The sequence below is a fragment of the Toxorhynchites rutilus genome, chromosome 2 (assembly GCF_029784135.1).
Source record: "Toxorhynchites rutilus septentrionalis strain SRP chromosome 2, ASM2978413v1, whole genome shotgun sequence".
Lineage (NCBI taxonomy): Eukaryota > Metazoa > Arthropoda > Insecta > Diptera > Culicidae > Toxorhynchites > Toxorhynchites rutilus.
The window spans coordinates 166159079-166303257 of NC_073745.1; the positions used below are offsets into that span (position 1 = coordinate 166159079).

Genomic DNA, 144179 nt, shown 5'->3' on the forward strand with positions numbered 1-144179 from the left:
CTTGACCATTGCAGTCCATCTCCTCCGCAGCGCTATCGTAAAACAAACAGCCGAAGTGACGAAACGCGACGTGTGCGATAAGCTTGATCCAATCGAATTTTCCGTAAAAGAATTATATCTCAGGGAATCTGGAGAAATAGCCATCAGGTGTGAAAGTCAGGATTTAGCTGCGAAGCTGCGACTGCTACTAGCCAATTATCGGAAAAATACATAATTAGTATTCAGAACCACTTAAGCCGAGATTCAAAATCGTCGGTTTTCCGAAAATTATGAACGAAGAAAAAGTGCTAGCTTCTCTGAGGAAACAAAATTAAGTTACCGAATCATTAGAACTAAGAGTAATTCGCATCACATGCAACGAAAAACGAAAACTAAATCAGATGTTTGCAATAATTGAAACAATTGCGCAGGGATTCGATGTTTTGATAAAGCAACAGAAAGTCATCCTTGGATGAGAGCGGTGTAGGATAAGAGAGGCGACTGATGTTATGCGCTGCTTTAAGGTGAAGGTGGAAGCTAGCCACAAATGGCTGCCACAATGGCGGTCATTTCTTCCATCTGCCTCCCTCACCCCTTGCCCGAAAATCAAGAATTTTGCGAAACAGCGTGAAGTGAATGATCGTTTTCTCAAACTTCCCATCAAGTAATCTCAACCAAACTCTAATCGATTACTCACAAGATGTTGAATTTTCATCTACTGTCGCACTGTATAGTGAAAAACGTCGGAAAACTCGAGCTAATGCTCTGAAAGTAAAATTTTCATTTTTCAATTTTCGGCAATGGTTTTGTTTGTACTAGTGAAAGCATCGTTATTTTTTCAATACTGGTGCCAGACAACATCATCGAAACAGCTATAAAAACCACTCAATAAAATGTTATTCCTGAGTCATAGCGTTTCATGTCATGAAAATCAATAGAATAAAATTGTGTTGATATCGATACAATTATTATTTTTACGTTTAATGGGTTTATAATGTAAGTTTTAGCAACTTTAACATTGGGTAAGAAAATTGTATTTTTTTCATAAACAGTAAACGGAAAAGTATTGCATTCAATCAAAATGCCTCGACCAACGAAGAGAAGGGTTAAGGCAATCCAACGTGAATATGTGAAAACAATACGATCAACGAAGGAAAATATTAAAGAATTATCAAGCCCCAATTCGCATGTGTTATAAATTTGCTCATGTTACGCTCGTGTATAATCAGAATTTCAATAGGATATGCAAATTCAAATGCACCTTCTATATATATGCACGGATTAAATATTAAATATATATATATATATATATATATATATATATATATATATATATATATATATATATATATCTATATTTGCTATACATATTTATATTTGCAATTGTTCATCGAAACATATCGTTCATACATTTTACTTTAGTATTGAATTGTTTTTTTTCAAATGTATTCAAAGACTCTATATCACGATATTGTAGTAGAATAGGTAAACCCACGTGTAAAAATGGGGTAATAGTGTTTGTGAGAGAAGAGCAAAGCACACTTAAACAGATCAATTCACTTATCAGACTGTGTGGTGCTTCATTGATACGAGTCTTTGAATACATTTGAAAAAAAAAATAACAATTCAATACTGAAGTTAGATGTATGAACAAAATTTTCCGATGAACAATTGCATACATAAATATATATAGAAGGTGCATTTGCGTATGAAGTAAAATTCTGATTATTCGCGAGCGGAACATGAGCAAATTCATAACACATGCGAAATGGGGCTCTTTTGATATTAACTAGTTCTTCCGCATAGTAACTCGATGCTGATAATTCATTAATATTTTCCTTCGTTGGTCGTATTGTTTCCACATATTCACGTTGGAGAGCCTTAACCCTCTTCGTTGGCCGAGACATTTTGATTGAATGTAATGCTTTTCTGTTTATTGTTTTTGAAAGCATAGGCAGTCGTGGCAGTGTTCCGAGCTCTGCAATACAATTTTCTTACCCAATGTTAAAGTCGCTAAAACTTACATTATAGACCCATTAAACGTAAAAACAATGATTGTATTGATATCAACAAAATTTTATTCTATTGATTTTTATGACATGAAACGCTATGACTCACGAATAATATTTTATTGAGTGGTTTTGATAGCTGTTCCGATTATGTTGTCTGGCATCAGTGTCGAAAAAATAACGATGCTTTCACCAATACAAACAAAACCATTGCCGTAGATTGAAAAAAGAAAATTTAACTTTCAGAGCACTTGCTCGAGTTTTCCGACGTTTTTCTCTATACAGTGCGACAGCAGATGAAAATTTAATATCTTGTGAGCAAGCAAACCATTTGTCATGACAATTGTCATGCGTAAATGCGAAAACAGAATAGAAACATACGGTATGAGGCATGATGTCGACGCCAACCTCTCTCAGTTTCTATTCTGTTTTCGCATTTTCGCATGACAATTGTCATGACAAATGGTTTGCTTGCTTGTGAGTAATCGATTAGAGTTTGGTTGATATTACCTGATGGGAAGTGTGCGAAAACGATCATTTTCTTCACACTGTTTCGCAAAATTATTGATTTTTGGGCGAGGAGTGAGGGAGGGAGATGAAAGAAATGAGCGCCATTGTGGCAGCCATTTGTGGCTAGCTTCCACCTTCACCTTAACTGCTCAGAGTACGGACATAAGGCTGAACCTTGTAAAAAGTCTGCGTGCTGTCCCAAGTGCTCAGGAAATCATGAAATCGAAAAATGTGAGGCGAACTATAAAAATGCGTTAATTGCCAACTTGAGAAACAAACAACAATCGTCCAGGGATGAGCTACTCGATGTCACTCATTCATCATGGAGCACTGAATGTCCCATTTATCTAAAGCATCTAAAAAAAAAGCGAGACAACGAATTGATTTCTCAATTTAGCAATCAAATATCAATTACTTCGATGGACTTTACGCGTGTTCTTCCTCTCACTAGCCGGATGTACTGGCTCGCTCAGCATCGAACAGTTTATCATCGTTGGACGTCTCAAACCAGCTAACAAAACTGGCTGGTCCAGATAATGCTACATCAAATATATGTCCTGTCGAAGCATCTGTGGATACTGCACCTCTCCTAAGTTGTATGAAACCATTACAGATGAGGTTGGAATCCGTCTCCGATAATGGATCCTCTAAAGCAGCAGGAGCAGCATCGATTCCCGAGCAGGATACTAATCCACTCCGTGCATCACACTCCAGAACCAGAACGTGCGAGGTTTGCGTACAAAAATTGAGGATTTTTTTCTCGCAATCTGCGAATCACATTACGACATAATTGTGCTTACCCAAACTTGGCTTGACGAGAAGATATACTCTTCTCAGCTTTTCGGTAATTCCTATAATGTGTACAGGAATGATCATAACCATCTCAATAGCACGAAAATTCGCGGAGGAGGACTGCTAATTGCCGTTTCAGTCTCACGGCGGAACGCGTTCCTGTTCGAAGACCTACTCCCAAACCGCCATCGGGGAATGCCCATCTACGACACCTAAAACGTATCAGATCGAGAACTTTCGTTGGTATAGAAGACCCCGGTGTCCGTTTCGTAAGCAAGCATTCGTATGTGCCAGAAACAGCTATCGCCTTTACAATCAGTATCTGAACAAACGATATTCTCTCCGCACTCCGCGTTGGAAGACTGACACAGACAATAGCTTGCTCGGGGTTGTCAGTATCCGCTAGTACAACTGATTTTCATTTGAGTAACATTTTAACCGCCACTAAAACTCCACCTCCACGTTGAAGGTTGCTAGTGGCAGAGCTACGGTCGCATCGAAATATGGTATAGCATGAAGTGAGCTCCGAGCTGGCGATGTCGGAACGTAGCCATGTTTCCGTCAGAACAACGATGTCATAATCACAGAAAAAAAGTTTCAGGAAGTTACTTCACGAACACTGGAGCAAGAAGTTTGATCAACACCCCCCCTCCTTCACCAGATCCAGCCACAGGTCCCGAACGACTTTGAAGGCTGGAATCAAAGAGCGCGACTGGGTTGATTGGCTCGGGGGCTTCCTCAATGCGGGAGGTATTGCATTCTGGGATGATTAAACTTCTATCATGATATCCTCTTGGCGATCCGGTGACGGTATGCGAAGAGATAAGTCTACATTGGGAGTTCGAGAAGGATTGTAAAATTTTGCGACGGATGTGTTATCCTTGAACTCTCGAAATAGTATTCTTTTTGGCCACGTTGCCGTCGAAAGAGCCTTAGCTTTCGGGTCGGGGTTGATACCAAGCTTAAATTAAATGAATGAAAGACTGCTTAGATCCTTTCCGTTGGCGACGAGTATGAACACTTCAATGTCAGTTGCTCCCAATCTTTTTATCGCCAGCTCGCGCTTTTGTTCCTCTGAGACATCACAAGAAATACGCGATAGATAGAGCCAAAACTTCTGCTTGGAAGCAGTAACAGCAAAGTTGGGGACAATGAGGCTGCAGAAATTCGTTTTTCAATTCATGCATTATCTCCAATTTAATTTTTTGAACGATCTCATTATGAACGCTAATCGTATCTTGTTGCCCCGCCTCGTGAGCACCGCGAATTGAATTGCGAAAATGTATATCGGTCATTAATTTGGTACACGATACGCACATCCAGAACAATTGCGTGTTCTTTTTCGTCTCCTCGTATAACGCTGAGTTAAGGTTGGTGCATTTGGGATGAAATTCCGCCTTACAGAAGCCGTTGCATGTAATGAATTCGTCGCTAACATCAGTATCACACGCATGGCATATAGTTACCATAGCAGTCATAGCGACGGGTATATTTGATTCGATTTTTTGACGTAGGACTACGTCTTTCATTTCTATACCGGGGTGTAAAATCAAAGTTTCGAAAACGAAAGCGTTACGCCGGAGACCGAGATTTTGAGCGTTAATAGCTCCTAAACAACTGAACGAAATGGTATGATAAACACTTCATTCGAAAGATAAAATGTCTACGCGTTCTATACTTGTTACTTTTTGATCCAAAAACTTGTTTCAATAGTCTTAAAATTGCTTTCAAAACAGGCTATTGAAATCACCAATCGGTATATAAGCGAGCGCCGCTCGGAAATCCACTCAGTTCTAATTGAACAGCGATTGGAGCATGTTGTCGCTGTTGTGGTGAAGCTCTTCGTCTATCATGAAAGCGCTGATGAACGATGTCACGAAGAGCTTGTTTGTGCACCTTAGGCCAGACATGAATCCATCAGGAGGAGAGTGATGCCACAAATGGTTCCCCGGGAAGAGTTCGGAGCAGCCGCCACACACACACATACACGCGCGGAATTCTTCGTTTGGATGCCATTCAGCATCGAGAAAATTCCGGAAAGTTCTAATCATTTCTGGAAAATAAACTGCCAGTTCCTCTGGGAATTTAAAAATACATTCATGTGAAAGAGTTTATTTGAATGTTTTCTATCCATGTAACACTGTGACCAAATACATTTAGTTTTGTGATTTTTCAATCAATCGCAATTAACAGGATAGCTTCTGAAGATTATTCTTCCCCATCAGTAGGATATTTGCGTATCCAATATTGTATGCGCCCGCAATCGATTATTGCTCAGTCGCCGAAAGTTCCGAGCTCAGAGAGTTCATTCCCCTCTAGTTTGCCTTCCAAATTGCCATCGTAAACCACACCTTCTCTCGATTCAATCACCCACAAAAAGCATACTTCAGCGATATTCTGGTGGTGAGATGCATTCATTTTTCGTGAGGACATCGACAAGACAACATCGTTGCCTAACGTGCTGGAGGAGGTGGACGGCGAAGGATCGACACATACACGCGCAGAATTCTTTCCGTTTGGATGCCATTCAGCATCGAGAAAGTTCCGGAAAGATCTAATCATTGCTGGAAAATAATCTGCCAGTTCCTCTGGGAATTTAAAAATACATTCATGTGAAAGAGTTTATTCGAATGTTTTCTATCCATGTAACACTGTGACCAAATACATTTGGTTTTGTGATTTTTCAATCAATCGCAATTAACAGGATAGCTTCTGAAGATTATTCTTCCCCATCAGTAGGATATTTCCGTATCCAATATTGTATGCGCCCGCAATCGATTATTGCTCAGTCGCCGAAAGTTCCGAGCTCAGAGAGTTCATTCCCCTCTAGTTTGCCTTCCAAATTGCCATCGTAAACCACACCTTCTCTCGATTCAATCACACACAAAAAGCATACTTAAGCGATATTCTGGTGGTGAGATGCATTCATTTTTCGTGAGGACATCGACAAGACAACATCGTTGCCTAACGTGCTGGAAGAGGTGGACGGCGAAGGATCGACACATACACGCGCAGAATTCTTTCCGTTTGGATGCCATTCAGCATCGAGAAAGTTCCGGAACGATCTAATCATTGCTGGAAAATAATCTGCCAGTTCCTCTGGGAATTTGAAAATACATTCATGTGAAAGTGTTTATTTGAATGTTTTCTATCCATGTAACACTGTGACCAAATATGTTTCAAGCAAGTGCTATTAACAAATGGTTATCGAATTAGCATTAACCACTGGTGGGCTTCCAGTATCGAGGAAAATGTGGAAATATCTAATCGTTACTGAAAATGATCTGCCAGTTCCTCTGGGAATTTAAAAATACATTCATGTGAAAGAGTTTATTTGAATGTTTTCTATCCATGTAACACTGTGACCAAATATGTTTCAATCAAGTGCTATTAACAGATGGTTATCGAATTAGTATTAACCACTGGTGGGCTTCCAGTATCGAGGAAAATGTGGAAATATCTAATGATTGCTGGAAAATAATCTGCCAGTTCCCCTTGGAATTGAAAATTACATTCAAGCGAAAGAGTTTATTTTAATTTTTTCTATCCATAAAATATCCATATAATACATTTGGGTTTGTGATTTGTCAATCAAGTACAGTTAGCAGGTTAGCTTCTAAAGATTATTCTTCAGAACAAGGTTTTTCGTATCCTATATTGGATGCATAAAACCTTGTGCCTCCAACGTAACGCTCTCGTTTTCGAAGTCCCCCAAATATTCATTTATTCATTCATTCAGAATGGATTGAGATTCAACTTCAAACAAATGATCTCTAAATCAACGATAGTCCTACGTCACCCTTGTGGTTATGCCATAGATATAACCCACTTCCTGTTTTTTGTTTTTAAGAGGCTTTAAACTTTGCAGTTCATTCGTCTCTAAGGGGTATATAGTCTCACTAGTTGACGGTAAATAGCCGGTTTTAGAAGCGCCTACAGTTATACAACCGGAACATCAGTGATCCAAAGCTTAAAGGCGATAGTCTGGATTTGTGTCCAGTAGAAGTCGCTTCAGGATAATAAATCGACGTGGAACATAGAGTTTGTTGTTTTCCTCCGCAAACAAAACACGAAACTGACGAAAACTGAAAATTTATGACGACGGCACGACGAATCACTGCACAAACGTATGTACTCGACCGTTGGTAACTACTAGATACTATGGACACGGAAGCGAGATAGAAAACGGTCCGAAAACCACAAAGAAATGACGGTGAAAATCACGACCAAAACAACAATCAACAAATCAAAAGTATGGGTAAGTATCAAATGTGTCCAGCGATTATGTCCACGTCGTCAGCGAAGCAGATAAACTGACTAGAGTCTTTCTCTCCCAGGTGGCGCTTTTTCCCGAAAGAGATGTGTTTGCTTCTCTGCACGTTTTGTCGAGTCGCTCGTTGCAGCATGGCTGCGCGTGCTACATCCTTCTTGTTCAGGAGCGCTCGGCACTCGTCAAACCATTCTGCTCTGTTGTGCTGCTAATTGCTGTCTTCAAGGTGCTCCAGCATCCATCGAGGGGAGCAGCATCCAGTTCGTCTACCCCCGGCAACGCAGCTTCAAGACGCTGCGAGTATGTTGCAGCAACGTGCCGCAGCTCTGGTAGATGGTATACCCACCCTGGAACGATCGCACCATCGAACCTTTCCAGCACACCTCTTGCAGCCTTACGATTGAAATTGCAGGCTCTTAATTTCCAAAGAATTCGGGTACTTGCAAGAAAATTGCGAGACTTGTAGTTTCATGTTCCGAGTTTCCAATCTCTATTCCGTGTTCTTTGCGTGGGTCTAGTCCGATTGTCCCGATTTTCCTGTGCGTTTCATTTTTACTGATGGCTTGCAGGGCCTGCACCAACCGCCTGACTCGTCGGAGGACCAGCGTGCACAGCTCTTTTTAGAGTCCCCGCTGGCACGTAGACAGTGATCAGCAGCCCCTGACATGGGAACAAACACTGTTTTAAACAACACATCCATGGTGAAAAGACGCTCGGATAGGCCCCCTTCCCTGTCAGCATATGACCAAGATCCCACAGAGGTTGGTTACCCGATCTTCACTGTGGTTCACTAATCGTACCCCAGCCGGCACCACCGGGAGGTAGGGATAGGAGTTACTGGACAGGAAGCTAAGGACCACGAATGGGGTCTATTTTATGCTTGCAGGTACGCGAAGTACCGATAGTATGCTTAGTCTAACCATTTACTGATGCGTTACCCTATCGGATAACCCAATAATCACGGTGGTTTTGATTCAAAAACAGCAGTAAGTAATCCTGAAGTACTTCAGTGTGCTCCTGACTATTCATTCGTGTTGATTAACGGACTACCTGCATCAGGCATCTTTGAGAAAATTTCCTCCAAGTCATCGAACTTCCGTCTCCAAAGTTACGACTTGAAAAACTGCGTTACTCGCTCCGTGTGTCCTTTCAGTATGAAGTAATTCTATCCAGGTTCCATCATCATAGGAGATCACTGAAATAGTGAACCCGGTGGGATTTGCTGTTTTCCGACCGGCATCTTTGAAGATAGAATTTTGATGGTTTAGGGAGAATTATCTCAAAAAGCCTTTGTTATGACAAGACTGTCCAGAATCGAATTATCGTGCTATCAAAGTGCATAAAAATACAGTTGATAAATTGAACAAAATATTTTATCCGAAAGATCAGCGTGAGCATAAAGGATTCCGAAGAAAGCAGCGTTTACTGCTCATTTTTTGACGTAGAACTACGTCTTTCATTAAGTGTGTCAAATCGGAAAACAGGTCGATTTGACACACGATTTACATACATATCAAACGTGTGGGAAATTCCCTAAGATTTGTTTGATATGCTATACATTACAATCCGATAGTCTGTATATGGTTTAAATTGATGAAAAAAATAAGCATTCCCATTTACTCATACATTTGTTCTGTCCATTTGGGTACTTTCCCGGACAGAGCTGTCAATAACGAGCAACTTATCGACAAGCAACGAAAAGGAAATCGTAAAATGTAAAGTCTCCGTGAACAAAGGAAAGGAAGAAGAACGAAGGGGAATATTTGCCTAGAGTATAAACAGTTGATCTCACTGAGGCAAACTTTCATTCTTCGTGAGGAAATCGACTGAACAACATCGTTGTTTAGCGAGCTGGGGATCGAATACCTTTCTCAATGCAATGGGGGTGGAGGAGTAATAATTAAGTTTTCCAAGGGCCTTTTTGAAGGTTAGTGACGAATAAACTGAAGAAGATGAAGAAGTCCTTGTCTGTTGAATTAGATAGACTCTCAAATTGAACAAGCAAGGTAAGAAGGCAAACTTTCAGTCTCGTTCTGTATTCAAAGCAATGAATATCACTTGTTCTCCCTTGTTTTGCGTCATCACATGTATTCGTTTCGGATTGAGCTGTGGACGCGACCAAATTGCTCACTCGCTGATGTCTCTGGCATTGCAATCATTGCATCAAACTGACGCCATTGCATTAATGTTTTGAGCTACACAATTTTGGGGAATCATCAAGCTATCGTCAACTCACCAAGAAAATAAATGTTCTGGAATTTTGTTAGTGATTTGGTTTCGCATGATGGTAGGAAAACTCTCTCCACAAAAGATGACAGCTAAACTAATCTAGACTGGCAATATCAACAGAAAAGGCTTTTGTTGAGAAGAGCGCAAAACGGAGATAAGTGTGTGTATATTTAGTTGCTTCAAGCCATCGATATATGGATATTTGTGTACGTACGTGCGTGCTTCATAACCCGTAAGTAAAAATAGTGCATCTTCGCTACGCTGAAACCTATGGTATTAGTAATGAATCTCTGCTGAGGCAAATATTCAGCCTTTTTTCATTGTTTGTTTTCTGTCATCATAAAGGCTTCGTTGGTGCCTTTGACATTGCATCAATATATTGACCTGACGCTATGTTGAAGCAGGTGTTAAGGTTAAAAAAATAATTGGGGAATACCAAGTTATTCAATAAGTTATAATAAGTTATTAATTTATTTGGTTTCGCTTGCCAGTAGCAAGGAAGACTAAGGATGACAGCTGCGCTTATCTCGAGCATGTATTGTTCTGCGAGTACAAGAATGAGTCACCAAACAATTATCGCCAAATGATTCTCCATAAAAAAAATTCAGAGTGACCAAACTGGTAGAATATTTCAAAATTTTCGTAGCATTATAAAATAATATCCGCAGTTATAAACAAGCGACTTGAATTAAACTACAGCGTAGTTCTGCGTTAACAATACGGTCGTGTCTTAAACACAACCTCCTATAATTTTTTTTCTTATCTAAGATAACCTGTTGTACCAAAAAGACTAAGTAAAATAAATAGATGGCATCAAAAATAATGAAAATACTTGTGGAGGCGATCTGGCGTAGTGGTAACATCCACGCCTCTCACGCTGAAGGTCACGAGTTCAATTCTCACTCCCGACATTATTCCAAAAATGGAAGTAAAAGTGACGAACCAGCCAAATGAGTTGAAAATCACTATAATACTCATTCATCGTCGACAACGCCAAGTAATCGGACGTAAGTGCTCTCTATCCCGTTGCCGTAATCGAGTACCACGAATATCGAGTACCGTTAGTTTTTTTCCCCGCCCTGGGTTTTTTTCGCCGCGCATCTATCTCACCGTGGAACATCAGTGAGAGAAGAAAAGTTAGCCTCAAAGGCAGGCAAAGTGGCTGGCTTTCGATTTTCGTCGAACCAGCATCGGGCATCGATGGTCAATCGCACACTAATTGGTATTGGTGTGACCCGCCGTTCGTTAGTGTGAAGAAGCGTTCCAGACTACTCCTTGGTGGTGTGTGATACACTATCTCGTTTGTGCCGAGCACACAGAACGCGATCGGGTGATCACTGAGTACAGCAGCACCGGTGTGTGCAATTAGGTATTTTTAGAAATAAATATATTTTAGGATTTTTTTTTCCCCGAAATATATATTTTTATTAAGGCTCATATGGCGTTAGTCTCACGGGGCCGGGAGTTCAATACTTTGACAATTTTTCTTATTATCTATGTTAGTAATATGTAACCGATTACTCGCGGTTGGCTCGAGGTTAGAATTACAAGTGTTTTCGTAATTCGGATGTTGCTGTCTCCAATGCTCTGTACGTGTGCCCGACACGGGATACTTCCTATTGGGATGCAGCTGACCCTTAATCAGTAACGCCCCCCTAGTCTGTACCTCATATCTAGCGTGGTGCGTCTTTCTCGACTCGAGGAATCCAGGATAGAATGGTCACTAACCGGCGCTATCATCAGTTCATGTAGAGATGTCATGAGCGGTACAACCTTTGGCTCTTGTTTAATGATCAGTGGACTGCACAACCTTTGGCCCGTGTATCTGTAAAGAGTATGTGTATGTATTGCCGCGACTAAGTAAAAGTTTATCGATCGGATAGGAGGGATATAAAACGGGGACACATCGAAGGAAACATCATTAAACGTTGAAAAAATAAAATAGTGGTCGATGGGCAATGTTTCAATGATCCTCAGTGCGTAGTATATCGCACCCAGTTCAGCGACATACACGGAACAAGGATCTTTGAGTTTGAAAGAGGCACTGGAATTTTCATTGAAGATGCCGAAGCCAGTGGACCCGTTTATGTATGAACCGTCAGTAAAGAACATTTTATCAGATCTAACTTTCCCATATTCTGCCGAAAATATCGGCGGAATATAATCGGAGCGTAGATGATCTGGGATTCCATGGATTTTTTGTCTCAAGGACAGATCAAAAATGACAGAGGAATTGCAAAAGTATGGGAAGCAAACTTGGTTGGAGATGCCTGGTGAAGGCTGCACGTCGTGGGTAAGGTACTCATGGTATAAAGACATAAAACTTGACTGAGGAATCAGTTGGAGTAGATTTTCGAAGTTATCAATCACCAATGGATTCATGATCTTGCAACGGATGAGAAATCTGTAGGATAATTCTGTGAACCGAATAGTAAGCGGGGGTACTCCTGCCAAAACTTCGAGACTCATCGTATGTGTCGAATGCAAACACCCCATGGCTATACGCAAGCAACGATATTGTATTCTCTCCAGCTTGAGAATATGAATCCTGGCAGCTGATCGGAAGCAAAAACTGCCATATTCTAACACTGATAATATCGTTGTTTTGTATAACTGAATGAGGTCTCCTGGATGGGCACCCCACCATGTTCCGGTTATTGTTTGAAGAAAATTGATTCTTTGCTGGCATTTCTGTTTCAAATACGCAATGTGTATTCCCCAGGTACATTTAGAGTCAAAATATACTCCAAGGTATTTGAAAAACATCGAGAGCTTGATCGTTTTGCCGGATAGGTGAAGCTGGAATTGGGCGGATTCGTGCTTCCTAGAAAAAACGACCATTTCAGTTTTCTCCGTAGAGAATTCGATACCCAGCTTGAGGGCCCACGTGAACAGATTGTTCAGGGTATCTTGCAACGACTTTTGCAGAACGACGGGATTAGTACCCGTGATGGAAATAACTCCATCGTCTGCAAGTTGTCTCAGCGTGCAGTCTCTAGTTAGACAATCATCTATATCATTGACGTAAAAACTGTACAAGAGGGGGCTTAGGCAGGAGCCTTGTGGCAGGCCCATAAAACTGTATCGAGAAGATTTCAAGCTGCCATGATTGAAAAACATGTGCTTTTCTGACAGTAAATTGTACAGGAAATTATTCAGAATTGGTGAAAGTCCACGATTATGAAGTTTCTCTGAGAGAATTTCCATGGAAACTGAATCAAATGCCCCTTTGATATCGAGGAAAACGGAAGCCATTTGTTCTTTGCGAGCAAATGCGATTTGTATTTCAGAAGATAGCAGCGCCAGACAATCGTTCGTCCCTTTACCTCGGCGGAAGCCAAACTGCATATTGGACAGCAAATTGTTCGCTTCAACGGCCTATACGAGTTGTGATCGCAAGCCGGCTTGTTGGGTTTTCGTATGGCTATCACTCTCACTTGCCTCCAGTCATGTGGGACAATATTCAGCTCCAGAAACTTGTTGAACAAGTTCAGCAAACGCTGTTTCGCCAAGTCGGGAAGATTCTTCAACAAGTTGATTTAATCTTGTCCGACCCAGGAGCTGAATTGTTACATGAGAGGAGGGCAATTGAGAATTCTACCATCGAAAAATTCTCATAGTCGCATTGGAGCGGAATGTCGCGTACGACGCTTTGTGCAGGAACGGAATCGGGACAAACCTTTCTTGCAAATTTGAAAATCCAACGGTCAGAGTATTCCTCACTTTCATTTCTATGGTTCCAGCCACGCATTCTCCTAGCCGTATTCCAAAGAGTGCTCATAGCGGTCTCCCTTGACAAACCATTGACGAACTATCGCCAATATCCACGCTTTTTTGCTTTAATCAGACCTTTTAGTTTGGCTTCTAGAGCTTGGTACTTTCGAAACCATTCCACTAGTCCAGTTTTCCGGAATTTTTTGAAAGCGGATGATTTTTCAAGGTAGACCTTTGAACACTCCTTGTCCCACTAAAGTGATGGAGGACGACGTCGGAAAGTGGTAGCAGGAACACTTTTCTTTTGAGCTTGAAGTGCGCTTTCGTAAATCAAACTCGATATATAATTATACTCTTCGAGTGGAGGAATGCATTGAAACAAGTGCTTCAGATATTATTTCTGCAAATTTTCTCCAGTCAATATTTTTCGTGAGGTCATACGCAATATCGACTGACTCACGAGAACCTGATTCATTGGCGATCGATAAAATTATTGGCAGGTGGTCACTACCGTGGGGATCTTGGATTAGCTTCCACGTGCAATCCAGGGATAACGAAGAAGAGCAAAGTGATATGTCTAGCATACTTGCCCGTGCGGAGGGTTGGCTATTCTAGTTGCTTCCCCAGTATTCAAAACTGTCAATTTGAAGTTGTCGCACAGATCATAAATCAAAGTGGCACGGTTGTCATCGTAGAGTGAACCCCATGCTGTTCCATGGGAGTTGAGGTCACCTAAGATTAGCCGCGGCTCCGGCAGTGCCTCGATGATATCAAAAAACTGATGGCGGCCAACCATAGTTCTTGGAGGAATATATATCGAGGCAATGCAGAGGTCTTTGCCATTGATTTGTGTCTGGCAAGCGACAACTTCAATGCCTGTCATCGATGGGAGAGTGACTCTATAGAAGGAGTGACATTTTTTGATCCCCAATAGTACGCCACCAAAAGAGTCATTTCGATCGAGGCGAATAATGTTGAAATCGTGGAAATTCAGTTCGTCGGCTGAAGAAAGCCATGTTTCACAGAGGGAAAATACATCACAGTTAGAACTATGAATTAAAAATTTAAATTGATCTAGTTTAGGGATGATGCTTCTGCAATTCCACTGTATTACAGTGGTCAAATCCTTGACTTCTTGCACTGAATCAGGCATCGAGGGAAATGAACGCTGTTAAAAAACAACATTTTTCTTTCAAAAATGTTCTCACAATCGGGAGCAAACATAATACTATGCTTTTAAGAGGGTCATTTAATTTTAAGATTTGATAGAAATAAGATTTCAATAAAATATAATAATAATATTTCATATAATTGCCGACTATGGCAAATAGAGAGGGATCTCCAAGTATGGAGATCTCTTACAATGAAAATATTGAGATTCCCTCGGTTGCCCAGAAAGGGGCCGGAAAGTCGCTAAAACGCGTAACAGAAGATGTATCTTCTGAAGAAGATTCAAAAAACGCTAAAAAGCCCCCCTCCAAGAAATCCGCAAATCTCTCCTCTCAATCGCTTCATCCTCCTGTTTCCACTCAATCTTCGACCTCGCATTCCTCATCTGTTGTCTCCGATCCCCCTTCAACCATCCACTTCCTCTCCCCCTTCTAACGACACCGTTCCCGCGCAAACCTCGTCCTCGTCTTCCCTTTCTGTTGTGTCCTCTCCTCGGGTCAAGGTTTATCCAGAAGATGCACCTGGAACTGGTCCCTGGGTTGTTTTCTTCCGGCCCAAACCAAACGGAAAAGCGCTGAATGTTATTCAGATCACGAAAGATCTGACAAGATACTCCTCCGTGATCGAAGTTTTGAAAGTTAGACCGAACAAACTGCGTGTTATCGTGGGTGATCGGAAACATGCAAACGATATTGTGATCGACCAGAGGTTCACCCTGGAGTATCGTGCCTACGTGCCGTCCCATGACGTAGAAATCTCGGGGGTGGTAACTGAAACGGGTCTGACGTGTAAAATGATAAAAGAAGGATTTGGAAACTTTAAAAGACTCCCTTTGGTGAGTGTTAAAATCTTGGACTGCCGCCAACTAGGAAAAGTCTCCCAAGAAGGGGGAGAGACTAAATTCACGCCGTCCGACCCGTTTCGAGTAACTTTTGCTGGTTCCGCCCTCCCTGACTACTTCATGGTGGATAAATTGAGGCTGCCTTTGCGACTCTTCGTGCCAAAGCCCATGACTTGCCAAAAATGCAAGTCAGTTGGTCACACTTCAGCTTATTGTGCCAACAAGGAGCGCTGTGCCACTTGCGGAGAGCAACATGAGGGGAAATCCTGCAGTGCGACTGAGCATAAATGTCCATATTGCAGGGGATCTCCACATGAGCTCTCAGCTTGTGAAACTTACAAGAGTCGCTGGGAGAAACAGAAGTGCTCTTTATAGGAACGCTCGAAGCGCACTTTTGCGAAAATTTTAAAGGGCGCTTCTCCACTGGCCCAACAACAACAACAAACAATCTCCACACACAATGTTTTCTCTACGTTGCCAGTTGATGAAATGGAAGCGGACACAGCTAGCGGGGGCACACCGTTTATTTTCAAAGGGAATCCCCGGGGCAAAAATGTGACCACTCCCAAATTTCAAGAACAAGTTCCCCCGGTGATACCCCCTGTTAGATTGCCTAAAAAATCGAGTGCAGCGGACAAGCAAAATCAGGTTCCTCCTGGCTTCCGTGGGAATAGTTCACCCTCGAACGACCCAGCACTCGAGGGGACATCAAAAACCCCAACTGTCCCTGTTTCGCCGTCAAGCTCAACTTCCCAATCGGGATTTATAAAGTTGTCTGACCTTGTGGATCAAATCTTCAAGTGTTTTAATGTCTCCGACTCCATCAGAACCATTGTCATCTCAATGCTTCCAGTATTAAAGACAATTTTGCAACAATTGATGCAAACATGGCCCGTCCTTGCAATGATTATCTCTCTTGATGTCTAATTCAAAAAGAGAGGTCGGAGATATCACTGTTTTACGGTGGAATTGTCGTAGTCTTATCCCTAAATTGGATACATTCAAATTTTTGATTCATAAGTTCAATTGTGATGTTTTTGCTCTGTCCGAAACTTGGCTCTCTTCTCAAAATGATCTCTCTTTCCACGATTTTAATATTATACGCTTAGGCCGTGATGACAGATACGGAGGGGTGCTACTGGGGATCAATAAGTGCCACTCATTTTTTAGAATTGAACTTCCACCTATTGGAGGGATCGAAGCTGTTGCTTGTCATGCAAACATCAGAGGCAAAGACCTCTGTATTGTCAGCTTGTATTGGCCTCCGAGAGCTGCGGTTAGCCGCAAGCAACTTGTTGACATGTGCTCACTCCTTCCTGAGCCACGATTGATCTTGGGAGATTTCAACTCTCATGGAACTGCCTGGGGGGAACAGTACGACGACAATCGTTCATTGTTGATATATGACCTTTGTAACAGCTTCAATATGACCGTTTTGAATACTGGGGAAACAACACGTGTACCTAAACCTCCTGCTAACCCAAGTGCTCTTGACCTCTCGCTTTGCTCGAATTCACTATCGTTAGATTGCATGTGGAATGTAATCCAGGACCCCAACGGTAGTGATCACTTGCCAATCAAAATTTCCATCACCATTGAGTCGAATTTTTCTGAATCTATAAACATGGCATATGACCTCACAAGACACATTGACTGGAAAAAATATACGGACGCGATTGCTCTAGCCATCAATTCCAGAGATGGTTTACCTCCATTGGAGGAGTATAACTTCCTTTCTCGTTTGATCTATGACAGCGCGGTTCGCGCTCAAACGAAACCCATCCCAGGTTCCACTATTCGTCGAAGGCCTCCCAATCCATGGTGGGATAGCCAATGTTCCAAGCTTTTTGTAGAAAAATCGAATGCATTTAAAGCTTTTCGGAAACGTGGAACCCCTGAAAATTTTCAAACGTATTTCAAACAGTTCAAAAATTTGATCAAAGGGAAAAAACGTGCTTATTGGCGAAATTTCGTGGGAGGTTTGTCACGAGAAACGTCAATGAAAAAATTATGGAAAGTGGCTCGAAACATGAGAAATCGCTCTTCAACGAATGAAAGCGAAGAATATTCACATCGATGGATTTTTAATTTTGCACGGAAGGTTTGTCCTGATTCCGCTCCTGTGCAAAAAATAGTTCGAGATATACCACAAGATAGGTGCGATCTTGATTCCGAGTTTTCGATGGTAGAATTCTCTCTTGCTCTCCTTTCTTGTAACAATTATGCTCCGGGATCGGATCGAATTAAGTTCAACTTGCTGAAAAACCTCCCTGATGTGGCGAAACATTGCTTGTTGAATAATATTGTTCCAGATGATTGGAGACAAGTACGAGTTATAGCTATTCAAAAACCCGGAAAACCCGCGTCCGACTTCAATTCGTACCGCCCAATAGCAATGCTGTCTTGTATACGGAAATTGTTGGAGAAAATGATCTTGTTTCGCCTTGATCGATGGGTTGAAACGAATGGCCTACTCTCAGATACACAATATGGGTTCCGCAGGGACAAGGGGACGAATGATTGTCTTGCGTTGCTTTCTTCAGAAATTCAATTGGCTTACGCCGAAAAAAAACAAATGGCTTCAGTATTCTTGGACATAAAGGGGGCCTTTGATTCTGTTTCAATAGAGGTTTTGTCAGACAAATTACACTCTCGGGGTCTGCCGCCTCTATTGAATAATATGTTATATAACTTGCTTTGTGAGAAGCATTTGAACTTTTCTCACGGAGATTCGGCAGTAAGTCGGTTCTCTTACATGGGCCTCCCCCAGGGCTCATGTTTAAGCCCCCTTTTGTACAACTTCTATGTAAGGGACATCGACAATTGCCTTACACAAAATTGCAGCCTAAGACAACTTGCAGATGATGGAGTGGTGTCTGTCGTAGGATCAAACGAATCCGACCTGCAAGGACCCTTACAAGATACTTTGAACCATTTTTCAACCTGGGCCATTGGGCTAGGGATCGAATTCTCCACGGAGAAAACAGAGATGGTGGTTTTTTCTAGGAAGCATAAACCTGCAAAACCCAAGCTTCAACTTTTGGGTAAACCGATCACTCATGCTATGTCATTCAAGTATCTTGGGGTCTGGTTCGACTCCAAATGTACTTGGGGGGGTCCATATTAGGTATCTGAGTAAAAATTGTCAACAAAGAATAAACTTTCTCCGTACAATTACCGGCAACTGGTGGGGAGCCCATCCCGAAGATCTTATAATGTTGTATCGAACAACTATTCTCTCAGTGATGGAGTATGGCAGTTTCTGTTTTCAATCAGCTGCCAAAACACACCTCATTAAACTCGAGCGAATTCAGTATCTTTGTCTCCGTATTGCGTTGGGATGTATGCCCTCAACACATACCATGAGCCTCGAGATTTTGGCAGGCGTACTCCCACTAAAAGATCGCTTCAATTTATTATCTCTTCGGTTCCTCATCCGGTGTAAGGCTATGAACCCATTGGTGATCGGGAATTTTGAGCAGCTGATCGAGCTGAATTTTCGCTCCGGATTCATGAGTTCATATCATGAATTCATCTCCATGCAGGTTGATCCTTCTTCGTATATTCCCAACCGTGTTTGTTTTCCTGACTATACAATTCCTCTGTGCATTTTGATCTGTTCATGAAGGAGAAAATCCATGATATTCCAGATTATCTTCTATCGGGGATCGTTCCTACGATCTTCAATGCAAAGTATGGGCGTATCAATTGTGATAATATGTACTTTACTGATGGGTCCACTATAAACGAGTCCACAGGATTTGGAGTGTTCAACGAACTTTTTAGCACCTCCCACAGTCTTCAGAATCCTTGCTCAGTGTATATTGCTGAATTGGCAGCGATACACTGGGCGCTGGACAGCGTCGCCTCACGACCTGTTGAACACTATTACATTGTAACGGATAGTCTTAGCTCTGTCGAAGCTATCCGTTCAGTGAGGCCGGAAAAGCACTCGCCGTACTTCCTTGAGAGAATACGAGAAATTTTGAGTGCTTTATCCAGACGCTGTTATGTCATTACCTTTGTCTGGGTCCCTTCACATTCCTCAATCCCGGGTAACGAGAGGGCTGACTCATTAGCAAAGGTTTGTGCAATTGAAGGCGACACTTATCAGCGTCAAATCGCCTTCAATCAATTTTATTCTTTAGTCCGTAAAAATACCATCGCAAACTGGCAACGTAAGTGGAACGAAGATGAATTGGGCCGGTGGTTTCACTCGATTATTCCTAAGGTTAGCCTCAAACCATGGTTCAAAAGTCTGGACTTGAGTCGGGACTTTATTCTCACCTTCTCCCGACTCATGTCCAATCACTGCTCCTTAGACGCGTTACTCTTTCGTTTCAATCTGGCCGGTAGCAATCTCTGCATTTGTGGCCGAGGTTACCACGACATCGAACATGTTGTTTGGTCGTGTGAGGTGTATCTTGTTGCCAGATCGAATTTAGAAAACTCCCTTCGGGCTAGAGGAAGGCAGCCCAATGTTCCGGTGAGAGATGTGTTGGCTCGGTTAGACCTTGATTACATGTCCCAAATATATGTTTTCCTTAAAGCTATCGATGTTCGTGTGTGATTATCCTTATATCCTTATACCCTGCTTTTCTTCCTTTACGAGTAATTGGTCCCCTTGCTTTAATCAGGAGAACAAGTTGAAATGTAAATTCACAATAGATATACGAATAGATTTAAGAATCCTTATATCCCTTATATCCCATCCTTTTCCTGAAAAATTATGTCACCCTTCTAAACTCGAGTCCACCGCGAGTAATCGGTTTCCCACATTACTAACCATAGATTTAAGAAAATTGTTTGTATATATATATAGTTTTAAAAACATATTTAAGAATTCGGCTCCTTTAAACTTACGTAACTGAGCCTGTAAAAATAAACGAATTAAAAAAAAACTATAATACAGATAAAAAAAAATTAAAATACTAAATGTCAATCCAATGAACTTTTATTTAAGTTGCTTATAGTAATACTATGCAAAGCAAAGCGCCTCCACCTTCCTACGCACCCGTTTGCAACCATTACTTGTGAATATACCGGTCTCATCAAAAGTAACTGCGGATCTTACAACCTCGCTAGAATAAAAGAAAAACGTGATTTTGATTGTTATTTATCATTTGTTGACAGTAGTTACCTAATTTTTTCATCTGTTGCTTTGTAGCGGCAGAATTTATCGAATTCTTTCTTGATACATTTTTCAACATGGCGTAGCTCCAGGGGCAAAAAGGGTACAAAATGATCGATCACGTGTGACTCTATCATACGGCTACGATATAATCCACCGATAACATTGTATGCTCCAAGTTCTGCTATACGCTCAAAATCATGTAATGTTGTCTCGTCACGCCAGCGACCTGACTCAATGATAGTTTTCAGCTTCTTGGAAATCTCGACCCCTGAAATGAGCAAATAATAATAGCGATGTATTCGAAATATATACATATTACATATGAATATATATTTTTGGAAAGGGCTAATCAATGTTAGTTATATTTAACTGCCCCATTGAACCCATCCATTTTATGAATCTAGAAAAACACGTTGACTGCCACGTTAGTCACCGGTCCGTGTATCTAACCGTCTACTACGAAGCTTTATAGTACGCTAATATCCCGCGTATTGTAAACATTTCAGAATAAACAGCCAATTACCTGCACTGTTCGAAAGAAAAATAAATATAGCCTTTGAGAAGTCAAATCCCCTTTGCGTTGTATGATGATCCAACAGATGAACTATGGAATCAAATATTCCAGGTGGCATTTTCTCAATCTCGTCGAATATGAACAAAGAATTCGGACAATCGCCAATAGCATTTCTAATCGTACGGACAAGTTCACCCTGAAATAAACAAAGGTTTTGACAAGTTCAGAGTATTCAGTAGCATAAAATAACTGTACCTGAGTTACGGTAGCCAGCTGGCCTGCTGTAAATTTATGCACATATTTACTGTTGTATGATTTTTCATATAGAGACGCTGCCAAAAAATCCGAAACGTAGTTTTTGCCTGTTCCTATAGAAAAGAATTATGTAATTATAACAGAATGCTATGTTCTTCTATATACTGAAATTCAAATTTGCTTTCAACAAGTTTTTCAAGATTTTTCAATTTCGTGAATGTTAAGAAGGCACAGTACCTTTCTTGTGCAATTATTTCTAACATGTATTGAATGATTCTTACTCAAACAAACTCGCGCGAACAAAACGAAAAATCGTAAATCGTGTACTCACTGTGCGCGTCTTTGTAATATTGCTATTGTGTATTTTTAGGCGTTATTGGTATTTATTCAAAGAAAATGATATTATTGAATGAAAAAACCCCAGAAAATGTTTTTATATATAACTTCATTCAGTTTTAATAGTCATTTAATTCAGCCACCAAATTCAATCAAGGTTAATCAAAATACATAAATTGAATAAACAACCTTTCTAAAACTCTCTGTATGAAGTGAACTGAAACCAGTTGGTCGGCTCCGAAGGAAGCGAAGGAGTCTAAATCGCCAGAAAAGGCTTTTTGGGATGCAAAAGTGTTTTTGTTAATTGTGTTAAATTTTCGAACCGGGAAACAATAACAGGAAAATATTATGAAAACCTTTTAAGAACAACTAAATAGAGAAAATCGTGATCCTTCTCATCCATTTCAGCGATTTTGTAAAGGTAGAATTTGTCGAATTTTAGCACGAACACTGGGGAACATCTATCCCATTCATCAGATCTTACTCCCTCTGTTTTTCATCACTTTCCCACACTTGAAAACTGTATGCGTGGAAAGGCTCGGTAGACAGATAATTTGAAGGATCATCACATTAGGAATCTGTATATATAAATATGGTTTTCTGTCTGTCTGTCTATTTTGACGTAGGACTACTTCTTACATTAAGGATGCCAAATCAGAAAACAGGTCACGTATTTATGAAGTACAGTAAAGCCTGTTTTTGTGCGGTTTTCTTGGGCGATTTTTTTTGTGCGGTATATGAAAAGAAGCATATTTTACGAAGTTATCGTCCATTTAGTTTTTTTTCGATGGGTTATATGCATTTCAGTGAAAAAGACGGGTGTACCCACCCCGTCGGGGACATAACCGGAGTGACGTAGGACTATACAGCTTTTGCTAAATATATATTTTAAATATATTGTTTTATTTTCTTCTGCTACGTGAATACCTACCTATCTACCTGAAAAATGGATTAGTTTACTGTTTACTCTTCATGAACATGTTGGGGGTTCTGAAAAGAACCTTTGGTGTTGTGTTTTTGCGTTTTTTTTTTACAAACTTTCTCAATTTTTTCTCGCTGTCTTATAGTTAATTCTTGATTTTTTTCCGAAGGCTTTGTACTTATTAAATGTTCAACGCCGGTCATCTTTCGACGTATGCACATATCGTACAATCAAAATGACGGCTGTGATAGGGGATACATAGGTGGTCATCAGCTCATTCACTATCATATATTTCACTATTGAGCACATTACCGTACCTTAAACTGTTTCCGTCTTTCGGAGACGAATGAATTGTAAGATTTGTAGTTTCCGCAAACAAAGTAAATAAAAATGAAAAAGAACTGAGGTTTTGGAGACGAACTCTACGATCTGTCGAGAAATAAACGAGCTATAAGCGTTCTGAAAAACCAACAGTAAATACATGGACGAATGACCTTTAAAATAAGAACAGAGCAGCAGGAAATACATAGAGGCGAATGAACTGCAAAGTTCGCAGCCTCTTAAAAACAAAGAAAGAAGAATAAGGAAATACATAGCTCATCATGTTGCTCCTTAGTTATTTTTCTATACAATGCAGATGTAACGTCATTCATTTATCAACATCAGTTATCAACCAAAGAAAGCAGTTCTTGCTACCGAGAAAATTCGTTAATGCCATCCTGCATACAATGTGTTGTAATTTGAAGCCATTTTTAATTCGGAAACCATGCATGGGTTTGTGAAAACTGAATGATCAATTTAAAAGACCCCAACCACCAATAAGTTCAAGAACAAGATAAACAAAATAAATCTGTTTATATTATATGTCATATTATGTCTCTTTAGAATGCATTGGTATTGTGAAAAACTTTCAATAACTCTTCTTTGAAAGGTTTAATGGCCCTGAAAAGCGCCGTGTTTTACGGTGGCTGGTTTTGCCACCAAAGCAGTCTGTATAAACAAACTTTTTCCTTCTTCTACCTGCTTCCGTTTTGCGATTGCGTTTGCCACTCGCTGAAACTAGTTGTTGCCACCGAACCGAATGTGCTCTGTTCTGTTCGGTTTTGCGGGTTTTTTTTTATTGTTGTGAGCAGCTTTGCAAGCCAACTCGAGCACTCCGGCGGCCGAAATTCTATAACCGCTATTAGGTATACTGGTGCACGGGCACCAATCCGTTGATGCGATGTGATGTGAAACGATGCCACACAACCACACTGATTTACGGTTTGAAAGAGAATGATATATTTTTCAGCGGATCCGCGCCTTTTGCACTCTAGCGGTTCACACTCACAGGATAGAGACAAATCAGCAGACTAAGCCAAAGGGGCGAGTCCAACGAGACGAACGAAAGAGCGTTAAAAGGCAGCGATGGCAAAAAAATACATTCATTACGATTTGTTCGCTCGTTGCATTCACATGCAGGCTAAAAAGGGTCCTTTTCAGGATCACAAAATTATCTTTAATCTAAAGAGTTTATTGTTTTGTTATCACTCGATATCCCCATCTTGTTCGGCTAAACCTTCTTGTTTAGCGATTGCGTTTGCCACTCGCCACAGCTTTCACAGTTGGAAATTTTTTTCCCATCCAGCTTGTGACATGTTGTACAGTAAATTACATTTAATGCGACGTGCCGAAACACCACTCAGTGTCGCATTGGAGGCGATTTTAACCTGTAATTGAACATTTGCGATGACAGTGGTACAGTGTCGACTTTCGATGTGGGGTCATAATTTGGACCTCGAACTTTATGTTTAGAAAAATGTCCAACTAAATATGTCGCATTACAGGTCCGTCCAATTAGCTGAATGTCGAGCTAAATGTAAATTACTGTACTTTCAATCTAGAAGCAATTTAAAAATTAATGAATATTGAATAATCGGGAAAGTCCCCAACCATAAATAAGCTCAGAACAACTGATAAATTCACATACTCATCATATACTGGCAAACAAATTATGAAAAAATCAATTTGTGTTTTATTATTATTTTGGATATTATTTTAGAAAGCATTGAACTGTATTTCGTAAACTCTTTTTTGAAAGGTTTAATGGCCCTGATAAGCGCCGTGTTTTATGGAATTTTAGAAAACTTAGTACTCGTGGTTTTGAAAAAAAAACTATTTCGAACGCCCTCGATGCCGCCTTATTCTGGATTTGCCACCAAAGAACAAACTTTTTTCTTCTGCTACCAGCTGCCGTTTGCCACTCGCTGCAACTGCCTGTTGTTGTCTTGATGTCCACCGAACCGAATGTGTTCTGTTCTGAATGCGGGTTTTCTTATCGTCGCGAGCAGCTTTACCAGCCAACTCGATCACTTCGACGGCCGAAACTATATAAACTATATAACTGGTACTAACGCGCTCGGCCTAGCTACCCTTGCGGGGAACTCCAGATCAACACGGTTCGAGCGGGATTTTGCCTTTCCCTTCACTTTTCCTCCTTTGCCATGTCCAGACATGGCTGCTTGGGTTGGTTTGTTGAAGTGTTTTGATGCGAACCGATGTGGTGTACGGTTTGAATGAGAATGATCGTTACGGCAGCGGAGCGGGGATTTTTAAGCTGACTGGCTGGCTCGAGAATTACGCATGTGTGAGACAGCGACCAATGTTTCGTTCATTTTTTTCTTTTTCCTTTCCAATGGTGCTTCATTCTATTTCGCTGCTGCTCTGGTTGCCCGTTTTGGTCGGTACGATTTGAGGAGCACAAAATGGACCAATCAAAAATGGGCACATAGTGCATTTGGACAATGCTTGATATTTCACAATTATTCAATTATTTATCTCAAGAAAAATGAAATGTTATTCATTATGATAGATGCGTAGATATATTTCCTATCAATTGATGCCAAAACCATTGCGATCTATTGAGAAATGCTCGAGTTATAAGCGTTTCAAGTCTTGCATTTTTTCCTACTTGTTCAGTGCCTAGATTTCCATTTCACCCCCTATATCTTCCGGTTAGACGTAGTCCTACGTCAAAAGGGTCCTTTTCAGGATCACAAAATTATCTTCAATCTAAAGAGTTTATTGCTTTGTTATCACTCGATATCCCTATCTTGTTCGGCTAAACCTTCCTGTTTAACGATTGCGTTTGCCACTCGCCACAGCTTTCACAGTTGGAAAATTTCTTCCCATCCAGCTCGTGACATGTTGTAAAGTAAATTATATTTAATGCGACGTGCCGAAGCACCACTCAGTGTCGCATTGGAGGCGATTTTAACCTGTAATTGAACATTTGCGATGACAGTGGTACAGTGTCGACTTTCAATGTGGGGTCATAATTTGGACCCCGAACTCTATGTTTACAAAAATGTCCACCTAAATATGACGCATTACATGTCCGTCCAATTAGCTAAATGTCGAACTAATTGTAAATTACTGTACTTTCAATCTGGAAACAATTTAAGAATTGGTGAAAATTTCATAATCGGGAAATTCCCCAACCATCAATAAGCTCAGAACAACTGCCAAATTCTTATACTCATCATATCCTGGAATGATGAAAAAATCAATTTGTGTTTTATTATTATTTTGGATATTGTTTTAGAAAGCATTGAACTTTATTTCGTAAACTCTTTTTTGAAAGGTTTAATGGCCCTGATAAGCGCCGTGTTTTATGGAATGGTTCCAATTTAGAAAACTTAGTACTCGTGGTTTTGAAAAAAACCATTTCGAACGCCCTCGATGCCGCCTTGTTCTGGATTTGCCACCAAAGCAGTTTGTGTGAAGAACAAACTTTTTTCATCTGCTACCTGCTGCCGATTTGCGATTGCGTTTGCGTCTGCCTGTTGTTGTCTTGATAATCACCGAACCAAAGCGCAAGCAGTTTTGCCAGCCAACTCGATCACTTCGGCAGCCGAAACTCTATAACGGCGGCTAGGTGGACTGGTGCACTGGTAATAACGCGCTCGGCCTAACTACCCTTGCGGAGCAATTGGCGAATACACCTACGGGAAACTGCAGTCCAACACGGTTCGAGCGGGATTTTGCCTTTCCCTTCACTTTTCCTCCTTTGCCATGTCCAGACATGGCTGCTTGGGTTGGTTTGTTGATGTGTTGTGACGCGAACCGATGTGGTGTACGGTTTGAATGAGAATGATCGTTACGGCAGCGGAGCGGGGATTTTTAAGCTGTCTGGCTCGCTCGAGAATTACGCATGTGTGAGACTGCGACCAATGTTTCGTTCATTTTTTTCTTTTTCCTTTCCAAGCGTGCTTCATTCTATTTCGCTGCTGCCGCTGGTTGCCCGTTTTGGTCGGTACGATTTGAGGAGCACAAAATGGACCAATCAAAAATGGGCACATAGTGCATTTGGACAATGCTTGATATTTCACAATTGTTCAATTGTTTATCTCAAGAAAAATGAAATGTTATTCGTTATGATAGATGCGTAGATATATTTCCTATCAATTGATGCAAACACCTTTGCGATCTATTGAGAAATGCTCGAGTTATAAGCGTTCCAAATCTTGCATTTTTTCCTACTTGTTCAGTGCCTAGATTTTCATTTCACACCCTATATCTTCCGGTTAGACGTAGTCCTACGTCAAAACGCATATTTGCCTCTCAATTATCCACTTCTGAAATCATTCACCTCCTCCCATCAAATGCTCTAAGTTTTTTGTATGACATGACTTCTAACAGCAACACGTTTCGACATGCAGCTAAAAGCACAAAACAGCCACACTCAACCGAAAAAGCCAACCTGTCCCATCGCAAAGCAGGGAAACAAAAGGAAATTGAACGGTGAACGGCGTGAATTTGAGTTATTTTCTCGGGGGAAACTTTTTTTATGCGATCCCTATATACCGCACAAAAAAAAAGTTTTTTTTCAAAATGTGTACCGAACACGACTTTTTAAAGCTACTGGTGAAGTTTTGCACGATTTTTTTTGTGCGGTCCTTATCCCCCGCATCTGTAAAGTTAACGTTAATAACTACTTTTGCTGCGAATGGATTTTAACGATTTGCACACCGATCGAATCGGAATTTTCCTAAGATTTGTTCGATATGCTATACATTACAATCTCATTGTCTGGATATGGCTTAAATTGATGAAAATTGGAAGCATTCTCATTCACCCATACATTTGTTCTGTCCATTTGTGTTCTTTCCCGAACAGAGTTGTCAATGAGGGGCAACTTATGCCGCTAGAATAGAAATAACGAAGGGGGATAGCGAAAAAAGAATATTTGCGAAGTAAACTCCACTCCATTCTGCTCGCTTTGTATTTTATGTTTTCCCTCGAGCTGTGAACGCAAGCGAATATTTCACTTGAAGTGCATCTGGTATTCTAATTAACACAACTATCCGAGCTTGCCATGGCTTTGTGTGTGTTGTTTGTTTTCGTTGCGCGAAACTTAGAACTTGTTCATTTCCTGTACATGTATATAGCACACCTTCGATACTTTTAGTTGCCATTCATATTCGTGCGCTCTCGTGCGCATCGGCTCTGTTTTGGTGCAAAAAGGTACTAGCTTTGTTGACGGTGTTGACCAAGAGCTTGAGCTTGAGCTTGGGTAGACTGTACAATTCGTAGTTGCTGATTGACCTGCACCAACCAAATTGCACAAAGAACACACAGAATGGCGCTTGGGACTAGCAAATCATTCTCGCTGTGAAATTTTCGGTGATTCGAGCTTTAAATTGTCAATAACGACGCCGGCCACGTCCTTACAGTCACCAGGGGAAGGGAAGGAATGTTAGTATGATATTGCACATATTACAAATGCCATCAGATGTTAACACCGAGCTCTTCAATTTCCGAAAACACATCATGAAAATATTAAATCATTTTTCCTTGACGATAACAATACTCTTCCCCTATTTTGTGATGAATTCTCTGAGCACAAACTTCGCACAATACACATGCATCGGAGAGAAGAGAAGAGAACTCTCTAGTCACACATCTCTTTGGAAGAGAAAAAAATTAAAGGGGCTACAGAAACTGTGCACTAACACTATTAAATTGAATGGAAATTTCCATTTGATTCACTACATATGGTGGAAATAAACAAATTTATCCAATAATGAATTCATAATAGATATTAAAAGTTCGCGTCTGATTTTACCTTATCACAGCACTACTGTCGTTTTTAGACAAGTCTTTATGCATTTCAGCACAAAAACCCATCTCGTACGACCGTAAACCGAAACGAAACGATGGACTAACGGAAATGATCCCGTTAATTTTCTTTTGTTTTATATCACACTAGCTGACCCGGCAAACTTCGTCCCGCCAAAAAATTGTTTTTTGTTATCAATACCTACAAACATTCACAAACATTTCCTACTATGGACAAGTTCATGGGTCCAATCGCAGAACTGTTCATTGAATGTTCTTCTATTCGACCCCGTTCAATTTACCTTTTACTATAATTCCTAGTATTTCTAACAAAACTCATAATTATAAAATCAGATTATTTTCAGACACAATTCTCGTTTAAGTCTTTCAACCACTTGCAAATAACATGAGTCTCCGTTACCTGTAATAAATGTTTGATACAGAAAATATGATAGAATAAAGACAGCAATAAATCGGACAATTCCTTCCTCGAGCTCTGCTCTTATCAACACATCCGGCGATCCTTTTTTGGTATAGATAGAAGAAGATATAGGAGTGCGTTTTATCACATTAAAATCCATTTCCAGTTTCGAACAAAGATCAATTTCGCTAGCGCAAACATCAAATGGACTAACAGCACTTAACACTATGCACTTGTAGAACATATGTCAATTTAATTTTCCGAATTTTCCCTTTTTCCTTCAGAGTTTTCCGAAAATTTTCAACTGTCATGTTTGGCTGAAATATTTTTGGTTGAACTATGTGTAATATTTTTATGGGACCCCTTCTCCATTCCAGAGGAGAGAGGGGTGTCATATCATAATAGAAACATTTCTCATACTCAAAAACCCTCACATCCCAAATTGTTCTTGATTAGCTTTCGAGTTATGCAGAAGTTTGTGTTTCGTTTGTATGGCAGCCCTCTTTAGAGAGGGGGGAGGAGTGTATTCACCATAGAAACGTTTCGTGCTCCGTAAAACCTCCACAAACCAAATTTGGATCAATTTGCTTGATTAGTTTTCGAGTTATGCAGAAATTTGTGTTTCATTTATATGACAGCCCACCCTTAGAGAGCGGGAAGAGGTGAGGAACGTTCTATCAGCCTTATCTGGGAAGGGTTAACCCAGACGTCGAGTGGAAATCTCACCCACAAAAACCAAGCTACTCGTTGCCTTATTCCCCCCGAGACCACATCTAGGCGTCTACTTTAGGGGGCGGTTGCGCTCATGCACTTCTCGAGTTTTCAACGCTGACTAGCGTTGATCGTTCCCTTTTTTCTTTATATACCTCATTTACGACTTCGTTGTTCTCCACAACGCACATCCATTGCTTCCTTTTACCCGTCGAGACGTGTACCGATTAGGAATTGCCCTTCAGCTTGACGCGCAACCCGTCAGTCACCCTCGCGGGGTTTCTCACCTGTCGAGACGTGAACCGATTAGGAAGCGCCCTCCAACTTGACGCGCGCCCCGTCACAGCTACCATCGAAGGATTTCTCTTCCCAACGGAGCACCGATTAGGCAGTGCCCTCCAACATAACGCGCACTCCGTCACAGCGACTCTCGTGGGGTACTATCCGTTGCAACAACCCTCACAGTTGTTCCTTTTTTATGGTCAGGCGTTATCGCCACGCTGGTCGGTCCTCCACTTCCGCTGTAGCTCGGACATGATGTGTACGATTGCACTGTTCATAGCGTTCCAGGTGCCCTCATCACGACCCATTTCCTCCAGGATGTTCCCAGCATGAAGGACAAGGCAGCCCCTCGAGCCTTGCGGTGTACCTGGGATACACGAATACGACGTGTTCCGGTGTTTTCTCCAAATCTTCACACTCCGGACAGAGTGGCGACGTTGCGTACCCGAACCGATGCAAGTATTGCCTGAAGCAGCCATGTCCTCACAGGAACTGTGCCAGATGAAGATTCACCTCCCCGTGCTTCCTATTCAGCCAGGTCGATAGTACCGGTATGAGTATCGTACGATCCAGTTTTCTACGATTCCGGTGGGTTTCGAGAGCCGCAGACCAGGATTATGGCAAGGATACAGCAGCTAGAAGACAACTTTGGCTACTGCAAGGTCCGGCGTTATTTGACATTATTCTCGCTATCGCGCTGATGGACTTCTCTGCTTTCAGCCGGTCGTCGATCATAACTACCAAGTATTTCAACCTACGAATAGAAGTTATCACGTGTTCCCCGACTGTGATTTCCGCTCGCTGCACGGCTTTGCAGTTACTCACCAACAATACTTCCGTTTTTATTATGAGCAATCTGCAGTTTCGCTGCTTGCATCCAATTCCCTACTGAGACAATGGACTTGGTTGCAAGCATCTTCACCTCTTCGAGTGTGTCGCCTGCCACTGTGAGTGCGATATCATCCGCGAAGCCCACGATCTCCATGCCTTTGGGAAGCTTTAGATTCAGTACACCGTTATACATTACGTTCCAGAGCGTTGGGTCCAGGATAGAGCCTTGTGGTACTCCGGCCGTTATATTCAACGTTGTCTGTCCCATGCTCGTTTCGTAAACTAGGACGCGGTTTTGAAAGTATCTTCCTAAAATTCTGCACAGGTACCCAGGAACCTTCATACGGTGTAGGGACTCGGTAATGGCTTCCCAGTTTGCGCTATTGAAAGCATTCCTCACGTCGATCGTTACTATAGCACAATGTCGGTCACCCCTCCGCTTTTGTTGTGATGCCTTCTCTGCTTTTTCAACGACTGTCCGGATAGCATCAACGGTGGACCTGCCTTTCGGAATCCAAACTGCATCTTTGACAGACCATGGTCACCCTCCGTACATTCCGTCAGTTTGTTGAGTATAATGCTTTCCAAGAGTTTCCCGAGCGTATCCAGCAGGCATATAGGTCTATAGGATGTTGGTACCCCCGGGGGCTTTCTTGGTTTTGGCAACACTAACTTTTGGATCTTCTATTTTTTAGGAAAGTGATCATCATCCAGGCATTTCTGTAGCACTATCATGAAGATTTCCGGGAACGCCTGAATCGCGGTTTTCAAGGCCGCGTTGGGGATTCCGTGGGGTCCGGGCGCTTTCTTTACCTGCAGTCTCTTCGCCACTACTACCAGTTCTTCATTGGTAACTTGAGAACGTTCGGTAATTATTTCAGCGTACGGTGTCGGTGGCCATATCGTTGGATCATGCATCGGAAATAAACCCTCCACAATGACCTTCAGTTTCTCGGGACACGATTCGACGGGCGTCACAGGTCCTCTGATCTTCGCCATCACGACGCGATACGCGTCGCCCCATGGGTTGGCATCTGCATCTCTTCACAGCTCCTTGAAACAGTTCGCTTTGCTCAGTGTAATTTTCCGTTTCAAGGCGGCTCTAGCTGCTCGGTTCACCGTATTACGTTCCTCTCTATCAGTCCTTTTTCTTGCTCTCTGAACGCATCTTCTGGCTCGAAGACAGCTAGCGTGAAGGTTGCGAAGAGAATCGGTCCGCCAGTAAGCTGGACGTCTTCCATTTTTGGTACAACTTTCCTCGGCATGGTTGTGTCGCATGCTCTCACCAGTAGATCTGTCAACTTTTCTGCGTTCCAATCCGAAGCTCCGCTATCTAGACGAAGTGCTTCGACGAAAAGGTCATTGTCGAAAGCATTCGTCTCCACTTCCGCTCACTGCTTGTTGTCCTCCGTACTATCACGTGGTTTCGTTGACCGATTCTATACCGGATCGTCTGGTGGTCACTATGTGTATACGATTCGCACACTTTCCACTCCGTGATCGCCACCAACGACGGACTGTAGAAGGTGACGTCGATGATAGGTTCGCGGCCATCTTTACGGAAGGTACATAGTAGACTGTGCTCTCTTTCGTTTGTACTTATACTTCTCCACTCCACCGCCCAAGCGTTGAAGTCACCTCCAATGACGATCGATGTTCTACCGATTGGTTCCTCGGTCATTGCGTCTATCATCTGGTGGAACTGCTAGTTGTCCATCTCGGGGGTGCGTAGTAACTACATATGAAGATTCCATTAATTTTGGCGATTACGAAACCTCATGTGAACCTCCGACCACTTCCTAGATAGGATATCTGCCCATCACTTGTATTGCAGCAATCCCTAATCTATCCGTCACCCAACTGTCGTTATCACGGGGTACTCGAAACGGCTCCGCTATGATTGCAACATCGCATTTTGTCTCTGTTGTTGACTGCCACAACAGTTGCTGAGCTGTGTTGCAATGGTTCAGATTGACATGCCCTTCCACACCGCATCTCCTGCACAGGTAAGACCTGTCGGAGCTTGTGCAGTTTCTTGCCTGATGTCCAAAGCCCATGCACTGGAGGCATCTCTCCACCCGCTTTGTTACCCGAGGCACCACCTTCAGCGTGCAAACCGAACAGCCGACTTTTGTTTTGATCGTTTCTACCATCTTATTGGCTGGGACTGTTGAAAGCCGTATCGAGGCCGTCTGCGTACCACCATACGCCTTCCTCATACGGATCGTCATTGGTGTATTGTCCAGCTTACACTGTTCTATCAATTCGCGCCATCGTCTGTCGTGATTTCGTACAGATTTCTGCACTCGTCCACTGATTCCTGGGATAGAGCTCTCACCTTCACCTCCTCACCGAGCGACTTCGCAACCAGTTCCTTGAAGGCTGAACTTTTTACCGCCGGGTCCCTCTTGAGCTCGAGGAGCATCTCTCCTTTCTGGGTGCGCCTGGTTTTCAGCACATTCTCTCTCAGTTCCTGTCTGTCTGTCTGTCTATCTGTCATACGCTGCCATACAAATGAAACACAAATTCCTGCATTACTCGAGAATTAATCAAGCAAATGAAATCAAATTTGACATGTGGAGGATTTAGGGTGCAATAAATGTTTTTACAGTGGTTAGACACTCCACCCACCTCTTTAAGGGGAGCTGTCATACAAATAAAGAACAAATTTCTGCATAACACGAAAACTAATCAAGCAAATGGAGCCAAATTTGGCATGCGAAGGTTTTAGGGGACACGAAACGTTTCTATGGTGAATAGACGCTCTCCCTCTCTCTGATACTGCCATACAAATGAAGCATATATTTTTTTACATAATTAAAGAACTATTCAAGCAAACGAAACCAAATTTGGCATGTGGAGGTTTTAGGTTGCAATAAATGTTTTTACGGTGGTTAGACACTCCACCCCCTCTCTAAGGGGGAGCTGCCATACGAATTAAACACAAATTTATGTATAACTCGAAATCTAATCAAGCAAATGGAACCAAATTTGGCATGTGGAGGTTTTTGGGTACGATAAATGTTTCTATGATGTTTCCTCCCTACTGTGAAATGGAAAGAAGGTCCCGTAAAAACATATTTCCAACTAAACATGAAAATTGGAAAAATCTGTAGGTAAATGGGAAAATTCGGAGAATTCAATTCGCATATGTGTTGATAAGAGCAAAACTCGAGAAAGGAAATGTCCGATTTAGGGCTATCTTCATTCTGTCAGATTTCTTGTATCAAACATTTATTCCATGTAACGCAGAAATATGTTATTTGCAATTGGTTGGAGAATCCTGAACGAGAATTGTGTCTGAAAATAATCTGATATTATAATGATGAGTTTAGGTAGAAGTATTAGGAATGTTAAAGTAAAAGATAATTTCAAAGGGTAGATTAGAAGATTGATTGATCTTCTAATCTACCCTTTGAAATTACAGTTCTGATATTGGACCCATGAACGTGCGCTTGGTAAGAAAACGTGAATGTGATAACGATAAATAAATTTTGGGCGGGACGAAGTTTTGGGCGGGACGAAGTTTGCCAGGTCAGCTAGTGGGATACATAAATTGGAAAATATATCGAAAAACAAAGTCATTTTCAACCAAATTTGTTTTTTTACAAACTTCACAAACCTTTTAACCAGTCTTCGTATAAAACAAATATAAATTTCACATAGATTGAAATTCTATGATGCATTAATTTGCCAATAAAGGGAAAAGCTCTCGTTTCATGCGATATTTCGACTGAAGACTAATATTTATAGAAAAAAATCGTATCAAAACTTACCAGAGGTACCGTGGAAGCTGGAAAATAAACATAATATTATTATATTATTGGAAAATGGGGTTAATATTTATGATAAATATCATATACCATATATTGCGTGTGTTTTGTGTGAATCAGCAGACGATGATTGATTTAATCGTCTTGTCCTCGCGAAAACAATACACGAACTGACTATGTGTATTTTTTTGTGTAATTTCAACTTAAGTAAGTTTATTGTCTTCTAATAAGAGATGTTTTTTTAATTATAGAGGCTTTAAATTTTGTTCATTCACCTCTTACATCGAGAAAAGCTGTTGACTGTTCGCAGGCCCAGTGATTTGGGCGGTTTTATTCCTTCCCTTGCTTGTATATAGAATCTTCAAATTTTAAAATGTTAAGCATATTACAGTTTCTGTGCGAATCGTATACACATAGTGACCACCAGACGATCCAGTATAGAATCGGTCAACGAAACCACGTGATAGTACGGAGGACAACAAGCAGTGAGCGGAAGTGGAGACGAATGCTTTCGACAATGACCTTTTCGTCGAAGCACTTCGTCTAGATAGCGGAGCTTCGGATTGGAACGCAGAAAAGTTGACAGATCTACTGGTGAGAGCATGCGATATATATATATATATATATATATATATATATATATATATATATATATATATATATATATATATATATATATATATATATATATATATATGTACCTCGTAAAAAACAGGAAGTGGGTTATATCTATGGTATAACCGCAAGGGTGACGTAGGACTATCGTTGATTTAGAGATCATTTGTTAGAAGTTGAATCTGAATTCATTCTGAATGAATGAATATTTGGGGGACTTCGAAAACGAAAGCGTTACGTTGGAGGCACAAGGTTTTATGCATCCAATATTGGATACGAAAATATCCTACTGATGGGGAAGAATAATCTTCAGAAGCTATCCTGTTAATTGCGATTGATTGAAAAATCACAAAACCAAATGTATTTGGTCACAGTGTTATATGGATAGAAAACATTCAAATAAACTCTTTCACATGAATGTATTTTTAAATTCCCAGAGGAACTGGCAGATTATTTTCAGTAACGATTAGATATTTCCACATTTTCCTCGATACTGGAAGCCCACCAGTGGTTAATGCCAACTCGATAACCACCTGTTAATAGCACTTGATTGAAACATATTTGGTCACAGTGTAACATGGATAGAAAACATTCAATTAAACTCTTTCACATGAATATATTTTGAAAATTCCCAAAGGAACTGGCAGATTATTTTCCAGCAATGATTAGATCTTTCCGGAACTTTCTCGATGCTGAATGGCATCCTAACGGAAAGAGTTCTGCGCGTGTATGTGTCGATCCTTCGCCGTCCACCTCCTCCAGCACGTTAGGCAACGATGTTGTCTTGTCGATGTCCTCACGAAAAATTAATGTGTCTCACCACCAGAATATCGCTTAAGTATGCTTTTTGTGTGTGATTGAATCGAGAGAAGGTGTGGTTTACGATGGCAATTTGGAAGGCAAACTAGAGGGGAATGAACTCTCTGAGCTCGGCGACTGAGCAATAATCGATTGCGGGCGCATACAATATTGGATACGGAAATATCCTACTGATGGGGAAGAATAATCTTCTGAAGCTATCTTGTTAATTGCGATTGATTGAAAAACCACAAAACCAAATGTATTTGGTCACAATGTTACATGGAAAGAAAACATTCAAATAAACTCTTTAACATGAATATATTTTGAAAATTCCCAAAGGAACTGGCAGATTATTTTAAGTAACGATTAGATATTTCCACATTTTCCTCGATACTGGAAGCCCACCAGTGGTTAATGCCAACTCGATAACCACCTGTTAATAGCACTTGATTGAAACATATTTGGTCACAGTGTTACATGGATAGAAAACATTCAATTAAACTCTTTCACATGAATATATTTTGAAAATTCCCAGAGGAACTGGCAGATTATTTTCAGTAACGATTAGTTATTTCCACATTTTCCTCGATACTGGAAGCCCACCAGTGGTTAATACCAACTCGATAACCACCTGTTAATAGCACTTGTTGAAACATATTTGGTCACAGTGTTACATGGATAGAAAACATTCAAATAAACTCTTTCACATGAATATATTTTGAAAATTCCCAAAGGAACTGGCAAATTATTTTCCAGCAATGATTAGATCTTTCCGGAACTTTCTCGATGCTGAATGGCATCCTAACGGAAAGAGTTCTGCGCGTGTATGTGTCGATCCTTCGCCGTCCACCTCCTCCAGCACGTTACATAACGTATACATAACTCGAAAACTAATCAAGCAAAAGGAGCCAAATTTGGCATGTTAAGATTTTAGGGGGCACGAAACGTTTCTATGGTTAAAAGACACTCCTCCCCCTCTCTTAAGCGGAGAAGAGGGAGAGGTCTGTGTCTGAAAATAATCTGATATTATAATGATGAGTTTTGGTAGAAGTACTAGGAATTTTTTAGTAAAAGATAAATTCAACGGGGTCGATTAGAAGATCAATGAACAGTTCTGCGATTGGACTCATGAACTTGCGCTTAGTAAGAAAACGTGAATGTTTGAAGGTACTGATAACAAAAAACAAATTTTGGGCTGGACGAAGTTTGCCGGGTCAGCTAATCTATATACATAAAAATGGATTTCTGACCGTCTGTCTGATTCTTATGGACTAGGATACTACTGAACCGATCGACGTAAAAATGTGTATGTAGGGGTTTTTAAGGCCGGGGAAGGTTTTTACGATAGTTCGAGACCCCTCCCCCTCTCTATGGGGGTGCTGCCATACAAATGAAACACAAATTTCAGTATAACACGAGAACTAATCAAGCAAACAAACCCAAATTCAGCGTGTGTACGTTTTAGGGTGCAATAAATGTTTTAATGTTGGATAGACACTCCTCCCCTCTCTCTAAGGGGGCTGTCATAAAAATGAAACACAAATTTCTTCATAACTCGAGAATTAATCAAGCAAACGAACCCAAATTCGGCGTGTGGACGTTTTAGGGTGCAATAAATGTTTCTATGCTGAATAGACACTCCTCCCCCTCCCTCAGGAGGATGCTGCAGAACTCGAGAATCAATGAATAATAATAATATAAGGGGCAATAAATGTTTCTATAGTGGTTTGACACTCGCATAACTCGAGAATCAATCGAGCAAACGGAACCAAATTTGGAGGAACCATGTGGAGGTTTTAGAGGGCACGAAATGTTTCTATGGTGGTTACACTCCTCTCCCCTCTCTAAAAGGGAAGGGGGCTGCCATACAAATGAAACACAAACTTCTGCATAACACGAGATCTAATCAAGTAAATGGAACCAAATTTGGGATGTGAAGGATTTTGAGTACGAGAAATGTATCTATGATAGTATGACACCCCTCCCTACCCTGGAATGGAGAGGGGGTTCCATAAAAACTCTGAAGGGAGATTGGAAAATTCGGAAAATTCAATTCCCATATGTTCTATATTCACATGGTGACAAGCGTCTTTAGTCCATTTGATGTTTCCGCAAACGAATTGATTTTTGTTCGAAAGTTGAAATGGATTTCAATGTGATAAAACGCACTCCTATATCTTCTTTTATCTATATAAATAAAAATGGATAGCCGAATGTGTTGATATGAGCAAAACTCGAAGAAGGAATTATCCGATTTAGGACTATCTTCATTCTATTATATTTTCTGTATCAAACATTTATTCGATGTAACGAAGAAACATGTTATTTGCAAGTGGTCGAAAAATCTTGAACGAGAATTGTGTCTGAAAATAATCTGATATTATGATGACGAGTTTGGGTATAAGTCCTAGGAAATTCATAATAAAAGTAAATTGTGAAGGGAAGCTTAAATCAATTAGGTTATTAATAAAAATTAATTAATTAAAAATTAATTAATCTATGGTGATCGTAATCGTAAGAAAGTGTGAATATTTGGAGGTATTGATAACAAAAAATAGATTTGGGGCGGGACGAAGTTTGCCGGGTCAGCTAGTAAAATTATAATCCTGATCGGAGACATAAGCCAAACCTCCTTGGGTTCCACAACAGCCTTATCAATATGTTGTAGTCTGTTACTTGTGCGAGTTTCGCAATTGCAGAGCTAATGTGATAAAACGCACTCCTATATCTTCTTTTATCTATATAAATAAAAATGGATAGCCGAATGTGTTGATATGAGCAAAACTCGAAGAAGGAATTATCCGATTTAGGACTATCTTCATTCTATTATATTTTCTGTATCAAACATTTATTCGATGTAACGAAGAAACATGTTATTTGCAAGTGGTCGAAAAATCTTGAACGAGAATTGTGTCTGAAAATAATCTGATATTATGATGACGAGTTTGGGTATAAGTCCTAGGAAATTCATAATAAAAGTAAATTGTGAAGGGAAGCTTAAATCAATTAGGTTATTAATAAAAATTAATTAATTAAAAATTAATTAATCTATGGTGATCGTAATCGTAAGAAAGTGTGAATATTTGGAGGTATTGATAACAAAAAATAGATTTGGGGCGGGACGAAGTTTGCCGGGTCAGCTAGTAAAATTATAATCCTGATCGGAGACATAAGCCAAACCTCCTTGGGTTCCACAACAGCCTTATCAATATGTTGTAGTCTGTTACTTGTGCGAGTTTCGCAATTGCAGAGCTAATGTTACGAGGTTTCGCTTTCGGCATTACAAAAGCGACAAATATAATTTTGTGCAAAACCTACAAATAAAGGGTGTGTCACATCAAATTGCATCACGGAAAAAACGCTGTAGAAATTCGCACAGTAGACCGATCCTTTTGAAAATTTTAGACAGTAAAATAAAAACTATTAAACAACTTTTGGCATTTTCTTTTTATTCATACTTCGAGCCCAAGCCCGTATGCTCGCACCTTCCTCTTTACCCCGTCCATAAGGTTCTGTACAACGTCAGGTTGTAGTTTTTTTTGAACAGAAATCCATTTTCTCTTGAAGTCCGCCTCCGATTTGACAACTTTTGGATTCTTCCGGAGGGCCTGCTTCATAATCGTCCAATATTTCTCTATTGGGCGAAGCTCCGGCGTGTTGGACGGGTTCATTTCCTTTGGCACGAAGGAGACCCCGTTGGCTGCGTACCACTCCAACACGTCCTTTGAATAGTGGCACGAACCGAGATCCGGCCAGAAGATGGTCGGGCCCTCGTGCTGCTTCAATAGTGGTAGTAAGCGCTTCTGTAGGCACTCCTTAAGGTAAACCTGCCCGTTTACCGTGCCGGTCATCACGAAGGGGGGCGCTCCGCTTTCCGCAAGAGCAGATCGCTTGCCACACCATGTACTTTTTGGCAAACTTGGATAGTTTCTGCTTGCGAATCTCCTCCGGAACGCTGAATTTGTCCTTTGCGGAGAAGAACAACAGGCCCGGCAGCTGACGAAGGTCCGCTTTGACGTAGATTTCTTCGTCCATTACCAGGCAATGCGGCTTCGTCAGCATCTCGGTGTACAGCTTCCGGGCTCGCGTCTTCCCCACCATGTTTTACCTTTCGTCGCGGTTAGGAGCCTTCTGAACCTTGTATGTACGCAGGCCCTCCCGCTGCTTGGTCCGCTGGACGAATGAACTTGACAAATTCAGCTTATTGGCGACATCCCGGACCGAACTTCTCGGATCACGTCTAAACTGCTCAACTACGCGCTTGTGATCTTTTTCACTGACGGAGCATCCATTTTTGCCGTTCTTCACCTTCCGGTCGATGGTTAGGTTCTCGAAGTATCGTTTTAGTACTTTGCTGACCGTGGATTGGACGATTCCCAGCATCTTACCGATGTCCCGATGTGACAACTCCGGATTCTCGAAATGAGTGTACAGGATTAATTCACGACGCTCTTTTTCGTTCGACGACATTTTTCCAAATTTACGAAAAATTGACAGTGAAGCATGGCCAACGTGATCTATACACTATTATCTGATTATAAGCGAAGGCTGAAGATATAATTCCTAAAAATTAAATTTCTACAGCGTTTTCTTTCCGTGATGCAATTTGATGTGACACACCCTTTACTACCTACAACCTACAAATAACAACTTCGAGTACTTACTCGGACAGTGTCCTGTTATAAGACCAGTAGATATGCTAAGGTCTTTCTTATTAAGACTCCACAATTGTTGAGAATTTTTAAAACTCGGAATGATTTTTTTGACTAATTAAGTTCCAATTGGTCACCACTACGCCTAAATATTTCACTAAAACACTGCATTTTATTTCCTCCAAGAAGTAAATACTGCAGATGCCGTTTTTTCTTCTTGGTGAAAGGGGTAATTGTGGTTTTTGAGAGATTTATGATCATACCTTCTGTGATACATCATGATTGTGCAAGGTTTAAGACCATCTGCATCCTGCACGATATAAACTTTCCACAAATTAGACCGTTAACCGATCGAATTATGTCTAGATCGTCAACAAAGCTCACGACTTTAGATCTTTTGCCTCTAAGCTTCTCAGAACTTTCTAGCAATCACAGATATCGACGACCCACTCAGCTATGAGGTGATTTGTTTGTGTGTGAGCATGCCATGGGCCCATTCGAATATACAGTCATCGAGATGTCTTCTTCTTATAGCCTGTGTCATTGATAGATAAGAAGCACTGTCAAAAGCACCTTCGATTTCAAGAAACGCTCAAAATGAAGTTTTTTGACGGAAGAGATTTTTCAAATTTTGTCACAAGCGTGTGTAACGGTGTGTTTGTGGATTCGCCTGATTGGTAAGCAAACTAGTATCCAGATAATGGGCATTTGAACATGGATACCGACTTTTATGTATTCATGTCATACTTTCCCCAAAGTTTTCAACAGTAAACTTATTGGTCTGAATGGTTTTGGGAGATTTATCATGTTTGCCAGCTTTTGGAATGAAGAAAACTTTAACGTGTCTCCAAATGGAAGGAAAATTGCTCTGCCTTGAAAATATCGATTAGAGATGGAATTAGCTTTGATTCTCTTTTTTGAATCAGGGCTGGAAAATCCCATCTACACATGCGGATTTTTATAGTTAAAAGGATCTCACCGCGTTTTCTAATCTGGCTCTCGTGAAAACTAAGTCTAATACTTCTCTCGGTCTTTTGAAGGGAACCTAACCCGTTCGATTAGTCTTTTGCAAGAGTATTACTGAGTCTTGCTGAGTTTTTTCAATGCTTTGTCAGTTATTTCCTTAGGTTTTTTGTTTAGATCATCTTTGTTCTCTGCTATATTCGGTTAGGGGTCTCCTGTATTGAGACCAGTCCGAAGTAATTTTAGCTCCATTGAACAGTTTTCGCACTGTTTCACGAAGCCGCTCGAGCCTTTTGTTCCACCAAGGAACGTTTCTTGTCGAAGAAACTGTCTTTAGCGTACAATTTCTGTTATAAACAGAGACTATCGTATCGTTTAATTCTTTTGAAGTTAATTTCAGCTACTGACTCGACCTTATTCTCGTATTCTGTTCCCAGTTGTTTTTTTATAACGATACTAGCTGACCCGACAAACTTCGTCCCGCCCAAAATTTGTTTTTTGTTATCAATACCTTGAAACATTCACGTTTCCTTACTAAGCGCAAGTTCATGAGTCAATCGCAGAACTGTTCATTGATTGATCTTCTAATCGACCCCGTTGAATTTAATCTTTTAATAAAAAAAATCCTAGTACTTCTACCTAAACTCATCATTATAATATCAGATTATTTTCAGACACAGACCCCTCCCTCTTCTCCCCTTTAGAGAGGGGAGAGGAGTGTCTATTAACCATAGAATCGTTTCGTGCCCCCTAAAATCTTAACATGCCAAATTTGGCTCCATTTGCTTGATTAGTTTTCGAGTTACGCAGAAATTTGTTTTCCATTTGTATGACAGCCCACCCTAAGAGAGGGAGAAGTATCTAACCACCATAGAATCATTTATTGCACCCTAAAATCCTCACATGCCAAATTTAGTCTCGTTTGCTTGCTTAATTCTCGAATAATGCAGAAATTTGTGTTTCGTTTGTATGGTATGGTAAGAGAAGGGGGGGGGGGGTTGAGTGTCTAACCACCATTGAAACATTTATTGCACCCTAAAACCTCCACATGCCAAATTTCGTTCCATTTGCGTGATTAATTCCCGAGTAATGGAGAAATTTGTGTTTCATTTGTATGGCAGCCCCCTCTTAGAGAGGAGGAAGGGGTCTCAAACTATCACGAAAACCTTTCCCGGCCCCAAAAACCCCTACATACCAATTTTCATGTCGATCGGTTCAGTATTTTCCGAGTCCATAAGAATCAGACAGACAGACATAAATCCATTTTTATATATATAGATAGATTCTCTCTGTACTGTCAAGTTACCAAATTCAAATAAAAGACACCTCTTCCAAAACGTGCCAGTAGATTCTCGGAAATTGCCGTACTGCAAATTGTTAGGTAGAAGGACTTCTTGTCTGATAGCGTTTTTAAACGATGGTTCATTGCTATATTGACAATGTACTTGTTATTTGACAAGAGAAATTCTAATAGCGAATTCGTTTTTAAAACTGAGTCAGTGCCAAACTGATTCTGTAATAAAAAAAACCTTCCACGAATGCGGTGGTTTGTTGGTGTGCGTTATATAATCTAATTTGTTTATAATTGCGACAACAAATGTACAGTGTCGGCGTCTGGTGGCGATATGAGTACTTGGGAGGTAAATTATTCTCTATCAGATCAGAAGGGCCAAGTGCAGTGTAAAAATATAAAAGTTTGAATGAAAATTTTTACTTCATATAGTTTGATTAGCTAACACATGTAGTTCTGACACTCACTTAACCATTTGTCGATGCATTTCCTGTTCATTCCACAAATAATTACTATTATAATATAAAATCATCATTAGACACAGTTTTCGTTCAATATGTTTCTGCGATATCGGAAAAAAACCTCTTATTTCATCACATAAAATAAATATTCGTGCGTTAAAGTAAATTTTCATTCATAATTTTGATTTTGAAAGCAGGTTAATTCCACCGGAATATCCATAATTTTTTTCGCCTCCCAATGAAAGCACACGTAACTTAAGGTCGTCTACTCGAATATACTCTTCAAAATCATAATCCGGATTGGATTACGATTCCAATAATACAAAAGCAAAAGCAGCAGGTTTTCCATTTTCATAGTCTTTATTTTTAGATTTTCCAAAACAATACTCGTAACTTGACAGTTCAGTATAGTTGTATTGGTGAACACGAGTGCCAACCCGTGAAACATCTCAGTGCGAAACTAACAGTTTTCGGGTGAGCTTAGTGCGAAACTGAGTGAATAAAAAAAACGTTTTGACAGCAGTTAGTGCGGCACTGGGGTTGAAACTGAACAAAAACGAATTCGCTATAAGACATTCACCTTGATTGTTGATGTCAAAACTACCCCACAAAGTATCAAACTTTTGGCATCACAGCCGATTTCTTTGTTGATTTTTTCTGCAGCCATTTACGAACGCCCGTGAAAAAAACGCACAGAAAACAACTGCAACAGAAACAATAGCTCAGAAAAACTGTAAGTAGGCTAGATATATTGTTACACGGGAAAAACATCATGGGTTTAAGGCTCACAGAGAAAAGCGTAATTTATATCATAATTTTTTTTTTTCGTTTTAGTTTTTCTAAATTTATTCTGAATTCAATGTAATGGGGGCGAAATCCCCGTTTAACGAGGAGAAAAAAGCATATTATATCTATAATAAATAATTTTTTTCGTTTCAGTTTTTCGAAATTTATTCTGAGGTCAATGTGCAAAGTCCCCCTTTAACGAGGAATCAAGCTGCTAAGATGATGCGATCCGAGTCGACCGCCGGCCCGCCGTCGGGAGCGGCGGTCTCTCACTGTGACAATCACTGTCCCACTGATTGACCGGATAGTTTTTAACATAGAATACGATCCTTTGGCAAGATCCGACCGAGGTTTAGCGAGCGTCGGACGGTATATGTTTGCCTGGTTCATTACGTTTGGCCGGTCAATTTTTGCTTTGAAATATCATTCATTCATTGCATTTTAAAACTATTGCTCCGCGGTTGAAAGAAATTTTCACAATTATAGGTACCGTTCTGAATCGTATTTCGGACACTTAACCCTTTCGCTAGGAGTGTCGTCTATAGACGACATACGTGCGACGACCTGTGTGTACGAGCAACATTTAAACCGCGGAGCAATAGTTTTAAAATGCAATGAATGAATGATATTTGAAGAAAGCTCTTCAGAACTCCAACAGTTCAAAACCATTTCCAAAACAGAGCACCCTGTATCAGTTAACGCCATGGTTAGACAGCAAAGGACATATGCGAATGCGAACCAGAATTGCAGCATGTCAATACGCGACAGAAGATTCAAAGAAGCCGATAATTCTACCGCGTGAACATCCCACCACCAACCTAATAATTACGTACTATCATCGAAAGTTTCACCACCAGAATCACGAAACGGTGATCAATGAACTCCGGCAAAAGTTCAAAATTCCGCATATTCGTGCCGCTTATGAAAAGGTGAAAAGGAACTGCCAGCGATGTAAGAACGAACACGCTTATCTATGCCCACCAATCATGGCCTACCCCCCACCAGCGCGTCTTGCAGCATATTCGCCACCATTCACCCACACAGGAATCGACTTTTTCTGACCTTTTGAAGTAGCTATTGGAAGGCGAACAGAAAAGCGATGGGGAATGCTCGCAACCTGTCTAACGATTCGAGCAATCCACATCGAAATTGTTCACTCTATGAGCACGGATTCCTGCATAATGTCGATTCGAAACTTCATTGCACGCCGCCGTACGCCTAGTGTTATTTACAGCGATAGGGGAACCAACTTTATTGGGGCGTCTCGTCAAAGGCTGCAAGAGGCTGCTGCAAAGGTAAACGTGGAAGAAGTGATGAAGGAGTTCATTACTGTTGATACAACGTGGTCGTTCAACCCGCCACCCGTACCACACATGGGTGGTAGCTGGGAGCGGTTAATAGGTAGCGTAAAGCGGAATTTTCAAACGATCAATCCCCCACGAAATCCGACCGATGAAGTTTTGCGGAACATTCTGATTGAGATTGAAAACATCATTAACTCCAGACCGCTGACGCATGTTCCAATTGATGACGACTGTGCACCTGCCCTGACACCAAACCACTTCCTTCTCGGTTCTTCAAACGGAGTTAAACAATTCTCCACCCTGGACGACAGCATGGTCGCTTTCCGCCAGAATATCTTAGCCTCGCAGATGCTGGCCAACATGTTCTGGAAGCGCTGGCTGAGTGACTATCTACCAGAAATCACCAAGCGATCCAAGTGGTTCGACCAAACTGATCCTGTCAAAGTAGGTGATGTGGTAGTGATTACCGATCCCAAACTTCCTCGAAACTGCTGGCCGAAGGGAAGAGTTATCGAGATCCACCCAAGTAAAGACGGAGAGGTACGTTCCGCTTCTGTAAGGACTTCCAACGGAATCTACGTTAGAGCGGTTACTAAACTGGCGGTAATAGACGTGAGGCGCGAAGGTAGTAAACCTAGTAGCCTGAACACTGGTGTACCTGGGGGGAGTGTTGACGCACGCGCCCTCTTAGAATGTCATCAGATGCAACCACTGGTACGGAATGACAGAGCTGCCGGCTGTCACTAGTTGTAAGTAAACAAAACAAAACAAAGAAAAAAGAAGAAAAGTGATTCAAGAAAACATCATTCGATTGTGAATTCATAGAAATATTTGCTGCTCCATTAATTATATATTCTTACTTGCTACTTAATTAATAAGATTCTTAAAAAGCGAGGTAAATTTATATTTAATATATAATAACTTAAAACTAATTGAAAACTACTTCCTAGATCCTATAATTATACTCAAAGTTTAGACACCTAATTTAACCTAATTGAACTTAACCGATTTGTAATGCTAAATTGAATTGGTAAGCCAGGAAAAACAATATATTTTCTTCGAACATAGCCGATAACTGAATATCTTAGGTAGCCGTGATCCTGATCTTCTGCTTCATCTATACCTGTTCCTCAGAAACGCCGATGTCAACGTTTGATGATGTTTCCTCCGTCGTATCCCTGTATCATATCCCTCCTATCCAATCGATAAACTTTTACTTAGTCGCGGCAATACATACAGATACTCTTTACAGATACACAGGTCGAAGGTTGTGCAGGCCACTGATCATTCAACAAGAGCCAAAGGTTGTACCGCTCATGGAAACTCTACACGAGCTGAAGATTGTACCGCCCAGTGACCACTCTACCCTGGATTCCTCGAGTCAAGAGAGATGCACCACGATTGATATGAGGTACAGACAGTTGCTGGCACTAGGTAAAGAGAACCTGAGAGTGCCGGTCGGGTATCCATACTAGGATTGGGCGATCTTTAGAAAAAGATCGAACTTGACGAATCGATTTTCTAAACAGCGTAGGGATCGATTCACTGATTGAGTCGGTACCAAAGAATCGATCTTTGCTGAATCGGTCTTTGAAAAATCGAATATATTTGTACTATTTAATTGTTTATTTTTAAACGTGGAATAAACATTTCACATTTCTATTCAAACATCAAAGGCATTTTATTTTGATTCTCAGCATAAAACAAAAAAAAACTCGAAAGCCCAGAAAAATTTTGTTTTCCAGGGCATTCATCTTTTGTCCCGTTATAGAATCATTTGATCAAATAAATTAATTGAACATTATTATTAGTAATTTAACAACTGATATTTGTCCAGAACTCCTGACATTAATCACATAAAATCCAACCGTTCCATACGTCTGACATTTAGTCGAAACCTTGATAGTAGTCCTAGTTCTAGAAAAGAACGTTTGGGCTGGACCTGATGTCACCATCCAATTTCGTAACAATTTTCGCTGTCAGTCTAGTGAATGTAATGGTGTAAATATAGCTTGTGACCTATTCTGTAACGACCAAACTTACAAAACCGCTTCTTCTAAGTTTACGACCAGCAATTTGATAAATGGAAGCCTCGACTTGAAACGGATCCAATGGTTATGAAATTTGTCAGGTGATTTTTGGTGAGATTAAAATCAATGTTCACTTGAATACAAGTTTACATAAAATTTTCTACGATCAAAAAGATCGGGAAGATCGATTTTCGCGATTTTTTGGAGCACAAAGAATATATCCAAAATAATGAAATTCGGAGAGGGAAAGATCGTTTTTCTAAATATTGATCCAAGATCGCCCAATCCAAATCCATACTTCTCTATTGTCTCTTTTCTTGATCATTTTCATTCATATTCTGAAAGTAATGTACATAAACTGTGAGCGATCGATTTATTTCCATTGTTAGTAGATGATAATTTATTCCGCCAGAATGAAGATAACACCACAGGCTGTTAGTATTGTAGTATTAAAAATGGTCGACATTGTTTTCTTGAACGCGGGTTTTGATTCAGTTTCCGTCCATGATAAAAAAACACTTCGTTTCTTTCTCTTGAGAACTTTCAAGGTTTTGCAAAAATGGAAGACGAACAAAAAATTCTATTTGAGGTGCACAGGTCGTATCTCTGAAGAAGGGTTTCTAGCAGCGATGCTCTTTATTGAAATGTGGTAAATTGTGAAACACTCTTCTGAGGGTTGGCCCGAAAAGTTCGTCCCGCCATTGATGACGAACAAATCGAGGAATCTGGCACACGACAGATGAATTAACAGATTCACACAGATATCAAAACATACCGTTCCTGAGCATCTGGTGAAGCAGGCTTACACAAACTGCTAGGGCATACGGGTTCCAAATTATTTGACCGAAATAAACTCTATTAATCACATCATTATCTGCGCCTCGTTCTATAAGCGTTAAAAACGCCGTTTGATAGGCGATGAAGGCCCAATAATTAACAACAATTTATAATGAAAAAATCTTGGGATAATCGACATAAACCGATCATTGGTAGATGAACTTATTAGAGTCACAAAACTATTGCTAGGGTAATAATTTGACAAGGTTCCTTGTAGCCATCACACACTACCCAACCTTGTTTTCTGTTCTGTGAAGGCGAGGGTGTATCATTGTTGCTCGAACGATCTGTGTTTAAGTCGAGTAATTCCGAAAATATTTCGCAATATCAAAATAATTTTGATGGGATGATGAATCTACGGATCAGCGAAGTAAATGTGATCCGAAATTGACCACTGTTTAAAGACTTTGAGTTCTAGCGGCAACTCGGTCATAACTTGAACGGCATGATGAGTATATTACTATTGCAACTATATCATCGGGACTTATCAAACCAGCAATGGTGTTGGGAAATTAAGAACCTTACAGAGAATGTGCGTGATGTAGCTTGTTAGAGAGTAACAATGTAGAACGTTTCGACAACCATTTGGTCGAAACTATCAAATAGCAAACTAGCTGTAGCATCTATAGACATTCGATTATCGTGAGTTATAAGAAAATTTGATCAGGAGTTGAGTTTGTTTGCTACTTTTTTGATCTTGGGTGCTGGTAAAACGGGGGCTTTACACAAACGAGATTGGAGCAATTCACAGACCATTTCGTGGATTCATAAGGAAATGACTGAGCGATTCTGAGATGCTGAATGTATACAGTTATAGCATTAGTTTTTCACGTTTTCAGAAGCTAACTGTAGATAGCATAAATGGAACTCGCAAGAAACTGGAGAGTGATACAAATAACTTACCGGGTAATGTTGCAGAAATGAAAGAATAGAGAATTAATCGCTACTATGGCATTATTCATAAATTGCATAATGCCAAAAATATGGATTTTGGACCTCATTCCTCCCTAATGTAACGCAAGCCATATCCCTAAAACATAACAAGTAACACAATCTCGACCCGTAATTACTTCATGATAAATTTCATCCTGTTCGAAGATATTGAAAATTAACATACTACAAATATCGTAACGTAATCCTACGTCAACTGTGTGGGCATGGTTCGGATACAACCCTACAACGTTCTTGTTTTTTAGAAAAAAAAAACAAAACAAAACAAAAAATAGAAACAAACTTCGATTTTTTCTCTAAAAACAAAGTTAGGATTGTCCACGTGAACAAAGGGGGGAGGGGAATAAGTAATGTCCACGCTTTTCCACGGAGGGGGAGGGGGAGTCTGGAATCCTACTTTTTCTGTCCACGTGGTGTGTGGACAGCCCCCTTGTAGATGGATAGTTTAATGATTTCTGTATTGATAAAATATAGTGTTCATGCTGAAATATCTTTTTTTCGTGATTCGCACTCAATTTTAGTCATTTATTGCGTTATCCGCGATTTTCGTTAATCGCGATGAGCTAGCCAGACTATTCCGCGGATAACCGGGGTTCTACTGTACTTGCCGCTGCTGTGTGGCGTGTGTGATGAATCTGTCTGAATTGTATCCTCAGCGTCTCGGTCGCGCATCCCTTTGAGCTTCGCTCTTCCGCAAGCGCAACCGATGAAAAATACACAGTCTGATTCGATGTGGAAAAAAACAATTTTGTTGGATCGTTTCGAAAACTTGTCCGACCTACTTGCGAGTTGTCGAACGAATGTTATGTTCCTTGTTATTGATTGTATTTGTTTTTTATGGTTTTTATGGTCTCGGGACCAAGGGCGCTATATTTTTTTATATTTTCTCTTGAAAGCTGTGGATTTTTTACATAACATACCCAAAAATAAGAAAGGCGTTATTTTTTGTTCTTGAGTTATGATCTGTCAAAATTAACCGATTGTCCGAAAATCATTTTTCCCCTTTTATCAAAAATGATTTTTTTCAAAATTTCATAACTTTTAACGTCTGGGCCGATTCCGACGATTGATGTACCAATTTGAAGCCAATGAGCTTTTGGAAAAATACCACACTTGCGTAAAAATTGGATTCTAGTCACACAAATTCAGTCCAGTCACATATGAATATTGAATGAAAACTAAAAACCTGCTAATTTTGAAAAATCATAACTCAAAAACGAAGAACTATTGATATTCACTGATATTTAGATATGTTGTGTGAGAAAACCTCAGCTTTCAAGAAAAAAAAAATTTTAAAAAATATGGCGCCCTTGGTCCCGAAACCATGTTAACTATGAAAAACAATTACAATCAATGATTACAAAAACCAGATCTGATTTTTTCCAGGTTTAATATTTTGTTTAGAACAAGACTAACTTATTGGATTTAATTTGAAATGTCGATCATCTGAATCGATTCAGTTGTTTTACTCATGAACAAAAACTAGAGGCGAATGAACTGCAAAGTTTAAAGCCTCTTAAAAACAAAGAAACAAACAAACAAACAAAAACTAACGCCTCTTTGATTTTTTGATATGTTATCAAAAACAAACTCGATATCCAAAAGGATATCCAAAGGGACCATCGAGTAAGGGGGGTATCGAGATACAGAACAATTATATATATAAACAATTCCTGATGAAAGTTCAATAAAAATCTTCAAAATTCGCGATTTTTAACCCACTGTACTTATAAAAGCCACTTAAATTTCACTTTAATGTTGAAAGGATATTTTTTTTACTTGAAATTATTCATAGTTGAATTATTGAAAAAAAAACTTTTTTTTTAAACTGTATTATCCAATTTAAGTCAAATATGCGCCGTTTCGTTCGCAAGCTTGTTGTCATTTAGAAGACAACTTCATTATCATTATCTATCATTATCATTATATTTCTGGCCGCTTCCGGTCAATGCTTCAAACGGTCAAGCTGCTCACAGTAGGGAACCGAGTTAAGGGTCTGGCCATAGTTGAGCAGCTCATAGTGGATGATTGCCTTCCAACCTTCCTGGCCGTCAATCCGGGCTTGGCGATGGTTTGGACCGGCTCACCGCGCTTCGACCACGACTTTTTTCGCTTTAGGTTGTCGTACGTGACCCACTTTTCATCACCAGTCACCATCTTCTTCAAAAAAGGGTCGAGTTCGTTGCGTTTCAGCAGTGCATCGCAGGCGTTGATTCGGTCTAAAAGATTTTTTGCGTCAACTTGCAACTCGACATCTAGCTTTTTTTGGAATCCAATCTTCTGCAAATGGTTTCAAACGGTTTTATGGTCTATAACCAGTTCCTGGCCAATCGAGCGAGTGCTCACATGCTGGTCTACTTGGATGATTTCAACGATTTTATCGATTTCCACGACGATTGGCCTACCAGTACGGGGTGTATTTTCGACAGCCACTACACCAGAACGAAATCGATCAATTTAACGCTTTGCTGTGCGAATCGTTACAGTATCGGGTCCATAAACTACACGAATTTTTTCGGCCGCCTTCATTGCAGTTTTACCTCGCAGGTAGTAAAAACGTAAAATATGGCGAATTTCTTGCTTGGTGGACTCCATCTTTGACGCGCTATAACTTGAGACTGAAAAGGACAGTCACAACACTGTCAAAACGACACTTGTAGCACAGATTGTCGTCCTTAAATAGCCGTATAGTATGACCCGATGCGATAAGTACAACACAAGATATGTTTAAGTGTTGCCATATATTGACAATATACAACTTCTTTTTCCCCAACCCAATAGAATCGAGTCCGACCTGCATGAGGAACTAGGTTAACAAAAAAAATATTGATTAAATATGTTATTCAAACTAAATTGTAACGATCACGCAGGAACTGTTCAATCACAAAGAAATGTTCGAATAGTTTCACAGGAACATTTTCAGTTGATTTCAATATTCCGAACATATTCTTCAGGTTTGATTTAACGTTCGAGGATGTAATTTCGACGCAATCATCTGAACCTTGCTGAATATTCTCCATCTCAATAGAACTACTATATTCAGCGTTTTTCTCAGCTTTTTCAACACCTTTCAGTATCTGGCATCTGGCTGGTATCTGGCATCAGATCACAACAAATCACGTTTTGGTCCTGTTTGCACTTATCATTAAAAGAGATTGAGCAATCGAACGGTATTGTACTGTCAACATCAGCAAGCTCAAGACGCAATTATTATGCCAGCGGAATATCACCATCATCATTGAAGGAAAATTCGGCTTCCTGAAGCAATTTTAAATAGTCTCAGATTTAACCTTATTGATTTTAGAGGGTGAAAGTATTTCAATTGCATCCAATACCGGTATATTTGAAGGGTCATAGAGTGCATTAAAATACAGTAATAATGCTGAATAACATGAAGGTTGAAAAGGACAAATATCGTCCATTTCTTGCAATCTTCGTCGAAGATGGCGAAAGTACTGATTCAGGTTCTTCATTATATCGAAGTCCAGCTGCTGAGCTACGGAAGTAAACATTTGTGGAAAATTGTAAACTTTGTCGATTTGAACTTTGGTCGGAGAAATTTTGGGTGCGCTGTATAGTTATCAACGAACATGACCACCTTTGAGAAGAAATAGATATAAGTATGATACATTACCATAACACATAATTCCAGAAATAATACCTTTCTATTTCCATTGGAAAATTTTTCGTCAAATTGCATGATCGCATCCTCAAAAGCATTAAGGCCATCCAGACCTTGGTGTTGCTCTCGTATATCACTGGTAATGACATCTTCTTATTGAAACATCGTGGGTTTTTACTCTTGCTATTGATCAACAAAGGTAGTTTATCGCTCCCGTCCATGTTGGTTGTGCTTTAAAGTTGGGAATCCCAGGACAAATTCGCAAGCCATATCCCGAAGAATATATAGAATGAAGAATATATATGATAAGGCAAAAATCCGTTGAACGCTCCAGCTTTTCGATTCCGACCAACCTTATATGATTTTGGTCTAGATTCAATGTTCCATTCCGATTCCATTTTTACTTTAGTTTGAATAGTGTTGTCACCTCACTTTGTGCAATACTGAAATTATTTGCAGCTTCAGACCCCTTTCGTCGATACTTTTCGACCTGCTCGATGATGCTCAAACGTTACGGAATGATTAGCGTTTTGATTGTTCGCTTGAAAGGTTTCTCGTGGTTTTCCATACTTGAAAAGAAATTGTTTGATGACATGAACACTCCGTTTTCACTTTCAAGAGCAACTGAAATCAGAGGAGGTGAGGTGAGGTGAAAATCCATGGAAAAATGAATCAAAACACATCGTGTAAGGGAGGCATCAAGTTAGAGAGGTATCGAGTTATGGAGAGAAGAATACTTGTAAAATCGAAGGTGCCATGAAATCCATCGAGTTAAGGAAAATATCGAGATACAGAACATCGAGTTAGGGAGAGTTGACTGTATTTTTTTAAAAAAGACTTGTATGCTTTAATTTGATATGTCGAACATGTGAATCAGTCTAGTAGTTCAAAAGTTAAGATTTTTTGAAAAAAGTCATTTTTGAAAAAAAGGGGAAAAAGTTGATTTTTGGGCCACCCAAAATCGAAATGGGAACCCTACTAAAAAAATTAAAAATGCGGGTCTAATATTTTGCGACAAGAAACAAAACTACCACTTTTCACGAAAATCTGAGAACCTCTATATCGGTTCGGCATGGAATGGTTGTATACCTATACGCTCTACGAAACATGTAACGATTCATTAAGAATTTTTAAACGCATACTACTCAAAATCTTTATTGCGACATATGTTGTGTTATATACCATTAAACAGGAAATTTATCCAGCAATCGGATCAACTGCTTGAAACTCGAACGGAAAATATACTAAAAAGTTAAATAATTTAACGATTAAAATGGGTATGATTTTTCGTTTGCACTAACCACTCGCTTTCCTCCCCGACGCAACGAGTAATCTTTTTGCCTACAATTCGGCGTTAGCTCACAATGGTAGTCTATTCGTATCACGAGTTATTTTCCATTTTTCGGACAAACAGGCATTTATAAATTGGCAGAATCAATGGTGGGATAATCTTGGAAGATGATTTTACTCGATTATCCCCAAAGTTCAATCAATTCGAGCGCAATTCACATCTATGCTACTAACATTTTATGCAGTCTTCAGAAAACCAAACCCAGCGGTGCGCTTGAGTTTTATTTTCATCAGCGCCCGTTCGTGAAAAACATCTGTTCTCTCTTTGAACCAAGTGCACCAAAATCTTTGAACATGAGGGCATTGATTTTGAGCCCGGTGCGACTCGTGTGTAAATCCGGGAGCGTCAGTGTCTCTATTGTTTTGTCTTTTTCTTCGCCCCAGCTCAAGCGTTTCCCATAGACGCTTTGTTTTTTTTTCTTTTCGTCATTACGTTTGCAGTCTGAAGCTTTGCTCAGATTGACTGAAAACACAATTTGATGGGCAGACGGGACGCTAAAATTTGAAAAATGTAATGAATGAATTTGGAAAATTATGCACGCACGCAATACAATCTCGAGATTTATACCATCCTCTACGCTGAATATCAAAGTACATGTACCTAATGTATGTTCATTTTCAATTGTTTCGATGGTTTAGTACGGTTTTGACGTAGAACTACGTCTTTCATTAAGGGTGTCAAATCAGAAAACAGGTCACGTTTTTATGAAATAAAGTTAACGTTAATAACTATTTTTGCCGCGAACGGATTTTGGCGATTTACATACTAAACGAATCGGACATTCCGTAAGATTTGTTTAATATGCCATACAATAGAATCCCCTGGTTAGTAAATGGTTAAAATTCATGAGAACTTTAAGTGTTTCTATTTTCCCATACATTTGTTTTGTCCATTTGAGTGCTTTCCCGAACAGAGATATCAATAACGAGCAACTTATCGACGACCAACGGAGGGGAAATCGCAGGATTTAAAGTCTCCGTGAACAAAGGAAAAGAAGAAGAATGAAGGGGAATACTTGCCTAGAGTATAAACAGTGGATCTCGCTGTGGCAAACTTTCATTCGGCATCGGACTGTTGAGTAATCCAGTTCACTTTGCTTTCGCTGCGCTTCGATCTAAAGACGCGTCCATATTACGCCAATCGGCCTTGGCCGCCCGGTAAAGTCGACTAAATGTGGACGTACCGCCCGGGCTTGCCGACGTGCCGAAAACCGACTCGAATCAAACCGAACCCAACCCGAAACAAGTGGGTCCGGTTCGAGAAAGTCAAACCGAAACAAAACGAAGTAAGTTAGCGTTGACGACATTGTGCTTCGTGTGTTCGTGACGGCTTCGTGCATCCGATGGGACTGCGGCTTCGTGCACCCGATGGAGCGTCCACATTACATAACGAACCGAATATGCCGCCTGGAACAGGCCGATCGGCATTATTCGGCATAATGTGGACGCGCCTTAAGATTGGACCCCACCAGTGGTAATCCAACTTGGAAATCGTCGTTTGATTTTTCTGTTCGTTTTTCTCGTTATTCGTATCGTGTGTTCTTCTTTCCGCGTCATAAATTGGACGCTTCGCGTAGTGTGCGATGAGCAAGAAGAAGAGGAAGACAGGCTCGAGCCCTGCAAAAAACGAACGCATTGCCAGGAGCAATAAAATTTCGAGGTAAGCGTCATCTAATGATGCACGCGGTGTTGGTGCAGTGAAAAGCGCTCTCACTGAACCGAGCCTTCGTAAATGTGACACCGCACCGAACAACAGCGAAGTAGGCGATTTCGGCGCGTCGGTCGAAAATGTAAACGCCGTTACCCAAGCAGCAACCAAAATCAAGCTTCCCCCGCTGGTGGTGAAGGCGGTCGCTCTTGACAAACTCATCAGCGAATTCGCATCGATGGGTGTTACAGCAGAGTACAAGCTGTGTGGCATAACTCAGTCTTTTTCCAAGCACTTAACATTGTTTATTTTCCGTCTTCATAAGGGCTTCGTTGGTGCCTTTGAGAATTAAACATATACGCGATTTTAACAACCCGAAAATCTGTACCTTTCCAGATAAATCTGTACGTGTGGCAACACTGGTTGTGAGTGCTATCAAAAACCTTCGAAGCAATGCTTTGAACACTCGATTATTTGCTCAGCTATAGGGGAACGGGGGGGAATGTGGTCACTTTAAGGAACATGCCCATTTCCTGTGTCCACATACCACTAAAATTCCCCTTCTTCGAAGAATATTGTAGCTCAACTTATTGTAATTCAAGGTAGTAAACGGTTTTTATTATGATAATTGAAAATAGTTAAATTTTCTTTTTATTTGTCGAAAATATCAGGTCAAATAAACTAAATTTCTCTCGAAATTCCTTAAATTCGAAACGCACAAAACTATGGACGAATTGCTACAGAGAAAGCGTTTTTTGTTTTTATTTATATCTTGACATGCGACAGCTCCACTGTACTACAGGGTGACTCAAAAGTCATGAAATTCTTCAAACATAAATGATTATCAATACGGTGTCAATAGTCAATAGTTATACTACTAAACAAGCAGGTGACCATTTTACCCCATGTGACCACATTACCCCCACTACCCCTATGAGAAAAACAAAAACAATCTTACTCGGTTACTTTTACACGTTGGAGTTCGTTGACCACCAAGAGCCTCCTGCATAGCAATAATATCGGTCATCTGACAAAACTTTCGAAACTAAATTTAAGCAGAAGAGAATCTTCATAGTTTCCGCATTTGTCAAAATTATCACAAAAGCTTCAAGACTATGTTATATTATCATATGTCACTCACTTGGATACATTACACAAGGATTTTACTAAAATGTTGTCAGATCTTCAAGATATTTAAATTCCTCAATGGATAGTAAATCAGTAATATATCACATCCATGGAATGAGCCAATGTGATAATGCCAGAAAAGTTGATTATCATCAACACAGATGAGGCAGCAGTACAACCAAGGTTGTCATATGTTCTAGTTATAACCAAGGCGCGTAGAAGTATATCCTAAGGTGGGCCAACTTGCTAAAAACACTCTTCAGCCATCTTGGAAATCTACTGTGTTTTGTTTGTAAACAAAACACAATACGCTTGTGCCGGAGTTCGCTCGTGATCAGTCTGTCTCTTTCACGCTTCAAGGAAATAATTCCCCTTCTGCTTTCTTCCGTACTGTTTTCATATACCGCTCCCCTAACCAACTTAGTGACAAAACGGCCTCACCTAGTACCATAGACCCGTCTTGGTTATAACGAAACATTTTATCTCTATTTATTCTGTTGAATATGATAAGGAAATTATTTTTTCTGTATTATAGTGACTTTCAACACTTTTGGCAGGTTTGTCACATTACTTCCATTTTTTGGTAGAATGTCGAGAGTGTGAATTGAATTCGTGACATTTTGTGTGAAAGGTGCGCATTTTACCACAACGCCAGATCGCCCCCGTGAAAAAATAATGTCAAGTGCATTCATTTAACCAACTGCAATGTTTTCAAATTGATAATTATTCAGTGAGAAAAAAAACTAAAGCTAGGATTCTCAAAGAAATTTGGCTATGGGGGTCTAAGGTATGACTTAATTCTGGAAAAAGGGTCTTTTGCCCAAAAGAGTTTGAGAACCCCTGGTCTAAACCATGAAGGATAGGAAACGGTTTATTTTCAGGGCTTCCATTCGATGTATCAAAAGCGAATAAATTGCAGATTTTGAACAATGAAAAAACTCGATTCAAATGCAATTACTACACACAATCGCTGTTTCAATTTTCAGCGAATAAGAAGCAAACTATTTGTAACATTTATAACCCTTTTTATTAAAAAATTCTAATTTCGGACAAAGTGAATTCCAATTTCGTACATTCTGTTTTCATAACAGTTTTTTTTGTGGTTTCTTGTGTACTGCAATTTCTCATGCACAAACTCTACTTTTTTATGTTTCTTTATGTTGTAGCTTCATGGTTTAAAATATACTACTTAAGAGGGTAGTACACTATGAACACCATAAAAAGTATGTGATTTAGTATGCGATGTTTTTCAACGAGAAACTAAATTACTATGATTAATCTGATACCAAAGTTTTATTAGGTATATATTACTTGACAAACAAACAAAAATGATGTCAATTGGACTGTCTCCCGAACAGCTGCAACCGGTTTGAAACCATCAAACTTTGGACTTTTGGTTGCATACATCAATATTGCAAATCCACCGCTCTGGTTGAGATAGAAAGCTAATCAAGTTGTTCGAATCTTTGATCGACAAATACGCATAAGACCAATTCAAAAATCAATCTAGATATATCCGTCCATTATATTGTTGGTAGCCAGAAGGATGGCCATTCCCATAAGCAACTGATGTATGCGTTACGCGCATTCTTCACGCGCTCCTTACGCAAAGACTTAGGTCCACTAATTGGCTTGTAACATCGGAACGGAGCATCAGAAGCAAGAAATTTTGCTTTTTGATTGTATAAAGTTTTCATAGTGTACTACCCCCTTAAATGATCATATATTTGAATTCAAGTTATTTGTTGTTCAAAGTAATAAAATAATTCAAGGTTATTCACAGAGTTTGAATCTTGATTCACTTTCTTAATTTGCGAATTTGCAGCTTTTTGATGAAAGAGCTCGACATACCGGTATGAACCGCGATGTGTACTCTACGGATGTCAAGCTTGTGCTATTGCACATCGAAATCACAATGATAACGCAAAAGTTTGGATTTGATATTGCTTCGGAGTCTTTAATAAACACGATACTATTGAGTATATGAAACTAGTATGAAAATGTTATTGAAATAACGTTTCGAAACAAGTTTTCAGGAAAAAAAACCATATATTTTGGGACTGAATGAATGCGACTACTCCGAAAATTGTTAGCGTAAACATAAACTTTTGTATGATAATAATGCTTCAACAAAAAATAGCTATTAGTAATAAAAAACCCATAAATCAACGATTTACGTCACACATATTGTGATGTGGACTGCGAATTATATCACCCATTTCGCTGCGGTTTTTTTACAAAAGAACTCAAATATCCAATGGGTTACGCCTATCTTTAAGCTAACCACCACTTGAAATTCAGTTCAAGCGTACCATTTGTATTAAATTTTAAATATCATTACGCCTATCATACCTTATCGTTAATGGTTTCCTAGATGAATCAATGTTTTGTATGTAAGCACCTATTGCTTTGACCAATGTTTGCTGTACTATGTGTTGACCGAACAAGTTTTTTTCGAGCAGTACATTTAGTTCTGAAAAATGTAACTCTTAATTGTGCACTAATAATTGTATAAATAACTTTACCAGGAATATTGTTTTTCAGATACGGAGCGGAGCAACATTCATTCCATCGACAGTAAGTGTTTTGTTTCAAGAAATCATACTTCATCCAACCAATGGCTCCTGCCGCCAAAGTCGTTAACGAAATAGGATCCAAAAACGCATTCGTTTTACAAACAAAGTAAGCTATTGAAAACAGAATCAAAATCACTTTTCGCCGCATGTTGAACTACTGAGAACTGTTTTTTTTCTACGGCGAGAACAGTAAACAGCAATGTTTAGTGATCCCCGATAATCATTCGATTAATCGAACGAATACTGCACAAGCAATAATCAAAGCGAACGAACAATTTACGTCGATTAATCGATCCAAACTATGAGAAAAAAAACATGGCCGCTGCAGTTTTATCCTGAAAATCAATCATTATCTTTGACGCTCCCCTAAATTCGTAAACGAAACTCAATACCGTAAACGCGAATTGAGCTTCGTTTACGAGTTTATTTCAGATGGATTTCTAGCAAATGATTCCATATGGATTTCTAGCGAATAACAAGTATTAGTCCAACTAATTATTTTTCTCAATGGTACGATTAATCGATTAATTGGGGTGATTAATCGTATCGAATAACAAACTGCTGAAAAGTATTCGATTAACTTATGAACGATTAATTTCAAAAGTCAGGGATCACTAGCAATGTTTTGTTACTGCTCCTGTTTTCTTGAATGGCTCAGGCCAAGATGGTGGAGTTAACAGGTGGCTCGTAACTTACACTACACTGAGAGTAAAATTTAGTATATATCTAGAGCAACATGTCAAAAGGGCCTATCTTCTTTGATCGATTCTCTTCATCTGCATTCTCTTTCATTAATAACTCAGCGGTAAAAGCATTTCCTGATGTGTTCTACGATAAGGAGTGTGAAAGGGAACCTCGTTTATCAAACTATATGGTAAAACTAGAGCAAAATCAGTCTGAAAGGCCGTGGATATCGAAAGAGAAAGTCGATGAAGAGAAACGATCAAAGAAGATAGACCCTTTTGACATGTTGCCTTAGATATGACCAATTTTTTGGTAAATACACTGAGAGGAAAATTTAGTATATATGACGATTTTTCCGTAAATGTTACCAATTCGTTAGTCATTTTCTACCCTACTAATCATTGGTACATCTTACAAAAGGAAATTTGTAGGCATTATTTTTGTAGGATGGTGGGCATATTGGCCCACCATTGGAACAACATCAGTGAAAACGTTGTTTTTTATTTGTAAGAGATAATGATAAGGGATAATGACATTATGTTGTTGATAATTAATTCTTATTTATAAACCTGTCTTCAATCATACATTATCTTTTACACAGTAATTTCCTACATCCTACATTCTACATCTAAACATTGCTCGTGCAAATAGACAGATTTAATCGCAACCTCGACCGAATCAATCTCATATGTTTTTTCAAAACATGAGTGAGAGCATCAAGGTTTTGCTTCTTTTCCTGTTGCACATTTTCATCCTTTAGGACAGGAACAACTGATTAGTTGGCAGTTGATGGGACCAGATCGCAGTACATTTCATCCGCATTATTTGCACTCCCGTTTCCTGATGTATGATTATGGTTAGTTATAAATATGGGTTTGTGATGAAACATATGTGATTACCTGAGATTTCTTCGTGTTGCACATGCTCAGTCTAATATACATTGAATATTCCACCAGTCAACTGTGCAATTTTAATCCAAGGTTAGAAGCTGAAAATTAAAAGGGAAAGGATTGTGTTGAAGTTTATTTTTATAAGATTCCGTCTATTAAGATTTCAATACAACGAATTGAACTTTTGTTTTCCCGCAGCGAAAACAAGTTCTCGATATCTTTGTGGTCGAGAATTTGTTTTCGCCGAAGAGAAACAAAAGTTACATATATTTGAATCTAATAAAAACCAAAAAAAAAACCTTACCTCCGAATAGCTTTGTTTCCTCAAGAGGAACGACGACTGCGAAGTACACACATTACAGTTCCTAGAAATGAAAACAATCAAGGTTATACATGCTATGAAGTAAAATATACGAATCTTTAGTAGGGATGTGTATTGCATAAGACATCCGTTTTACAAAGTTTTGGTAATATGTACAAAAAATGCGTACACTTTACCAATGTTTCAACTACTAAAGATTTGGTAGCTGCATTTACTAATGTTTTCCTCCAGTGTATTACCAATTCTCTAGTCATTTTCTACCCTACTAATCATTGGTACATCCTACGCAAAAAAATTGGTAGTCACAAATGTCAAACAAAACTATGGTTTGTATGTCCAGTGTTGGCTCAATTTCGGCTTTAGTAAAATTGCTAATTTGTTGGCCCTCCATTGGTACAATATAATTTTTATCTAAAATATTTTTATTTTTATTAATATTGTTATTCTATTCTTATTTTTATAATTGCTTTTTATTGAAAAGCTTTTCCTGTATGTTTTTACCGAGCGAGTTGGATATCACAGTACTCAAAGGTGTGCCTTTTCGGACACTTGCGTAATTTTGCTGGATCGCAAATTGCATCATTTCGTTCTCATCTTCGAAGATGATTTGACGCCGGATATTGACACCACGTCGTACGTACTCGAACGGGACATCGAAACAGTAAACCTCGATAATGCATGCCGTACGCTCTTCGCTTTCTTTGATGTGGCTCACACTGGTCACGAGTGTCTCTTATTCGAATACGTTGTCAAATATGATAACCGCGTTCAACACATAGAACAGCGTTATTTCTATAAAATAGAACGAATTGCGTAACATAGTGCCAAATATTTTAAAAATAAGTCAGCATTTACCTATTTTACTGGAAATCCCAAGCCACATGTTAGCTTAGAACCGCTGCACATTGGATGTGATTATTTTTGATTTTCCAATACCAATAGAGTTCGATATCAGAAAAATACTTCTTCACGGTGGAATCTGTCATGGGCAATACCTTCGAAGAGATCGCAGTTTTCTCCAGTGGACTGATGTTTTCCGATCATATGCTGATGTTGTTATCCGAGGGAACCATACCAGTAGGGGCAGTTGACTCGGTTTGGCGCTAGGCTTTTTTTCTGCCGTGTCGACGATGGATTTGGATCTCTGCGTCGGAGTTGTTTTCCTTTGGCGGATTGCTTGATTGCCGGTTGAATGCTCCGGCCGCGCATCTAATGATTGCCTCCGTGCTGACGATACGAGCAGAATTAGGGATGTTACTGCTTGACGTGACGCTCCAAATTCGAGCGGAGGCAGCATGTACCGATCCAGCAACGAAGCGCCTTGAAGCAAATTTACCACGCAAACTGACTTTCCCCATCATCTTCAGACGCGGATTTTCTGTTGTTGAGCTCCGTGAAGTCGTTATTTGTGGAGGAAATTGTGTCACAAATGGGACACATATCGCTTTCCCTCCGATCCTTCGATGGAAGGATTAGTGGACTGCTATCGGTGGTAGTGATGATGATGGTTTTCACTGGGTGCCGTCGCCAATTACGGCTGTAGAATTAATGTTGTCGTGACGATGTGTTTGAAATTGTGATACTTTCGCCGTAGCATATCGTTCATCAGCTAGTGGAGTTTCTGCTGCAGACAGTATATGGAATCACACCGACAATCTGCGCTGTTGCTGCTGCTTCCATCCGAGTCGATGTTGTCCGAATCGGCAGCTGTTGATTGCTCAGTGCAAAATGGTTGTTGTTGGTTTCCTCACTACTGACGGTACGATTGGCCCAACTGATATGCATCGTTTCCTGGAACGAATCGATCGAGAGGCGGTCCATTGCTGCTGTTGGTTGCGATCTGTGAATAATAAAATAAAGGGAAAAATCAAACAATAATCGGATCATCAATCAATTGTGCACGGCGACATCCGCCGTTTTTGGCCTATGACGTTTAGTTTATGTAAACACTTACGGCTGCGTGAAACCGTTTCTATGGATTTCTACGATTTTAAGCTGAAAAAGGAAAATTTTTAGGTAAAATGAATTATAATAAAACCAAATGTTTACCTCCGTATCGCTTCGCTTCCATTAGAGAAATGACGGTTGCATACACACAGTTGCCAGAAATGAAAGTACTCAAGGTTACACATTCTATGAAGTAAAACGTACGAATCATTGATAGGGGTGCATATTGCATCTGACATCACTTTAACAAAGTTTATGTAATATTTACAAAAAAAGTGTACATTTTACAAATGTTTCGACTACTAAAGATTTGGTAGCTGGATGTACAAAAGTTTTTCTCCAGGGTATTTAGAAAAGACGTTTGAGGAATGGCAAGACGAAAAGTTTGGATTTGTTTATGTTATTACTTACGTTGGTATGGTTATATTTGATTTCGTCGAAGGCAAGATGGTGGAGTTAACAGGTGGCTCGTAATTTACAGTATTTAGAAAAGACGTATGAGGAATGGCAAGACGAAAAGTTTGGATTTGTTTATGTTATTACTTACGTTGGTATGGTTACATTTGATTTCGTCGAAGGTATTTGAAGCAGTATAATAAATAAACAGTTGTCGTTGAAAATAGTAACCTAGTAACCTTTATGCATATGCTTCCGCCAGCTGGCTCGGCTAATGTGATTCAGGGAGTGCTTTGATCGTGGTACCGCCACTGGCGCATAATTTGCAGCTTTGTTTTTTGTGCTGGTTCATAACGACAATCAACCGTGCCGGCGAAACTGTAGTCAATGTTTAGTGTTGTTTGGATACCATCTATGTAAATAAGTTCAAACTTACGGGATACGTCCGAACGGCAATTCTGACATTACGTTTTACCTTACACTTCACTTTCCTTGGTCGAAGGTATTTGAAGCAGTATAATAAATAAACAGTTGTCGTTGAAAATAGTAACCTAGTAACCTTTATGCATATGCTTCCGCCAGCTGGCTCGGTTAATGAGATTCAGGGAGTGCTTTGATCGTGGTAGCGCCACTGGCGCATAATTTGCAGCTTTGTTTTTTGTGCTGGTTCATAACGACAATCAACCGTGCCGGCGAAACTGTAGTCAATGTTTAGTGTTGTTTGGATACCATCTATGTAAATAAGTTCAAACTTACGGGATACGTCCGAACAGCAATTCTGACATTACGTTTTACCTTCCACTTCACTTTCCTTGGCTCAGACCAAGACGTTGTACTATAGGTGGACCGCAATGTCGAAATTGCTGTTCGGCCATTTCTCTTGAAAAAACTAATTTGTTTACAAAACAAATCGTATCTTTTGGTGACAAATGCATTCGTTGGCATTTGTAAAAAACAGGAAATGGGTTATATCTATGCTATAACCGCAAGGGTGACGTAGGACTATCGTTGATTTAGAAATCATTTGTTTGAAGTTGAATCTAAAACCATTCTGAATGAATGAATAAATGAATATTTGGGGGACTTCGAAAACGAGAGCGTTACATTGGAGGCACAAGGTTTTATACATCCAATATTGGATACAAAAAACCTTGTTCTGAAGAATAATCTTCAGAAGCTTTCCTGCTAACTGCACTTGATTGACAAATCACAAAACCAAATGTATGTGGTCGCAGTGTTATATGGATAGAAAACATTAAAATAAACTCTTTCGCTTGAATATAATTTTCAATTCCAAGGGGAACTGGCAGATTAATTTTCAGCAACGATTAGATCCTTCCGGAATTTTCTCGATGCTGAATGGCATCCAAACGAAAAGAATTCCGCGCGTGTTTGTGTGTGTGACGGCTGCTTCGATGTCTTCCCGGGGAACCGTTTTTGGATACTGACACTCTCTTGGTCACCTTCTCTTCTCCTTCTGTTCGATCGACTTTTCTGTGCTCCCTCACAGTTAAAACAAACTGATTGCGCTTCAGGTCAGGTCAGGCCAGGTAATGAATCCCTCGATCGCTCGCCGTTCAGCTCGTTCAGTAATGATGTTGTCTTGTCGATGTCCTCACGAAAAATGAATACGTTTCACCACCAGAATGTCGCTTAAGTATGCTTTTTGTTCGTGACTGAATCGAAAGAAGGTGTGGTTTACGATGGCAATTTGGAAGGCAAACTAGACGGGAATGAACTCTCTGAGTTTGAAACTTATGGCGACTGAGCAATAATCGATAGAAAATTATATAATTTACGCAATGTGAAACATTTTCCGTTGCGCGCGCATACAATATTGGATTCGAAAATATCCTACTGATGGGGAAGAATAATATCCAGAAGCTTTCCTGCTTATTACACTTGATTGAAAAATTACAAAATCAAATGTATTTGGTCGCTGTGTTATATGGTTAGAAAACATTAAAATAAACTCTTTCGCATGAATGTTTTTTCAATTCCCAGAGGAACTGGCAGATTATTTTTCAGCAACGATTAGAGTTTTCCAGATTTTCCTTGATACTCGAAGCCAACCAGTGGTTAATACTGACTCGATAACCACCTGTTAATAGCACTTGATTGAAAAATATTTGATCGCAGTGTTACATGGATAGAAAACATTAAAATAAACTCTTTCGAATGAATGTATTTTTCAATTCCGAGGGAACTGGCAGGTCATTTTTAAGCAACGATTAGATCTTTCCGGAATTTTCTCGATGCTGAATGGCATCCAAACGAAAATACTCCTTTCAGTTTGGCCTGCAAAAAACATTTCTGAACTCTAATCCATCAAATTTGGAGCCCTGAAAAGGACCGTTGATTATATGCTAAGCTAATATAGCACGCTCTCCTTGGATTAGACGGGCCAGCTGAATGACCTTGGGCATGATGTGATGCGTTTTGCGTGGATAGTACACAAATTGGTATCTTCAAATAGGCCTCCTGCAGCGTCATAACCTCGTAACTTTGGAAGCGCAAGTCGGTTTTGAAGTCCTCAGCAATTCCACGAACCAAATGCTGCAAAGGTAGCTTGCGGATCAACAATTCGGTCGACTTCTGATAGTGATGAATTTCACGCACAGTTCCCGGTCGATAGCGATGTGACTTCTTCACACTTCCTGCGGCTGGTGCGCTTATCCGAGCTGCTTTCGTGGTGCCTTACCACCGAAAGACTAACGAGCCGTCTGCTTGGTCCCAAACAAACGAGTCCTCACGGTGCGAGAGTAGAGTAAGAAATTAACGAAAGCAAAGGAAGTTTGATATTATAAACCCTAAAAGTGTAAACCCCACCCTTATTATATTCGTAGCTTACCCTGAGAGAGAAACGAATAACATCGAAGTAAGTATACAGTAAGCTTATATAATGAAGGGGGTGGGGTTTACATTCTATACTTTTATCTTTTATAATATCACGCTTCCTTTGCTTTCGTTCATTTCTTACTCTACTCTCGCACCGTAAGGACTCGTTTGTTTGGGACCAACCAGACAGCTCGTTAGTCTTTCGGTGGTAAGGCACCACGAAAGCAGCTCGGATAAGCGCACCAGCTGCAGGAAGTGTGAAGAAGCCACATCGCTATCGACCGGGAACTTTGCGTGAAATTCGTCACTATCAGAAGTCGACCGAATTGCTGATCCGCAAGCTACCTTTGCAGCATTTGGTTCGTGGAATTGTTCAGGACTTCAAAACCGACTTGCGCTTCCAAAGTTCCGCGGTTATGACGCTGCAGGAGGCCTATGTGAAGATACCAATTTGTGTACTATCCACGCAAAACGCATCACATCATGCCAAAGGGCATTCAGCTGGCCCGTCGAATCCAAGGAGAACGTGCTATATTAGCTTAGCATATAATCAACGGCCCTTTTCAGGGCTCCAAATTTGATGGATTAGAGTTCAGAAAAGTTTTTTGCAGGCCGAACTGAAAGGAGCATTTAGCGAAAATCGTGGTGTCGATGATAATTCGATACCGAGAGGTGCCATGGATATGGATTTGATAGTGAAGAATATAAAGTACATGACATGACATGACATGATGACGTTTGTCGTTTTTGCGTTCGCTAATCTTTTCTCACAACACCCATTTCTCGTTTGAGAAATTGTTGAGTAAACATCGTTTGCCAGTGCGCGTAGAGCGGGAATTCCTCAAGATTCATTGCACCTCTAATAAATTGCCGAAAGACGTGGTCTTACGTTGATCGCACTTGATTGAAAAATCCAAAACGAAATGTATTTGGTCGCAGCATTATATGAGTAGGAAGCAAATAATTGCTCGAAAATTACATGATTTTTGCGATGTGAAACATTTTCCGTTTTTCATGTTATGCATCCAATATTGGATATGAAAATTTTCTACTGATGGGGAAAATAATATTCCGAAGCTTTTCTGTTAATTGCGATTGATTGAAAAATCACAAAACCAAATGGTTGCAGTGTTGTATGGATAGAAAACATTAAAATACACTCTTTCGCGTGAATGTATTTTTCAATTCCCAGGGGAACTGGTAGATTATTTTTCAGCAACGATGATAGCAAGCAGGATTCCGCGCGTGTATGTGTGGGTGGCGGCTGCTCCAATGTTTCAAGCGAAACCGTGGCATCACTCTCCTCCTGATGGATTCCCTTCTGGCCTAAGGTTCACAAACAGGCTCTTGGTGACACCGTTCATCAGCGCTTTCATGATAAACGAAGTTAGCTTCACCACAATATGCTCCAATCGCTGTTCAATTATAACTGAGTGGGTTTACGAGCGGCGCTCGCTAATATACCGATTGGTGATTTCAATAGCCTGTTTTGAAAGCAATTTTAAGACTATTGAAACAAGTTTTTGGATAAAAAAGTAACAAGTATATGACGCGTAGACATTTTGTCTTCCGAATGAAGTGTTTATCATACCTTTTCGTTCAGTTGTTTAAGAGCTATTAACGGTCAAAATCTCGGTCTCCGGCGTAACGCTTTCATTTTCGAATCTTTGATTTTACACCCCGGTATAGAAATGAAAGACGTAGTCCTACGTCAAAAAAATAGCTGCTCGCACTTTACTGTCGAATCACAACAGTGCAAAGGATGTTTTTAGTATATCTTTTCGCTTCTAGCTGCACAATCAATGCCTTTCTTTCCAAGCTAAATGTACTTCTGATTTCGTTCAGGGAGGAGAATGCTGTGCATATACCGGGAAGGAGATTACCAGATCCAGAAGATCCGGAAAGGGCCGTTGCAAGTCATTGGCTAGAGCAAAAGGAAGTTGTGTACTATTTTTCATTTCAGTTATTTTCCTCAGCTTATTTTTCCTTCAGTTATTTTCCTCAGCGAGATGCGAGATGAAAGTTTCGTCTCGCTACTCGTCACACGTCATGTCCTGAAAGTATCAAGAACGAAGCATCTATCGTTAAGCATCTTGGCTCAGGCCAGACTGATCCATGAAGTCTGAAATTGTGAAGTAAACATGTCAAATTTAGACATTTCAATTTCGTTCACATTTGTCACTCTGATGCCCTTGTTGTAAATTTGTGATGAATTAAATGGTTCTCTAATTTTTCGTTACGGTCAAGGGATTGCTAAGATGGCCGCCTTTTAGTAGCCAGCATAGAAAATCATGAGCATAGAAATCATAACCTAAAATTAAAAATGAAGTGCTCCGCGCGATTCTTCAGCTGTGATTTTAATTGTAGATCGTCAAGAATGCTTCCGGATGAGTAACCAAACATCGCTTGCCAAAGGAAACTATCTAATGTAATCAAATATTAACATACATGACTCCAAACATTAAACAATACGTGAGCCCGCTAAGCGCGAGCCCTGTTCTATGCTGCCTACGCTCAATTTGCATTGGATGGGATAGGGTTGCCAGAGCCCCGGTTACGGTAACTAATTCAGGAAACGTACGTAAATCCCATAATTGTTTTCGAACGAGCCATTCGTCGTATTTTCAACTTACAGTCGTACTAGATCATATTATTGGTGTACTTATTTGCATAAACTATATTATCGACATCGATGACAATGTTTACATTTTTACACTTCTGTTTTGAATTGAGCTCGGTTTTTCCAACGAGCTCGGTTTGATGGAGGAGCTGACTGAGCTTGACGCCGAATGTAACCAAATCACTTATCTTCCTCCCCGGCTGGGCGATCTACGGAATTTGCGTTCGCCCATTCAGCTCATCTATCTGCTCTGAGATCTCACCGTGCTGCAGATGGTATTCCTCGACATCAGCTGCAACATGATCACTACCCTGCCGGTGGAACTTCGACACATGAGCTCGCTGGTCCATCTGGAACTGTCGAAAAACCCGCTTACCTCACCACCAGCAAGCATTAGCATCTCGTATATTGCCTAAAACTGTCTTAATTATTCTCATGTAAAATTTTTACCCCTAGCTTTACGCTCGGAAACTTGTCCACAGGTTCAAGTATCCATAAACAATGACAGCCAAAGAGAAGAAATCGAAAAGTGGTCTCGATGGGCATGCTACCCTACGGAGGTCGGCGCTCTTCCTCCGTAGTACAACGTCTGTTGGGCGGTACCCGAAACAGACGTGCTCACGTCGATTCTGGATACAGCACAAGCGATGGAGTATTTGATGATAAGCGTTTGTTCCAGGAATATCCGCACGATGGTGGTGGCACTTATTCGCCCAAATGTTCGCCCATTCAATGCGCACAGGCTTCAGTGGGAAACCCCAATCAGCTTCAGTTGTACCAACAGTAGGAACAGATACAGCTGGTCATTCTAATGTGGTTCCTTTGTTGTCATCTACAGGTACAAATGTTCTTTCAGGTCCGCATAGTGGTGGCATAATTCGTTGGCATTCGCTTGAGGAAAAGTTCAAGGAAGGGAGTTGTCGAACAAGAGTAGGAAAGATAGTGTCAAGTCCGGTGAGAAGATGCGAACGCTAGAAAATATTCGAACTTTAAATTAGGTTGATATCAATATGACCCCCCACGCTTGCCGCGTTGCATCTGAATATTCAATGTTTCTTATTCAAAAAATTACAAAGTTTTGATAAAACTCTTAAATAGAAATCTTAAAAATGAACTTTATAGTAAACAATACGTTCACGGGAGTTTCTTTATTATCCAACAAACATGTACCCATTCAGTTTTAAGAAAATCCCGTTTGATAATTCGAAGATCACTTTTGACGTAGGACTACGTCTAACCGGAAGATATAGGGGGTGAAATGAAAATCTAGGCACTGAACAAGTAGGAAAAAAGATTTGAAACGCTTATATCTCGAGCATTTCTCAATAGATCGCAAAGGTGTTTGCATCAATTGATAGGAAATATATCTACGCATCTATCATAACGAATAACATTTCATTTTTCTTGAGATAAACAATCGTACCGACCAAAACGGGCAACCAGAGCAGCAGCGAAACACAACGAAGCACGATTGGAAAGGAATAAGAAAAAATATGAACGAAACATTGATCGCAGTCTCACACATGCGTAATTCTCGAGCCAGCCATTCAGCTTAAAAATCCCCGCTCCGCTGCCGTAACGATCATTATCATCCAAACCGTACACCACATCGTTTCGCATCATATCACATCAACAAACCAACACAAGCAGCCATGTCTGGACATGGCAAAGGAGGAAAAGTGGAAGGAAAGGCAAAATCCCGCTCGAACAGTGTTGGTCTCCAGTTCCCCGTAGGTGTATCCGCCAATTGCTTCGCAAGGGTAGCTAGGCCGAGCGCGTTAGTATCGAAGTGATCGAGTTAGCTGGCAAAGCTGCTCGCGACGATAAGAAAATCCGCATACAGAACAGACCACATTCGGTTCGGTGGACATCAAGACAACAACAGGCGGTTGCAGCGAGTGGCGAGTGGCAATCGCAAAACTGCAGCAGGTAGCAGAAGCAACAAGTTTGTTCTTCATAAAAACTGCTTTGGTGGCAAATCCAGAACAAGGCGGCATCGAGGGCGTTCGAAATGGTTTATTTCAAAACCACGAGTACTAAGTTTTCTAAATTGGAACCATTCCATAAAACACGGCGCTTATCAGGGCTATTAAACCTTTCAAAAAAGAGTTTACGAAATACAGTTTAATGCATTCTAAAATATTATCCAAAATAATAATAAAACACAAATTGATTTTTTCATAATTTGTTTGCCAGGATATGATGAGTATGAGAATTTGGCAGTTGTTCTGAGCTTATTGATGGTTGGGGAATTTGCCGATTATTCAATTTTCACCAATTAAATTGCTTCCAGATTTAAAGTACAGTAATTTACTTTTAGTTCGACATTTAGCTAATTGGACGGACCTGTAATGTGACATATTTAGTTGGACATTTTTGTAAACATAGAGTTTGGGGCCAAATTATGACCCAACATGTCCCAAGCTGGATGGGAAGAAATTTTCCAACTGTGAATCCGGTGGCGAGTGGCAAACGGAATCGCTAAACAGGTTTAGCCGAACAAGATGAGGATATCGAGGGATAACAAAACAATAAACTCTTTAGATTAAAGATGATTTTGTGGTCCCTTTTTTGGGTTTGCTTCCGAATCTTTATTTGGTGCTAGTATACTTCTTCACCGCTTTGGTACCTTCGGAAACCGCATGCAAGTTCACCGGGCAGCAACAGACTGATTGCGATCTGAATTTCCCACGCCGTAATGGTTAACCGCTTATTGTAGTGGGTCAGACGCGAGGCTTCCGCTACGATACGCTCAAAGATGCATTGACGAAACTCATGACGCTCATCGTCTTCGATGAAAAACCGATGTCGGAACATAAAACAGGAAGTGGGTTATATCTATGGTATAACCGCAAGGGTGACGTAGGACTATCGTTGATTTAGAGATCATTTGTTCGAAGTTGAATCTAAATCCATCCTGAATGAATGAATAAATAAATATTTGGGTGACTTCAAAAACGAGAGTGTTACTTTGAAGACTCAAGGTTTTATGCATCCAATATTGGATACAAAAAACCTTGTTCTGAAGAATAATCTTCAGAAGCTTTCCTGTTAACTGCAATTGATTGACAAATCACAAAACCAAATGTATGTGGTCGCAGTATTATATGGATAGAAAACATTAAAATAAACTCGCTTGAATGTAATTTTCAATTCCAAGGGAACTGGCAGATTATTTTTCAGCAACGATCATTTCTTTCCAGGTTTCCTCTCGATAACCAGCAAACGAAAAGAGTTGCGCGCGTGTATGTGTGTGTGTGTGGCGGCTGCTTCTATGTCTTCCCGAGGAACCGTATTTCGATGCTGATACTCTCTTGGTCACCTTCTCTTCTCATTCTGATCGATCGGCTTTTCTGCGCTCCCTCACAGTTAAAACAAACTGATTGCATTTCAGGTCAGGTCAAGCCAGGTAATGAATACCTCGATCCCTCGCCGTTCAGCTCGTTCAGTAACGATGTTGTCTTGTCGATGTCCTCAGGCGTCGTGCACAAATTACGTAACGCAAAAATCCGGATTTTGAACCTCCCCCCCCCTTTCGTAACGCAATTTCCTATCTCTAATAAACAGAAAGTAACGCAACATCTAACCCCTCCCCCCTTATCGCGTTACGTAATTTGTGCACGACGCCTCACGAAAAATGAATGGGTTTCACCACCAGAATATCATTTCAGTATGCTTTTCGTGCGTGATTGAATCGAGAGAAGGTGTGGTTTACGATGGCAATTTGGAAGGCAAACTAGAGGAGAATGAACTCTCTGAGTATGAAAATTTCGGCGACTGAGCAATAATCGATTGAAAATATATAATTTTGGCGATACGAAACATTTTCCGTTTTTCATGTTATGCATCCATTATTGGATAGGAAAATATCCTACTGATGGGAAAGAATAATCTTCAGAAGCTTTCCAGCTAATTACACTTGATTGAAAAATTACGAAATCAAATGTATTTGGTCGCTGTGTTCGCCATATAATTAGAAAACATTAAAATAAACTCTTTCGCATGGATGTATTCTTCAATTCCCAGGGAACTGGCAGATTATTTTTCAGCAACGATTAGATCTTTCCGGAATTTTCTCGATGCTGTATGGCATCCAAACGAAAATTCTCATTTCAGTTTGGCCTGCAAAAAACATTTCTGAACTCTAATCCATCAAATTTGGAGCCCTGAAAAGGGCCGTTGATTATATGCTAAGCTAATATAGCACCATCTCCTTGGATTCGACGGGCCAGCTGAATGTCCTTGGGCATGATGTGACGCGTTTTACGTTGATAGCACACAAATTTGTATCTTCGAATAAGCCTCCTGCAGCGTCATAACCGCGGAACTTTGGAAGCGCAAGTCGGTTTTGAAGTCCTGAGCAATTCCACGAACCAAAAGCTGCAAAGGTAGCTTGCGGATCAGCAATTCGGCCGACTTCCGATAGCGATGAATTTCACGCAAAGTTCCCAGTCGATAGCGATGTGGCTTCTCCACCTATCCTGCTACTGGTACGCTTATCCGAGCTGCTTTCGTGGTGCCTTACCACCGAAGGACTAACGAGCTGTCTGCTTAGTCCCAATGAAACGAGTCCTCACGGTGCGAGAGTAGAGTAAGAAATGAACGAAAGCAAGGGAAGTGTCATTTTATAAAACATAAAAGAATCGAATGTAAACCCCACCCTCTTTATTATATAAGCTTACTGTATACTCACGAATATAATAAGGGTGGGATTTAGATTCTATACTTTTATGGTTTATAAAATGACGCTTCCTTTGCTTTCGTTCATTTCTTACTCTACTCTCGCACCGTGAGGACTCGAGCTCGTTAGTCTTTCGCAGACAGCTCGTTAGTCATTTGGTGGTAATGCACACGAAGTCAGCTCGGATAAGCGCACCAGTAGCAGGATAGGTGGAGAAGCCACATCGCTATCGACCGGGAACTTTGCGTGAAATTCATCGCTATCAGAAGTCGATCGAATTGCTGATCCGCAGCTACCTTTGCAGCATTTGGATCGTGGAATTGCTCAGGACTTCAAACCCGACTTGCGCTTCCAAAGTTCCGCGGCTATGACGCTGCAGGAGGCTTATTCGAAGATACCAATTTGTGTGCTATCCATGCAAAACGCGTCACATCATGCCCAAGGACATCCAGCTGGCCCATCGTATCCGAGGAGAGCGTGCTATATTAGCTTAGCATATAATCAACGGCCCTTTTCAGGGCTCCAAATTTGATGGATTAGAGTACAGAAAAGTTTTTTACAGGCCGAACTGAAAGGAGCATTTAGCGAAAATCGTGGTTTCGATAATAATTCGTTACCGATAGGTGCCATGGATATGGATTTCTTAATGAAGAATATGAAATACATGACATGATGTAGTGAATATATCCGAAGAAATCACTTTGGTGAAACTGCATTATAAAATTATTTGTGTACGAATGCCGCAATCGATAGTCGACTCTAATTTGCGCTGGGTAATTTCCTCGGAGGACTCGATTCCTCCTTTGAACATTAATAATCTCTTTCTGGCAAAACGATGTGGTATGAATCACATTATTTGAATGATAGAATGAAGAAGTTTTCTGCCAATTTCCTTCAACCTCCAAACGTATCTTTCTCCCGTTTGTCGTTTTCGCGTTCGCTAATCCTTTCTCACAGCACCCATTTATCGTTTGAGAAATTGTTGAGTAAACATTGTTTGCCAGTGCACGTAGAGCAGGAATTCCTAAAGATTCATTGCACCTCTAATAAATTGCCGAAAGACATGGTCTTACGTTGATCGCACTTGATTGAAAAAATCCAAAACGAAATGTATTTGGTCGCAGCATTATATGAGTAGAAAGCAAATAATCGCTCGAAAATGACTTGATTTTCGCGATGTGAAACATTTTCCGTTTTTCATGTTATGCATCCAATATTGGATACGAAAATTTCCACTGATGGGGAAAAAAATATTCAGAAGCTTTCCTGTTAATTGCGATTGATTGAAAAATAACAAAACCAAATGTATTTGGTTGCAGTGTTATATGGATAGAAAACATTAAAATAAACTCTTTCGCATGAATGTATTTTTCAATTCCAAGGGAAACTGGCAGATTATTTTTCAGTAACGATGATAGCAACGAGAATTCCGCGCGTGTATGTGTGTGTGTGTGTGTGGCGGCTGCTCCGATGTTTCAAGCGGAACCGTGGCATCACTCTCCTCCTGATGGATTCCCTTTTGGCCTTAGGTGCACAAACAGGCTCTTGGTGACACCGTTCATCAGCGTTTTCATGATAAACGAAATTAGCTTCACAACAACAGCGACAACATGCTCCAATCGCTGTTCAATCATAACTGAGTGGGTTTACGAGCGGCGCTCGCTTATATACCGATTGGTGATTTCAATAGCCTGTTTTGAAAGCAATTTTAAGACTATTGAAACAAGTTTTTGGATCAAAAAGTAACAAGTATATGACGCGTAGACATTTTATCTTTCGAATGAAGTGTTTATCATACCATTTCGTTCAGTTGTTTAAGAGCTATTAACGCTCAAAATCTCGGTCTCCAGCGTAACGCTTTCGTTCTCGAAACTTTGGTTTTACACCCCGGTATAGAAATGAAAGACGTAGTCCTACGTCAATATGACATATAATATGAAATGAATTATTTTGTTTATGCTTGTTTTTGAGCTTATTGGTGGTTAGGGTCTTTTAAATTGATCATTCAGCTTTGGTTGATAACTGATGTTGAAAATTGACTGACGTTATATCTGCATTGTATAGAAACATAACTAGGGAGCAACATAATGAGCTATGTATTTCCTGCTGCTCTGTTCTTATTTTAGAACTTTAATCCGAAGGTCATTCGTCCCTGTATTTACTGTTGGTTTTTCAGAACGCTTATAGCTCGTTTATTTCTCGACAGATCGTAGATTTCGTCTGCGAAACCTCAGTTCTTTTTCATTTTTATTTACTTTGTTTGCGGAGACTACAAATCATACAATTCATTCGTCTCCGAAACCACAGTTTAAGGTACGGTAATGTGCTCAATAGTGAAATATATGATAGTGAATGAGCTGATGACTACCTATGCATTCCCTATCACAGCCATCATTTTGATTGTACGATATGTGTATACGCCAAAAGATGCCCGGCGTTGAACATTTAATAAGGACAAAGCCTTCAGAAAAAAAAATCAAGAATCAATTATAGGACAGTGAGAAAAAAAATGAGAAAGTTTGTAAAAAAACGCAAAAACACAACACCAAAGGTTCTTTTCAGAACTCCCAACATCTTCATAAAGAGTAAACAGTAAACTAATCCATATTTCAGGTAGATAGGTATGTATTCATGTGCTCCCGTGGCCGAGTGGTTAGCGTCAAAACCTAACATGCCGGGGGTTCGGGTTCGATTCCCGTTCTGGTCGGGGGAATTTTTCGTAAAAGAACTTTCCTCCGACTTGCACTGTGGTCACGCGTATTCTAGAGCTTGCCACTCAGAATGCATTCAAGGCGTGTTAATTGGCATAGAAATCTCAACTAAGTACTAGTAAAAATGACGCAAGTAATATTACGTTGAGACGGCGAAGTTCCTCTAGGAACGTTGGTGCCATTTAAGAAGAAGAAGAAGGTAGGTATTCATGTATAAGAAGAAGGTAAAATAATATATTTAAAATATATATTTAGAAAAAGCTGTCCCCTTTGTATAGTCCTACGTCACTCCGGTTATGTCCCCGACATTACCCACCCGTCTTTTTTTCCCCATACATCCATTGGCACACTACTGGACATCCTTTTGTATCCATGTTCTTCTAGAATCTTGATTATATCATCTACAGTCGCTTCTTTCTTAGTTCTATCCACGTCAATCTGCAATCCCAATGCAACTTCGTACATTTTTTCCCGACTCTAATCCAGAGAACTTTCCACAAGGTCTGCATCAATAAATCCCTAGCAACGTTCCGTTTTAATTCCGGTGTGGAAACCACGCCAATACGAATAATCTATTTCGCCAATAGATTTTATTGTGTTAGTCAAACTGTTATAGGAAAGGAAAGTAGGAAGTTCGGAAGAAATTCATAACAATCGGGTGGTATTTGTGTGACCAAACCAATTGCACCCCTAACAACGCCAAATAGCATACAGCCCGTTGTCGGCGTCGTTTGCTTACCAGTGTTTTGCATCACGAGCGAACCGTGGCAGAATACATTTACCATGGGGTCCTGATCACGAACGTCACTTTACGGTGAAAACGAAATGAATTGTATGCAATTTGTATGCATTTTATTCCGTTTTCACAGTGAAGTGACGTTCGTAATCAGGCCCCATATCTACCCATCTTTCAGGCAAACAAATAGATAATTGCTGTTGTCCACCTAAGGCGGCTCGCACACCGGAGCAATGAGCAACTAGCAAACTGCAATACGCAATATGCACCAGGCAACATATTTTGTAGTGCTTCGTATATCAAAGCAATAAAAGCGCCTGACATTATGCAAGCAACCTGCCTAATGAACGAAATTTGTCAAATTATGGGCGATAAGTTGCTCTTCAACCGACACGTTGTGTTGCTAGCAATATGTGTTGCTCTACAAAGGTGATAGCGATATCGTATTGCGTCGGTTTGCGAGATCAACAAAAATTGAATGGAAAAACCCATTGGCGATAATATTCACCCTCATTCCGGTTCACGAACGGCGATTGGATTCCAATGCGTTCGAGTTCGAATAGTTTGCATTTTACCTTACGCAATCCTAAAGGGCGGTGAATTTCGAATTCGAACTTTCATCGCAGCAGTCAGACAACTGTGAAACCAAAACAAAAACGGAAAATGGTTTTAAAAGTTATAGTTTCTGCAGCAAATTATTTATTGTGCATTCGTCTACATTCGAATTAAAGGTAAAACCATGTAAAATTATATGGATTTCAATTTATAATTTTTCTCATTGATTTTCAGAGAGGTAAGCGGCCACAGAAGGTTACTCAGCTGGAGGTGCTGGAACCGGGTTTTACGCTTGAAGATCATTAACTGCCACATCCACCAGCAACCGACCTGGGAAGCGATGGCAACTAATAAATTCGGCTTGAAACGATGACCGAAATGTTACGCTGTTACAGTAAATCCATTGCTGTTATGGTTTTTACAATCATTTGGAATCAAGGCTACGTGCGGTTACGCTTCCTGGAAGATGGTTCACAGCGGTTCGAGGTCATCGTTATCTAACATTTGCCGTGTATATTGAGTAATTTCTAGTTTTTTTTTAATATTTCAAATATGGCTTATTTCAAGAAGAAATGTAACCTTTCAGTGTTAAGGTGAAGTTTAAGTGGCTATTACATGTACAGTGGGGTAAAAATCGTGATTTTTGAAGATTTTGCTTGAATTTTCACCAGGAATTGTTTAGATCGATATTGCAGCCAAATAATGAAAGATAGAAGTTGGACGTCAAAGAACAAATTGTAGAGTGGTTAAAGAACTTCAATTTAATTGGTAGAAACAATCTAGTTCAATTTAAAATTTTAGGATAAAATTAATAATAACACATTAAAAATTATTAACTTTAAAGTTTTTCACTTCCAAAATGTTATTAAAATCCACTATTTGAGTTGTTCCACTACTAGCAATAATCGCACCTCGGTAAAACCTCATTGGTTACGATATCGCCACTGCGCAAAGCTAGTGTTCCACTACTAATCCTGTACGAAATTTCTTTTCTCATCTTTCAAATGAATGCATCAGAATCGTCTTCCGTCTTAATGTAGAGCCAGTTTGAGGCAACAGAGTCCGAAACAAATAAAGTTCTATAACTCTGTCATTGTTGAAATTCGAAAATATGCGTAGGATCTTTTTACCAAATATGATCTATCATTCTTCGCCGATTGCCCGAAGTAACCAGACGATGGAAAGTCGCGTCCAAGTTCCGTTATCGGTTACCGCGTGATTGTTGTTTTTTTTGCCGCTGAAGAGTTCATTTCGCTATCTGGATAGTGAGTGAAGTGCCCTGCCTGCAAGTGTATAGAGGCTTTCATCCTCGGAAAGCCAAGCATTGGTTTTTGTTTTGTCGCTGCTTCGCCGACATTGGAGATTTCGCCGAGTCATCGTGCCAACAGTGACAGTGCGGGTAAGCTTTCGCCGACGACTGTGTGTAGTGGTGTCGTAGGCACATTCCCACCACAAACGAGCTTTCAGCACGCTCCCGTTCATCTGCACTGGAGTGCGTTCATAGGTGAATGACATTAAATATACTGAGAGAAAATATTTAATTTAATTTAATAATTATAAGTTTTTTTTTGTTTTTGTGAATTATTTTATTGTGAAATATTGTTTAAAAAAATACTTAGAATATAAGTGCAAATTTTAAAATGGCAGAGAGTGGGGGACCTTCGGATATGGAGGTCTCTGACTCTAGTTCCCTCCTAACGGATAAAAAAAAGTCACTCAAACGTGTTCCAAATACGGAAGATACTTCTTCTGGGGACGAGTCAGCTAACCCTACCAAGCCTCCCTCCAAAAAACTAGCAAATCTCCCATATGCCCTTAACGATCCCACTCTACCTTCAACCTCGTCTTCTCCCTCTGTTCTTCCCGCTCCTTCTCAACCTTCGCCTTCCCACTCTACTGTCCCCGATCCCTCTCAATCCCCGTCCTCGCCTTCCCTTCCTGTTATTCCCACTCCCAGTGTAAAGGTCTATCCAGAAGATACGCCCGGAACTGGTCCCTGGGTTGTTTTCTTCAGGCTTAAGCCAAATGGAAAGGCGTTGAGAATCATACAGATCGCGAAAGATCTGGCAAGGTATACCTCCGTTTCGGAAATTTCGAAGGTTAGACCAAACAAATTGCGAGTTGTCGTGACTGATCGAAAAGACGCAAACAAGATTGTTGTCGATCAGCATTTTACAATTGAGTATCGGGTTTACATTCCCTCTCACATAGTCGAAATTGAGGGTGTAAAAACCGAAACGGGCTTGACGTGCGAATACATTACGAGTGAAGGTACCGGCCGTTTTAAAAAACTGCCCTCGACGATTGTTAAGATCTTGGGTTGCCGCCAGCTCGGAACAGTCTCCCATGAAGGAGAAGAAAAGAAATTTACGCCGTCCAACTCGTTTCGAGTCACCTTCGCTGGTTCAGCTCTCCCTGACTACGTGATGGTAGATAAATTGAGGTTAGCCGTGCGACCTTTTATTCCAAAGTCAATGACTTGTCTAAAGTGCAAGTCAGTTGGTCACACGGCTGCTTATTGTGCCAATAAAGAACGATGTGCCACTTGCGGAGAACAACATGAGGGGAAATCCTGCAGTGCGACTGAGCATAAGTGTCCATATTGCGGGGGATCCCCACACGTGCTCTCAGCTTGTGAAACATACAAGACTCGCTGGGAGAAACAGAAGCGCTCTTTGAGGGAACGCTCTAAACGCACATTCGCAGAAATTTTGAAGGGCGCTTCTCCACTGGCTCAAGAACAACAACCAATCAATACACACAATGTCTTCGCTACGTTGCCAGTTGACGAAATGGAAGCGGATACAGCTAACGGGGACACGCCGTTTATTTCTCAAGTGAATCCCCGGCACAAAAATGTGACCACTCCCAAAGTTCAAGGACAAGTTCCTCCGGTGATACCCCCTGTTAGTTTGCCTAAAAAAAACGAGTGCAGCGGACAAGCTAAATCAGGTTCCTCCTGGCTTCCGTGGGAATGATTCACCTTCGAACGACCCAGCACTCGAGGGAACATCAAAAACCCCAAATGTCCCTGTTTTTCCGTCAAGTTCAACTTCCCAATCGGGATTTATAAAGTTATCTGACCTTGTGGATCAAATCTTCACGTGTTTAATGTTTCCGACTCCATCAGAACCATTGTCACCGCAATGCTTCCAGTATTAAAGACAATTTTGCAACAATTGATGAAAACATGGCCCCTCCTTGCAATGATTATCTCTCTTGATGTCTAATTTAAATAGAGAGGTCGGAGATATCACTGTTTTACAGTGGAATTGTCGTAGTCTTATGCCTAAATTGGATACATTCAAATTTCTAATTCATAAACTCAATTGTGATGTTTTTGCTCTGTCCGAAACCTGGCTCTTTTCTCAAAATGATCTCTCTTTCCACGATTTTAATATAATACGCTTGAACCGCGATGACAGACGCGGAGGGGTACTATTGGGGATCAATAAGTGTCACTCATTTTTTAGAATTGACCTTCCACCTATTGGAGGGATCGAAGCTGTTGCTTGTCATGCAAACATCAGAGGCAAAGACCTCTGTATAGTCAGCTTGTATTGGCCTCCGAGAGCTGCGGTTAGCCGCAAGCAACTTGTTGACATGTGCTCACTCCTTCCTGAGCCACAATTAATCTTGGGAGACTTCAACTCTCACGGAACTGCCTGGGGGGAACAGTACGACGACAATCGTTCATTGTTGATATATGACCTTTGTAACAACTTCAATATGACCGTTTTGAACACTGGGGAAACAACACGTGTACCTAAACCTCCTGCTAACCCAAATGCTCTTGACCTCTCGCTTTGCTCGAATTCACTATCGTTAGATTGCAAGTGGAATGTAATCCAGGATCCCAACGGTAGTGACCACTTGCCAATCAAAATTTCTATCACCAATGGGTTGAATTCTTCTGAATCAATAAACATGGCATACGACCTCACAAGACACATTGACTGGAAAAAATATGCGGACGCGATTGCTCTAGCCATCAATTCCAGAGATGGTTTGCCTCCATTGGAGGAGTATAACTTCATTTCTCGTTTGATCTATGACAGCGCGGTTCGCGCTCAAACGAAACCTATCCCAGGTTCCACTATTCGTCGAAGGCCTCCCAATCCATGGTGGGATAGCCAGTGTTCCAAGCTTTATGGAGATAAATCGAATGCATTTAAAGCTTTTCGGAAACGTGGAACCATTGAGAATTTTCAAACGTATTTGGACCTTGAAAATCAATTTAAAAAAAAGACGGGTGGGTAATGTCGGGGACATAACCGGAGTGACGTAGGACTATACAAAGGGGACAGCTTTTGTTAAATATATATTTTAAATATATTGTTTTATTTTCTTCTCCTACGTGAATACCTACCTATCTACCTGAAAAATGGATTAGTTTACTGTTTACTCTTTATGAATATGTTGATGGTTCTGAAAAGAACCTTTGGTGTTGTGTTTTTGTTATCACTCGATATTCCCATCTTGTTCGGTTAAACCTTTCTGTTTAGCTATTGCGTTTGCCACTCGCCACAGCTTTCACAGTTGGAAAATTTCTTCCCATCCAGCTTGTGACATATTTTACATTAAATTACATTCAATGGCACGTCGCATTACCACCACTCAGTATCGGATTGGAGGTAATTTTAACCTGTAATTGAACATTTGCGATGACAGCGGTACAGTGTCGACTTTCAATGTGGGGTCATAATTTGGACCCCGAACTCTATGTTTACAAAAATGTCCAACTAAATATGTCACATTACAGGTCCGTCCAATTAGCTAAATGTCGAGATAAGTGTAAATTACTGTACTTTCAATCTAGAAGCAATTTAAGAATTGATGAAAATCAATAAGCTCAGAACAACTGCCAAATTCACATACTCATCATATCCTGACAAACAAATTATGAAAAAATCAATTTGTGTTTTATTATTATTTTGGATAATGTTTTAGAAAGCATTGAACTGTATTTCCTAAACTCTTTTTTGGAAGGTTTAATGGCCCTGAAAAGCGCCTTGATTAATGGAATGGTTCCAATTTAGAAAACTTAGTACTCGTGGTTTTGAAAAAAACCATTTCGAACGCCCTCGATGCCGCCTTGTTCTGGATTTGCCACCAAAGCAGTTTGTATAAAGAACAAACTTTTTTCTTCTGCTACCTGATGCCGTTTTGCGATTGCGTTTGCCACTCGCCACTCGCTGCAACTGCCTGTTGTCTTGATGTCCACCGAACCGAATGTGTTCTGTTCCGAATGCGGGTTTTCTTATCGTCGCGAGCAGCTTTGCCAGCTAACTCGATCACTTCGGCGGCCGAAACTATATAACGCCGGCTAGGTGGACTGGTGCACTGGTACTAACGCGCTCGGCCTAGCTACCCTTGCGGGCAACTCCAGATCAACACGGTTCGAGCGGGATTTTGCCTTTCCCTTCACTTTTCCTCCTTTACCATGTCCAGACATGGCTGCTTGGGTTGGTTTGTTGATTTGTTGTGATGCGAACCGATGTGGTGTACGGTTTGAATGAGAATGATCGTTACGGCAGCGGAGCGGGGATTTTTAAGCTCACTGGCTGGCTCGAGAATTACGCATGTGTGAGACTGCGACCAATGTTTCGTTAATTTTTTTCTTTTTCCTTTCCAATCGTGCTTCATTGTATTTCGCTGCTGCTCTGATTGCCCGTTTTGGTCGGTACGATTTGAGAAGCACAAAATGGACCAATCAAAAATGGGCACATAGTGCATTTTGACAATGCTTGATATTTCAAAATTATTCAATCATTTATCTCAAGAAAAATGAAATGTTATTCGTTATGACAGATGCGTGGATATATTTTCTATCAATTGATGCAAAAACCTTTGCGATCTATTGAGAAATGCTCGAGTTATAAGCGTTCCAAATCTTGCATTTTTTCCTACTTGTTCAGTGCCTAGATTTCCATTTCACCCCCTATATCTTCCGGTTAGACGTAGTCCTACGTCAACATGATCCAAGGGAAAAAACGTGCTTATTGGCGAAATTTCGTGGGAGGTTTGTCACGAGAAACGTCAATGAAAAAATTATGGAAAGTGGCTCGAAACATGAGAAATCGCTCTTCATCCAATGAAAGCGAGGAATATTCACATCGATGGATTTTTAATTTAGCACGAAAGGTTTGTCCCGATTCCGCTCCAGTGCAAAGAATTATTCGAGATATACCACAAGATAGGTGCGATCTTGATTCCGAGTTTTCGATGGTAGAATTCTCTCTTGCTCTCCTTTCATGTAAAAATTCTGCTCCGGGATCGGATAGAATTAAGTTCAACTTGCTGAAAAATCTCCCTGATGTGGCGAAACATCGCTTGTTGAACTTATTCAATCGGTTTCTGGAGCATAATATTGTTCCAGATGATTGAAGACAAGTACGAGTTATAGCTATTCAAAAACCCGGAAAACCCGCGTCCGACTTCAATTCGTACCGCCCAATAGCAATGCTGTCTTGTATACGGAAATTGTTGGAGAAAATGATCTTGTTTCGCCTTGATCGATGGGTTGAAACGAATGGCCTACTCTCAGATACACAATATGGGTTCCGCAGGGGCAAGGGGACGAATGATTGTCTTGCGTTGCTTTCTTCAGAAATTCAAATGGCTTACGCCGAAAAAAAACAAATGGCTTCAGTATTCTTGGACATAAAGGGGGCCTTTGATTCTGTTTCAATAGAGGTTTTGTCAGACAAATTACACTCTCGGGGTCTGCCGTCTCTATTGAATAATATGTTATATAACTTGCTTTGTGAGAAACATTTGAACTTTTCTCACGGAGATTCGGCAGTAAGTCGGGTCTCTTACATGGTCCTCCCCCAGGGCTCATGTTTAAGCCCCCTTTTGTACAACTTCTATGTAAGCGACATCGACAATTGCCTTACACAAAATTGCAGCCTAAGACAACTTGCAGATGATGGAGTGGTGTCTGTCGTAGGATCAAACGAATCCGACCTGCAAGGACCCTTACAAGATACTTTGAACAATTTTTCAACCTGGGCCATTGGGCTAGGGATCGAATTCTCCACGGAGAAAACAGAGATGGTGTTTTTTTCTAGGAAGCATAAACCAGCAAAACCAAAGCTTCAACTTTTGGGTAAACCGATCACTCATGCTATTTCATTCAAGTATCTTGGGGTCTGGTTCGACTCCAAATGTACTTGGGGGGCCCAAATTAGGTATCTGAGTAAAAAAGACAGGTGGGTAATGTCGGGGACATAACCGGAGTGACGTAGGACTATACAAAGGGGACAGCTTTTGTTAAACATATATTTTAAATATATTGTTTTATTTTCTTCTCCTACGTGAATACCTACCTATCTACCTGAAAAATGGATTAGTTTACTGTTTACTCTTTATGAATATGTTGATGGTTCTGAAAAGAACCTTTGGTGTTGTGTTTTTGTTATCACTCGATATTATCATCTTGTTCGGTTAAACCTTCCTGTTTAGCTATTGCGTTTGCCACTCGCCACAGCTTTCACAGTTGGAAAATTTCTTCCCATCCAGCTTGTGACATGTTGTTCAGTAAATTACATTTAATGCGACGTGCCGGAGAAACACTTTGCCACTCACTGAAACTAAGCTGGTCTGTTCTTGATGCGGGTTTTCTGATTGTCGTGAGCAGCTTTGCAAGCCAACTCGAGCACTCCGACGGCCGAAACTCTATAATCGCTGTTAGGTATACTGGTGCTCCGGCTCCATTCCGTTCGGCCTAGTTACCCTTGCGGAGCAATCAGTGAATGCGACCAACAGGGAACTGGAGCCCTGCACGGTTCGAGTGAGACTTTGCCTTTCCCTTAACTTGTCCTCCTTTGTTACGTCCACGATGCCGATGCCGTACAACCACACGGGTTTACGGTTTGAAAGAAAATGAGATATTTTTTTGGGGTCCGCGTGTTTTATACTCAAGCGGTACACACTCACAGGATAGAGACAAATCGGCAGACTCAGCCAGAGGGGCGAGTCCAACGAGACGAACGAATGAGCGTTAAAAGGGAGCGATGGCAAAAAAATACATTCATTTTACTAACACCATTAAATTTAGCTACATTTATAAATCATCCAACATCACATCATTCCTTCCCACTCCATCCCACCCCTTTTCCTAACCTTTCCTTTCCTTATCCTCCCCACCTCCCCCTCCCCATACATTTCCTTTTGATCTAGAGCTAGGTTCTACGATGCTTTGTCGCTGCTTTGGTACTCATTAATAACAATACAATTACGTTACAGCTTATATTAAACATCTTACATGGCATAGGATTCTTTCCTACCTTCGCCCGGTTTTACATCTGAACAGACAGGTCCGCTGAATATGGTTTTTTCTTCTTTTTCCCCAGCCTCCTCAAGACTGGTGCTCAACGGCTCTTCTCAGAGCTAGAGGCGAATGAACTGAAAAGTTTAAACCCTCTTAAAGCCAAAAAGAAGAAGAAGAAAATACATTCATTATGATTTGTTCGCTCGTTGGATTCACATGCAGGCTAAAAAGTGTCCTTTTCAGGATCACAAAATTATATTCAATCTAAAGAGTTTATTGTTTTGTTATCACTCGATATCCCCATCTTGTTCGGCTAAACCTTTCTGTTTAGCGATTGCATTTGCCACTCGCCATAGCTTTCACAGTTGGAAAATTTCTTCTCATCCAGCTTGTGACATATTTTACAGTAAATTACATTCAATGGCACGTCGTATTACCACCACTCAGTGTCGGATTGGAGGTAATTTTAACCTGTAATTCAACATTTGCGATGACAGTGGTACAGTGTCGACTTTCAATGTGGGGTCATAATTTGGACCCCGAACTCTATATTTACAAAAATGTCCAACTAAATATGTCGCATTACAGGTCCGTCCAATTAGCTAAATGTCGAGATAAGTGTAAATTACTGTACTTTCAATCTAGAAACAATTTAAGAATTGGTGACAATCAATAAGCTCAGAACAACTGCCAAATTCACATACTCATCAGATCCTGGCAAACAAATTATGAAAACATCAATTTGTGTTTTATTATTATTTTAGATAATGTTTTAGAAAGCATTGAAGTACTTCCTAAACTCTTTTTTGGAAGGTTTAATGGCCCTGAAAAGCGCCTTGTTTTATGGAATGGTTCCAATTTAGAAAACTTAGTACTCGTGGTTTTGAAAAAAAAACCATTTCGAACGCCCTCGATGCCGCCTTGTTCTGGATTTGCCACCAAAGCAGTTTGTATAAAGATCAAACTTTTTTCTTCTGCTACCTGATGCCGTTTTGCGATTGCGTTTGCCACTCGCCACTCGCTGCAACTGCCTGTTGTTGTCTTGATGTCCACCGAACCGAATGTGTACTGTTCCGAATGCGGGTTTTCTTATCGTCGCGAGCAGCTTTGCCAGCTAACTCGATCACTTCGGCGACCGAAACTATATAACGCCGGCTAGGTGGACTGGTGCACTGGTACTAACGCGCTCGGCCTAGCTACCCTTGCGGGGAACTCCAGATCAACACGGTTCGAGCGGGATTTTGCCTTTCCCTTCACTTTTCCTCCTTCACCATGTCCAGACATGGCTGCTTGGGTTGGTTTGTTGATGTGTTGTAATGCGATCCGATGTAGTGTACGGTTTGGATGAGAATGATCGTTACGGCAGCGGAGCGGGGATTTTTAAGCTGACTGGCTGGCTCGAGAATTACGTATGTGTGAGACTGCGACCAATGTTGCGTTCATTTTTTTCTTTTTCCTTTCTAATCGTGCTTCATTCTATTTCGCTGCTGCTCTGGTTGCCCGTTTTGGTCGGTACGATTTGAGGAGCACAAAATGGACCAATCAAAAATGGGCACATAGTGCATTTGGACAATGCTTGATATTTCACAATTATTCAATTATTTATCTCAGGAAAAATGAAATGTTATTCGTTATGATAGATGCGTGGATATATTTTCTATCAATTGATGCAAAAACCTTTGCGATCTATTGAGAAATGCTCGAGTTATAAGCGTTCCAAATCTTGCATTTTTCCTACTTGTTCAGTGCCTAGATTTCCATTTCACCCCCTATATCTTCCGGTTAGACGTAGTCCTACGTCAAAATGTCAACAAAGAATAAACTTTCTCCGTACAATTAACGGCACCTGGTGGGGAGCCCATCCCGAAGATCTTATAATGTTTTTTTTTATCAATTCGTTTATTTTTACAGGCTCAGTTACTTAAGTTTAAAGGAGCCGAATTCTTAAATATAATTTTGAAACTATATATATATAAACAATTTTCTTACATCTATGGTTAGTAAGGTGGAAAACCGATTACTCGCGGTGTACTCGAGTTTAGGAGGGTGACATATTTTTAGGAGAAGGATGGGATATAAGGAAATTGTAACAATGTTGATGAACACTCATTTCATAAATCTATTCGTATATCTATAGTGTATTTACATTTCAACTTATTCTACTATTTATAGTAAGGGGACGAATTACCCGCAAAGGAAGGAAAGGAGGGTATAAGGATGTAGGGACAATCACACATGAAGATCTATACCTTCAAGGAAAACATATATATGGGACATGTAATCAACGTCTAACCGAGCCAACACATCTCTCACCGGCACATTGGGCTGTCTTCCTCGGGCCCGAAGGGAGTTTTCTAAATTCGATCTGGCGACCAGATACACCTCGCATGACCAAACAATGTGCTCGATGTCGTGATAACCTTGGTCACAAACGCAGAGATTGCTGCTGGCAAGATTGAAACGAAAGAGTAGTGCATCTAACGAACAGTGATTGGACATGAGTCGGGAGAAGGTGCGAATAAAATCTCGACTCAAGTCTAGACTTTTGAACCACGGTTTGAGGCTAACCTTAGGGATAATCGAGTGAAACCACCGGCCCAATTCATCTTCATTCCACTTGCGTTGCCAGTTAGCGATGGTATTTTTGCGGACTAAAGAATAAAATTCATTGAAGGCGATTTGACGCTGATAAATATCGCCTTCAATTGCACCTACCTTTGCTAATGAGTCAGCCCTCTCATTACCCGGAATGGAGCAATGTGAAGGGACCCAGACAAAAGTAATGACATAACAGCGTCTGGATAAAGCACTCAAAATTTCTCGTATTCTCTCAAGGAAGTACGGCGAGTGCTTTTCCGGCCTCACTGAACGGATAGCTTCGACAGAGCTAAGACTATCCGTTACAATGTAATAGTGTTCAACAGGTCGTGAGGCGACGCTGTCCAGCGCCCAATGAATTGCTGCCAATTCAGCAATATACACTGAGCAAGGATTCTGAAGACTGTGTGAGGTGCTAAAAAATTCGTTGAACACTCCAAATCCTGTGGACTCGTTTATAGTGGACCCATCAGTAAAGTACATATTATCACAATTGATACCCCCATACTTTTCATCGAAGATCGTTGGAGCGATCCTCGATCGTTGGTAATCTGAATATCCATGGATATCTTGCTTCATGGACAGATCAAAATGCACAGAGGAATTGATGTAGTCAGGGAAACAAACACGGTTGGGAATATACGAAGAAGGATCAACCTGCATGGAGATGAATTCATGATATGAACTCATGAATCCGGAGTGAAAATTTAGCTCGATCAGCTGCTCAAAATTTCCGATCACCAATGGGTTCATAACCTTACACCGGATGAAGAACCGAAGAGATAATAAATTGAAGCGATCTTTTAGTGGGAGTAGGCCTGCCAAAACCTCGAGACTCATGGTATGCGTTGAGGGCATACATCCCAACGCGATACGGAGACAAAGATACTGAATTCGCTCGAGTTTAATGAGGTGTGCTTTGGCAGCTGATTGAAAACAGAAACTGCCATACTCCATCACTGAGAGAATAGTTGTTCGATACAACATTATAAGATCTTCTGGATGGGCTCCCCACCAGGTGCCGGTAATTGTACGGAGAAAGTTTATTCTTTGTTGGCATTTTTTACTCAGATACCTAATATGGGCCCCCCAAGTACATTTGGAGTCGAACCATACCCCAAGATACTTGAATGACATAGCATGAGTGAGCGGTTTACCCAAAAGTTGAAGCTTTGGTTTTGCTGGTCTATGCTTCCTAGAAAAAACAACCATCTCTGTTTTCTCCGTGGAGAATTCGATCCCTAGCCCAATGGCCCAGGTTGAAAAATTGTTCAAAGTATCTTGTAAGGGTCCTTGCAGGTCGGATTCGTTTGATCCTACGACAGACACCACTCCATCATCTGCAAGTTGTCTTAGGCTGCAATTTTGTGTAAGGCAATTGTCGATGTCGCTTACATAGAAGTTGTACAAAAGAGGGCTTAAACATGAGCCTTGGGGGAGGCCCATGTAAGAGACCCGACTTACTGCCGAATCTCCGTGAGAAAAGTTCAAATGTTTCTCACAAAGCAAGTTATATAACATATTATTCAATAGAGGCGGCAGACCCCGAAAGTGTAATTTGTCCGACAAAACCTCTATTGAAACAGAATCGAAGGCCCCCTTTATGTCCAAGAATACTGAAGCCATTTGTTTTTTTTCGGCGTAAGCCATTTGAATTTCTGAAGAAAGCAACGCAAGACAATCATTCGTCCCCTTGCCCCTGCGGAACCCATATTGTGTATCTGAGAGTAGGCCATTCGTTTCAACCCATCGATCAAGGCGAAACAAGATCATTTTCTCCAACAATTTCCGTATACAAGACAGCATTGCTATTGGGCGGTACGAATTGAAGTCGGACGCGGGTTTTCCGGGTTTTTGAATAGCTATAACTCGTACTTGTCTCCAATCATCTGGAACAATATTATTCTCCAGAAACCGATTGAATAAATTCAACAAGCGATGTTTCGCCACATCAGGGAGGTTTTTCAGCAAGTTGAACTTAATTCTATCCGATCCCGGAGCAGAATTGTTACATGAAAGCAGAGCAAGAGAGAATTCTACCATCGAAAACTCGGAATCAAGATCGCACCTACCTTGTGGTATATCTCGAACAATTTTTTGCACAGGAGCGGAATCAGGACAAACCTTCCGTGCAAAATTAAAAATCCATCGATGTGAATATTCTTCGCTTTCATTCGTTGAAGAGCGATTTCTCATGTTTCGAGCCACTTTCCATAATTTTTTCATTGACGTTTCTCGTGACAAACCTCCCACGAAATTTCGCCAATAAGCACGTTTTTTCCCTTTGATTAAGTTTTTAAATTGATCTTCAAGGGCTAAATACGTTTGAAAATTTTCAGGGGTTCCACGTTTCCGAAAAGCTTTAAATGCATTCGATTTTTCTACATAAAGCTTGGAACACTGGCTATCCCACCATAGATTGGGAGGCCTTCGACGAATAGTGGAACCTGGGATGGGTTTCGTTTGAGCGCGAACCGCGTTGTCATAGATCAAACGAGAAAGGAAGTTATACTCCTCCAATGGAGGTAAACCATCTCTGGAATTGATGGCTAGAGCAATCGCGTCCGCATATTTTTTCCAGTCAATGTGTCTTGTGAGGTCATATGCCATGTTTATAGATTCAGAAGAATTCGACCCAATGGTGATGGAAATTTTGATTGGCAAGTGATCACTACCGTTGGGGTCCTGGATTACATTCCACTTGCAATCTAACGATAGTGAATTCGAGCAAAGCGAGAGGTCAAGAGCACTTGGGTTAGCAGGAGGTTTAGGTACACGTGTTGTTTCCCCAGTGTTCAAAACGGTCATATTGAAGCTGTTACAAAGGTCATATATCAACAATGAACGATTGTCGTCGTACTGTTCCCCCCAGGCAGTTCCGTGAGAGTTGAAATCTCCCAAGATCAATCGTGGCTCAGGAAGGAGTGAGCACATGTCAACAAGTTGCTTGCGGCTAACCGCAGCTCTCGGAGGCCAATACAAGCTGACAATACAGAGGTCTTTGCCTCTGATGTTTGCATGACAAGCAACAGCTTCGATCCCTCCAATAGGTGGAAGGTCAATTCGAAAAAATGAGTGGCACTTATTGATCCCCAAAAGCACCCCTCCGTATCTATCATCACGGTCCAAGCGTATAATATTAAAATCGTGGAAAGAGATATCATCTCGCGAAGGAAGCCAAGTTTCGGACAGAGCAAAAACATCACAATTGAAGTTATGAATTAAAAATTTGAATATATCCAATTTAGGGATAAGACTACGACAATTCCACTGTAATACAGTGATATCTTCGACCTCTCTATTTGAATTAGACATCAAGAGAGATAATCATTGCAAGGAGGGGCCATGTTTGCATCAATTGTTGCAAAATTGTCTTTAATACTGGAAGCATTGAGATGACAATGGTTCTGATGGAGTCGGAAACATTAAAACACTTGAAGATTTGATCCAGACAACTTTATAAATCCCGATTGGGAAGTTGAACTGGACGGAAAAATAGGGACAGTTGGGGTTTTTGATGTCCCCTCGAGTGCTGGGTCGTTCGAAGATGAAATATTCCCACCGAAGCCAGGAGAAACCTGATTTTGCTTGTCCGCTGCACTCGATATTTTAGGCAAGCTAACAGAGGATATAACCGTGGGGACTTGTTCTTGAACTTTGGGAGTGGTCACATTTTTGCGCCGGGGATTCCCTTTGAAAATAAACGGTGTGCCCCCGCTAGCTGTGTCCGCTTCCATTTCATCAACTGGCAACGTGGAAAAGGTATTGTGTGTTGAGATTGGTTGTTCTTGTTGTTGGGTCAGTGGCGAAGCGCCCTTTAAAATTTCCGCAAATGTGCGCTTCGAGCGTTCCTTTAAAGAGCGCTTCTGTTTCTCCCAGCGACTCTTGTAAGTTTCACAAACTGATAGCTCGTGTGGGGATCCCCCGCAATATTGACATTTATGCTCAGTCGCACTGCAGGATTTCCCCTCATGTTGCTCTCCGCAAGTGGCACAGCGCTCCTTGTTGGCACAATAATCCGAAGTGTGACCAACTGACTTGCATTTGTTGCAAGTCATGGGCTTTGGCACGAAGAGTCGCACAGGTAGTCTCAATTTGTCTACCATAACGTAGTCAGGGACGGCGGCACCAGCAAAGGTGACTCGAAACGAGTCGGACGGCGTAAATTTAGTTTGGTCCCCATCATGTGAAAGTTTCCCGAGTTGACGACAGTCCAAGATTTTCACTTCCATTGAGGGGAGCTTCTTGAACTTGCCTTTTCCTTCTGCTTTTATTTGTTCGCTCGTCAGACCCGTTTCAGTTATCACCCCCTCAATTTCTACGTTATGGGAGGGTATAAATGTTCGATATTCGAGAGTGAAATGTTGATCAGCAACAATCTCGTTTGCGTGTTTCCGGTCATTCACGACAACTCGCAATTTGTTCGGTCTAACCCTGCGAATTTCAGATACAGAAGTGTATCTGGCCAGATCTTTCATGATCTGAATCACGTTAAGGTTTTTTCCTTTCGGTTTTGGCCGGAGGAAAACAACCCACGGGCCAGTTCCAGGTGCATCTTCTGGATAAACTCTGACACGTGGAGCGGAGACAACAGAGGGGGAAGACGAGGACGAGGATGAGGATGGGGACGAGGACGAGGATTGGGTTGGATCGGAAGCATCAGAAGGGGGAAGCGAAATCGATGATGGAGATGGGGAGTGGAAGTAACAGTGGGTTGAGAAGGGAGGCTTGCAATTTTCTTAGAGGGGGGCTTGATATGATGAGCGGATTCGTCCCCAGAAGAATTATCTTCCTTATGAGGGACTCGTTTATGTTTTTTCCCAGATCTTGTATAAGATTCATTATCGGAGATCTCCATCTCTGGAGATCCTCCACTATTCTCCATTTTACAAAAATTTCTGTATTATTTCTAATTTATTATTGATTTTAACAATAATCTCAAAAAAAAATAGCAAAAAAAAAATTATGATAATAATATTAAACAATGAACAATAACTGAATAGTAATATTAATAATAAATATGTGTACCTTAATATAAAAGTTGTTCCAATAATGCACTCTACTGCCCTAATCAGGGAGAGACAGAGGCTACGCGCTACGGAGACAACACAATAGCGCAAGAATAGCTTACGGAGCCACGTGATGATGAATCCCGTTTGCGACAGTCACGCGATGGCGATCCCGTTATGTCGAATCAGTTCAACAGCCGCAATCCGGCTCGCTGCAAGAGCGCTGCTTCCTTTGTTCCTTCGTTCCACTTCACAAAAGGTCAGGTCGCGGACAGCAATGACCTTCACTCGTACACGATACACTCGTACCAATAGCACAATAGCAAAAGTGGCAACGCACAATACCGACACTGAACTTTACTCGTCAAGAGTTGGATAGCGAATGATCTTATAATGTTGTATCGAACAACTATTCTCTCAGTGATGGAGTATGGCAGTTTCTGTTTTCAATCAGCTGCCAAAACACACCTTATTAAACTTGAGCGAATTCAGTATCTTTGTCTCCGTATTGCGTTGGGATGTATGCCCTCAACGCATACCATGAGTCTCGAGGTTTTGGCAGGCTTACACCCACTAAAAGATCGCTTCAATTTATTATCTCTTCGGTTCCTCATCCGGTGTAAGGTTATGAACCCATTGGTGATCGGAAATTTTGAACAGCTGATCGAGCTAAATTTTCAATCTGGGTTCATGAGTCCATATCATGAATTCATCTCCATGCAGGTTGATCCTTCTTCGTATATTCCCAACCGTGTTTGTTTTCCTGACTACATCAATTCATCTGTGCATTTTGATCTGTCCATGAAGCAGGATATCCATGGAACATAAGATTATCTTCGATCGAGGATCGTTCCAAAGATCTTCGATGCAAAGTATGGGGATATCAATTGTGATAATATGTACTTTACTGATGGGTTCTCTATGAATGAGTCCACAGGATTTGGAGTGTTCAACGAATTTTTTAGCACCTCCCACAGTCTTCAGAATCCTTGCTCAGTGTATATTGCTGAATTGGCAGCGATACACTGGGCGCTGGACAGCGTCGCCTCACGACCTGTTGAACACTATTACATTGTAACGGATAGTCTTAGCTCTGTCGAAGCTATCCGTTCAGTGAGGCCGGAAAAGCACTCGCCGTACTTCCTTGAGAGAATACGAGAAATTTTGAGTGCTTTATCCAGACGCTGTTATGTCATTACCTTTGTCTGGGTCCCTTCACATTGTTCAATTCCGGGTAATGAGAGGGCCGACTCATTAGCAAAGGTAGGTGCAATTGAAGGCGATATTTATCAGCGTCAAATCGCCTTCAATGAATTTTATTCTTTAGTCCGCAAAAAATACCATAGTTAACTGGCAACGCAAATGGAACGAAGATGAATTGGGCCGGTGGCTCCACTCGATTGTCCCTAAGGTTAGCCTCAAACCATGGTTCAAAAGTCTGGACTTGAGTCGGGACTTTATTCGCATCTTCTCTCGACTCATGTCCAATCACTGTTCGTTAGATGCGCTACTCTTTCGTATTAATCTTGCCGACAACAATCTTTGTGTTTGTGGCCAAGGTTACCACGACATCGAGCACGTTGTTTGGTCGTGCGAGCTGTATCTTGTCGCCAGATCGAATTTAGTAGTCACCCTTCGGGCTCGAGGAAGGCAGCCCATGGTGCCGGTGAGAGACGTGTTGGCTCGGTTAGACCTTGATTACATGTCCCAAATATATGTATTCCTTAAAGCTATCAATCTTCGTGTGTGATTGTCCTTATACCCTTAGTTTTTCCTTTTCCTTTGTGAGAGATCGGATCCCTTCTTAAGAATCAGATGAAATGTAAATACATATTAGATATAAGATAGGTTTAAGAATTGAGTGTGATGAGTGTGATTGAGAGTGTGAGTGTGATCATTGTCAACATATCCTCATATCCCCTCCTTTTTTTGAAGAAAATATGTCACCCTTCTAAACTCGAGTCGACCGCGAGTAATCGGTTTCCTATATTATTAACATTAGAATTAAGGAAAAATGTATATATACTAGTAACAATACAGTAAGGAGTTCGGCTCCTTTAAACCTATGTAACTGAGCCTGTAAAAATAAATTATTTAAATAAAAAATAAAAAATGATCGTCTATCACCTCCTGAGATAATCTGGATAAATTTTTTTTTTCGTGTGAGAAAGGTGTTTTGGGGATGAATCAAAAATCAAATTCCTCTTTTATTTTCAAAAATCGAAAAATACATGTAAAAAAACAAACAAAACAAAATTTTGACTCGATTATATACAGGATTTGATCATATACAGTGAAAAGAAATAAAAAACTGTATATAATCGAGTCCGCGCTGTACCACGGTCATCAGGATTCACACCCGATACAAGGTAAAGAAAATGTTCAACCAGTCACGGGTTTCTTGCTCCTCGACCACAATATTAGGAAACCTTCTAGCCGGGGCTGCTGCTGCCGCGGGAGCTGCGTCAGCGCCCGCCTCCGCAACGTTCCAACAGCGGTAGTGGCAGTGGCCGAGGGTATATTTGATGAAGCAGCTGCTGATGGTGAAGTTTCCGCGCCCACTGCAATCGCAGGAGATGATGGCATTGAAGAGCTTGCACGGCTTGGTATCGTGGGTAGACTAGATGATCATTGATTGACAAGTGTTGGCACTGGTCCGGGATCGCCCCATTCGAAGTTATCGAAGCTGGAATGCTACCGGCTGCTGGCATTGGCGAGAGGTATGGGAAGCTGTCTACTTTTGCGCAGCTTGCGGATTTGCATTTTTTCCTGATTGTTGACAAAATTCCCTGATATTCACTGATTTTCAAGGGTTTTCCAGGAAGTCGACACCCTGGAAACGATTTATTTCTTTTTAGGTCCCCTCTATAGAGTTCTGATTGCTCCCGCAGACTGCCGACTTTCTCGGCCGATAGTTTGGTTGAGTTGGGTGGCTAGCGCGTACACCGGCCAACTGAACAGTCGGGTCGCCTCAGTTTTTTTTTTTTTTTTATCCAAAATATATATTTTTATTAAGGCTCATATGGCGTCAGCCTAACGGGGCCGGGAGTTCAATTTTTCTACAATGTTTGCTTACAACTATGTTAGTAATATGTAACCGATTACTCGCGGTTGGCTCGAGGTTAGTATTACAAGTGTTCTCATAATTGGTATGTTGCAGTCTTCGATGCTCTGTACGTGTGCCCGACACGGGATACCTGCTATTGGGATGCAGCTGACCATTAATCAGCAACGCCCCCCTAGTCTGTACCCCATATCTAGCGTGGTGCGTCTTTCTCGACTCGAGGAATCCTAGCCTCAGTTTATAATCGGGAAGTGCATCAAACATTTTTATCGGCGAATACTGAATCGGTGTTATGCGCATACCTTTCCGTACTGATAAAAAAAGCCGACAAAATGTTCGACCAATGAAAAGACAGCAGTCTAGGGGTTCTAGCAGTTAATTGAGGTTAGTTACTTACGTTTAATTTTGTCTAGTGCTTTATCAGTAACTATCTGCGATCGCTTAACGCTCTAAAATTCAATAAGAAAAAATAAAAATCTAAATCTATATAGTTTCAAATGGTTTTACCTCTCATTCCAATGTATACGAATGTACAATGAATTATTTTCTGCAGAAACATTAACTTCCATAACCGTTTGCCGTTTTTGTTTTTGTTTTGGTTTCACAGTTGTCTGACTGCTGCGATGAAAGTTCGAATTCGAAATTCACCGCCCTTTAGGATTGCGTAATCAAAGTACGTAGAATAGAAGGTAGTCTCCTCCCTGCTTTGTTCAAGTAGTGGTAGGCAAAGAAAAAAAGTAAAAACAGGAAGTGGGTTATATTTATGGTATAACCGCAAGGGTGACGTAGGACTATCGTTGATTTAGAGATCATTTGTTTGAAGTTGAATCTATATCCATCCTAAATGAATGAATAAATAAATATTTGGGTGACTTCAAAAACGAGAGTGTTACGTTGGAGACTCAAGGTTTTATGCATTCAATATTGGATACAAAAAACCTTGTTCTGAAGAATAATCTTCAGAAGCTTTCCTGCTAACTGCACTTGATTGACAAATCACAAAACCAAATGTATGTGGTCGCAGTATTATATGGATAGAAAACATTAAAATAAACTCGCTTGAATGTAATTTTCAATTCCAAGGGAACTGGCAGATTATTTTTCAGCAACGATCATTTCTTTCCAGGTTTCCTCTCGATAACCAGCAAACGAAAAGAGTTGCGCGCGTGTATGTGTGTGTGTGGCGGCTGCTTCTATGTCTTCCCGAGGAACCGTATTTCGATGCTGATACTCTCTTGGTCACGAGAGTATCACGGCTTTTCTGCGCTCCCTCACAGTTAAAACAAACTGATTGCATTTCAGGTCAGGTCAGGCCAGGTAATGAATCCCTCGATCCCTCGCCGTTCAGCTCGTTCAGTAACGATGTTGTCTTGTCGATGTCCTCAGGCGTCGTGCACAAATTACGTAACGCTAAAAATCCGAATTTTGAACCACCTCTCCCCCCCCCCCTTTCGTAACGCAATTTCCTATCTCTAATAAACAGAAAGTAACGCAACATCTACCCCCTCCCCCCTTATCACGTTACGTAATTTGTGCACGACGCCTCACGAAAAATGAATCGGTTTCACCACCAGAATATCATTTCAGTATGCTTTTCGTGCGTGATTGAATCGAGAGAAGGTATGGTTTACGATGGCAATTTGGAAGGCAAACTAGAGGAGAATGAACTCTCTGAGTATGAAAATTTCGGCGACTGAGTAATAATCGATTGAAAATTATATAATTTTCGCGATACGAAACATTTTCCGTTTTTCATGTTATGCATCCAATATTGGATACGAAAATATCCTACTGATGGGAAAGAATAATCTTCAGAAGCTTTCCAGCTAATTACACTTGATTGAAAAATTACGAAATCAAATGTATTTGGTCGCTGTATTCGCCATATAATTAGAAAACATTAAAATAAACTCTTTCGCATGGATGTATTCTTCAATTCCCAGGGAACTGGCAGATTATTTTTCAGCAACGATTAGATCTTTCCGGAAATTTCTCGATGCTGTATGGCATCCAAACGAAAATTCTCGTTTCAGTTCGGCCTGTAAAAAACTTTTCTGAACTCTAAGCCATCAAATTTGGAGCCCTGAAAAGGGCTGTTGATTATATGCTAAGCTAATATAGCACGCTCTCCTCGGATACGATGGGCCAGCTGGATGTCCTTGGGCATGATGTGACGCGTTTTGCATGGATAGCACACAAATTGGTATCTTCGAATAAGCCTCCTGCAGCGTCATAACCGCGGAACTTTGGAAGCGCAAGTCGGTTTTGAAGTCCTGAGCAATTCCACGAACCAAATGCTGCAAAGGTAGCTTGCGGATCAGCAATTCGGTCGACTTCTGATAGCGACGAATTTCATGCGAAGTTCCCGGTCGATAGCGATGTGGCTTCTTCATGCTTCCTGCGGCTGATGCGCTTATCCGAGCTACTTTCGTGGTGCCTTACCACCGAAAGACTAACGAACTGTCTGCTTAGTCCCGATGAAGCGAGTCCTCACGGTGCGAGAGTAGAGTAAGAAATGAACGAAAGCAAGGGAAGTGTCATTATATAAAACATAAAAGAATCGAATGTAAACCCCACCCTCTTTATTGTATAAGCTTACTGTATACTCACGAACATAATAAGGGTGGGATTTAGATTCTATACTTTTATGGTTTATAAAATGACGCTTCCTTTGCTTTCGTTCATTTCTTACTCTACTCTCGCACCGTGAGGACTCGAGCTCGTTAGTCTTTCGCAGACAGCTCGTTAGTCATTCGGTGGTAAGGCACACGAAGTCAGCTCGGATAAGCGCACCAGTAGCAGGATAGGTGGAGAAACCACATCGCTATCGACCGGGAACTTTGCGTGAAATTCGTCGCTATCAGAAGTCGACCGAATTGGTGATCCGCAGCTACCTTTGCAGCATTTGGATCGTGGAATTGCTCAGGACTTCAAAACCGACTTGCGCTTCCAAAGTTCCGCATTTATGACGCTGCAGGAGGCTTATTCGAAGATACCAATTTGTGTGTTATCCATGCAAAACGCGTCACATCATGCCCAAGGACATCCAGCTGGCCCATCGTATCCGAGGAGAGCGTGCTGAATTAGCTTAGCATATAATCAACAGCCCTTTTCAGGGCTCCAAATTTGATGGATTAGAGTACAGAAAAGTTTTTTACAGGCCGAACTGAAAGGAGCATTTAGCGAAAATCGTGGTTTCGATAATAATTCGTTACCGTTAGGTGCCATGGATATGGATTTCATAATGAAGAATATGAAATATATGACATGATGTAGTGAATATATCCGAAGAAATCACTTTGGTGAAACTGCATTATAAAATTATTTGTGTACGAATGCCGCAATCGATAGTCGACTCTAATTTGCGCTGGGTAATTTCCTCGGAGGACTCGATTCCTCCTTTGAGCATTAATAATCTCTTTCTGGCAAAATGATGTGGTATGAATCACATTATTTGAAGGATAGAATGAAGAAGTTTTCTGCCAATTTCCTTCAACCTCCAAAATCTTTCTCCCGTTTGTCCTTTTTTGCGTTCGCTAATCCTTTCTCACAACACTCATTTCTAGTTTGAGAAATTGTTGAGTAAACATTGTTTGCCAGTTTGCGTAGAGCGGGAATTCCTAAAGATTCATTGCACCTCTAATAAATTGCCGAAAGACGTGGTCTTACGTTGATCGCACTTGATTGAAAAAATCCAAAACGAAATGTATTTGGTCGAAGCATTATATGAGTAGAAAGCAAATAATCGCTCGAAAATGACCTGATTTTCGCGATGTGAAACATATTCCGTTTTTCATGTTATGCATGCAATATTGAATACGAAAATTTCCACTGATGGGGAAAAAAATATTCAGAAGCTTTCCTGTTAATTGCGATTGATTGAAAAATAACAAAACCAAATGTATTTGGTTGCAGTGTTATATGGATAGAAAACATTAAAATAAACTATTTCGCATGAATGTATTTTTCAATTCCCAGGGGAACTGGCAGATTATTTTTCAGCAACGATGATAGCAACGAGAATTCCGCGCGTGTATGTGTGTGTGTGTGTGTGTGGCGGCTGCTCCGATGTTTCAAGCGGAACCGTGGCATCACTCTCCTCCTGACGGATTCCCTTTTGGCCTTAGGTGCACAAACAGGCTCTTGGTGACACCGTTCATCAGCGCTTTCATGATAAACGAAATTAGCTTCACAACAACAGCGTCAACATGCTCCAATCGCTGTTCAATCATAACTGAGTGGGTTTACGAGCGGCGCTCGCTTATATACCGATTGGTAATTTCAATAGCCTGTTTTGAAAGCAATTTTAAGACTATTGAAACAAGTTTTTGGATGAAAAAGTAACAAGTATATGACGCGTAGACATTTTATCTTTCAAATGAAGTGTTTATCATACCATTTCGTTCAGTTGTTTAAGAGCTATTAACGCTCAAAATCTCGGTCTCCGGCGTAACGCTTTCGTTCTCGAAACTTTGGTTTTACACCCCGGTATAGAAATGAAAGACGTAGTCCTACGTCAAAACTGAAGACATTCTACACTGTCCACCCGATGTTTTGGACCGAAATGACCTGGTGGTTCACGACATTGGTGACATCAGCCATTAAGACGAAAATTCACTCGCTACCGAGCACCTGTATTCAGCGATTGCGAACGATTAGTAGGAAAATTTTGCATGCATCATCGAATACGATATGACGACGAACGGTATTTACTTCTTCAAACCGACCACCAATACGTCTTCGTCTGCGTCCTAAACTAAGGTTCCGCCCTCCTCATTATCTCGCAGATGAAGCACTTCTCCTCTGGTGGTATCACGAGAAACAAAATGAAAAATTTTCCACTTTTTTCCGCCGTTGAGTTAGTTAGATACTAGTTAGATAAATCTTGCAGAAAACGATGCGATACAAGAAATAGGGCACATATATATAAAACAAGCTAACAGGACAAAAATGAGACAAAAGAAATATTCTTATCGTTTCAATAACAAAATTGTTAAAAATTATATACACACAATAAAAACATTTTAGTTACTTGAAGGAAGAGAATAAAATTAGATGCTGCAGAGAAAAAGAAAATATAATATTGTTACAAAATTATGATCGAAGCCCAATGACGCCCAGCGGAGGTCAGTTACAATTGAGGCGGCTGCTTTTCTGTAATTAAAGACGGTTGATTAACCGCGAACTATCGAAATATAGTAGCATCTTCTCCCAGAGTTTATTGGATGGATCCAAAACCTAGACAAATCCGTACGTACTGAATCTTGAGAGCAAGAGGCAAAAGCAACAGCGTATAGAGCTCACATTTCGGGCGGTTTGTTTGTAGGGCTCAAGTCACAGTCATAAATTTCAAAGTAATTTATTGAAAAGAAATCATTTAGGAAGTTTGTTCTAAAAGCTAAATAGTTAAAGGTCAAGTTGGATACTGAGTACAAACTAACAAAAGTAAGTCGTTGAACTAAGTAGTGAGAGAGGATGAAACAAATCAATGCTTATTTAACATATTGCGGACCGCTTATATGTTCTCTCGAGTTTCGCGTTCCGTCTGTTATGGATGGATCACGAAATAACCCGTGTTTTCTACACTTGAAGGTTTTATCCTTGGTTTACTAAGAATCTAACAATGCCTACCGGTGGCTCGCCTTCGTCTCATCCACATTGAAGCAAACGATCTTATTCGTGGAATCCGAACAAGTGAAGCGTTCAAGTTTGCCCCTAAACGTGCGGTCCTCAATGTGTTAAGATTGGAATGAAGTTCGCTTAGTTCTTTAGTCAAACATGAAGTGCATCATATAGTGGTTGTTAGTTATGATACTTGAAGCTTTCGCGACTTCGCATTGGCGTGTGCTTCGATGTTTTTGATGTCATATTAAATAAGCGATTTTTTTGTCTCACAGCGAGCAAACTTTCTGAGAGCATAATAACCATTTGAAAGGTTTGAGGTTTCTTCCCGACCATTCTAACATTTCAAAATAGGAGTAATCGATGCATTAATACGTTTAATTTTTTTCCCCAAATTGCGACTAGCATTTACAGGTTACGTTGAAAAGAATTATTTCATGTTTAGGGGATTGTAGGTTGAACAAAATTTTGTATTATTATTCATCAATAACATAACTATTATTACAAACATACTGAAAAAACATATAAATTACACATATTAAAGATTTTACATGAAACCAACAGCATGTCTCCAATAGGCGTCTTCGTAAAATTGTAACCGAAGAACTAGCAGGAATCTGTAGAATATTATTGATGAATTATTTAAGCAGCCGAGTGTTTAGTTGATTGCAAAGCAGACTTTAAAACAAATGAAAAGTTCTAACGAGTATGGAGTACGTATGAGCAAATATTAGTAATAGATCTGATTTAATTTAAATTTGAATAATTAATTAAAATAAAAAACAATGAAATAAAATTATATTTTCGATTTTTTGGCTTATGATTATTCTGTTTCATCTAAACATAAAAAATACATTGAAGTTTTTTTACATTATATATTCCCTTACATTCTATTACATAATATTTTTTTTCATTTTCTTTTGACTAGATGTCAAAGGTCTGTCGGATGATTTTTGAAGCCGTTTTACAGATGTTTTTTTTTGTTTCTCTTCCTTTAGAATTCTGTTTAAAGAGCTTATTCTTTTATATGTTCTTAGTCTAACAAAATGTTCAATGACATCCTTTGGAATGTTGGAATATTTTCGTTTAATTTTACTGGCCACATTCTTTACTACATTCTTCTCTTTAGAAATATTAGCTTTGTGAAAGTTTAAGAAACATATTTCAATGCTCTTCGCTTCCTCAAGCCATTTCATCGACGGCTTAAATAGTCCACCATGGGAAAGATGATCCACATAACTTCTGCGACACGCATAATCGTGATCCATTCAATGAAAAGGATCTTGGGACTTGTAGGAATAATCTCCCAAGTAAGAATATTTATTCTTAAATTTCCTAGCCACCGCACCTGCTATGTATTCAAGGCCATCTTCTTCCGACTCAAAGAAATACGCATTTTCCTGAGGGTTTTCGTTGCCATAATTCGTTTCCATCTCAATAAAATCGTCCTCCTGGTCTGGAATTTCTTCAGCATAAGCTGATTGACCCGCAGTTAGTGCTTTCTTTTCACCATCATTATTTTCCCTGGTGGTCTGTCCATCCGAAACTGATCGAATGCTCTTCCCAAGAATTATGACCCGCAATCGACGGAGACATTCCATTGGTGATGGATGATCGTTTCCTCCCCCTCTAGCTCGCATGACCGAAAAAAGGTTTTCAAGTGCGTCTTGATTTAATTTGACGGTCATGATGAATTTTGTATTGAAACGAATATTCATCTCTGTATATAGAGATCGGAGTGACTTGATCGACATAACGATGGATTTCTGAAAACGCTGAACAGATGAAAAGATACATTTTAGAGTTTAATCGAACATTTTCAAATATAATTAAATACCTGCATACTATACTTATTGGATGGGACGGCATTTTTCATGAAATCCTCCATCGCTTTGAGAGCTTCGTCCTGCTCAACGAGATTCATTCCATAAGGCCTTTTCAGCACTTGGCTTTCATTGGGATAGCGAGAGTTGAAAACATCCCACCAATTGTTGACCATCAGAATGAATTCGGAAAGACGCTTGGCCTGAGGCGTGTTAATTCGTCTCTGCAAAGCTACTGCACATTTTCGCGACAGTAACTTAGCAGCTAGGGCCACATTCTGCCGTTGGCTGCGTTGGCAACTAAGATGATCTTCTCTGAGGAAAAATGTATCGCTGATCTCTGTGCGCCTTTGTGCAACTAACTCCCATAGCGGTTCATGAGAGATCGTTGTTCCATCGGTGGAAGTGAAGCCACTGTCAATGAGCCAGTTTCGGACAAGCTTCAGAAGATGTGGAGCATCAGCAAATAAATAAACTTTTTGTTTTTTTACTGGATGTTCCACATACGTTTTATCGTTTTCCAAACTGATCCTCGTTCATATTCCAACATTCCCTCCGCCATTATCCGAAGACGTAGCCACCACTTCGAAACCCGACGCGTTGATTTTGTCCACTGCTTCCCACAAAAGATCAATGCTCATGGAAACGTTGAAACCGGCATAAATTGGTTGTTTCCAATCGGCGAATAAGCCTCGAATCATCATAACCTAAAAAGCAAACACAAAGGAAGGAAACAGTAAATAATTATTTCACGTAAAAATCCAATTTTCTATTACATCTCCACTTTGTCACATATTTTGTATGGATCATCACAACTAGTAGAATAAGCTTTTATTACTATTGGTCATCAGATGGCAGAAAAGGTCGCAACAATAAAGAAAAAGTACGTAAGTCGGAAGAATACCGAAAAAATCGGAACATTCGAATTTGTTTTATGACACTCTTACTGGTTAGTAATAGAAGTTTGCAATAACATCATACATTCGACGAAAAAAATGAAAGGAACAGAGTGCGTAGCCGGAAATTTTGAATGATTTTTGACATGATGTAACATCGTGAAAAATCAACGCATATAAAACTTTCAGATATTAGAATATTTTACGTACATTTCTCACTTGGTGTGCGCAGATGTAGTGGGCAATAATATCGGGAAGAAATAAAAAAGACGGGTGGGTAATGTCGGGGACATAACCGGAGTGACGTAGGACTATACAAAGGGGACAGCTTTTGGTAAATATATATTTTAAATATATTGTTTTATTTTCTTCTCCTACGTGAATACCTACCTAGCTACCTGAAAAATTGATTAGTTTACTGTTTACTCTTTATGAATATGTTGATGGTTCTGAAAAGAACCTTTGGTGTTGTGTTTTTCTTATCACTCGATATTCCCATCTTGTTCGGTTAAACCTTCCTGTTTAGCTATTGCGTTTGCCACTCGCCACAGCTTTCACAGTTGGAAAATTTCTTCCCATCCAGCTTGTGACATGTTGTTCAGTAAATTACATTTAATGCGACGTGCCGGAGAAACACTTTGCCACTCACTGAAACTAATTGTTGCCTTGATGAGCGCCGAACCGAAGCTGCTCTGTTCTTGATGCGGGTTTTCTGATTGTCGTGAGTAGCTTTGCAAGCCAACTCGAGCACTCCGACGGCCGAAACTCTATAATCCCTGTTAGGTATACTGGTGCTCCGGCACCAATCCGTTCGGCCTAGTTACCCTTGCGGAGCAATCAGTGAATGCGACCAACAGGGAACTGGAGACCTGCACGGTTCGAGTGAGACTTTGCCTTTCCCTTAACTTGTCCTCCTTTGTTACGTCCACGATGCCGATGCCGTACAACCACACGGTTTGAAAGAAAATAAGATATTTTTTTGGGGTCCGCGTGTTTTATACTCTAGCGGTAAACACTCACAGGATAGAGACAAATCGGCAGACTCAGCCAGAGGGGCGAGTCCAAAGAGACGAACGAATGAGCGTTAAAAGGGAGCGATGGCAAAAAAATACATTCATTACGATTTATTCGCTCGTTGGATTCACATGCATGCTAAAATGGGTCCTTTTCAGGATCTTCAATCTAAAGAGAGTATTATTTTGTTATCACTCGATATCCCCATCTTGTTCGGCTAAACCTTTCTGTTTAGCGATTGCATTTGTCACTCGCCACAGCTTTCAAAGTTGGAAAATTTCTTCCCATCCAGCTTGTGACATATTTTACAGTAAATTACATTCAATGGCACGTCGCATTACCACCACTCAGTATCGGATTGGAGGTAATTTTAACCTGTAATTGAACATTTGCGATGACAGTGGTACAGTGTCGACTTTCAATGTGGGGTCATAATTTGGACCCCGAACTCTATGTTTACAAAAATGTCCAACTAAATATGTCGCATCACAGGTCCGTCCAATTGGCTAAATGTCGAGATAAGTGTAAATTACTGTACTTTCAATCTAGAAGCAATTTAAGAATTGGTGAAAATCAATAAGCTCAGAACAACTGCCAAATTCACATACTCATCATATCCTGGCAAACAAATTATGAAAAAATCAATTTGTGTTTTATTATTATTTTGGATATTGTTTTAGAACGCATTGAACTGTATTTCCTAAACTCTTTTTTGGAAGGTTTAGTGGCCCTGAAAAGCGCCTTGTTTTATGGAATGGTTCCAATTTAGAAAACTTAGTAATCGTGGTTTTGAAAAAAACCATTTCGAACGCCCTCGATGCCGCCTTGTTCTGGATTTGCCACCAAAGCAGTTTGTATAAAGAACAAACTTTTTTCTTCTGCTACCTGATGTCGTTTTGCGATTGCGTTTGCCACTCGCCACTCGCTGCCTGTCTGTTGTCTTGAGGTCCACCGAACCGTGTTCTGTTCCGAATGCGGGTTTTCTTATCCTCGCGAGCAGCTTTGCCAGCTAACTCGATCACTTCGGCGGCCGAAACTATATAACGCCGGCTAGGTGGACTGGTACTAACGCGCTTGGCCTAGCTACCCTTGCGGGGAACTCCAGATCAACACGGTTCGAGCGGGATTTTGCCTTTCCCTTCACTTTTCCTCCTTTACCATGACCAGACATGGCTGCTTGGGTTGGTTTGTTGAGGTGTTGTGATGCGAACTGATGTGGTGTACGGTTTGAATGAGAATGATCGTTACGGCAGCGGAGCGGGGATTTTTAAGCTGACTGGCTGGCTCGAGAGTTACGCATGTGTGAGACTGCGACCAATGTTTCGTTCATTTTTTTCTTTTTCCTTTCCAATCGTGCTTCATTGTATTTCGCTGCTGCTCTGGTTGCCCGTTTTATTCGGTACGATTTGAGGAGCACAAAATGCACCAATCAAAAATGGGCACATAGTGCATTTTGGCAATGCTTGATATTTCACAACTTTTCAATTATTTATCTCAAGAAAAATTAAATGTTATTCGTTATGATAGATGCGTAGATATATTTCCTATCAATTGATGCAAAAACCTTTGCGATCTATTGAGAAATGCTCGAGTTATAAGCGTTCCAAATCTTGCATTTTTTCCTACTTGTTCAGTGCCTAGATTTCCATTTCACCCCCTATATCTTCCGGTTAGACGTAGTCCTACGTCAAAAAATCGATTTTTCTCCGTTTATTCGAAGGTTTTCTGGACTAACACAATTTTTTGCTAACCAACTCAACGGCAAACCCAATTAACCTTATCAACCAGCATTTATCTGGTTCCTAAAATGTTCCTGTAGGACCTTCCCATACAGAGATATTTCAGTTTGAATATAAAAGTACCCCTTCGTCTTTAATGATCATTTAGTCGATAAACAAACATCGCACCGCAAATCGAAAGGCAGTTTTGAAAACTTCAATAAATTCTGCACAAGGATAATATGTTACCTTGACGAAAAAAACAGGAAGTGGGTTATATCTATGGTATAACCGCAAGGGTGACGTAGGACTATCGTTGATTTAGAGATCATTTGTATGAAGTTGAATCTGAATTCATTCTGAATGAATGAATATTTGGAGAACTTCGAAAACGAGAGCGTTACGTTGGAGGCACAAGGTTTTATGCATCCAATATTGGATACGGAAATATCCTACTGATGGGGAAGAATAATCTTCAGAAGCTATCCTGTTGATTGCGATTGATTGAAAAATCACAAAACCTAATGTATTTGGTCACAGTGTTACATGGATAGAAAACATTAAAATAAGCTCTTTCACATGAATATATTTTGAAAATTCCCAAAGGAACTGGCAGATTATTTTCCAGCAATGATTAGATCTTTCCGGAACTTTCTCGATGCTGAATGGCATCCTAACGGAAAGAGTTCTGCGCGTGTATGTGTCGATCCTTCGCCATCCACCTCCTCCAGCACGTTAGGCAACGATGTTGTCTTGTCGATGTCCTCACGAAAAATGAATGTGTCTCACCACCAGAATATCGCTTAAGTATGCTTTTTGTGTGTGATTGAATCGAGAGAAGGTGTGGTTTACGATGGCAATTTGGAAGGCAAACTAGAGGGGAATGAACTCTCTGAGCTCGGAACTTTCGGCGACTGAGCAATAATCGATTGCGGGCGCATACAATATCGGATACGGAAATATCCTACTGATGGGGAATAATAATCTTCTGAAGCTATCCTGTTAATTGCGATTGATTGAAAAACCACAAAACCAAATGTATTTGGTCACAGTGTTACATGGATAGAAAACATTCAATTAAACTCTTTCACATGAATATATTTTGAAAATTCCCAAAGGAACTGGCAGATTATTTCCAGTAACGATTAGATATTTCCACATTTTCCTCGATACTGGAAGCCCACCAGTGGTTAATGCCAACTCGATAACCACCTGTTAATAGCAATTGATTGAAACATATTTGGTCACAGTGTAACATGGATAGAAAACATTCAATTAAACTCTTTCACATGAATATATTTTGAAAATTCCCAAAGGAACTGGCAGATTATTTTCAGTAACGATTAGATATTTCCACATTTTCCTCGATACTGGAAGCCCACCAGTGGTTAATGCCAACTCGATAACCACCTGTTAATAGCACTTGATTGAAACATATTTGGTCACAGTGTAACATGGATAGAAAACATTCAATTAAACTCTTTCACATGAATATATTTTGAAAATTCCCAGAGGAACTGGCAGATTATTTTCAGTAACGATTAGATATTTCCACATTTTCCTCGATACTGGAAGCCCACCAGTGGTTAATGCCAACTCGATAACCACCTGTTAATAGCCGCGCGTGTATGTGTGTGTAGCGATGTCTTCCCAGGGAACCGTTTGTGGCATCACTCTCCTCCTGATAGATTCCCTTCTGGCCTAGGGTGCACAAACAGGCTCTTGGTGACACCGTTTATCCGCGCTTTCATGATAAATAAAGAGCTTCATCGCAACAGCGACAACATGCTCCAATCGCTGTTCAATTAGAACTGAGTGGATTCCCGAGCGCCGCTCGCTTATATACCGATTGGTGATTTCAATAGCCTGTTTTGAAAGCAATTTTAAGACTATTGAAACAAGTTTTTGGATCAAAAAGTAACAAGTATATAACGCGTAGACATTTTATCTTTCGAATGAAGTGTTTATCATACCATTTCGTTCAGTTGTTTAGGAGCTATTAACGCTCAAAATCTCGGTCTCCGGCGTAACGCTTTCGTTTTCGAAACTTTGATTTTACACCCCGGTATAGAAATGAAAGACGTAGTCCTACGTCAAAAAATTATTTAAATTTTTTGCATCTATTGCAAAAAAGTGCCAAAACAGAATTTAAAATTGTTAGCCTAGTGTATTCCCTAAACATATGTGAACGTTTCATATTGATACGTTTAGTCATTTTTTCTAGCCGATTTTTCAAAGTTTAGAGTAAATTAGAGGAACATTTAATCGCAAATCGTACCAGAAGTATAAAATCCTACGTGTCTCTCAACGCGAACGATTCGTAACTTAAGAATTATGCAAATCACTTCAAATTTCCTACTTCGCACTCTGTTCCTCTATTTTTTTTGTCGAGTGTATATGAAATTATATATATAAAATTATTATTCCAAACTTTTATCTGCATTTTAGTGTTCGGTCCGAGAATGTCATCGTGTTTTCTGTCATACTCGTAGATTTCTTTGCATGACATCTCATCATATAACAGGACACATACTTTTGATCTTTCGGACATGGTTGAGGACATCGCCTTCAGCATTTTTAAAACCTCTTCAAGAAAGCCCTGGCGCATATCCATTTTGCTGGCGTACTTGCGGAGGCAACTTAGTTTCGGAAGAGGATATTGGTGAGGTAATCATACCCTGGAGCACCAAAGTATCGAAGGGTAAAACCTTTCGATAACTCCTCGCTGATTTGATTTGTTGATTACCTCTTCTTTGTGCACTTTTTTTAAATCATCGAAAGCCTTTACCTGCTCATGAATCCTTCTCTGAAGCTCAAATGTTTGCTTCTTTAAATTGGAAATCTGATGATCTTGATTTTCCAGTTTGCTTTGTAACTCTTCGATTGTAGCTCTCAGCTCACGTTCTCTCTTGTGGCAAAGTATACCATATTTTGCCACTGTTGTTATTTCGTTTGCCGATAAACTTCGTTCGTTCTGCTCCTTAGTACCGTTAAGATGTTCAAGCTCTGATCCGCTCACCGATGCAACAAAACCAGAACCGTTAACTTGTTCTCCAACAGCCGTTGACTCCAAACAATCGTTCGAATATCCATGCAAAAATTGGCAGTGGGAATAATCGGAATGGTTTCCGGTAGCAGCTTCACCAGATTCTTCGGTAACGTTAGATACGCTACGAATGGTAGCGGAACGTTTTGGAAGGTCCAAGGAGCGAATGCATGGAATAGCTGAAAACATCTCCGATTAGTTTATCTCATCACAATTTATACAAAAAACACTTACCTCCAGTACGAAGACGTCTTCTTTGCTGATTATAGGTTAAAACAGTATCCCCAAAAGAATCCGGCGAAAAATGAAGCGAACAAACAAATATGTTTCGCGTATCGAACGAGCATTTGTATCCGAAAAAGTTTAACCATTTTCGTCTCAACAATTTGTTGGTCGGAAAACGGTGGAAAGTTATCCGACTTTCATCAAAACTTTTCAAAAATTTTCTGCTCCGGCATCGCGGTACGTGGCACTTCGTCATATTGCTGAAGTAAACAAACACTGTTCAGTAAGAAATAGATAAAAAAAATCACATCAAACTTTCCTGCAGTGGAAATGCGGTACACTATCGTGTTTATCGTCGGCTCGACTTACGATTTCGTCACTTTTTACGATTTTTTTAACTTTTAAAAACAAGAAATATTGAAAAAACTTCCGAACATCGAACAAATTGAAGATTATTTATTACTAATTTCTTTGTGTGTGTAACACATGCGCGCTTCGTGTGTATACACAAGTAATATCACTTACCTTCTATTCTACGTACTTTGTTGCGTAATGTAAAATGAAAACTATTCGAACTCGAACGGATTGGAATCCAATCGCCGTTCGTGAACCGAAATGAGGGTGATTGCTTATTGCATGTTGATAGTTGTTAGTTGCTTGTTGCTCTGGTGTGCGAGTCGCCTAAGGAACGCATCGTCATCTAATATTGCTACTGCTGTCATCCAATTTGGTTGATAGTGGCGAGCGAACTCCACACAACTACCTTCCATTTGCTTGTAATGCAACAGCGTGATAGATGGCATCAAATCACTCACCAAAATGAAGTTGTCTATTCAAAAATGAACCAAGGCGCGTAGAAGTATATCCTAAGGTGGGCCAACTTGCTAAAACCACTCTTCAGCCATTTTGGAAGCCTACTGTGTTTTGTTTGTAAACAAAACACAATACGCTTGTGCCCAAGCTCACTCGTGATCAGTCTGTCTCTTTCATACTTCACGGAAAAAATTCCCCTTCTGCTTTCTTCCGTACTGTTTTCATATACCGCTCCCCTAACCAACTTAGTCACGAAACGGCCTCACCTAGTACCATAGACCCGTCTTGAAACGAAAATTAATCTAGTTTATTCTTGGTTCTACAATATAATGACAACACGATATTGAAATTGCTACATTCATGTCGCAAATCCTTATCATCAGTCCACTCATACTATCGCACGGTTGAATTGATGTTAGCCAATACTCGGCCGTTGAACTCAACTTGATTACCTTCTCGCTAACTTGAGTGAGCTCCATCCGCTCAGTTATAGATGATAATCCATACCAAGACGGGTCTATGGTACTAGGTGAGGCCGTTTCGTCACTAACTTGGTGTGAGGAGCGGTATATGAAAACAGCACGGAAGAAAGTAGAAGGGGAATTATTTGCTTGTAGCGTGAAAGAGACAGACTGATCACGAGCAAGCTTCGGCAATAGCGTATTGTGTTTTGTTTACAAACAAAACACAGTAGACTTCCAAGATGGCTGAAGAGTGGTTTTCAGGGGTTAGACATCAATTGAATATAGGCTACCCAAAATCAAAATAAATATGGCGTCATTTGTTTATCAACATATCATTTACGAGGATCGAAATCGAAAAATGCGCTGCTTTATTCTAACTGCATGAGCGATTTTCATAATTCGGTTTCACATGGAGGTGTTCACATTTAATATGGAGTTTAAAGTTAGACACTATTCGACTATATAACCGGACCGAGTTGTGAACAACAGATCGATCGGCTCTACGTAAGCGATGGTCTCCGAGAACAGCTGAGATCAACAACTGTTCATGTATGCTGTTTCTCGGATCACAAAGCAGTCACTGCGAGAATTTGCCTTCCTCTCCTTGACAAAGCGCATGGTCGTGGTTTTTGGTCCCTCCGTCCCCATCTCCTGACTACAGAGAATATAAACGAGTTCCAAATTCGGTGGCAGTATTGGACTCGCCAACGGTGGAATTATCCATCATGGATGGAATGGTGGCTGTCGTGCGCAAAGCCTAAAATAAAGTCATTTTTCCGATGGAAGTCTAAAATAGCTTTCGACAACTTTCATCGGGAACAACAACGTCTGTATCACCTACTACGGCAAGCGTACGACTACAAAATTCTCTCTCGTATTTTGAAACGGCGGCTTGAAAATGTGCTTCAAGCCCATGGTGTTTTGACTAGTTCGCAAAAATGCTCAAACGCGGAGTGCAATATCTTCCAAGCAACACTAGCTTTGAAAGATAGAATTGCACAGCTGAAAGCAAGCAGACAGAAAGGGAAGCTGATCTCTTTTGATCTCGATCATGCTTTCGATCGAGTGGACCATGAATTTTTATTTAATACGATGCGAGCTTTGGGATTCAATTCAGCGTTTGTGAACTTGCTTTCGCGTATAGCAGCAACCTCTTCCTCCCGCTTGCTCATCAACGGACATCTCTCCGCTTCGTTTCCAATCCAACGATCTGTTGGTCAAGGGGATCCGCTCTCGATGCATCTTTTCGTGCTCTACCTTCATCCTCTTCTGCGGCGATTAGAACAAGTGTGTGGAGCAGATCTAGTTATCGCTTACGCAGATGACATCAGTGCCATTGTATCCAGTGTCGATAAGCTCGATGCAATGCGAAACTTATTCCGGCGTTTTGAAAGAGTGGCAGGGGCACGCCTGAATGAAAACAAAACCATCGCAATCAACGTCGGCTGCGTAAACGATCCGATAAATGTTCCGTGGCTTCGCACAGAAAACACCGTTAAAATTCTTGGAGTGTTTTGACGTAGGACTACGTCTTTCATTTCTATACCGGGGTGTAAAATCAATGTTTCGAAAACGAAAGCGTTACGCCGGAGACCGAGATTTTGAGTGTTAATAGCTCCTAAACAACTGAACGAAATGGTATGATAAACACTTCATTCGAAAGATAAAATGTCTACGCGTTCTATACTTGTTACTTTCTGATCCAAAAACTTGTTTCAATAGTCTTAAAATTGCTTTCAAAATAGGCTATTAAAATCACCAATCGGTATATAAGCGAGCGCCGCTCGGAAATCCACTCAGTTCTAATTGAACAGCGATTGGAGCATGTTGTCGCTGTTGTGATGAAGCTCTTCATTTATCATGAAAGCGCGGATGAACGGTGTCACCAAGAGCCTGTTTGTGCACCTTAGGCCAGAAGGGAATCCATCAGGAGGAGAGTGATGCTACAAACGGTTCCCCGGGAAGATCTCGAAGCAGCCGCTACACACACACACATACACGCACGGAATTCTTTCCGTTTGGATCGAGAAAGATCCGGAAAATAATCTGCCAGTTCCTCTAGAAATTTAAAAATACATTCATGTGAAAGAGTTTATTTGAATGTTTTCTATCCATGTAACACTGTGACCAAATATGTTTCAAGCAAGTGCTATTAACAGATGGTTATCGAATTAGCATTAACCACAGGTGGGCTTCCAGTATCGAGGAAAACGTGGAAATATTTAATCGTTACTGAAAATAATCTGCCAGTTCCTCTGGGAATTTAAAATTACATTCATATGAAAGAGTTTATTTTAATGTTTTCTATCCATGTAACACTGTGACCAAATATATTAGGTTTTGTGATTTTTCAATAAATCGCAATCAACAGGATAGCTTCTGAAGATTATTCTTCCCCATCAGTAGGATATTTCCGTATCCAATATTGGATGCATAAAACCTTGTGCCTCCAACGTAACGCTCTCGTTTTCGAAGTTCTCCAAATATTCATTCATTCAGAATGAATTCAGATTCAACTTCATACAAATGATCTCTAAATCAACGATAGTCCTACGTCACCCTTGCGGTTATACCATAGATATAACCCACTTCCTGTTTTTCGAGAATTCGATACGGTGCATGATGAAGACGAATTGGGACCTACTTGTGACCAGCTTCTCGCGCTTAGTATGGCTGCATTCATTACGCAGCTTATCGTTACACCAAAAGGTAACGCTGCTAAACATTTTTATTTCGTCAAGAATGTGGTACATGGCAGCAAATTTGCACCCAATGGCATTTCACGTGGCGAAACTGACGGCCACTATGCGAAGATATCTTTTCCGTGGTACATGTGCAACCATTCCAATGGAGCAACTAGCGCGTCGACGGGAGGATGGTGGCCTCAACCTGCAATTGCCAGCGTTGAAATGTAAGGCGTTGCTTATCAACCGTCACTTACACGAAATAGTTTCCTTTCCCTATTATAATTCCTTCCTCTCCCAAACAAACGTCCCCCCTTCAGATCTTCCCTGCCTAAAGCTCATCCTGAACCACTTCCCAACTTTCCCCTTCCAAATTCGACAGCAGCCTACCGCCAGTCTCATCCATCGATTCTTCGCTAAACGAACAGCAAAACCAAAAGTTGAAACAGCGAATCCTACAATTAACTGGCCCCGAGTGTGGAAGAATATCACTGCTCGGGACTTATTACCTTCACAACGCAGCATTCTATATATCTGGACAAACGAAAAATTTTCACACCGACGACTGATGTTTACTATGAGAAGAACGGACAATGAAATGTGTTTACACTGTTCTGCGAGTATTGAGACAATAGAACACAATTTTTTCGGCTGCTCGAGAGTACGAGACGCTTACAATGTGCTACAGCAAAAGCTGCAAGTGGTAACTGGCAGACAACGAATTCTTCAATTCGACAATCTCCTTCGGCCCTCACTGGAGGGGATAGCAGCGAATGAAAGAACTCTAATAATGAAATTGTTATTGATATATATCACCTTCATTGATAGCAGCAATGATAGGATTGATATAGATGAATTAAAATTTAATTTTGAAGTCGAGGTTTAAAACAATTATGTAAATAATTTTTAATGAACAAATAAACGACAAATAAACGTAAAAAAAAAAAAAATTGAAATTGTATGCTGATGTCATATCCGATTTATGTTTAATGCTGCTATCTTGCGCTTGAAGTTAAACAAGTTAACGATCCGCATTGATGGCATTGACCTTCGTTTACTAGTTTAGGGGAGCGTAAAAAAAATGATTGATTTTCAGGCGGAATGAACACGTTTTTCAAATTTAAATTATGAATGAAAAATAACCTTTCCGTACCAATTTGGCATTCTGTTTAAATGAAAAACACTTTTGTTTGCAGGTGGTGAAAAAATCTGGTACGAATATTGTTTTTGAAGACAACTTTATATTATAATGAAAAGTTTCAGTAATGATGTTGGAAATGTATAGACAAAGGGTTAAATAAAAGTCGGAAAAAAGTGTTTTAAGTGATTAAATAACATGATGTGAACATTTTCATTCAAATTTAAACATTTGAAAACTGGCTTCGTGTCTTCTAATATGATAGGTATTATAGGTGTCTAGGTGTCTTCTAATATGATAGGTATTATATGGTATTATATGGTCCCTAATTGAAAGTCGCCACCAGACGTTCCTTTTTCATCGCGAATTCACGCTTTGTCCAAAAAAAAAACGTTTTGAAACGAAACCTAAACAATCAGTTGATAGATGTTTGACAAAGTAAAAACTATGTTCGAATTCCAAAATCAAATTAGTAAACTTTTATTCATACGGATTGAAGTAAATACTAGGAAAGTTTACTTTACTTGGAAACGGGCAGAATAAGTGAATACTTTTTTGATGTAGGACTACGTCTAACCGGAAGATATAGGGGGTGAAAAGGAAATCTAGGCACTGAACAAGTAGGAAAAAATGCAAGATTTGGAACGCTTATAACTCGAGCATTTCTCAATAGATCGCAAAGGTTTTTGCATCAATTGATAGGAAATATATCTACGCATCTATCATAACGAATAATATTTCATTTTTCTTGAGATAAATAATAATTGTCAAATATCAAGCATTGTCAAAATGCACTATGTGCCCATTTTTGATTGGTCCATTTTGTGCTCCTCAAATCGTACCGACCAAAACGGGCAACCAGAGCAGCAGCGAGATAGAATGAAGCACGATTGGAAAGGAAAAAGAAAAAATGAACGAAACATTGGTCGCAGTCTCACACATGCGTAATTCTCGAGCCAGCCAGTCAGCTTAAAAATCCCCTCTCCGCTGCCGTAACGATCATTCTTTGTGTGGACACCGACTGGACAACATCGTTGCTGGACGGCGAGGGATCGAGTGCCTTTCTCAAGGCAAGAGGGCGGAGGTGGTAGCGCTGGAGTAGAGTAGAGTAGAGTTTTCAAAGGGTCTTTCTCAAGGCTAGAGACGAATGAACTGCAAAAGTTTAAAGTCTCTATAATATAATACCTTCCTTCCTTCCGTAACGATCATTCTCATTCAAACCGTACACCACATCGGTTCGCATCACAACACATCAACAAACCAACCCAAGCAGCCATGTCTGGACATGGTAAAGGAGGTAAAGTGAAGGGAAAGGCAAAATCCTGCTCGAACCGTGTTGATCTGGAGTTCCCCGCAAGGGTAGCTAGGCCGAGCGCGTTAGTACCAGTGCACCAGTCCACCTAGCCGGCGTTATATAGTTTCGGCCGCCGAAGTGATCGAGTTAGCTGGCAAAGCTGCTCGCGACGATAAGAAAACCCGCATTCGGAACAGAACACATTCGGTTCGGTGGACATCAAGACAACAGGCAGTTGCAGCGAGTGGCGAGTGGCAAACGCAATCGCAAAACGGCATCAGGTAGCAGAAGAAAAAAGTTTGTTCTTTATACAAACTGCTTTGGTGGCAAATCCAGAACAAGGCGGCATCGAGGGCGTTCGAAATGGTTTTTTTCAAAACCACGAGTACTAAGTTTTCTAAATTGGAACCATTCCATAAAACAAGGCGCTTTTCAGGGCCATTAAACCTTCCAAAAAAGAGTTTAGGAAATACAGTTCAATGCTTTCTAAAACATTATCCAAAATAATAACAAAACAACAATAATAATAACAATTTTTTCATAATTTGTTTGCCAGGATATGATGAGTATGTGAATTTGGCAGTTGTTCTGAGCTTATTGATTTTCACCAATTCTTAAATTGCGCTAGAGTATAAAACACGCGGACCCCAAAAAAATATCTTATTTTCTTTCAAACCGTAAACCCGTGTGGTTGTACGGCATCGGCATCGTGGACGTAACAAAGGAGGACAAGTTAAGGGAAAGGCAAAGTCTCACTCGAACCGTGCAGGTCTCCAGTTCCCTGTTGGCCGCATTCACTGATTGCTCCGCAAGGGTAACTAGGCCGAACGGATTGGTGCCGGAGCACCAGTATACCTAACAGCGATTATAGAGTTTCGGCCGTCGGAGTGCTCGAGTTGGCTTGCAAAGCTGCTCACGACAATAAGAAAACACGCATCAAGAACAGAGCAGCTTCGGTTCGGCAAGGCAACAATTAGTTTCAGTGAGTGGCAAAGTCGCATTAAATGTAATTTACTGAACAATATGTCACAAGCTGGATGGGAAGAAATTTTCCAACTGTGAAAGCTGTGGCGAGTGGCAAACGCAATAGCTAAACAGGAAAGTTTAACCGAACAAGATGGGAATATCGAGTGATAACAAAAACACAACACCAAAGGTTCTTTTCAGAACCATCAACATATTCATAAAGAGTAAACAGTAAACTAATCCATTTTTCAGGTAGATAGGTAGGTATTCACGTAGGAGAAGAAAATAAAACAATATATTTAAAATATATATAGACGTAGGACTACGTCTTTCATTTCTATACCGGGGTGTAAAATCAAAGTTTCGAAAACGAAAGCGTTACGCCGGAGACCGAGATTTTGAGCGTTAATAGCTCCTAAACAACTGAACGAAATGGTATGATAAACACTTCATTCGAAAGATAAAATGTCTACGCGTTATATACTTGTTACTTTTTGATCCAAAAACTTGTTTCAATAGTCTTAAAATTGCTTTCAAAACATGCTATTGAAATCACCAATCGGTATATAAGCGAGCGGCGCTCGGAAATCCACTCAGTTCTAATTGAACAGCGATTGGAGCATGTTGTCGCTGTTGCGGTGAAGCTCTTTATTTATCACGAAAGCGCGGATGAACGGTGTCACCAAGAGCCTGTTTGTGCACCCTAGGCCAGAAGGAAATCTATCAGGAGGAGGGTGATGCCACAAACGGTTCCCTGGGAAGACATCGCTACACACACATACACGCGCGGCTATTAACAGGTGGTTATCGAGTTGGCATTAACCACTGGTGGGCTTCCAGTATCGAGGAAAATGTGGAAATATCTAATCATTGCTGGAAAATAATCTGCCAGTTCCTTTGGGAATTTTCAAAATATATTCATGTGAAAGAGTTTAATTGAATGTTTTCTATCCATGTAACACTGTGACCAAATATGTTTCAATCAAGTGCTATTAACAGGTGGTTATCGAGTTGGTATTAACCACTGGTGGGCTTCCAGTATCGAGGAAAATGTGGAAAAAACTAATCGTTACTGAAAATAATCGGCCAGTTCCTCTGGGAATTCTCAAACTATATTCATGTGAAAGAGTTTAATTTAATGTTTTCTATCCATGTAACACTGTGACCAAATATGTTTCAATCAAGTGCTATTAACAGGTGGTTATCGAGTTGGCATTAACCACTGGTGGGCTTCCAGTATCGAGGAAAATGTGGAAATATCTAATCGTTACTGAAAATAATCTGCCAGTTCCTTTGGGAATTTTCAAAATATATTCATGTTAAAGAGTTTATTTGAATGTTTTCTTTCCATGTAACACTGTGATCAAATACATTTGGTTTTGTGGTTTTTCAATCAATCGCAATTAACAGGATAGCTTCAGAAGATTATTCTTCCCCATCAGTAGGATATTTCCGTATCCAATATTGTATGCGCCCGCAATCGATTATTGCTCAGTCGCCGAAAGTTCCGAGCTCAGAGAGTTCATTCCCCTCTAGTTTGCCTTCCAAATTGCCATCGTAAACCACACCTTCTCTCGATTCAATCACACACAAAAAGCATACTTAAGCGATATTCTGGTGGTGAGACACATTCATTTTTCGTGAGGACATCGACAAGACAACATCGTTGCCTAACGTGCTGGAGGAGGTGGACGGCGAAGGATCGACACATACACGCGCAGAACTCTTTCCGTTAGGATGCCATTCAGCATCGAGAAAGTTCCGGAAAGATCTAATCATTGCTGGAAAAAAAAGCTGCCAGTTCCTTTTGGAATTTTCAAAATATATTCATGTGAAAGAGTTTATTTTAATGTTTTCTATCCATGTAACACTGTGACCAAATACATTAGGTTTTGTGATTTTTCAATCAATCGCAATCAACAGGATAGTTTCTGAAGATTATTCTTCCCCATCAGTAGGATATTTACGTATCCAATATTGGATGCATAAAACCTTGTGCCTCCAACGTAACGCTCTCGTTTTCGAAGTTCTTCAAATATTCATTCATTCAGAATGAATTCAGATTCAACTTCATACAAATGATCTCTAAATCAACGATAGTCCTACGTCACCCTTGCGGTTATACCATAGATATAACCCACTTCCTGTTTTTTAACAAAAGCTGTCCCCTTTGTATAGTCCTACGTCACTCCGGTTATGTCCCCGACATTACCCACCCGTCTTTTTGACGTAGGACTACATCTTTCATTTCTATACCGGGGTGTAAAATCAAAGTTTCGAAAACGAAAGCGTTACGCCGGAGACCGAGATTTTGAGCGTTAATAGCTCCTAAACAACTGAACGAAATGGTATGATAAACACTTCATTCGATAGATAAAATGTCTACGCGTTCTATACTTGTTACTTTCTGATCCAAAAACTTGTTTCAATAGTCTTAAAATTGCTTTCAAAACAGGCTATTGAAATCACCAATCGGTATATAAGCGAGCGCCGCTCGGAAATCCACTCAGTTCTAATTGAACAGCGATTGGAGCATGTTGTCGCTGTTGTGGTGAAGCTCTTCGTTTATCATGAAAGCGCGAATGAACGGTGTCACCAAGAGCCTGTTTGTGCACCTTAGGCCAGAAGGGAATCCATCAGGAGGAGAGTGATGCCACAAACTCTTCCCCGGGAAGATCTCGAAGCAGCCGCTACACACACACACACACACACACACACATACACGCGCGGAATTCTTTCCGTTTGGATGCCATTCAGCATCGAGAAAGATCCGGAAAATAATTTGCCAGTTCCTCTGGGAATTTTCAAAATATAATCATGTGAAAGAGTTTAATTGAATGTTTTCTATCCATGTTACACTGTGACCAAATATGTTTCAATCAAGTGCTATTAACAGGTGGTTATCGAGTTGGCATTAACCACTGGTGGGCTTCCAGTATCGAGGAAAATGTGGAAATATCTAATCGTTACTGAAAATAATCTGCCAGTTCCTTTGGGAATTTTCAAAATATATTCATGTGAAAGAGTTTAATTGAATGTTTTCTATCCATGTTACACTGTGACCAAATATGTTTCAATCAAGTGCTATTAACAGGTGGTTATCGAGTTGGCATTAACCACTGGTGGGCTTCCAGTATCGAGGAAAATGTGGAAATATCTAATCGTTACTGAAAATAATCTGCCAGTTCTTTCCATGTAACACTGTGACCAAATACATTTGGTTTTGTGGTTTTTCAATCAATCGCAATTAACAGGATAGCTTCAGCAGATTATTCTTCCCCATCAGTAGGATATTTCCGTATCCAATATTGTATGCGTCCGCAATCGATTATTGCTCAGTCGCCGAAAGTTCCGAGCTCAGAGAGTTCATTCCCCTCTAGTTTGCCTTCCAAATTGCCATCGTAAACCACACCTTCTCTCGATTCAATCACACACAAAAAGCATACTTAAGCGATATTCTGGTGGTGAGACACATTCATTTTTCGTGAGGACATCGACAAGACAACATCGTTGCCTAACGTGCTGGAGGAGGTGGACGGCGAAGGATCGACACATACACGCGCAGAACTCTTTCCGTTAGGATGCCATTCAGCATCGAGAAAGTTCCGGAAAGATCTAATCATTGCTGGAAAATAATCTGCCAGTTCCTTTGGGAATTTTCAAAATATATTCATGTGAAAGAGTTTAATTGAATGTTTTCTATCCATGTAACACTGTGACCAAATATGTTTCAATCAAGTGCTATTAACAGGTGGTTATCAAGTTGGTATTAACCACTGGTGGGCTTCCAGTATCGAGGAAAATGTGGAAATAACTAATCGTTACTGAAAATAATCTGCCAGTTCCTCTGGGAATTTTCAAAATATATTCATGTGAAAGAGTTTAATTGAATGTTTTCTATCCATAAAATATCCATATAATACATTTGGGTTTGTGATTTGTCAATCAAGTACAGTTAGCAGGTTAGCTTCTGAAGATTATTCTTCAGAACAAGGTTTTTCGTATCCTATATTGGATGCATAAAACCTTGTGCCTCCAACGTAACGCTCTCGTTTTCGAAGTCTCCCAAATATTCATTTATTCATTCATTCAGAATGGATTTAGATTCAACTTCAAACAAATGATCTCTAAATCAACGATAGTGCTACGTCACCCTTGCGGTTATACCATAGATATAACCCACTTCCTATTTTTTATTCATACGACCTATTGCCAGTGTACCAGGGGATAGTAACTTCAAGCAAAAATTGGGGACCGATTCGAGATCGCTTTTTTTTATCCAAAATATATATTTTTATTAAGGCTCATATGGCGTCAACCTGACGGGGCCGGGAGTTCAATATTTCGACAATGTTTGCCTTATAACTATGTTAGTAATATGTAACCGATTACTCGCGGTTGGCTCGAGGTTAGTATTACAAGTGTTTTCGTAACTGTGATGTTGCTGTCTCCAATGCTCTGTACCTGTGCCCGACACGGGATACTTCCTTTTGGGATGCAGCTGACCATTAATCAGCAACGCCCCCTAGTCTGTACCCCATATCTAGCGTGGTGCGTCTCCTCGACTCGAGGAATCCAGGATAGAATGGTCACTAGCCGGCGCAAACATCAGCTCGTGTAGAGTTGTCATGAGCGGTACAACCCTTGGCTCTTGTTGAATGATCAGTGGACTGCACAACCTTTGGCCCGTATATCTGTAAAGAGTGTGTGTATGTATTGCCGCGACTAAGTAAAAGTTTATAGATCGGATAGGAGGGATATGAAACAGGGACACAACGAAGGAAACATCATTAAACGTTGACATCGGCGTTTCTGAGGAACAGGTATAGATGAAGCAGAAGATCAGGATCACGGCTACCTAAGATATCCCGGACGGGGATATCCGATTGTCTGCCTTTTGCTCTCAGTGCTCTAGAGAGCTGAGAGCGAGCAGCATGGAACCGGATACACGACCAGACAATATGCTCGATGTCGTGGTAGCCATCGCCACAATCACAAAGATTGTTTGCTGCGAGCCCAATGAGATAGAGATGCGCGTTTAGGTTGTAGTGATTGGACATTGTTGCGTTGAGAGGGAGAAACGACTGAAACACGTCTTTACGTAATGACTTTCAGAAATCTAAGCGCTGTTTATTATTCTGTCTTTGACATTTATACCCTTGTGGCGTTATACAATATCAAGGTATTTAAATATAGGTGTAACATTTTCTGTTATTTAAAGGTGTGAACACTACAACCGTCCCCCTTTGAAAAGTTACATTTAATGTAACCTAACGAAGTTATATAATTCAAAATTCATACAATATACAATTCAAAATATTTTTACATCGAATTCCAATAAAATGATTGATTGAAACTACTTTCACAATTCACTAAATCTCCATATTCGATACGACATCTTGTTCGCTTCAAACGCCGTGAACTTCTCCTCGGCATATTCGTGGTGGATATTTTTCATACACATAATTTTTGTCTTCAAAGCGACGTCTAGTTCGTTTCGAACGCCGTAGGCATATTCGTGGTGGATATTTTTCATACACATAATTTTTGTCTTCAAAGCGACGTCTAGTTCGTTTCGAACGCCGTAGGTAGATTCCCGGCAATTCCGCCGTGGAAGCTTTTCTCTTTCTATTATTCCTGACCTTCGCCAGTTCATCCTGCGGGAGTTCCCTCAGGATGTCTTCCTCGGAGCCGCATCCAGCTCCGTTCTCCTCTTCCACTGTTTCCAGAACGCCAGTATTTCTCTGATGAGTGTCCGGTTGCATCGTGACGTTCGGTCGTGCTTCCGGGTATTTTCCCTGAAAGAGCCTAAGTTGATTCCGGTGGGCCATTATTCCCACGTTTCCAATTGACACCTGGAATACATTTTCGGAATATCGTTTTAGAAAAATTGCCTTTAACCATCTGTTAGGTACATTATCATGGTGATTTTTGTACCAAATCGTATCTCCCGCCATCAGATCATTCAAATCATTTAACTTCTTGTCAATTAACTGTGGAATTCTCTCCATATTTTCATCTTCTGGGGAATCTGGTTCGAATAAATAATTTTTATATTTGTTTTTGGGATTTAGAAGATCAAGTATGGTTTTTGGTTTGTAAATAAAAACTTTTTCTGAGGGAAATTGCCCACTGCTTGTCACAATACTATTTCTATAATTCATTAAAAATAAACTAATCTGGTCCTCCAAATCTACATTCGCCATTTCAGGTTCCAATAAGAACTTCTTCAATACTTCTTTCGTTGTCCTAACCAGTCTTTCGGCTTGTCCATTACTTGAGGGATTGTAAGGTGGACTTTTCATCACCTTGATTCCTTGCCTTTCAATAAATGAAATGAATGAATGTGAATTAAAAGGAGGACCCCCGTCCGATACCAGAACATCTGGTAATCCATATCTCGCAAAATAAGCTACCAATTTCTTCACTACTTTTGCACAATCCGTGCCCTTTTTCAACCACTCTACCTCCAGCCACTTTGAGTAGGAATCAACAATCAATAGAAACGTTTGGTGGGAGAAATGGAAGAAATCAATATGAATTCGGCTGAAAGGTCTTGTAGTAGGTGTCCATTTAGACAAAAGTTTAGCTTTTGGTATTGCTACCATACTACCGCACACTTCGCACGTTGTAACATAATTCTCTATAGCCTTGTTTATCCCAAACCAGTATACTTGTTTTCTTGCTAGCTGTTTCATTTTTACTATTCCCGCATGATTGGCGTGCAAAAGCCTTAATATCCCGCTTTGCATTCGTCGTGGAATAACCACCCTGTCCTGATACAATACGCATCCATCAATTATCTCCAAATCATTCTGATTGGCAAAAACGTCCATAAAGCGTTTGTCCAACTTTTTCGGCCAACCATTACGCAAATATGTTATAATCTGTTGTAAATATACATTGTTCTTGGTTTCTTTTGCAATCATTACATAATTAATTGGGAAATTATTACTGAAGTTTATACTTTTTACCATTCTTTGGTCTAATTCAATTGGAACTAACTCCTCCAAAGGAAACCGCGAACAAAAATCCGCATTTCCCATTTTTGCTGAAGGTCTGTACTGGATTTCAAAATCATAAATGGAAAATTCAAGTATGTATCTTTGGAGTCTAGTCACAAATATTGAGTTTCTACCTTCTTTCCCAAAAATTCCTATCAGTGGCTTGTGGTCTGTATAAACGATGAACCTTTGTCCATATAAATATTTATGAAACTTTTTTATTGTACAAACCAAAGCTAAAGCTTCCAAATGAAGAATTGGATATCTTTTCTGTGCGTCATTTAACGTAAAAGAAGTAAAACATATTGGCTTTTCTATGCCATCAATCACATGTGCAATCACACCACCCAGACCATAGCCAGAAGCATCTGTCACTACCACAATCTCTTTCCCAGGATCATAAAATTCTAGAATGTTGGCAGAAATCAAAGATTGTTTACTATCTTGAAATGCATTTTCACAATTACTGTCCCAAACAAATTTAGTATTTTTCCTCAACAAATTGTATAAATAATACAATTTGGATGACATATTAGACACAAATCTGTTATAATAGTTAATCAAACCTAAGTATGATTTCAATTCATTCACATTTTTAGGCACTTTTGCTTTTTGAATAGTCGAAATTTTATCTGGGCTAGGCAATAGTCCTTTTTCCCCAATTATATGTCCCAAATATTTCAATTCTGAAACAAAAAATTTGCATTTTTCGAGATTTACTTTAATGCATGCCTTCGCAAGCCTTTCCAAAACTAAAACCAGTTTACTCCGACAATCATTCAAGTCTTTACCTGCAATTAGAACATCATCAAGATAACAATAAACATTATCAATTCCGCTCAACACCTGATCCATTACATTCTGAAATATTGATGCACTAGAAGAAGCACCTTGTGGTAACCGATTGTACATAAACAAACCTTTAATCGTATTAATAACCATAAATTTCCTATACCGTTCAGTTAAAGCAAGCTGAGTATAAGCACCCTCAAGATCTAAAGAACAAAATATTTTGCAGTTTGCCAATCTAGCAAATAAATCATTAGCCAACGGTAGAGGATATGTATTTGGTATCAACACCTTGTTTATCGAAACCTTACAGTCAATAACAAGTCTAATTTGGTTATCCTTTTTCATAACCACAATCACTGGTGATGCCCACTCACTGGAGTTATAACGTTCTCTTTTTCCAGTTTATCCAAATACGCTAAAACTTTATCCCTTATTCTGAAAGGTACATCGTATGCCTTTTTGAAAATAGGAACATTGGTTTTCAATACTAATTCCGCCTCAAACCCCTTTATAGGCGTCGAAAATTTTTTCACAAAAACTTCTTTTTTAATTTTCTCAACAAAATTATCACTATTCAGTGTATTCAAGCTGTTTATTTCGTCATTTATCTTTAAATCATTGAAAAAGTATTGCCTCCATTGAGGGAAAAAAACATCCAACCAGTCTCTACCAAATAACGGGATAAATTTGAAGTCAGAATCTAGAATAAGAATTTTCAAGTTGTGTTTAATACCATTCAGTTGGACTGAAACATTTGTTTCTCCTTCAACTCTTCGCTTGGAGCCATTCACCACCTGTAATTTCTTATTGCATTTGCTTAAGGATTTATTAAAAATATTAAAATATTGGCTTTTGCCCATAAGTGTTATTGTTGATCCACAATCCACCTCCATTTGAATCAAAATATTATTTATCAAAACATTTATTAAACATGGTTCACTAATGTTATTTAAAAACTCCACAGACATGCACTGTAATTCACCTGGGTTCCATTCCTCGTAATCGTCATCGTCTTTGTCTGTAGTCGTCATTTTGTCCATTAATGTAGCCAGCTGTTTCTCCGCACTCGTCCCAGGTTTAGCTGTATCCACAAATTTCACTGCATCTCGCTTCAAAATTTTCAAGGAAAAACATTTCTTTTTGATGTGACCTTTCACCCCACAATAATCACAAATTTTATCAGTATAACTACGTTTAAAATTATCATTATCAAAATTATTGTTTCTTTGTGTGTTACTGTAACAATTCCTATTATTGTTGTACCCATTCATTCGTTGTGAATATCGATTATTTTTTTTTTTCCAAAATATATATTTTTATAAAGGCTCATATGGCGTTAGCCTCACGGGGCCGGGAGTTCAATACAATTTTTCTTATTATCTATGTTAGTAATATGTAACCGATTACTCGCGGTTGGCTCGAGGTTAGTATTACAAGTGTTTTCGTAATTGGGATGTTGCTGTCTCCAATGCTCTGTACGTGTGCCCGACACGGGATACAGCTGCACCATTAATACAGCTGCACCATTAATGCAGCTGCAGCTGACCATTAATCAGCAACGCCCCCCTAGTCTGTACCTCATATCTAGCGTGGTGCGTCTTTCTCGACTCGAGGAATCCAGGATAGAATGGTCACTAGCCGGCCTTTTGCCCGTGTGTCTGTAAAGAGTGTGTGTATGTATTGCCGCGACTAAGTAAAAGTTTATCGATCGGATAGGAGGGATATGAAACGGGGACACAACGAAGGAAACATCATTAAACGTTGACATCGGCGTTTCTGAGGAACAGGTATAGATGAAGCAGAAGATCAGGATCACGGCTACCTAAGATATCCCGGACGGGGATATTCGATTGTCTGCCTTGTGCTCTTAGTGCTCTAGAGAGCTGAGAGCGAGCAGCATGGAACCGGATACACGACCAGACAACATGCTCGATGTCGTGGTAGCCATCGCCACAATCACAAAGATTGTTTGCTGCGAGCCCAATGCGATAGAGATGCGCGTTTAGGTTGTAGTGATTGGACATAAGCCGAGATATCACGCGAATGAAATCACGACCTATATTCAATCCCTTGAACCATGCCCTCGTCGAGACCTTAGGGATAATCGTGTGTAACCAACGACCGAACTCATCTCCACTCCACATGCGCTGCCAACTTACGAGCATATACTGACGAGGAATGTGGAAAAATTCATTATAAGCAATTTGCCTTTCAAAAAGAGTGCCTTCTAAAGCGCCCACCTTAGCTAGCGAGTCCGCTTTCTCATTCCCCGGAATCGAGCAACGAGAGGGAACCCATGCTAAGGTAATCTTGAATAATTTTTCGACCAAAACACTCAATAGTTGTCTTATTCTTGTTAGGAAATAAGATGAGCGTTTATCAACCTTCATTGAGCGGATTGCCTCTAATGAGCTGAGACTGTCTGAAAAAATAAAATAGTGGTCGATGGGCAATGTTTCAATGATCCCCAGTGCGTAGCATATCGCACCCAGTTCAGCAACATACACGGAACAAGGATCTTTGAGTTTGAAAGAGGCACTGGAATTTTCATTGAAGATGCCAAAGCCAGTGGACCCGTTTATGAATGAACCATCAGTAAAGAACATTTTATCAGATCTAACTTTCCCATATTCTGCCGAAAATATCGGCGGAATAGAATCGGAGCGTAGGTGATCGGGGATTCCATGGATTTTTTGTCGCATGGACAGATAAAAAATGACAGAGGAATTGCAGAAGTATGGGAAGCAAACTTGGTTGGAGATGCCTGGTGAAGGGTGCACGTCGTGGGTAAGGTACTCATGGTATAAAGACATAAAACTTGACTGAGGAGTCAGTTGGAGTAGATTTTCGAAGTTATCAATCACCAATGGATTCATGATCTTGCAACGGATGAGAAATCTGGAGGATAATTCTGTGAACCGAAGAGTAAGCGGGGGTACTCCTGCCAAAACTTCGAGACTCATCGTATGTGTCGAATGCAAACACCCCATTGCTATACGCAAGCAACGATATTGTATTCTCTCCAGCTTGAGAATATGAATCCTGGCAGCTGATCGGAAGCAAAAACTGCCATATTCTAACACTGATAATATCGTTGTTTTGTATAACTGAATGAGGTCTCCTGGATGGGCACCCCACCATGTTCCGGTTATTGTTTGGAGAAAATTGATTCTTTGCTGGCATTTCTGTTTCAAATACGCAATGTGTATTCCCCAGGTACATTTAGAGTCAAAATATACTCCAAGGTATTTGAAAAACATCGAGTGCTTGATCGTTTTGCCGGATAGGTGAAGCTGGAATTGGGCGGGTTCGTGCTTCCTAGAAAAAACGACGGTTTTCTCCGTAGAGAATTCGATACCCAGCTTGAGAGCCCACGTGAACTTGATTGCAAGGATTTTTGCAGAACGGCGGGATTAGTACCCGTGATGGAAATAACTCCATCGTCTGCAAGTTGTCTCAGCGTGCAGTCTCTAGTTAGACAATCATCTATATCATTGACGTAAAAACTGTACAAGAGGGGGCTTAGGCAGGAGCCTTGTGGTAGGCCCATAAAACTGTATCGAGAAGATTTCAAGCTGCCATGATTGAAAAACATGTGCTTTTCTGAGAGTAAATTGTACAGGAAATTATTCAGAATTGGTGAAAGTCCACGATTATGAAGTTTATCTGAGAGAATTTCCATGGAAATTGAATCAAATGCCCCTTTGATATCGAGAAAAACGGAAGCCATTTGTTCTTTGCGAGCAAATGCGATTTGGATTTCAGAAGATAGCAGCGCGAGACAATCATTTGTCCCTCTACCTCGGCGGAAGCCAAACTGCGTATTTGACAGCAAATTGTTCGTTTCGACCCACTTGTCCAAACGAAGTAGAATCATTTTCTCTAACAATTTACGAATACAGGATAACATTGCAATCGGCCTATACGAGTTGTGATCGCTAGCCGGCTTGTTGGGTTTCCGTATGGCTATCACTCTCACTTGTCTCCAGTCATGCGGGACAATATTCAGCTCCAGAAACTTGTTGAACAAGTTCAGCAAACGCTGTTTTGCCAAGTCGGGAAGATTCTTCAACAAGTTGAATTTAATCTTGTCCGACCCCGGAGCTGAATTGTTACATGAGAGGAGGGCAATTGAGAATTCCACCATCGAAAAATTCTCATAGTCGCATTGGAGTGGAATGTCGCGTACGACGCTTTGTGCAGGAACGGAATCGGGACAAACCTTTCTTGCAAATTTGAAAATCCAACGGTCAGAGTATTCCTCACTTTCATTTGTATGGTTCCAGCCACGCATTCTCCTAGCCGTATTCCAAAGAGTACTCATAGCGGTCTCCCTTGACAAACCATTGACGAACTTTCGCCAATATCCACGCTTTTTTGCTTTAATCAGACCTTTTAGTTTGGCTTCTAGAGCTTGGTGCTTTCGAAACCATTCCACTAGTCCAGTTTTCCGGAATTTTTTGAAAGCGGATGATTTTTCAAGGTAGACCTTTGAACACTCCTTGTCCCACCAAAGTGATGGAGGACGACGTCGTAAAGTGGTAGCAGGAACACGTTTCTTTTGAGCTTGAAGTGCGCTTTCGTAAATCAAACTCGATATAAAATTATACTCTTCGAGTGGAGGAAGTTCATGCATTGAAACAAGTGCTTCAGATATTATTTCTGCAAATTTTCTCCAGTCAATATTTTTCGTGAGGTCATACGCAATATCGACTGACTCACGAGAACCTGATTCATTGGCGATCGATAAAATTATTGGCAGGTGGTCACTACCGTGGGGATCTTGGATTACCTTCCACGTGCAATCCAGGGATAACGAAGAAGAGCAAAGTGATATGTCTAGCATGCTTGCCCGTGCAGGAGGGTTGGCTATTCTAGTTGCTTCCCCAATATCGATTATGTTGTTGAAAATTATTCACATTATGTCTATTGTTGTTCCTTTGTGTATATGAATTTCTATTGTAATCATTGTACGACTGAAACCCCAGTCTCTGATGAATAGGTCTCTTCACATAATTTATTTGTTCTGCTGGAGGGTAATAACCTTGCTGACCATATTGGTCCCATTGTGACCCAACCGAAAAATAATTATTTGTATTGGTGTTAAGTGTACGTGCATTATTTTTGGCTATATTCCATGTTGTAATTAACTTGTCCATTTTTTCCACTGTCAAATTCTCCTCCTTTAGCAATAATTGCTTTAAATTTTCATCGCGGAGTCCCGCGAGAACCCTATCTTGAATAGCTACACTCTTGAATTCGCCGAAACCGCAGAATTCCGCCTGCAGTTTTACTGCCTGGACAAAATCCTCGGCCGACTCATCGAGCTGTTGAATTCGGTGGCTAAACCTAAAACGTTGAACCAAATCCGGTTCGGTTCTATCTATTTTCTGTTTAAGCTTAACGATGATTTCATCGTAGCTTGCCGCATCTAAAGCATTTTTTTGATAAAGTAATTTCAACTGCGAGTAAAGGGTGTGTCATATCAAATTGCATCACGGAAAAAACGCTGTAGAAATTTAATTTTTAGGAATTATATCTTCAGCTTTCGCTTATAATCAGATAAGAGTGTATAGATCACGTTGGCCATGCTTCACTGTCAATTTTTCGTAAATTTGGCAAAATGTCGTCGAACGAAAAAGAGCGTCGTGAATTAATCCTGCGCACTCATTTCGAGAATCCGGAGTTGTCACATCGGGACATCGGTAAGATGCTGGGAATCGTCCAATTCACGGTCAGCAGAGTACTAAAACGATACTTCGAGAACCTAACCATCGACCGGAAGGTGAAGAACGGCAAAAATGGATGCTCCGTCAGTGAAAAAGATCACAAGCGCGTAGTTAAGCAGTTTAGACGTGATCCGAGAAGTTCGGTCCGGGATGTCGCCAATAAGCTGAATTTGTCAAGTTCATTCGTTCAGCGGACCAAGCAGCGGGAGGGCTTGCGTACATACAAGGTTCAGAAGGCTCCTAACCGCGACGAAAGGCAAAACATGGTGGGGAAGACGCGAGCCCGGAAGCTGTACACCGAAATGCTGACGAAGCCGCATTGCCTGGTAATGGACGACGAAACCTACGTCAAAGGGGACTTTCGTCAGCTGCCGGGCCTGTTGTTCTTCTCCGCAGAGGACAAGTTCAGCGTTCCGGAGGAGATTCGCAGACAGAAACTATCCAAGTTTGCCAAAAAGTACATGCTGTGGCAAGCGATCTGCTCTTGCGGAAAGCGGAGCGCCCCCTTCGTGATGACCGGCACGGTAAACGGGCAGGTTTACCTTAAGGAGTGCCTACAGAAGCGCTTACTACCACTATTGAAGCAGCACGAGGGCCCGTCCATCTTCTGGCCGGATCTCGCTTCGTGCCACTATTCAAAGGACGTGTTGGAGTGGTACGAAGCCAACGGGGTCACCTTCGTGCCAAAGGAAATTAACCCGCCCAACGCGCCGGAGCTTCGCCCAATAGAGAAATATTGGGCGATTATGAAGCAGGCCCTCCGGAAGAACCCAAAAGTTGTCAAATCGAAGGCGGACTTCAAGAGAAAATGGATTTCTGTTCGAAAAAACTACAACCTGACGTTGTACAGAACCTTATGGACGGGGTAAAGAGGAAGGTGCGAGCATATGGGCTTAGGCTCGAAGTATGAATAAAAAGAAAATGGCAAAAGTTATTTAATAGTTTTTATTTTACTGTCTAAAATTTTCAAAAGGATCGGTCTACTGGGCGAATTTCTACAGCGTTTTTTCCGTGATGCAATTTGATGTGACACACCCTTTACACATAGGGGCTACAAAGATTCATGAAATGGGACTTTTGTTTCACTGCTGACACGTCATTCGCAATAAACGTGTACGCCAAACGGTCTGCCCAGTCCCCGAACGAAGTACCCTTTCGATACGGTTCGATACTAGAAGCCATTCCTTGACTCATCTCTAATTAAAATAAATTAAATTCACAACTACTATCCGGCTCTTACCGACAAAATAATACCTATTTTTGGAACCACCCTGGTTTCCTATCTGCTTCAGCTCTCCATCCGTGAGAAGTTGGATTGTTGCAAGCCTTTGCCCGTCGATAAAATCACGGTCCGTCGGCCACGTGTGCTCCGCATGCCAGATCCAGGAATCACCGAACAAAATGGCTGCTCCTTTGTGCTGGTTTTCTTTTCAACCGCTTTGTACGAGAACAAAAGGAAGCTTCAACCACCAGTTATCAGCAGCACTTTTCGGGGAAAAAAACAGGAAGTGGGTTATATCTATGGTATAACCCCAAGGGTGACGTAGGACTATCGTTGATTTAGAGATCATTTGTTTGAAGTTGAATCTAAATCCATCCTGAATGAATGAATAAATAAATATTTGGGTGACTTCAAAAACGAGAGTGTTACTTTGAAGACTCAAGGTTTTATGCATCCAATATTGGATACAAAAAACCTTGTTCTGAAGAATAATCTTCAGAAGCTTTCCTGTTAACTGCACGTGATTGACAAATCACAAAACCAAATGTATGTGGTCGCAGTATTATATGGATAGAAAACATTAAAATAAACTCGCTTGAATGTAATTTTCAATTCCAAGGGGAACTGGCAGATTATTTTTCAGCAACGATCATTTCTTTCCAGGTTTCCTCTCGATAACCAGCAAACGAAAAGAGTTGCGCGCGTGTATGTGTGTGTGTGGCGGCTGCTTCTATGTCTTCCCAAGGAACCGTATTTCGATGCTGATACTCTCTTGGTCACCTTCTCTTCTCCTTCTGATCGATCGACTTTTCTGCGCTCCCTCACAGTTAAAACAAACTGATTGCATTTCAGGTCAGGTCAAGCCAGGTAATGAATACCTCGATCCCTCGCCGTTCAGCTCGTTCAGTAACGATGTTGTCTTGTCGATGTCCTCAGGCGTCGTGCACAAATTACGTAACGCAAAAATCCGGATTTTGAACCTCCCACCCCCCTTTCGTAACGCAATTTCCTATCTCTAATAAACAGAAAGTAACGCAATATCTAACCCCTCCCCCCTTATCGCGTTACGTAATTTGTGCACGACGCCTCACGAAAAATGAATGGGTTTCACCACCAGAATATCATTTCAGTATGCTTTTCGTGCGTGATTGAATCGAGAGAAGGTGTGGTTTACGATGGCAATTTGGAAGGCAAACTAGAGGAGAATGAACTTTCTGAGTATGAAAATTTCGGCGACTGAGCAATAATCGATTGAAAATTATATAATTTTGGCGATACGAAACATTTTCCGTTTTTCATGTTATGCATCCATTATTGGATACGAAAATATCCTACTGATGGGAAAGAATAATCTTCAGAAGCCTTCCAGCTAATTACACTTGATTGAAAAATTACGAAATCAAATGTATTTGGTCGCTGTGTTCGCCATATAATTAAAAAACATTAAAATAAACTCTTTCGCATGGATGTATTCTTCAATTCCCAGGGAACTGACAGATTATTTTTCAGCAACGATTAGATCTTTCCGGAATTTTCTCGATGCTGTATGGCATCCAAACGAAAATTCTCGTTTCAGTTTGGCCTGTAAAAAACTTTTCTGAACTCTAATCCATCAAATTTGGAGCCCTGAAAAGGGCCGTTGATTATATGCTAAGCTAATATAGCACGCTCTCCTTGGATTCGACGGGCCAGCTGAATGTCCTTGGGAATGATGTGACGCGTTTTACGTGGATAGCACACAAATTTGTATCTTCGAATAAGCCTCCTGCAGCGTCATAACCGCGGAACTTTGGAAGCGCAAGTCGGTTTTGAAGTCCTGAGCAATTCCACGATCCAAAAGCTGCAAAGGTAGCTTGCGGATCAGCAATTCGGTCGACTTCCGATAGCGATGAATTTCACGCAAAGTTCCCGGTCGATAGCGATGTGGCTTCTTCACGCTTCCTGCGGCTGGTGCGCTTATCCGAGCTGTTTTAGTGTGCCTTACCACTGAAAGACTAACCTGCTATCTGCTTGGTCCCAAACAAACGAGTCGTCACGGTGCGAGAGTAGAGTAAGAAATGAACGAAAGCAAAGGAAGCGTCATTTTATAACCTGTTTTCGAAGCTATCATTAAGCTATTGAAACAATTTTCCGACTCAATAAATAGCAATCATATAACTCTTGGACATTTTATCTTTTGTATGAAATGATTATCACTGTTCCGTTGATCCGAAGCAGAATGAATCACGCTTAAAGAAGGAATGGATTTTTTCTTGGAATTTACTCAGCAAAAATAATGCCCTTTCCCAACACTTAAAAACGACAAACGGTAAACAGTTTCATTAAAGTGATTTCTTCGATATGGGGATATATTCACTACATCATGTCATGTATTTCATATTCTTCATTATGAAATCCATATCCATGGCACCTATCGGTATCGAATTATCATCGACACCACGATTTTCGCTAAATGCTCCTTTCAGTTCGGCCTGTAAAAAACTTTTCTGAACTCTAATCCATCAAATTTGGAGCCCTGAAAAGGGCTGTTGATTATATGCTAAGCTAATATAGCACGCTCTCCTCGGATACGATGGGCCAGCTGGATGTCCTTGGGCATGATGTGACGCGTTTTGCATGGATAGCACACAAATTGGTATCTTCGAATTAGCCTGCAGCGTCATAACCGCGGAACTTTGGAAGCGCAAGTCGGTTTTGAAGTCCTGAGCAATTCCACGAACCAAATGCTGCAAAGGTAGCTTGCGGATCAGCAATTCGGTCGACTTCTGATAGCGACGAATTTCATGCGAAGTTCCCGGTCGATAGCGATGTGGCTTTTTCACGCTTCCTGCGGCTGGTGCGCTTATCCGAGCTGCTTTCGTGGTGCCTTACCACCGAAGGACTAACGAGCTGTCTGCTTAGTCCCGATGAAACGAGTCCTCACGGTGCGAGAGTAGAGTAAGAAATGAACGAAAGCAAGGGAAGTGTCATTTTATAAAACATAAAAGAATCGAATGTAAACCCCACCCTCTTTATTATATAAGCTTACTGTATACTCACGAATATAATAAGGGTGGGATTTAGATTCTATACTTTTATGGTTTATAAAATGACGCTTCCTTTGCTTTCGTTCATTTCTTACTCTACTCTCGCACCGTGAGGACTCGAGCTCGTTAGTCTTTCGCAGACAGTTCGTTAGTCATTCGGTGGTAAGGCACACGAAGTCAGCTCGGATAAGCGCACCAGTAGCAGGATAGGTGGAGAAGCCACATCGCTATCGACCGGGAACTTTGCGTGAAATTCATCGCTATCAGAAGTCGACCGAATTACTGATCCGCAGCTACCATTTGGATCGTGGAATTGCTCAGGACTTCAATACCGACTTGCGCTTCCAAAGTTCCGCGGCTATGACGCTGCAGGAGGCTTATTCGAAGATACCAATTTGTGTGCTATCCATGCGAAACGCGTCACATCATGCCCAAGGACATCCAGCTGGCCCATCGTATCCGAGGAGAGCGTGCTATATTAGCTTAGCATATAATCAACGGCCCTTTTCAGGGCTCCAAATTTGATGGATTAGAGTACAGAAAAGTTTTTTACAGGCCGAACTGAAAGGAGCATTTAGCGAAAATCGTGGTTTCGATAATAATTCGTTACCGATAGGTGCCATGGATATGGATTTCTTAATGAAGAATATGAAATACATGACATGATGTAGTGAATATATCCGAAGAAATCACTTTGGTGAAACTGCATTATAAAATTATTTGTGTACGAATGCCGCAATCGATAGTCGACTCTAATTTGCGCTGGGTAATTTCCTCGGAGGACTCGATTCCTCCTTTGAACATTAATAATCTCTTTCTGGCAAAACGATGTGGTATGAATCACATTATTTGAATGATAAAATGAAGAAGTTTTCTGCCAATTTCCTTCAACCTCCAAACGTATCTTTCTCCCGTTTGTCGTTTTCGCGTTCGCTAATCCTTTCTCACAACACCCATTTCTCGTTTGAGAAATTGTTGAGTAAACATTGTTTGCCAGTGCGCGTAGAGCGGGAATTCCTAAAGATTCATTGCACCTCTAATAAATTGCCGAAAGACGCGCTCTTACGTTGATCGCACTTTATTGAAAAAATCCAAAACGAAATGTATTTGGTCGCAGCATTATATGAGTAGAAAGCAAATAATCGCTCGAAAATGACTTGATTTTCGCGATGTGAAACATTTTCCGTTTTTCATGATAACAAAACCAAATGTATTTGGTTGCAGTGTTATATGGATAGAAAACATTAAAATAAACTCTTTCGCATGAATGTATTTTTCAATTCCCAGGGGAACTGGCAGATTATGACGCGTAGACATTTTATCTTTCAAATGAAGTGTTTATCATACCATTTCGTTCAGTTGTTTAAGAGCTATTAACGCTCAAAATCTCGGTCTCCAGCGTAACGCTTTCGTTCTCGAAACTTTGGTTTTACACCCCGGTATAGAAATGAAAGACGTAGTCCTACGTCAAAACACTGCAACCACTATTTTTTCTTTTTCAGGCTAATCCTTTCACTCGTTACACTCGGTTAAGTTCAACTAAATCAGCGAAAAATAGGAAAAAAGCACTTGAACAAAAGTCATTTTTTTGTCTTCGCAAACAAAAGGTTCAAATTCCTCGTCGCCAATTTTTGCGTTGAGAGGGAGAAACGACTGAAACACGTCTTTATGTAATGACTTTCAGAAATCTAAGCGCTGTTAATTAGTCTGTCTTTGACATTTATACCCTTGTGGCGTTATACAATAACAAGGTATTTAAATATAGGTGTAACATTTTCTGTTATTTAAAGGTGTGAACACTACAGACATAAGCCGAGATATCAAGCGAATGAAATCACGACCTATATTCAATCCCTTAAACCAAGCTTTCGTCGAAACCTTAGGGATAATCGTGTGTAACCAGCGACCGAACTCATCTTCACTCCACATGCGCTGCCAACTAACGAGTGTGTCCTGACGAGGAATGTGAAAAAATTCGTTATAAGCAATTTGCCTTTCAAAAAGACGGGTGGGTAATGTCGGGGACATAATCGGAGTGACGTAGGACTATACAAACGGTACAGCTTTTGTTAAATATATATTTTAAATATATTGTTTTATTTTCTTCTTCTACGTGAATACCTACCTATCTACCTGAAAAATGGATTAGTTTACTGTTTACTCTTTATGAATATGTTGATGGTTCTGAAAAGAACCTTTGGTGTTGTGTTTTTGTTATCACTCGATATTCCCATCTTGTTCGGTTAAACCTTCCTGTTTAGCTATTGCGTTTGCCACTCGCCACAGCTTTCACAGTTGGAAAATTTCTTCCCATCCAGCTTGTGACATGTTGTTCAGTAAATTACATTTAATGCGACGTGCCGGAGAAACCCTTTGCCACTCACTGAAACTAATTGTTACCTTGATGAGCGCCGAACCGAAGCTGCTCTGTTCTTGATGCGGGTTTTCTGATTGTCGTGAGCAGCTTTGCAAGCCAACTCGAGCACTCCGACGGCCGAAACTCTATAATCGCTGTTAGGTATACTGGTGCTCCGGCACCAATCCGTTCGGCCTAGTTACCCTTGCGGAGCAATCAGTGAATGCGACCAACAGGGAACTGGAGACCTGCACGGTTCGAGTGAGACTTTGCCTTTCCCTTAACTTGTCCTCCTTTGTTACGTCCACGATGCCGATGCCGTACAACCACACGGTTTGAAAGAAAATAAGATATTTTTTTGGGGTCCGCGTGTTTTATACTCTAGCGGTACACACTCACAGGATAGAGACAAATCGGCAGACTCAGCCAGAGGGGCGAGTCCAACGAGACGAACGAATGAGCGTTAAAAGGGAGCGATGGCAAAAAAATACATTCATTACGATTTGTTCGCTCGTTGGATTTACATGAAGGCTAAAAAGGGTCCTTTTCAGGATCACAAAACTATCTTCAATCTAAAGAGTTTATTGTTTTGTTATCACTCGATATTCCCATCTTGTTCGGCTAAACCTTCCTGTTTAGCGATTTGTTGCCACTCGCCACAGCTTTCACAGTTGGAAAAATGTCCAACTAAATAAGTCGCATTACATGTCCGTCCAATCAGCTAAATGTCGAACTAATTGTAAATTACTGTACTTTCAATCTGGAAACAATTTAAGAATTGGTGAAAATTGAATAATCAGGAAAGTCCCCAACTACCAATAAGCTCAGAACAACTGCCAAATTCACATACTCATCAGATCCTGGCAAACAAATTATGAAAAAATCAGTTTGTGTTTTATTATTATTTTGGATAATGTTTTAGAAAGCATTTAACTGTATTTTCTAAACTCTTTTTTGGAAGGTTTAATGGCCCTGAAAAGCGGAATGGAATGGTTCCAATTTAGAAAACTTAGTACTCGTGGTTTTGAAAAAAACCATTTCGAACGCCCTCGATGCCGCCTTGTTCTGGATTTGCCACCAACGCAGATTGTGTAAAGAACAAACTTTTTTCTTCTGCTACCTGCTGCCGTTTTGCGATTGCGTTTGCCACTCGCCACTCGCTGCAACTGCCTGTTGTCTTGATGTCCACCGAACCGAATGTGTTCTGTTCCGAATGTGGGTTTTATTATCGTCGCGAGCAGCTTTGCCAGCTAACTCGATAACATCGGCGGCCGAAACTATATGTCGCCTGCTAGGCGAACCGATGTGGTGTACGGTTTGAATGAGAATGATCGTTACGGAAGGAAGGAAGGTATTGTATTATAGAGACTTTAAACTTTTGCAGTTCATTCGTCTCTAGCCTTGAGAAAGGCCCTTTGAAAACTCTACTCTACTCTACTTCAGCGCTACCAACTCCGCCCTCTTGCCTTGAGAAAGGCACTCGATCCCTCGCCGTCCAGCTCGTCCAGCAACTATGTTGTCCAGTCGGTGTCCACACAAAGAATGATCGTTACGGCAGCGGAGCGGGGATTTTTAAGCTGACTGGCTGGCTCGAGAATTACGCATGTGTGAGACTGCGACCAATGTTTCGTTCATTTTTTTCTTTTTCCTTCCGAATCGTGCTTCATTCTATTTCGCTGCTGCTCTGGTTGCCCGTTTTGGTCGGTACGATTTGAGGAGCACAAAATGGACCAATCAAAAATGGGCACATAGTGCATTTTGACAATGCTTGATATTTCACAATTATTCAATTATTTATCTCAAGAAAAATGAAATGTTATTCGTTATGATAGATGCGTAGATATATTTCCTATCAATTGATGCAAAAACCTTTGCGATCTATTGAGAAATGCTCGAGTTATAAGCGTTCCAAATCTTGCATTTTTTCCTACTTGTTCAGTGCCTAGATTTCCATTTCACCCCCTATATCTTCCGGTTAGACGTAGTCCTACGTCAAAAGTGTGCCTTCTGAAGCGCCCACCTTAGCTAGCGAGTCCGCTTTCTCATTCCCCGGAATCGAGCAACGAGAGGGAACCCACGCTAAGGTAATCTTGAATAATTTTTCGACCAAAACACTCAATAGATGTCTTATTCTTGTTAGGAAATAAGATGAGCGTTTATCAACCTTCATTGAACGAATTGCCTCTATTGAGCTGAGACTGTCTGAAAAAATAAAATAATGGTCAATGGGCAATGTTTCAATGATCCCTAGTGCGTAGTATATCGCACCCAGTTCAGCGACATACACGGAACAAGGATCTTTGAGTTTGAAAGAGGCACTGAAATTTTCATTGAAGATGCCGAAGCCAGTGGACCCGTTTATGAATGAACCGTCAGTAAAGAACATTTTATCAGATCTAACTTTCCCATATTCTGCCGAAAATATCGGCGGAATAGAATCGGAGCGTAGATGATCTGGGATTCCATGGATTTTTTGTCGCATGGACAGATCAAAATTGACAGAGGAATTGCAAAAGTATGGGAAGCAAAATTGATTGGAGATGCCCGGTGAAGGGTGCACTTCATGGGTAAGGAAATCATGGTACAAAGACATAAAACTTGACTGAGGAGTCAGTTGGAGTAGATTTTCGAAGTTATCAATCACCAATGGATTCATGATCTTGCAACGGATGAGAAATCTGTAGGATAATTCTGTGAATCGAAGAGTAAGCGGGGGTACTCCTGCCAAGACTTCGAGACTCATCGTATGTGTCGAATGCAAACACCCCATTGCTATACGCAAGCAACGATATTGTATTCTCTCCAGCTTGAGAATATGAATCCTGGCAGCTGATCGGAAGCAAAATCTGCCATATTCCAACACTGATAATATCGTTGTTTTGTACAACTGAATGAGGTTTCGTGCTTCCTAGAAAAAACTACCATTTCGGTTTTCTCCGTAGAGAATTCGATACCCAGCTTTAGAGCCCACGTGAACAGGTTGTTCAGGGTATCTTGCAAGGATTTTTGCAGAATGGCGGGATTAGTACCCGTGATGGAAATAACTCCATCGTCTGCAAGTTGTCTCAGCGTGCAGTTTCTAGTTAGACAATCATCCATATCATTGACGTAAAAACTATACAAGAGGGGGCTTAGGCAGGAGCCTTGTGGTAGGCCCATAAAACTGTATCGAGAAGATTTCAAGCTGCCATGATTGAAAAACATGTGCTTTTCTGAGAGTAAATTGTACAGGAAATTATTCAGAATTGGCGAAAGTCCACGATTATGAAGCTTCTCTGAGAGAATTTCCATGGAATCTGAATCAAATGCCCCTTTGATATCGAGAAAAACGGAAGCCATTTGTTCTTTACGAGCAAATGCGATTTGGATTTCAGAAGATAGCAGCGCGAGACAATCGTTCGTCCCTTTACCTCGGCGGAAGCCAAACTGCGTATTTGACAGCAAATTGTTCGCTTCAACCCACTTGTCCAAACGAAGTAGAATCATTTTCTCTAACAATTTACGAATACAGGATAACATTGCAATCGGCCTATACGAGTTGTGATCGCAAGCCGGCTTGTTGGGTTTTCGTATGGCTATCACTCTCACTTGTCTCCAGTCATGCGGGACAATATTCAGCTCCAGAAACTTGTTGAACAAGTTCAGCAAACGCTGTTTCGCCAAGTCGGGAAGATTCTTCAACAAGTTGAATTTAATCTTGTCCGACCCCGGAGCTGAATTGTTACATGAGAGGAGGGCAATTGAGAATTCTACCATCGAAAAATTCTCATAATCGCATTGGAGCGGAATGTCGCGTACGATGTTTTGTGCAGGAACGGAATCGGGACAAACCTTTCTTGCAAATTTGAAAATCCAACGGTCAGAGTATTCTTCACTTTGGAGGCGATCCGGCGTAGTGGTAACATCCATGCCTCTCACGCTAAAGGTCACGAGTTCAATTCTCACTCCCGACATTCTTCCAAAAATGGAAGTAAAAGTGACGAACCAGCCAAATGAGTTGAAAGTCACTATAATACAGATAAAAAAAAAAAAAAAAAAGTATTCTTCACTTTCATTTGTATGGTTCCAGCCACGCATTCTCCTAGCCGTATTCCAAAGAGTGCTCATAGCTGTCTCCCTTGACAAACCATTGACGAACTTCCGCCAATATCCACGCTTTTTTGCTTTAATCAGACCTTTTAGTTTGGCTTCTAGAGCTTGGTACTTTCGAAACCATTCCACTAATCCAGTTTTCCTGAATTTTTTGAAAGCGGATGATTTTCAAGGTAGACCTTTGAACACTCCTTGTCCCACCAAAGTGATGGAGGACGACGTCGGAAAGTGGTAGCAGGAACACGTTTCTTTTGAGCTTGAAGTGCGCTTTCGTAAATAAAACTCGATATAAAGTTATACTCTTCGAGTGGAGGAAGTTCATGCATTGAAACAAGTGCTTCAGATATTATTTCTGCAAATTTTGTCCAGTCAATATTTTTCGTAAGGTCATACGCAATATCGACTGACTCACGAGAACCTGATTCATTGGCGATCGATAAAATTATTGGCAGGGGTTCACTACCGTGGGGATCTTGGATTACCTTCCACGTGCAATCCAGGGATAACGAAGAAGAGCAAAGTGATATGTCTAGCATACTTGCCCGTGCAGGAGGGTTGGCTATCCTAGTTGCTTCCCCTGTATTTAAAACTGCCATGTTGAAGTTGTCGCACAGATCATAAATCAACGTGGCACGGCTGTCATCGTAGTGTGACCCCCATGCTGTTCCATGGGAGTTGAGGTCACCTACGATTAGCCGCGGCTCCGGCAATGCCTCGATGATATCAAAAAACTGATGGCGGCCGACCATGGTTCTTGGAGGAATATATATCGAGGCAATGCAGAAGTCTTTGCCATTGATTTGTGTCTGGCAAGCGACAACTTCAATGCCTGTCATCGATGGGAGAGTGACTCTATAGAAGGAGTGACATTTTTTGATCCCCAATAGTACGCCACCAAACGAGTCATTTCGATCGAGGCGAATAATATTGAAATCGTGGAAATTCAGCTCGTCGGCTGAAGAAAGCCATGTTTCACAGAGGGAAAATACATCACAGTTAGAACTATGAACTAAAAATTTAAATTGATCTAGTTTAGGGATGATGCTTCTGCAATTCCACTGTATTACAGTGGTCAAATCCTTGGCCTCTTGCACTGAATCAGGCATTGAGGGAAATGAACGC

The 144179-nt window shown here is 40.5% G+C and overlaps 2 protein-coding genes, 2 long non-coding RNA genes and 1 pseudogene across 5 annotated transcripts; 1 reads left to right on the forward strand and 4 right to left on the reverse strand.

Moving 5' to 3' along the window:
- The first annotated feature begins 7371 nt into the window (after positions 1–7371).
- On the forward strand, positions 7372–8026 carry LOC129766341 (uncharacterized). Its single transcript, XM_055766860.1, has 2 exons — positions 7372–7548; positions 7628–8026. Exons 1-2 carry the CDS (start codon positions 7498–7500, stop codon positions 8024–8026), a joined length of 450 nt encoding a protein of 149 aa, XP_055622835.1. The 5' UTR covers positions 7372–7497.
- Positions 8027–20446: 12420 nt separating this feature from the next.
- LOC129765125 (torsin-like protein) lies at positions 20447–60429 on the reverse strand. Its single transcript, XM_055765011.1, has 7 exons — positions 59757–60429; positions 59584–59704; positions 34796–34812; positions 21418–21530; positions 21172–21358; positions 20655–20916; positions 20447–20595 (listed from the first exon to the last, which is right to left on the reverse strand). Exons 1-7 carry the CDS (start codon positions 59953–59955, stop codon positions 20493–20495), a joined length of 1002 nt encoding a protein of 333 aa, XP_055620986.1. The 5' UTR covers positions 59956–60429; the 3' UTR covers positions 20447–20492.
- A 563-nt stretch (positions 60430–60992) lies between these two features.
- Positions 60993–97827, reverse strand: LOC129765133 (uncharacterized). The gene is made up of 5 exons (XR_008741372.1): positions 97641–97827; positions 97531–97582; positions 61686–61746; positions 61391–61479; positions 60993–61331 (listed from the first exon to the last, which is right to left on the reverse strand). It is a non-coding gene; the product is annotated as an uncharacterized LOC129765133 (long non-coding RNA).
- LOC129765132 (uncharacterized) lies at positions 62091–66570 on the reverse strand. 2 transcript variants are annotated; one of them, XR_008741371.1, is made up of 5 exons: positions 64803–66570; positions 63753–64744; positions 63658–63698; positions 62559–63543; positions 62091–62495 (listed from the first exon to the last, which is right to left on the reverse strand). It is a non-coding gene; the product is annotated as an uncharacterized LOC129765132 (long non-coding RNA). The 2 variants fall into 2 exon arrangements; XR_008741370.1 differs by having other exon boundaries at positions 63753–66565.
- On the reverse strand, positions 78995–79143 carry LOC129772068 (U4 spliceosomal RNA; annotated as a pseudogene).
- Positions 97828–144179: the final 46352 nt, after the last annotated feature.

Bases quoted from the DNA above. Each gene is read 5' to 3' on its own strand.
- LOC129765125 (XM_055765011.1), bottom strand. From the start codon at position 59,955: ATGCGGCGAAAAGTGATTTTGATTCTGTTTTCAATAGCTTACTTTGTT. The intron at 20,917-21,171 runs GTAATTGGCTGT...TGCTCATTTCAG, and splicing joins TTTTCTTTCGAACAGTGCAG to GGGTCGAGATTTCCAAGAAG. The intron at 20,596-20,654 runs GTAACTACTGTC...CTTTTATTCTAG, and splicing joins GCAACAGATGAAAAAATTAG to CGAGGTTGTAAGATCCGCAG.
- LOC129766341 (XM_055766860.1), top strand. From the start codon at position 7,498: ATGACGGTGAAAATCACGACCAAAACAACAATCAACAAATCAAAAGTA. The intron at 7,549-7,627 runs GTAAGTATCAAA...TTTCTCTCCCAG, and splicing joins TCAACAAATCAAAAGTATGG to GTGGCGCTTTTTCCCGAAAG.